At 44.9% G+C, this 124,507-nt stretch overlaps 5 protein-coding genes across 14 annotated transcripts; 2 read left to right on the top strand and 3 right to left on the bottom strand.

The window, feature by feature from the left end:
* The first annotated feature begins 9,119 nt into the window (after positions 1-9,119).
* Positions 9,120-18,697, top strand: LOC111849922 (beta-adducin-like). 2 transcript variants are annotated; one of them, XM_023823235.2, is made up of 15 exons: positions 9,120-9,667; positions 10,942-11,068; positions 12,402-12,543; positions 13,139-13,290; positions 13,442-13,522; positions 13,738-13,887; positions 14,330-14,473; positions 14,575-14,673; positions 14,809-14,985; positions 15,376-15,624; positions 16,332-16,448; positions 16,619-16,708; positions 16,835-17,012; positions 17,102-17,179; positions 17,338-18,697. In XM_023823235.2, the coding sequence occupies exons 2-15, from the start codon at positions 10,949-10,951 to the stop codon at positions 17,601-17,603; spliced, it is 2,043 nt and encodes a 680-aa protein (XP_023679003.2). In that variant the 5' UTR covers positions 9,120-9,667; positions 10,942-10,948; the 3' UTR covers positions 17,604-18,697. The 2 variants fall into 2 exon arrangements, with proteins under 2 accessions (XP_023679003.2, XP_023679001.2); XM_023823233.2 differs by having other exon boundaries at positions 9,121-9,667; positions 10,921-11,068.
* On the bottom strand, positions 11,372-64,858 carry kcnn2 (potassium calcium-activated channel subfamily N member 2). 6 transcript variants are annotated; one of them, XR_011992368.1, is made up of 12 exons: positions 64,014-64,854; positions 63,369-63,464; positions 46,680-47,098; positions 46,279-46,420; positions 41,127-41,237; positions 38,796-38,923; positions 19,689-19,913; positions 19,124-19,276; positions 14,084-17,524; positions 13,635-13,873; positions 13,285-13,519; positions 11,372-12,591 (listed from the first exon to the last, which is right to left on the bottom strand). XR_011992368.1 is itself a non-coding variant. In XM_023823237.2 (8 exons), the coding sequence occupies exons 1-8, from the start codon at positions 64,770-64,772 to the stop codon at positions 28,093-28,095; spliced, it is 2,010 nt and encodes a 669-aa protein (XP_023679005.1). In that variant the 5' UTR covers positions 64,773-64,858; the 3' UTR covers positions 26,173-28,092. The 6 variants fall into 6 exon arrangements, 2 of the variants coding, with proteins under 2 accessions (XP_023679005.1, XP_072570461.1); XR_002839658.2 differs by having other exon boundaries at positions 11,372-13,519; positions 14,111-17,524; XR_011992367.1 differs by having other exon boundaries at positions 11,372-13,519.
* Positions 64,859-71,197: 6,339 nt separating this feature from the next.
* On the bottom strand, positions 71,198-83,824 carry smarcad1b (SNF2 related chromatin remodeling ATPase with DExD box 1b). Its single transcript, XM_072714361.1, has 23 exons — positions 83,323-83,824; positions 82,536-82,665; positions 82,097-82,226; positions 81,935-82,001; positions 81,306-81,388; positions 81,116-81,214; positions 80,602-80,680; positions 79,783-80,300; positions 77,818-78,014; positions 77,618-77,708; positions 77,324-77,423; positions 77,129-77,188; positions 76,810-76,885; positions 76,581-76,716; positions 76,338-76,469; positions 76,122-76,217; positions 75,616-75,733; positions 74,832-74,947; positions 73,829-74,017; positions 73,415-73,533; positions 72,487-72,669; positions 72,059-72,168; positions 71,198-71,712 (listed from the first exon to the last, which is right to left on the bottom strand). Exons 1-23 carry the CDS (start codon positions 83,447-83,449, stop codon positions 71,651-71,653), a joined length of 3,018 nt encoding a protein of 1,005 aa, XP_072570462.1. The 5' UTR covers positions 83,450-83,824; the 3' UTR covers positions 71,198-71,650.
* A 12,745-nt stretch (positions 83,825-96,569) lies between these two features.
* ska1 (spindle and kinetochore associated complex subunit 1) lies at positions 96,570-99,061 on the top strand. The gene is made up of 7 exons (XM_023823345.2): positions 96,570-96,652; positions 97,079-97,170; positions 97,406-97,530; positions 97,762-97,859; positions 97,978-98,112; positions 98,307-98,476; positions 98,616-99,061. The coding sequence occupies exons 2-7, from the start codon at positions 97,086-97,088 to the stop codon at positions 98,762-98,764; spliced, it is 762 nt and encodes a 253-aa protein (XP_023679113.1). The 5' UTR covers positions 96,570-96,652; positions 97,079-97,085; the 3' UTR covers positions 98,765-99,061.
* A 66-nt stretch (positions 99,062-99,127) lies between these two features.
* ggcx (gamma-glutamyl carboxylase) lies at positions 99,128-107,908 on the bottom strand. 4 transcript variants are annotated; one of them, XM_023823340.2, is made up of 15 exons: positions 107,795-107,908; positions 106,778-106,993; positions 105,291-105,449; positions 105,035-105,200; positions 104,746-104,824; positions 104,158-104,264; positions 103,909-104,072; positions 103,046-103,347; positions 101,811-101,942; positions 101,331-101,482; positions 101,074-101,243; positions 100,669-100,799; positions 100,236-100,383; positions 99,909-100,113; positions 99,128-99,626 (listed from the first exon to the last, which is right to left on the bottom strand). In XM_023823340.2, exons 1-15 carry the CDS (start codon positions 107,823-107,825, stop codon positions 99,467-99,469), a joined length of 2,322 nt encoding a protein of 773 aa, XP_023679108.1. In that variant the 5' UTR covers positions 107,826-107,908; the 3' UTR covers positions 99,128-99,466. The 4 variants fall into 4 exon arrangements, with proteins under 4 accessions (XP_023679108.1, XP_023679112.1, XP_023679110.1 ...); XM_023823344.2 differs by lacking the exon at positions 107,795-107,908 and having other exon boundaries at positions 105,291-105,420; positions 106,778-106,909; XM_023823342.2 differs by lacking the exons at positions 106,778-106,993; positions 107,795-107,908 and adding an exon at positions 106,457-106,752 and having other exon boundaries at positions 105,291-105,420.
* Between the last annotated feature and the right edge of the window lie 16,599 nt (positions 107,909-124,507).

Raw genomic sequence — 124,507 nt, forward strand, 5'->3', positions numbered from 1 at the left:
AATAATTACAAACAACTAAACAGTATATGTGTATTGGCTCTGGGTCCATGTTGAATGTCTTGTCTTCTTGAAATCAAGCCAGTCTACCAGCTCGTGCTGCTAACTGACGCGCGCTCTGACATCATTGGAGATAATAAAGCCACCTGATTGGTAGGAAATGGCAGACAACACCAGAACGCAGTTGACTAACTATTTTTTCATGCAAGATTTTGAGGAAATTGTGTTCATAAAATGTAACGACTAACGGCATAAATTGTAGAAACGTAGTGGAGTAGAAAGTACAGATAACTGCCGCAAAATGTAATGGAGTAAAATAAAAAGTATGCATTATTATTTTTACTTAAGTAAAGTACAAATACGTAAAAATGTACTTAAGTACAGTAACGAAGTACAAATACTTCGTTACATTCCACCACTGGCCACCACAGAGTCTTGACCTTAACCTCACTGAAAGTCTTTGAGAGGAAAAGAAGACTTAACGAAGTGGTTCAACTCACCTATCATCAGTACAAGATCTCAACAAGAAATGAATGCAGATCTGGATGAAAAGAAATGTTGAGGTATTGCATAAGCATGTGGAAACAATGCATTAACGAATGTGCACCATAATCAAAGCTACGAAATGAGATATTAAAGTGTGTGACTTTTTTGGTCAGGCAGTGTATTTTTAATGAAAACTGGCTGATACCGATACAATATACATATATCCTGCTTCTCTGCGTTGACCCCATCCATCCCCCCAGTGTCTGTTAACACTGGAAAAGGAAGCACCAGCCTCATTAAACATTCTGTGGCCTCTCGCAGTGGCATGTGGTGTTCATCACCATACCGACAGCAATAAACCACATGACAGCAATTCAAAAATGCTGGAAAAGGCAGACATGCACATGCACATGCACACGTCCCCCTTTGCACAAAACCTTTTGAATTGATCGGTGACACATTACATAGCACAGCAGCACCGGTGCACAATGGGCTTGATAGAGCAAAAACACTCATACGCCAACAATAGCCCGTAATGAGACGATTGCACCAATCAGGCATAACTGATTAGCTAATGACCACAGAGCCTGACATTTGAGAATTCTGAGAGCCACTTACCCGTTTCCATTTTCCGAAGAATGATTTGCAGGTCTTCGTGCCATTTCATGCTTGGACTGGCTCTTTTTCTCAATGCACGGTGACCGGAGCTCAGACACGCCGCTACTTCGGCTTTCATTTGGCGAAGGCACGATGGCTGCAGGCGTTGAATGCAGATCAGGGAAATGCCCATGGCAGGAATTCCCGGAAAAGGACAAAAATACAGCCACGTAAACTTCTCGAAGGCTTGTACGCATGAAGCAAAAAGCCTCTCAGAAGTAAGATGAAAGAGAAGTTCATGTGTATAATCAACAGATACAGATAAAATCATTAAGTCCAAATGTCTAGAGCCCATTTCGATGAGAAATAGCTTGAAAATCAGTATGTATGAACTGTATTTCACTGAAAAACTGCTTTTCTTGCAAATTCATGTACACAACCCCTGTGCAAGACTTTATCCCTAGGCCCAACAATACAATGATTAAAGACATGATATATTGAAATTGCTCCATATACACTATATTGCCAAAGGTATCGGGACACCCCTCCAAATCATTGAATTCAGGTGTTCCAATCACTTCCACAGCCACAGGTCTATAAAAGCAAGCACCTAGGGATGCAGACTGCTTCTATAAACATTTACAAAAGAATGGGTCACTCTCAGGAGCTCAGTGAATTAAAGTGCAGTACCGTGATAGGATGCCACCTGTGCAATAAGTCCATTCGTGAAATTTCCTCGCTACTAAATATTCCACGATCGACTATCAGTGGTATTATAACAAAGTGGAAGCAATTGGGAACAACAGCAACTCAGCCACAAAATGGGAGGCCCCAGAAAAGCCCCCCGTGTACCTAGCTAACATAAGTAGCTGGACCTACTTCAGCTTGCTAACAAATTTAAATGATGTACAATGAGGACTCCCTCCGGACAGAAAGCTTACATGCCGGCACACGTCTGCATACCATCCGCTTCCCCAGGGCTGACCGGCCTGCTGCCAGCACACTGCTGAAGCAGCAAAGGTGTCCTGCAGCACTTCTGCAGCACACATGACCCTTATCTGAATCGTCAGCTTTCAGCAGCAAAACGCTGCATAGTTTATTATCCCGATACGCATATTCATGGCAGGGCCACCCCGTACCTGTCTGGGGAGCCTCTAGCTCTTTTCGGCCCTTGTCTTACCATCCTGAAACACACTGGCTCCGTCTGAGAGTGTGAGGACCCCTGGAGTCCAGCGAGGTTCTTTCACAAGGTGTTCCTGCACAGATCCAGCTACAAACCGTTTTCAGTTTGCTGCAGTTACATTGTGATTTTTCTCTTTCATTATTACAGGGAGACACAAAAATATCTGCTGCACAGGACTAACTCTATCCAGGCAATGGGCTGATACATTAAGCTAATAATATCCTACCATTGAAGCAGCACAGGCTGTCCATTCTACTGTCAGTCTAAAAGTTGGCAGAAACGACACACAGGCTGCATGTGAGTGAACTGGACCTGCAACAGAAGACTAAAGGGTCAAGTCATGTAAAATTAACTTGGCTACCATCAAAGGCCTAGAAGTAGTTTCAGTAAAATATATTTGCTGCTTTTTTCCCCCACCATAACCAAAACAGTTCTAGAGTTCCAGAGTATATTTGGCAAGACACTCCCTTAATCTTCTGAGGTAAGAGAAAACATTCGACTTTCACACAATAAATACATCAAATTTTAATATCAAGATAATGCAGCCACTTCTAGATTAAAACATTAAACCAGAAATGTGATATGAGATGGGAAACCTGCAGTATGGTAGGCATGTTAGGTAGGGTTAAAAACAGTAAAGAACCCATAGGACAGTAACCATGGCAAAAACATCTCTTTCTGATCAAAGTAATGCAATGATTCATCCACGCTCATCTTGCTGAGCCCACACAAGGATGCCTGAGTATCGTTCTGAAATGGAACAGTGCCAACTACAATAGCCTAGTAAAACTGAACAACTAAATTTAAACAAATGCAGCTGTTACAGAAAATAGATGGATGGATTTTCTGATCTGAAATGTACACCAAACACTGTTTATAATTAGCAAAATATACATTCTCATATTTCACATTCATACAGAACATAGCTAACAGCTTCAATACAGTTTCTAAAACCCATTATGGCATCTTTGAAAGCGTTGGTGCTCCCCCAACTTTTCATTCCAGTTTACCATTCAAAAACGTAAACAAAGGGACTATCAGAAAACAGAGAGGGATACAGGTGGCGTGTGTTGATATTAACATGATTTTTTTCAATGGACTTGTAATATGTTTCATTTGGATTTACAGAAAAAAACTGGGTACAGAACAAACAGTGCAGTTGTGTGGATTCTGAATCCTTTCTCCAAAGCAGACTATCAGTTCCCAAGCACTGCTGTCTGTGTCTTGTCTGATAGTGAAGAAATAATCACATCACTCTCTCCAGGGGGCAGCAGTCCCCAACACCAACAAGACGTATCTGCTTGAACCTTACCACTGCGTGTAAACAGATTCCCAAAGACTATTCATTTGCCTTCGTCCATTACACAGCTTCGACTAAGGAAATCGCTGGCCTTAATTACCATTATACCTCAAAGGGATGCTCTATTTTCCGGTGATTATTGTCAGTATCAGGCTTTGTTTGTCTGCTTCATTTGTAAGCCACCAGGACACAAGTAAATGCTTCACTTCTCCGTGTCTTTTTATTGCTCAAAAAGCAAAGTTGTTAGACCAAACATCCTCCAAAGGTTAAGATAAACAAATGCAAGTTATCAGAAGAGAAAACACTCTGGGAGAAGTCACAGCCTGAGCGAGCCAGGTTTAATTTAGACCAAGGCAGACAAAGGCAGAATCGGAAGGCAGGGTCGACACTTAGCAGGGATCCAGGCCAGACAAGCAGGGACGGGAAGATGATAGGGAGGCCAGGTCAGGGCTGCACAGCAGTCAGTCAAACAGCACTTAGTATGTGGCCACACGGAAGCAGCAGTACCTCGCATGGACTGTGAGGCTCCCTGGGTAGACAGAGGGAGGTAACTCTTCCTGCTCGAGTCTGCATGCTCGAGGGAGGTAACGGGCACGGCGCTCTTCCTGCCCGAGTCTGCATGCTCGAGGGAGGTAACGGGCACGGCGCTCTTCCTGCCCGAGTCTGCATGCTCGAGGGAGGTAGCGGGCACGGCGCTCTTCCTGCCCGAGTCTGCATGCTCGAGGGAGGTAACGGGCACGGCGCTCTTCCTGCCCGAGTCTGCATGCTCGAGGGAGGTAACGGGCACGGCGCTCTTCCTGCCCGAGTCTGCATGCTCGAGGGAGGTAACGGGCACGGCGCTCTTCCTGCCCGAGTCTGCATGCTCGAGGGAGGTAACGGGCACGGCGCTCTTCCTGCCCGAGTCTGCATGCTCGAGGGAGGTAGCGGGCACGGTGCTCTTCCTGCCCGAGTCTGCATGCTCGAGGGAGGTAGCGGGCACGGCGCTCTTCCTGCCCGAGTCTGCATGCTCCAGGGAGGTAGCGGGCATGGCGCTCTTCCTGCCTGAGTCTGCATGCTCTAGGGAGGTAGCGGGCATGGTGCTCTTCCTGCCCGAGTCTGCATGCTCCAGGGAGGTAGCGGGCATGGCGCTCTTCCTGCCTGAGTCTGCATGCTCTAGGGAGGTAGCGGGCATGGTGCTCTTCCTGCCCGAGTCTGCATGCTCGAGAGGGCGAGGCGTGTCACGTGTTGTATGACAATGTTATGATGCCAATTTTTTCCCCCAAAATGGATTTAATGCTGAATATGATTAAATTACTATTTCATTAAACTGGCTAATAATAGTAAACATCTCAGCTATTAATTTTATGTAGGATCAATTATAATATGTTCCTAAAGCATGGAGCTTTGTGAAATAAAGTAAAAATGTTTCGTATATTTAAAGCTGATAATTTACAAAAGAGAAAAAGGCATGGTAAAGACGTGTGTCAGTTTGTGTGTGTACTGAAATCATCTTTATAATCTGTTACCTTGATTTTCCCCATTTTCACACTTGTAAAGATGATAACACAGAATCTTGGATCACATTTGTCCTTTAATTCTGCATAACCAATCATACGCAGGCTTACAGCAAGCCAGAAACCTCCCCAGACAAGCACAGCAGAAGAGAGATGGATAATGCCGCTTCTTTCAAAAAGATTTATGACCTAAAGGTCAAAAAGGTCACAGGTCAAAAGTTCACTGGGTGGGCGGGGTTGGGGTGGAGCCAGGTTATGTCACGACTAGTGACGTTGTTAATTATTTGCATATGTTGGGAGAGGGGTGGTTTTTAAAAATTATTTGTTTATGTTTATTATTATTATTTTAATTAATTATTTATTTTTATTATTTATTTATTTATTATTATTTTAATAATTTATTTTATTTTTATTATTATTATTTATTTTATTTTGACTAGTTTGGAGAGTGAAATGAAGTTCCAGTGAATTGTGTGCTTATGAGTGGGGTTTGTCGGAATAGCCCCGTGCTATGGGGGTGCTGGCTGACGGTGCCGAGCACGGAGCTGAGCGCGTACCTGAGCGGGTCGGTTACCTGATGGAGTGTGAGTGTACGCTGGGTCTGCCTGTGGTGCGGTACTGTGGGAAGGTCCTGGTCGGTCCGGAGCGTGTAAATGTTGCGGATAAGGACTTTGGAGATTCTGCAAAGGACTCAGAGATTGTGAGAGCGATGTTGGAGCTTATCCCTGTGTTGCGCGAGTCTGAAAGAAACTGTGTGAAAATGAGGAAGTTGAAGCTAAGAATGAGAGGAGGAGGAGGTGGGTCTGACGCTATCCTCCAATAAGCGCTTAGCAGCAGCAGTTTTAAGCAGCAGCAGAAATATTGAATATTGAAATATTAAAACTAGTGCAAAATAATAGCAATGTCACCAATTGCAACTGAGGTATTTCTTCTGACTTTTTCCCACTCTTTTGCGCTCCCTAATTAAATGACACCCTATAGGCCAGCCCTGGATTCAACAGTAAACATGAAAACTGGAGAGCAGATGCAAACCACTGGCACAGAGGGCCAGAAGAGGAATGGAACCTACGAGGCTTTCAGAGGCTGAGAGGCTGTTTATATTATGGCCAGGATTTCAATCAATGGCTTAATCATGTCTAATTGCTTAAGAGTTTAACTGAAATAAGATACAACATTCTAATCGTTTTCTTCAAGTAGTTGTGCTCTTTACATCTCAGTGGGATTGCTCACTTAAGTGGGTAAACACTGCATTAACATACAGCCATATACATACAATCATGAAAGTCTTCAAAATAAGAGCACCACTGCACAGGACCACACTTACTGGCTGGATTTTAAACATGGGATTTAAGATGAAACACAGTTGAGGAACCCTGAAGCTTGGACTCTTTATTAAACCTAGCATGCCTTTGACTGTCTCAGACTGTGTTGCGTGAAAAACAGATGACGGCAAAGCAGCTGTTAAAGGCTCACCTTGGACCTTTGGCTGAACATTCCTGACATCTAGTGGGGTTGTCGCGTCATTGCAGCACTGGAAAAAAAGTTCTTGGACGTGTCAAGTAATACGGTCTGTGTGCAATTTACTTTTCAAGGACTGTATTGGGATACATTATTGGAATACACTCAAACAAATAACTGCTTTTTTCAATAAACTGTTACCTTTTTATTTTTAGTTATTATTTTTAATAACATTTTATCTTTTTCTATTTAATATTTTCAATAAAGCTTCACCTTTTTGTCATTTGGGCCCATGTCAATGCTAAGTGTCAAGTGGTTAGATGCATGAATGATGCTAGCAGACGGAGAGATAGGAGACAGGATTGACTGACACCACAGTCTTTCACAAGGACAACAATCACCGTTTGTTGTTTCTTTGCAGAGCACGTGATGAGGAGACGCAAACAGCCGAGGAACGTGGACTTTCCAAATGAATTCTCAGCTTGATTGTGTACAGATGCAAACTAAGTATTGAAAGCAATGTTAACTGAAGCATCCTAATAAGTCATGATCAGCAGTGTATAAGTCATGATCAGCAGTGTATAAGTCATGATCAGCAGTGTATAAGTCATGATCAGCAGTGTATAAATGTGTGACGTGGTTTTAAATCTTCTAACGATTTTTAGTGGAGGATTCACATGCTTCCCGTCATACTCATATCTCACTGGGTAACTAACATATTAGGAAGGAGTCATGTGTCAATTAAGGACCTGGGTTCGGTAAAGTATGTGGGTAAACATGAGTGTCCTGCAATGGGTTGGTGCCCCATCCTGGGTTCTTCACTGCCTTGTACTCGTAGGCTCTGGGCCCCCTGTGACCCTGAATAGTGGTTTGGAAGATAAAATGGATGGAAGATAGATTACACTAATTTATAGAGCTGGGAAATTTATTGCAGTAACGCATGCGGTATTTTGTTACTGCAATACAGAAATAGTATGAGCATAGATTTTACTAGAGACCTATAACATTCCTCTCACACTGTAAACAACATCAGCATTTAGGTTATAATGTTGCACAGAATCCCAGAATTGAGAGCTAAAGTCAAAACATTCAGGTAGCTACTCATACTTACCTTGGTTTACTTTGTTATAAAAAATAACCTGACTCAGGCACTCATAGGTTAAAAATATTGCGATTTGCAATAATTATTTTATTGAACCTTAAAATATTAAGATCTTTCATGTTACAAATTGGTAGTTTCAGTCATTGTCATGCTTCTGTTTTTAGAGCCATTTGTCATAAAAGAATCTTGAAGTAGGTTTGAAGTTTTAGATAGATCATGCCATCAGGATTAAGTAGGGATTCCATCCTGTTGGGTACCTGCGATTTTTATGTACATGAGATGTATACTATTAATCCCCCAGGTGTGTGATTATCATTCTCACAAACTTGATGTTATGTTGAGGAAGAAATGACTCTTGCGACCATTTCAGTGTCCAAAAGGACTAAGTGTGAGTGTGAATGGACCTAGACCACAAACAAGCTGAAGTGGACCAGAAAGTGAACTGAGTGCTTTTGGATGGTGTGAATACAAAGAGGATTGAGTTCTCTTTCTATTTGCCCACTTTATGGTCCACTTAAAGAGCTCTGAGTGTGGTTCTTTTAGAGAGGGCTACAGTATATATGAATACGCCCTTAATTACACACTCGCCGCGCAGCTTGCGATCCTGGTCGCCCACCACCAGCGCGCCTGGGACTGCCTCCCATCCCGGACCTGTGGGCATAGAGAGCAGCGGTGCAGGAGAGCATTTGGTGCAAGCCAGCTGTGCTGATGTTTGGGTGGGAGCTGAGAACACCAGTGGATTTTGTGTTCAGGTGGCCCCAGAACCAGAGGTACCACAGAACCTGCGGTGCCTCCTGGGCAATCTGAAGGGTGTGAAAACTGGCCCAGCAGCACCAAGGCGCAGCGACTGCCTGACAGATGTGTTCCAACAATGCATGCAGCCGAGGGCAGGACTTTGACATTGTGGATCCGGTTTGGGTGCACTGTCCCACTCATAAGAAGGGACAGCTGCCCAATCTAGACAGTCATTGATGGGGATCGGCGGGGATCCGCAAGTGCCTCTCCTGGCTGCAGCTCCCCATGACGAAAAGCTGCTGTTCTGCAGAAGGACCGTCTGGCACTGAATCTTCCCCTGGCCTGACCTGACACTCCTGCAGCAGCCGAGAATGAGGATGCACCTGGAAACTAGCCTTGGGGACAGTGACATGCCGGCTGTGGTGGCAACGACGGTCTCCACAGCATCTGTGGGACTTAGTGTTGGAATTGAGGGTTGCCAAAGACGGCTGACCCCTCAGGTGGGGGCAATGTAATTCTGCAGGGCTGCTTCCAAGAGAATGACTATTCATATTACCAGCATGACTTGTTTGTGTTATACTGTAGCAATGTTTAGCATATGTTTTTGCTGGCACCCAACCTTAGTGTGAATGTCATGTTGTTCCCCAAAACACTTTATCCATCATCTAATCCAGTGTGTTAATACCTCTGCATCGAAATAACTCCAAGACGGCATAAACACAACCTAGTTTTGCAAGCAGATATCCAGGACGGGTCAAGTTGAGCCTAGTGCCTATAGGAGACAGTGTTGGACACTGGGAAAACACAACTATCAACCTATTCTATAACTGATCTCTAATTACTCCCAAAATATTCATCAGGAGATGGAAAAAAGTGACATAAGCCAGTCCTAAATCAGATCCAGGCTAAAAAGGAGTAAAGAAATGTGTCTGATTTTACATGAAAAAAAATCTACTTAGTCAACAATAATCTCGATTGCTTAGCTACCAAAAACATAAGTTTATAAAATGTTTAATCCCTAGACTGCTTAATATAGCATAAAAGCTTACAATCTCTATCAACCAACGGGAGTGCAGGGCAGAGACCGCGACTGGGAAGCGTGAGAGTCAAACAGGCGATAGGCGTGGTAGAGCTGGTCCGGTGCAGTTTGACGGACTGGAGCGGGGAGATTAACGGGGCACGTTATTGCTTTTTGGGATGCATTTAGATTTATTGTATTCTCGCCTTCCTTCGCTTTCATTGGTTATCGCCACCTGAATCACATTTGGATGAGACTCATGTATCACGACGTCTTAAGGCGTGGGGAATGTGCTAAGGTAAGATCTGATCGGATTATGGTAGTGGTCGTCACCTGGATGTGTGTCTGCCACACCTTATGCTGATAGTGAAACAAACCCATGCATTTCTTTCTAGATGGTGCTCACCGTGCTTATTCAACATGAATGTCACAGAATGCTTATACTGGACATATCTGTAAACGCGCCTATATCGTATCCTCAAATTAAGCGTCATTAAAACGTGTCTTTGCCGTTATATCTTATTGATCTGAAAGAAACTGTTGCTAGTTTTCAGTTCTGAAATGAACCTTGTTTTGGTGAAGGATAGCGAGCAATGGCCGTCCTTCGGCATCCTAGGTAATTCAGTTGGAGACGGAGAGTAAAGTGGGGTTTATGTGCTCAAAGCACACAGAAGGCTGATCTGTACTGCATGTCGTCCACGGTTGTGCTGCAAATTCACACCTCGTCCCAAACCGTGTAGCTGAACAACGTTTGGATAAATAAGACGTGATGTTTTTATGTGCATGGTCGAATGATTATAGCTATTTACAATTTACAATATCGATGCTATCTTTCGTCGCACACCGGAATTGAATTTGAATTGGTGAATTATAATCGAGCTGTTTTCGTGCAGCACGTAAACATTACGTCATTTTAATTATAAAAATAATTTTAATAACAATTTATTCAAGGTTGTTGTTGAGTGTCGTGTTTATGTGTCGGTAGCAGGCCGTTTTGGCGATGTAATCGGTTCTGTAATACCAGAGGGGCAAGATTAACAACGCATATTCCCTCGTCGCGTTTTATCTGATGGGTAAAAATGCCCCGCAGCCTCGCGCCTCAAAGCATAGGCTCTCCGAGGATGCTGCTGTCACGCTCCTGCTGCGGTTGCTAGGCAGCGGAGGTCGGGAGTGTGGGTAAAGGATGCCGATATGATATGAGAGGAAGCACCGACATGCAAGCAAACTCCTGTTTAATCAAGACACAGAAACGTTTTTTTTTTTGTATGTGACCCATATTTGGAGATGTTTGAAACCGCGAATGACTGCTGGTTCGCTGCTTAGTGCTTATATGAAATTTATGTGGCTGTCCAACCTTATCCTATGCTAGGAAACACAGCTAAATGTAACCAGCCATCCAGTCAATCTGAGGATGCTCACATATTTATACACATAATGCCTCTGGGGTTCGAACCCACAGCCCTGGAGGTATAAGGCCCAAACACTGTCCTCTTCAGCACGGTATCATAGTGTAAGCCTGTGTTTCTTCCTGTTTCCCCATTTGCGGTCCAGTTATCGGCCACTTCTCCACAGAGTTAAGATGAGCGTTTCGCCTGTACCACACAGTCCTGGTGATGCCACACAGGCGGTTGACCTCCCACTTCCAGATGGCCTTCTGGCACAAGACCAGGCATCACTGTCCACTATCCTGCAGAGTCCCGTGAGTTTTGCTATTCTTCCAACCTTGTATTCAAAGAAAACATTATATCTAATCCTGATCTTATAACATTCAAAATAATCACTTTTTAAAACCTTCAGTTTTAGTAAGGAACCTTGAGCTCTTATTTTGTGTGTCAAAATCGACGATGACTCATCTACTACAAACCAGATTTACCTAGAGGTACTAATAAAGTAACTTGAACTTACTTATAACTTACTGATAACACCATATAACACAGTTTTTGTGTCTGTGAAATAACTATTAGTTTCTGTTAGCTTATATATCCAAATGATAGAAAATAACTTTCATTTCAAAATATCTTTGATTTTGTGGTCAGGAAATCAATAGTTCAGAACACACATTAGATAACATTAACAGCCTTTGCAAGAGACTTTTTTTACAAAATCATCTCACTTGTGTCCATATAGTCCAATTAAACTTAAGAATTACATGTCCTTTTAGACTGATGATTGTAAACTAAGTTACTGTCACAAACAAGACCCCAGATGTAGTCCCCCATCATATTCTCGTTGTATTGTCCTTGGTATCGACGCTCGAATTCCTTGAGATCTTGGTGGAATCTTTCTCCTTGTTCCTCTGAGTACGCTCTCATGTTCTCCTTAAAATTTTGTAGATGAGCATCCAGGATGTGCACCTTTAGCAACATCCTACACCCCATAGCCTGATAGTTCCTTACTAGTGTCTCTACCACATACACATAATTCTCAGCCTTATGATTTCCGAGGAATTCCCGTACTACTGCGATGAAGCTACTCCAAGCTGCTTTTGGACCTCTGTGAGGGTGCTGGGAAATTGCTGACACTCCATGATTTTCGTTATCTGTGGTCCAACAAAGATACCAGCTTTTACTTTGGCCTCAGACAGCTTGGGAAAGAATTCTTCTAGGTAGCCATGTCAACGACATCTAGCGATATATCTGACTGATGTTACAGCAATTACATCGCTGTATGTTTAGACTTTATATATACAACAGCTTGGCACCATAACTTAATGCCGTTGAATGACAGAATTATTAGCAGTGACTCAAACAAGGTTTTGCTGCAGTGATGCTAAACTTATGGCCATGACTGTATACAAAATGTTGGAGAGAAGTGACAAAACCAATGTTTTGAATCAATGGATGATTGTTACTAGTTGCTTTTGACCCAAGCAACATGAAAATTACATTGTCTTGCCAGGAACAAAACAAAAAATTTTTTGTTGTTGCCTTGTGTAATCTATGTCCTACAGATGCTTTCAGTCATATTCACACTGCCCTCATCGATTACATTCTATGTCTGCTCATAGCATTCTTTCTCTTCCTCATTGTCAGTCCTTCAGGGAAGAGCTGGATATCCTGATCCAGGATCAGATGAAGAAGGACAGCAGCTCCTCCAGCCTGTGGGCCCTGCAGCGCATTGCTGACTTTCTGTCTTCCTATGGTGCCTCTGTGGCTCTCCCCACCTCGCCATGTTGTAGGTGTCTCCTGTTGTCTCATTGCCGCATACAAACCCCGACTGATGCTACATGTTAGCAGATGTGAATTAACACACTCGATGCCATGTAGAAACTTTGCTGTAGTGATGGACAAAATGACGCTTAATTAATGAACTATTTGCTGTATTTTTTTAACCCACTAGATGGTGCTCTCTTTGCAAAAATGGGCACAGAGCATGCCCCAAAGCAAACCAAGAGCACCATCTAGTGGAGTCAAGAAATACAGCAAATGGTTCAAGAAGAATAATTTTGCCCATCACTTCTTTACTGCTGTAGGGGCATAGACCACTGCTTCTAAGTGAAATTGTGTACCAGGACCCACTGAGACACCAAAATTACCTCTTTGTGGTGTCCTAGCATCACTTGGCACATAATAATCTCATCATGTCGATGTTTCGCATCGACTCAACGCAAAGGACTAGTCAATATCAAGTCAAATTCAGTTTTTACTTGTAAGCACAGTGATAAACTATTTACTTGCTTAACATGATACCTAATATTTTTACTTGTTCCTTTGTGGGTCCTAATGGCGTGCGGCTACCATCTGCACTGGCTGTCCCCTGGTCACTGTAGCCTTGACGACAGTGATGCCGATCAATGACCTGCGAGGCAGGGATCCTGGCTCCATGGCGAAGGGGGAGGGCCTGCAGCGCTGCAAACTGGCCAGCGTTTACCGCCTGTTGGACTTTTACGGCTGGGCCCGCCTCAGCCGCACATACCTCACGGTGAGCCCGCCTGTCCCCACGAAGAGCCGGCTGTCAGCGTGACTGCATCTCTGTTCCGGATGCGTCTTTGTATATCCGTGCGTCCAGCTGCAGCTGCACAGTCTTTCGTCGAATTTCTCGGCGCATTGAGGTGCCTCGCCTGTCTTTCCAGCTGCGCGTGAGTAAGGAGCAGGATCACTTCCTGGTGCTTCCAGACGGCTTGTCGTACAGCGAGGCGACGGCCTGCAGCCTGGTGAGTCACACGCGCATCCACATTTCTGTCTTTGTGAGAACTTTCCACCCACCCTTCTTTCAACAAAGTAATCCCATTGCAGTTTAATTCACAACAGAGTTGGCACACTTACTGTTTTGAAACACAGCACTCTGCCATCTTTATTGTTCCTTCGTACACAAACACGGGCACCCACATCCCCCGCAGGCTCTGAAGGATGATGCATGTGTCCCCAGGTAAAGGTGAATGTCCTGGGGGAGGTGGTTGAGCAGGGCAGCACCGCACTGGGGGTGGACCTTGGCGTCTTTGACCTGCATGCTGCCATCCACTCTGCCCGGCCTGACGTGCGCTGCCTGCTTCACCTTCAAACACCTGCCACGGCAGCGGTGGGTACATTGCTTGTGTAAATGTACAGAGGAGGAGCACAAATGCTAGCCTCAGTGCAACTTGTATGTCACTTAAATACCTTCTACCTTTAATCAGTCTAATTACCTTAAATTAACACTGGAAACATATGTATGCAGAACTAATTTTTTTTTATCCTGCAAGCATGTACAATTTCTTAATCACAGTGCCACCTACTGGTGTATTGCTTCAATAACGGCTCACAATCTCTGAGTATCCATGGAGACCAAGGGTGTAGCTCAGGGTAGTCCTCTCTGGGGGTCTCGCAGAGGTTTGCCATGTTGTGTCTCAGAGCTCTCTCGCTTTCTCCTGGACCTGGTGTCAGTGGATCCTCTCTTGCGCACCACTGAACTGTGAGTGACGTGGAATATCCAGCAGACGACTTGACAGCACTGAGCTCTGCCCTGTCTGTGTGCCGGAAAGGTGTCAGCCATGAAATGCGGCCTGCTGCCGCTCTCCCACGAGGCCCTCCTGGTGGGTGGGGCAGCCTACTACAGCTACAGCGGCTGCCTGGAGGAGGCCAGCGAGAGGCTGGAGCTGCAGAGGAACCTGGGCCCCACCTGCAAGGTTATACCCAGAAACACCATGTGATGGACAGTGTGCAGCTGGAATGCTGGGGCGATTGGAGTGGTGCTACAATGCTGTGGTGCTATGTTCCTCGTACTCAGGTTCTGGTCCTAAGGAACCACGGTATAATGGCTCTTGGAGAATCAGTGGAGGAGGCTTTCTACATCATCTATCATGTGCAGGCAGCCTGTCAGATACAGGTGAGATACTCCAATAGCATCCACACTCCTAACGTCCCGCTGATGCTGATGGTTTGAACATGCCTTCTTACTGTGGGGAGGCAAAGTTCATTCATCAGGATGGCATCAGGCTGCAGTGCCCCTTTCTGCCTACAGGTGTCAGCCATGTGCAGCGCTGGTGGAGAGAAGAACCTGATCCTGTTAGACCGGGCCACCCAGAGGCCCTACCCGGCCGGCACTGTAGGCTGGGCGGGGTCCACTTTCGGCCCAATGCACAAAAGCCGGCGCGGGGAGCACGAGTTTGAGGCACTAATGAGGATGCTTGACAACCTGGTGAGGCCAGAACTAAACAGCAACCTTTTTTATCCCGTTTCATGTGCTCTGTAGTGTAAACAAAGTAACTTACAGGGTTTCTATTCAAGTGGGCAAATTAACTCCCTGTAATAGAGAAACCACACAATGCCTTGGTCATTAGCTTTAGCCGAATAAGAAAATAAATAATAGCAGTGACAGACAAGCACAATGCACAACGGCATATTAAATTAGACGTGATCATAAATCTGCATCGGCCCCAAGGGCTGGAGGCCTGTGAGTTTAGGTAACATTTGAGTTAGCAGGTGATTTGCAACTGAAACAGCAGGTAAATTGTTAGGAGCTGAGGGGGCACCGGGGGGGGGGGGCAGCAGTGTGACAACCCCGCCTGGTTCTCTCTGCTCCTGCCAGGGCTACAGGACGGGCTACCCGTACCGCTTCCCAGTGCTGCGGGACCGAGCACAGGCACGGCGGGAGGTGGAGGTCGCCGCCAGCGGCATGACTGCCCTCAGCCTGGAGTGGGCCGGGGGCCGGCGCCACCTGCGGCCACCCCCCCACGCCCAAAGGCAGCGGCAGGAGAGGGCCAAGTGGCTCAACACGCCCAACAGCTACTGCAGGGTGGACCAGACTCAGGACAGCCCAGGGTGGCAGCGCTGCACTGTAAGGGCAAGGGGAGCCCGTGCAGGGACTCTTCTGTTATACAGGGACGTAGAAGGGGCCTCGCTCTGTATCTCATGCATGCGTGTGCAGTCAGCAGATGGTGGAGATGGATGAAAGTACGATGTGGATCTCACACATAAAAATGTACCTGGTATGCAGCCAGCATATAAAACATACAGTGCGGGCAGGAAGAGATTGGGAGCGAACGGTAAACACTGAGGATTCATCCACAGTCTCACGGAACTGTCACTATTGCGAAGTCACTTCGGAAGCTGGGTTAACTTTCCTGCTGAAAGTCGCCAGCTGCTCTCTCCCCTCCTGTTTCTAACTCTCTAACTGTCTCCAGTTCTCTGCAATGCAGGGGTAATTCACAGTCCCATGCTGATTACTGCAGTGCCTCCACTGCCCTCTGCTGGACATTTTTTCAAATGTCACAGAATTGCACAGAAGCAGTCAATCAAGTGCTCTCTTAACCAGTTCCTGTTTCTTTATGCATATCTTGTCTATACTGGATAAAAGCTGATATTAGTTTTACATTGGGAAACTATTTTAAAGCTTAACTTTAACTTTCTATGGAGAATGTCTAGAAATTCTAGTTATTCGAATTTTAATTACTTAACATAGAAGCCAATAAGCAGACTTATGTGATTGACTTTTCTGTTATTATTGTTGTAACATCTGAGTTCTCTTCCCCTTTCGATCCTCAGTGGTTGAAGGCTCAGGAGCTGAAACAGGGAAGTGGCTTGGCCATCAAGATGGAAAATCCCAACCAGTTTGTGCCTCTTTTCACCAATCCCCAGGAGGTGCTGGAGACGCGCAGAAAGGTGGGGTCTACATCACAGCCTCTGACACGAAACGGCCTATCCTGAGCAAGGGGGGGGGGGGGGTGGGGGTATGTGACGAAGCTAAACAAAAACAAAAAAATTGTGGTCAAAATCTCTTAGAGCGTCTATAGAACCAGGTGGCACATGCTAGCCTTTTGTCCCGCTGCCAGATCCGTGAGCAGAACCGGCAGGAGGTGAAGTGGGCGGGGCCTCAGTCCCACGTCCTGGCCAGCATGCTGTCCGACACGGATCTTAACCAGGTCTGACTGAGCAGAGCCGCACATGGAGATCCACACCCTACTGCAAGACAGCCAGGGTGCCAGGTTCTTACCGTGTCACTTGTGTTTACATGTGTTTCACCCTCCTGTCCTTCCTCCTCACCTTAGGCCTCAGAGCCTAACCTGACCCAAACCGGGGCTCCCTCTGGCCCAGATAACAGTACCGCTGAGCCTCCGCCGGCCCCAGAACCCGAGCCCCCCAACCCCTTCAGCCAGCTTACGGATGAAGAGCTGGAAGAGTACCGGCTGGAGGTGCAGAGGAAGCAGCGCTTCGGCCTGAACGGAGGTACCCGCCCACGCGTTCTGCCACCTGTCATGTCACCCTGCTCTGCTCTCTACCTCTCGCTCCACATCCTCTATGTCTTCCTCTGGCAGCTGGGGCACAGCTGGTGGACATGCAGGCCGCCTCCCCCACAGCCTCACCGAAGATGGACGCCTCCAATCCCCCACCAGGTACTGATGCAGATGGCGCCCCCTTCTGGCACTCACGGGGAAACATACAGCAGTCACACACATGCTAGACGACACACCGGACACACAGGCTGACATAAGCATGTATGACACGATCTAGCTATTTGTCCTGATGCTAATATGCCACCTCCCCATCCCAGATGAGTTGCTGGTTGTGGCTCAAAATGGAAACAAGGAGAACCAGAATCAACAGGAGGAGGACCACCCTCTGGAGAGCGGGATGAAGGCACTGTCCATGGAGGAAACTATTCCAGCCTCCCCCACAGCATCCCCTGCTGAGCCCCCATCCAAGTCGCCCACCAAGCCGCCTGCTGCAGAAGCCTCGCCCTGCAAGAAGAAGAAGAAGTTCAGGACCCCATCATTCCTCAAGAAGAGCAAGAAACAGAATGTGAAGGTGGAGGCTTGATGGGACAGACAGATATACATACGAGACCCTTCCCTGTGCAAACAGGCTGCCTGGCTACCTCCCTCATTATTATGGGCTGCCTGGCCCTTCCCCTCATTACTACTGCCCCCCTGGCCCCCACTCATTACCACAGGTTGCCTGGTCCCTCCCTCATTACCACAGGGTTCTGGCCCCTCCCTCATTACCACAGGGTTCTGGCCCCTCCCTCATTACCACAGGGTTCTGGCCCCTCCCTCATTACTATAGGCCCCCTAACCTCTCCCTTATTACTTCTTCCCCCCTGGCCCCTCCCTCCACTACGGGTGGCCTGGGCCCTCCCTCATTGCCACAACCTGCTCCTGAGTCTGGTCCCTCATTACAACACACAACAGCATCAGTTACATTACATGACTTATATTACATCGGTTACAAGATTTCTGGTACAGCACACTGGATCCCTAGAAGGTTTGCTGTTATACCTTTGAATAGGCATGAATAAGCTAGAAAGGCTCCAGTAAAATATCCAGCTGTATAATTCGGTTGAGCCCTTTGGATAAAAAAAAAAAATCATCCAAGATTCAAAATAACCTTGCACAAGGGTTAAACTGACATGCACATCAGAGAAAAGAGCTGCATTCTCCATCGATAGGTATCACTAAGTATCCAGATGGACCCCAGAGGCAAAGGCAGGCACTGATTTTATTCTAACAACAGCAGGCAGTGATGGCTTCTATGTTTGCCATTTTCATTTCAAAAGCGATGGCTGCCCTGCTCAGATTGCATCTTAGATAAATGAACAACCGATAAGCGACAATCCCTCAATGAATGTCTGAAAGGTAAAGAGTCAGTGAGGGGAAAAGGCAGATTTTATTTCTGCTTTGTAGCTCATGGTTGTGCCTACAGGCCTGATATAGATGTCTTTTCGTATTCATGGTTGACTCATTGTATATTTAAAATGTACTTGTAAATAAGACTTGTATCAGTATTTTTCCCCTCTACAGGCATGGCAGTATCCCTTAAATACTGTCATTACTTGTGTTCCCAGTGTCTTTAACTGGTTTCCTGTTAGTCGTCAGTTGGATTAGGACCTCCCATTAAAGATCCAATCTGTTTTATGTGTTTTTCTTTTCTTTTCTACTGGATAAGACTGCCCCCTGCAGGGCGGTGCACGCTCACACCTCCCCAGAACACGAGGTGGAAACAGTGGCATCAAACTTCTGCATTCGCAGGAATGTTTGCTGTCTATCAGTCACAGACACGTTCTTCACTTTTACCCAAAGAACCCCCAAGAGCAGAGAGAGCCAGGCTGGGTCGCCACACCAAGTCTGCCTGGACTGTAGGTCACGTCCCCATCAACCTCAGCTCTAAGTGACACATGGCAAAACTGTGCATACAGAGCCCTAAATAATTAAAACTACGGTCCACACAGAGTTGCCTTGTGGGAGTGGAAGACAGCTGGGCTAAACTGAACCACCCATGAGTGAGAAGAAGGAAAACTCTGCATGGGGCGAGGACTTGTACTACGGTCCGGCAGCAGTTACCGTAGACGATCCCTAGAGGGGAGTGTCTCTCTTCCTTCCTGTTGCCCAGGGGAACGGTGGCTTCAACATCGCCCCCTTCTGCGCTGGATGTGCTGCGCTCATGTCCCCACCAGCGCCTCCCGCAGGACGATGTCCATGCGACGCTTCACGTGCCTAAAAACATGTGTTTACTTTTCTTATATTTCGTATTTTATGGGCTCCTGCAAGCTTTCTGCGCAGTCCCAAGCCCAAACAGGGAACTTATGCTAATTAGAATGCAAAGTCAACTGTGCAGGGCGCACGAAACGGAATACTAACTAGCACTTTAAGGAGGACGCCAACTCCCACCTGAAAAATTTACATGATGCAATATGGCAAACTCCTGTAACCATAACTGTATAAATATTTCATAAAAATAAAATTATAAACCAGTAAGAGATCGGATGGATAGACGAATGAAAGTAGTAACCAAACACGATGATAATAGGACAGTGTGGACTTGGATCTGAACTGCCTCTGGGGGCAGATGAAGACTGGTAATTAGGACAAAGAGGTACTCTTCCAGAGAGACTCCTACATTAATTACCATGCTGCGCTGAACATCCGCCGCGATGCCAGGGCCAGCCCATGCCACGGAGCAACTCCATGCTTGGACTTCAAGGTCATCGGCTGCAGCGGCTGGATTGTGGCGCCCCCTAGCAGTGATGCTTATGAGTGCAGCAGAGCTGGTCCCACCCACCAAGCACGTTGTAGACCAGGCACTGCTGAAGCCACAGAGCCCCCTGGTGGTGGTGCTGTGTTGGTGCTGTACCTGGTCGACATGGGCGTGGCAAAGTATGAGAACGAAGTGGGGAGTAATCGTGGGAGTGGACAGTCACCATGCAGAGGGATTTGGGCAGGTACACAGACCAGCCCCAGCTTAAAATATTTGATCTTGCTGTACTCATAAGCTTTTGTTAAAACACAAAATAGGAACTGAGTGAAAATAATTTTTTTCATGCTTTGACTTATATACCATACCTGGAGTTTATTACAGAGAACACACAATCCAGTGCATGAACAAATTATCTCAAACTCTACACCTTTCTGTATTTTTGACCAGACTAGATAGCCTAGATGGTTTGCTTTGGGGCATTAATTGAGCCCTTATTTTATTAGAGAGCACCATCTAGTGGTGTCAGAAAATACAGCAACTGGTTCACGAAGTTTCATTTGATCATCATTAGGTAACCAATACATGAAAAAACATACAAACAAAAACAGACTAGAATTACAAAAATTTTATCTTTACTGAAATCAGCTGAAAAGAGGGCAGTACATCCTGCAGAATAAACAAGGTGGTCAGGAGGTGCTCCTTGCCCCAGCAGAGCTGTTGCCACCCATCTGACCAATGGACATGCTGTCCAAAGGGTGACATACTCTAATTGGCAACTGTGTCAACACTGGACAGTTCCACAGGTAGAGAAAGACAGGAAATGTATACCAAGGTAAGATATGGTACACAGCATTATAGTATTATATATACCCAATAAGATGTCTAATGGCCATGGGTGATGAAGAGCTCTGCGACCTGGCCGGACCATTTCTGTAGCTGCCACCGGCAGCGATTCCCCAGCACCATCCATCGGGTGACATCAGCATGACATCGCAGACAGTTTGAGGCCACGGCCTCACTTATCATGAAACATTAGCCGGTCATTACGGCGTCACACATGTAGAACACACCCAGGAGCCAAGCTCTGGGACACGTGAGAAGCTCAAGGAGGCAGGGGGGGGTAACTCAAGAACTCCCCAAGGGCGTAACCCGAGAATGTTCTGGAGCGGCTGTGGCGACTTGTTTTCTGACTTCTGTGGAGGTGCCCAGCAAAGTACGAGCCACACGCAGACGGTGGAATCAGCTCAGAAGATGCTGGATGCAGCGGCATCTTCTCTGGTCAGGGAGCGCTATAGTACCTCTCTCATTTTCTCCTGTTAGCCCCCACCTGCATTACTCCGCCCCATGCTCTGTGGCAATGCACTCCTGCACTGGACATGTCAGACATGTCTTAGAAACATGGGGGGGGCTTTGAAGTGGATAAATGAGCCATACAGAACAGCTGCCATCTCTCAGATCTCTGGGTTTCACAGACATCAGCTACACCCCCCCCCCCCCCCCAAACTACTAAATCAGCCTCTCCACTTCCAGATCCCACCTCTGCCGGTTCAGCCTCCCACATCCATCCATCTGCTCTCTTCCACCCCGCCCCCCGCCCCCCCCTCCCACAGCAGCACGGGCTCCCCTCTCGCTCCCTGTGCCCATCTACCCAGCTTGCACGAGTCTCCTCCTCTCCTGTCATGGTCGCTTGCATCCAAGGGAATCCCACTCCCCCAGGTACAGGAAAGAAAAATGACTTCCTGCAATACCACTGCTGCTTGGTCCTGTGACTCGTAAGATTGCAGGGCCTGTCAGCACATCTTGGTCGTTCGTGAAAAGAATGAAAGCTCATAATACACCACAATGCAGATTGATATAAATCCTGCTTGGGCCGCATTGAACTGAATTACGCAAAGAGCACCAGGGTCAAACAATTCAGATGCAAATAGACATTGATGGAAAGGAGAAAAAATATATTTTGGAAGAAAACTGAACAACTGTATTTTGAGGGTTCATTGAAATTTGGTACCCTCTACTGGAGTTAAATAGCATGATAAGAGCCTATACTGGCCCCAGGCCAGTTTGCGTCTCGCAGATCAACTAAGGGCAAAACGCAGCAACTGGACGTCAGGTTTTCAGGTTAGTACATGTGTTTTCTGTTTAAGGAAAATCTGATAGAAAATAGTATTGTTTTTTGTTTCCTTGTCAATTTGTGATTTTCCGTTATATATCTAAGGGACAGTACATTAAATTTTGTGCTCATAAAACTACCTGTGTATATGCATATATAATGTTAAATTTCACATCCTATTCAACCAATTTTTAAAATGTCTCAGCTGTTCTCTCCAAAATGGCATTCATTGTGAGCGTAAGTTTTATTTTTATTTTTTTACTAATATACCCTTATTATATGGTGTTACTTGATTTGCAGACTACCTTCATTTTAAATATTCCAGCATGAACTCACTGTGATTGCTTGCAAGGAAACTCATGTTCCTGATTATACTATTGCCTTTTGAAAATCAGGCTAACGCGATAGATACAGTACATCGGTGTGCACTTCGTTATTTTTCAGAATGTCTGCAGCTGTAAAACTATGAAAGCAATCGAGTGTTTACAGTTTTGAAAGCTTTGGACTACGCAGATGAGTGAATACCATATAAAATATAATACTCAGGGTCTCTCCTACAAGCCAGATCACAGATTTTTTTAAAGAAAATAATTACTCTAAATTGACTGAAACGTTTAAAAATCACAAAACACTGACACTATAAAAAAAAGCATTAGAGGAATCAATGCCTGAAGTAACACTACCTTTACAGATTGCTCTGATTGGACAGCAAATTAAACTTGTGCTGTTCCATTGAAATAAGGAGGCGTGTCATTTCCCCTACCCTATCCCATCAGGCATTATGGGCCCCTCAGGCAGTCCCTCTGACCATTTGAGTGTGGTCGTGCAGCAACATTCATTTAGAGTTTTATAAATATTCATACTTCTAATTAATCCTCAAGGGAATATCCAATTAAATGTGAAATTCCAAATACAACACAAGTGGTTCTGAAATGTAAACATTGGAGAATTTCTTAAAACACCACCTTCTCTCAATCAGCAATAAATGATTAAAAACCAAATTTTCCAAATATATTACTGCTGATATGACAACCGATCCAGCCTTATTTGTAAAACATCTAAAAACTAATTTCCATAATATATATTATGCATCTGAAAAACTGTAATGGACCTTTAAAAATACTTTTTTTTTCACAGTCTATGGAGCACAACTGCAGCATGAGACTCTGGACAAAGGTATGTGATCCTTCACGCTGCTGTAGTCAGAATGACCCCTGAACCAGTGCTTGAAGTGTGCAGGTTCTCACCGGTACGCAATACCTCATTGTTTTTCTCTTCAGAGTACCAGTACTGCTCAATATCAGTAATAACAAGGGAAGTACTGGCACCAGGTAAAAGGAGTTACCAGCATCTGGTACTGAATAGCAAAGGAAGTATAGACACTCCTCTACTTAAGAATGAGATACGTTCTGAACGGCTGTTCATAACTTGAAATGTTCGTAAGTCGTTATTCAACATCATTTTAAGGGTATACGCAAGTTGTACTAGGTGGTATTGGCACGCAAAAAAAAATATATATATATATATGTTGCGAACAGGAAATGAGAGCCCAAGGAACACAATTTGGACTTGCAATCCTCTTCGTTTGTATGTCTGAAAGTTCATAAGTTGAAAGTTCGTAAGTAGAGGAGCGTCTGTACTGGCACCTGGTAGTGAATAATAAGGGGAGTACCGGCACTTCATACTGAATAACAAGGGGAGTACCAACACCTGGTACCCAATAGCAAAGGGAGTAACGACACCTGGTACTGATTAACAAGGGGAGTACCGACACCTGGTACTGATTAACAAGGGGAGTACCGACACCTGGTACTGATTAACAAGGGAAGTACTGACACCTGGTACTGAATAACAAGGGGAGTACCGACACCTGGTACTGATTAACAAGGGGAGTACCGACACCTGGTACTGATTAACAAGGGGAGTACCGACACCTGGTACTGATTAACAAGGGGAGTACCGACACCTGGTACTGATTAACAAGGGAAGTACTGACACCTGGTACTGAATAACAAGGGGAGTACCGACACCTGGTACTGATTAACAAGGGGAGTACCGACACCTGGTACTGATTAACAAGGGGAGTACCGACACCTGGTACTGATTAACAAGGGGAGTACCGACACCTGGTACTGATTAACAAGGGGAGTACCGACACCTGGTACTGATTAACAAGGGAAGTACTGACACCTGGTACTGAATAACAAGGGGAGTACCGACACCTGGTACTGATTAACAAGGGGAGTACCGACACCTGGTACTGATTAACAAGGGAAGTACTGACACCTGGTACTGAATAACAAGGGGAGTACCGACACCTGGTACTGATTAACAAGGGGAGTACCGACACCTGGTACTGATTAACAAGGGGAGTACCGACACCTGGTACTGAATAACAAGGGGAGTACCGACACCTGGTACTGATTAACAAGGGGAGTACCGACACCTGGTACTGAATAACAAGGGGAGTACCGACACCTGGTACTGAATAACAAGGTGAGTACCAGCACCTGATACTGAAAAGTAAGGGGAGTATTGGCACCTGGTACTGAATAGCAAGGGGCGTACTGGGACCTGGAACTGAGTAGCAAGGGGAGTACTGGCACCTAGTACCGAATAACAAGAGGAGCACTGGCACCTGATACCGAATAACAAGCAGAGTACCAGCACCTGGTACTGAATAACAAAAGGAGTATCAGCACCTTGTGCTGAATAACAAGGGGAGTACCGGCTCCTGGTAATTGGCACCTAGCACAGAATGACAAGGGGAGTACCATCACCTGCTACTGATTAACAAGGGGAGTACCGACACCTGGTACTGAATAACAAGGGGAGTACCGACACCTGGTACTGAATAACAAGGTGAGTACCAGCACCTGATACTGAAAAGTAAGGGGAGTATCGGCTCCTGGTAATTGGCACCTAGTACAGAATGACAAGGGGAGTACCATCACCTGCTACTGAGTAACAAGGGGAGTACCAGCACCTGGTACTGAATAACAAAAGGAGTATCAGCACCTTGTGCTGAAATAACAAGGGGAGTATCGGCTCCTGGTAATTGGCACCTAGCACAGAATGACAAGGGGAGTACCATCACCTGCTACTGAGTAACAAGGGGAGTACCAGCACCTGGTACTGAATAACAAAAGGAGTATCAGCACCTTGTGCTGAAATAACAAGGGGAGTATCGGCTCCTGGTAATTGGCACCTAGCACAGAATGACAAGGGGAGTACCATCACCTGCTACTGAGTAACAAGGGGAGTACCAGCACCTGGTGACTGGCACCTAGTACAGAATGACAAGGGGAGTACTATCACCTGCTACTGAGTAACAAGGGGAGTACCAGCACCTGGTGACTGGCACCTAGTACAGAATGACAAGGGGAGTACCATCACCTGCTACTGAGTAACAAGGGGAGTACCAGCACCTGGTGACTGGAACCTAGTACAGAATGACAAGGGGAGTACCATCACCTGCTACTGAGTAACAAGGGGAGTACCAGCACCTGGTGACTGGAACCTAGTACAGAATGACAAGGGGAGTACCATCACCTGCTACTGAGTAACAAGGGGAGTACCAGCACCTGGTACTGAGTAACAAGGGGAGTACCATCACCTGGTACTGAGTAACAAGGGGACTACTGGCACCTGTTTTTCCTCACTTCAAGCACTGCAGCTAGGATCCTTATTAAAAATAAAACATTCATACATTATCTTGTCAGTTTTTTCTTGTAGATAACACTTCAAAAAAGTCACCCTCCATAAAGCACAGTCATTTTTCTGACAAAGGGATGTGGAAATGTCAGACTGGTTGGAACGTTCGGGCAAAAGCATCTGACAAGGATTGGGGCAGGGAATGGGACCTTTCACCGGGAATACAGGGTGGGCCAGGACTCAAACTGACAGAACACACAAAAATACAAAAAAAAAAAAAAGCCTGGGGAGGGGCCTTTACCAATTTTTATTCATCACAAGAAATGGGAAGGAGGTGTAACTAACCAGCACACCAAGCTTGGTCATGTGACTCCTCCCCCTAAGCCTGCCCCAATCCCAGCCAGCTCTCACGGCAGCTACTCTCAGCCTCAAAATTGTAAATCTCCAAACTGCAAAACTACGCAGCACAAAAGCCTGTGGATGGAGATTTTTCCCCAAGCATTTGACACTTTGTAATATAATGAAAATTTTCACTGTCAAGTATTACCTGCCTGACTGAACCACCGAAAACCTTTTTTAGTTCCTGGTGACATTAAAGTTCTTGAAACCAGCACTGACTGGTTTAGTATAAAAAAAAAGTCAAAGGCAAACTTAATTTGAACAGTTGAATATTTATTTTATATACAGTACATACTCTTGCGTATCATTGTTGTTGAAACTTCCTATAAGTTCGGAATACATTAAACAAAATACTGCAAGTTTGTTATGTGACATTTCGGAAGGGGGGGGGGGGTTTATGGGGTATGGACGAATTTAGATGCCCAGTCTTATTTTGCTGTGTTGGAGAGTGGCTTCGACAATTCATCTGCGCGTCCAATCAGGAAGCCTCAAACAAAACTGCTTTTGTTTATTTGTTTTCAGGTATTGCTGGCTTTAGAATCCCAAAGCACTGATGGAACAAACCCAAAGTGACCTAATCAGCCAGTGTGGAGCACATTATCAAAACCAGGATAGTATTAAAAACAAAGAGTTCATCTTTTTTTTTTAGGTATGAGTCCAAAACTAAAGAAATTTCAACAGTTACTCTATTATTTGATTTCACTACAGTTTTCTAGCTGCCGATAAATATACCATATTACAGCCTTGTCTTTTATTTTCCCATTTTTTATAGCTATATTGTGCAAACTGCCAAGAAACAGCCATGTCTATCTCAATGCGTGGTACTGGTGTGGCTTAACGCATTGTGCTGATCCACCATCTGTACCCATGCCTGACCAAATCTGCTGGATGTGTTCTGGCCATTTGAGAAAATAGGTGCTCAGTCCTCCTGCAAGGAGGGGACTGGCTGTACAACTGCTTTTTTTTTACATTTTGTTCCACCAGAACACATCTACCTATTTTAAGCTAACAATACAGGCTGCGAATTTGAGTTTATTTGTGGAACCATGAACACCAAACTCCTGCTCCAAAGACTGGGTACACCCTCTTCTGAAGAAATCTCTTATTTTAGACTAGAAATGGACAACTTATAATGAGAAAATGTTGAGTAGAGGGCCTGTTAGTTATGCTATGCTATGCTATGCTATGCTAACTACTCATTCCTTAATTAGTTGTTCTGGTTTGCATAGGGAACCCAGCTGGGTGTGCTATAGGTGTGGACACTGAACCAGTTGAAAGCTTCATATAGACAGGTGGTCCGGCCAAAGATTATTTCTTCAGGTCATTACACAAACATCTACAGGAAAGTGTAGGTCCTCACTTCTGGCCAGTCCCATCTTTAATACCGGACAGAACCCTGGAAAAAGCTACAACTTGCCACCCTAATCACACCATAAGCTGAAAACTGGAAACGAGTGATTTTATTATGAACGATGCATAAGGTAGCCTGCAGAATAACCAGGAAGAACAAGTTCAGGTTCTCTTTTGAGGAAAGGTTCTCTTTCGCAGCTTCACCCGACAAATAGCTAATTTAAAGGGGCACTCTACCTAAAAACCACGTTTCTTACTCAAAATCTAGGATGCATCCTTCGCGTCACGTGTCTTATCTCTGTAGTGGAGTGGCTACAAATGACTTTCATGATCAACAAGAGCAATTAAAGCTCTGGGTGGCTGCCCTGACCCCAAACAGGCTCAGCTGTGCTGAAGGATCCACTCGCGGTTGAGCAGGAAACGCGCTATTGGTGAGACACGGCAAAGGTGGAACTGACTCTTCCTGAGATCAGCCAGCCATGGTCGCCCTCTTGAGCTGCCCATGAGACAAAGTGGTATTAAAAACTGTGCAGTTGGTATAATAAAGCCACCGCAGGCTTTAATTGCTTTTGTTAAGAGATGAACAAACCTCACATTGACGTGACATCGGAGAGAGGACGACAACTGCTTTCAACGTAAGAAGCATGTCAAATGTTATTTTTGGTAGAAAGCTCCTTTAAAGTTGATTTTCCAGGTAACTTGGATTCTGTCATCAGAATTTGGATAGTATTTATTAAAACCATAAGGCTTTACAATAAATGAATGTTGGCCATATGATGGCAAAAGTCTTCACTGCATGTTTTTTTATTTTTAAACTGAAGTCTAGCTGCTCTCTGAGGAGGTTGGTGGTGCTGTGGAGGTGGACCTTCTCCGAGACATGGACAGGGAGCGCTCGGGACTGTAGGGGCTCTGTTTGTCGAAGGGCTGCATCTGGACCTCCAGAAAATCCCTGTGCTGCTGGCTTATGGTCTGGCTTATGAGGCCGGGCAGAGCCTGAAGGCTTCCCAGGAGCGTCTCAAGCTTGGTCTCCAGAATGGCGATCCTCTTCTCCATGTCCTCGCCCCTTTCGTTCAAGTCCGAAATCAGGTCGTACATGATATTCTGTGTCTGCACACAGAAGGAAAAGCGGACGCTATGTGAGCTTACGTGCCATATTTTCTCAAAAGAATAATTTTTCAGATGATGTGACATTCATTTTAACAATTTTAAACACTAGGAACTACTAGGAAATAAATAAACAAACAAATTTGATTACGAATGGCCAAATGTCTGCAAAGAAACAGGTTTAGAGATATTATCGTGTATAGAAAACTAACCACAAATTACATTTGTGGGAGCCTAAATCACTATAACACCAAACTCAGAGATAAACACATTGAAAATACTGCCATGAACTGAAAGTTTTAATTGAAAGTTAACACCATTGTCACATGACCTTCTGCATCACTGAAACCCTGTACTGGAGTTTTAGATCCTGGCAAATGTCTACGGTGCCTGTATGGTGGTTTAAGAAGCCTTAACAGTGACATAGATGTTTGACTTACTAAATCAGCCACATGCAGATGTGTGTGTCAAAAGATTTGAGAAGTGGCCCCTCAAAAAGTCCCTGCAGGGCACTGATCCAAATGTACTCTCAAACGGGGGGGGGGGTCTGGAGTGCATGAGCATCGGCCCCCTTTTGCCTGAACAACTGAAAGTGCCTCCCTTTTGCCTTAGTGCCCCTTTCCAATCACCGATGATCACTGATTTGGCAAACCACAAGCCAGTTAAAATTTGTTTTGGTTTGCCAAGGGGAGACCCCCCCCCCCCCCCCTGAATTTTACTGAGGGTCCAATGATTGAGCACCTGCCCCTTTAAAAGTCTCTGCACAGCCCTGTTCCTGAACACTGAAATGTATACTCATGCTGGTCCTACATATAATATGGTGCTGGCAGACCAACAGTGCTGTGATTGGTATTGCTCATTGTTACATAATTACAAAACGTCTAGTTAGTAGACAGAGAAAATGTACCAAATTCGGCCTGGCGGTGATGCCACATCACCATTCGAGGGAGCACCCAGACACGCACGAGGACAATGGCACTGCTTACCTTTGCCAGGTCCACTAGGGAGTTTGCTTGGTCGTTCAGCTTCCGTTGCTCCATTTTTACGCTTCGTAATCTGAATGCAAGACCATTTGAACCAACGTTTTAAGCAAAGATGGCTGGTTAACAGAAACGTGAAGCACTCAATACTCTTCAAACATGCAAAGGAACATGTCGAAAATGCTTGCAGGAACCCTTAATTCTTGATGTGGCTTGGTGAATGACATGCAAGCTATACCCACAGTGGGAAATAAAGTCAACAGGCAGGTTATTTGTCACCAATGGAGAATTTAGCTCAATATTTAACCATTGAAGCCCTTATTATTATTTTTTGGCCAATCCAATGCTTAGTTAGTTAAGATATTTATAAACTTTTTCAACAAGCAAAATAGTATATCTGGCAGTAGAAATCAGTTTTGGAGACGTCGTAGCCATGCCCCCCCGCCCCGGGTGTCTCTGATTCACACCTCTGCTGTTGTGCTTCCTTTTGCTCGCTGCCGAGTGACACTCCACCACTCAGGAAGGCTAGGGCCAACCACGGGAGTGGCGTGCCTCTCGCTGCCGACAGCCCGCTTCCTGCATGTGCCTGGGCGGTCTGTAGGTGGCGCTGATACGGAAGCCGGCAGAAAAACCCTGGCTCACACCCTCCCTCCTGCAAAACTCCCAGTCACAATATGACATAGCTAGGTTTATTTGATAATACCGGATAGTCTTAATAGGTCTTGATGGATTCCGCAGATATCCGTCTAGATATTCGTAAAAAAGGTAAAACTTGAACCAAAGCAGAAGCATCTCATGTCTTCATTGCAGACATATGATACACAAAGTACATCAACTTCAAAATATTTGCAAGCTTCACCTTTCAATGAGCTGAAATGCTACATGTTTAATTCCGCTAATTCAGTGTAGGGAATAATCATTGTGGGAATAGCCTAGCGTGCCCTTAAAAGAGTAAATGCATAGTGGAAATCTTAATTAGATGGCATGGACATTGCGTAAATATTCATTGTCATGAGAAATATCTGCACAGTTTCTTTTTGCAATGGACTGAAAAATGCCCAGACCAAAGAAAATGCAAATCTTTAGAAAGTAAATGGGGAGGAGGGTTTTCATATTTCCATGCAAAAGATTGTAATTTGCAGGCATTCAAACACAGGCAGACATGTGTGACTAAAATAACGTGGTGGGTCAATGGGGGGGTGATCACAGTTTTTCCAATAGAAGGACCTTGGAAATCATCGTAAGTAAGGATTGCAGGATGAATTTCATTTTGCCGTCCAGGAGGAAGGACATATAAACACCACATCATTGTTAGCCAACATGACTCAAAAATCAGACCATTTATTTTTGAAAAATTTTTCAAAAAAGCAGAGCTAGCTCGATAGCCTTTTTCTCAGAACAGTAAAACGTGTTTTGTAAAGAGTTCTGAAAGGTCTCCATGCTGCCAAAAGGTAGGCTTGCCAGAATACATTAATCATTTGAATTGTTTTTTAACCCAAAGTCCCAAGAACAATAAAAACAAAAGAAACAATTAAAGACTGAAATCCAAACAAAATGTATAAATGGTGTTTCACCAATGTCAAAAATAACTCTTACAGTCTGCTTCCGAAGCTTGAAAAGCAACTTTGACTTTGCGATGACGTAAAGCATAAAAGTGTCAGTCCACCGGCTAAAACATCCAGCCTGAGAATGCAGAGCCAAATGGAAATAAATGCTTTGTTTGCATTTGGGTCTCATTTTAGTCATTATCAATTGTTTAGCTCCCATAGTGCTGTTTCCCTCACATACAAATACAGGACAGTGGCGCCTGTGGAATTTAACGACTACAAAACCAGTTTTCTCCTGGTTCCATAAAGTATTTCCCCGTATAAATTTATCGGTGGGTGTAGCGCGGTAGGGAAATAACTCAAATCAATTTCATCAGTCTGAAGAGAGGAATGGAATCAATCTCTGGCAAGCCCCCTAATAATAATGGTATGAAACTTACTTATCAAATGAGGAAGTGGCTAAGGATTGTATTTGTTGAGACTGAAGGACAAATCCTCACTTGCATGCACACAACATTACTGGGTTGAAATGTGGAAGACGAAAATGGTCAGACGGACTTACTTTCGAGCTCTATAGCATTGTGTAGACACAAACAGGAAAAAAGAAAATATAAAATACACAAATTAATAATTACAACACACAACTCCAACATGTGACAGCTGTCAAAGTAGATTCCAGGGATGACGGAAACGGCGTTTAGGCTAGCGACAGCGGTAAAGGCTATGAATACTTTAGCTGTAATTGGTGCATTGTGATTTTTGTATTTCAGAGAGAAGCTGGTCTCAAGCCCAGACATTTCGCTTCAGCGTTGCCAGCATTTATAACCTCAACACAAACCACACCAAGCCGCCGTCAAGAGCTTGGTGGTGGCGGCTTCTTACTTTCCATACATGACGGTGAACAGCGTCTGACATCCAAGACAGAACAGAAAACACTGAGAAGAGATCGGACAGCTTGACTCAGAGTCATGGTTACAACAGATGCATGCCGTACGTCAGAATGATGGTGGATGATTGGTACGCAGGTCCCAAGACGAGCGATGGGACAGGGGCCAGCAGAGAACATCAGAAGCCTTTACCCCAATGAGCTCCTCTGGCCCCAGTACACAGTGTGTTTAACACCATGATTGAGATTAAAATCAAAACTCACTTGAGCATTAATTTTTTTACAAAGCACACCAACTGAAAACAAAACTGCACATTTACAAACTGGTCACATTTACTTCATTTTGCTAAATATACAATAAAACTTTAACAAAACTGATAGGCCTATTTCAAACACCACATACTCACATGCAAATTGCATTAAGATCCCGATATCGAGAAAAATATAATTTAATTGCTGCTGTCTTGAATGTCTTTTTTCTTAAAAATGTGCAAAAAGAGAAAAATGACAAAATAACAGATCACTCCATCAAAACAGTCCGACTTCTCCAGATTTTCTAAGCAAAACATGAATAAAAGGTCCGGATTCCCCGCTGCAATGAAACAGTCTGACAGGACACTGTTATTCAGCACCGATAATAAACAGCAGTAACTGACGGGTCTTTATTTAAAGATTCGGAACAGTCCTAGTACATAACAGAACAAGTCAATGGCAGGGTAATTCCACAAGTGATGATTCCAGTACCATAAAACCCATCCCTTAAACTGCCTCCTCAGTGCACTACCGTCACCAGGGGCGTAGTCACCAGGGGCGTAGTCACCAGGGGCGTAGTTGGATCGGGGGGCTGATGGCAAACTATTCATGACTTAAGCCAATAAATAGACATTTATTTGGGGAGCCTAAAGCCCCCAAAAATAAGCTGAACTACGCCCTTGGTAGTTAGGGAGTGTAATGGTCATAAAAATGGCAGCATTGCCACTTTAATACCACCTTGCAGCACCACACAAAAGCCTAACTGCTCAGCAGAGCATCACGGAAATATTGTACTGACAAGACAGAGCAAAAGATCTGTGTTTTTATTATGTAAGAGGACTACGTAAGGTCAAAGTCATAGCAGATGAAACTACACCACGCTTCACCAAGCCTTTTTCCGGTCTTAAATTGAAATATTAATTATGTTTGATTTGGGAAGATTAAGAAGCCAGTTTTAAATGTCACTGCCAATTTTATACGAGAAAGGTGTCTGCTACAGAATCCTTGAACTATGGACTACGATGAGCGACAGAGCTGACGAGGACCACGCCGGGACAGGCAGCGAGAGGACCATGAATTACCCGAGATTGTGTAAAACCTGGAGCTTCCCCGCTGGCCGCAGTAAAAATCAGGGGCTCGTAAAATGCTGCTAGTCTGCCCCCCCCCCCTGCAGATGGACTTCTGCAGCAGTGCCTTCCACCCCAGTCCCACCTCGCCGGTGCTACTGCCCCAGTCCATCATTTTCACTGGGACTACTCTTTATTTTAAAAGCAGGATGTTAAATCCTTCTCGGTAGGGAAGAGGTTTTAGATTTTATTAAATGCCGCGACAGTTTCACAGCCCGCTTTTCTCCGCGCCGTTATTTCACATTACACTTCCCCAGATATAATTTCATAATCTATACCTTCCTGCCGTCAACAACCTTGTTCAAGTCTGGCCTCAGACTTAAAAGGCAGAGCGACCCTGCGTGTGCGTATGAATCATAACGACAGCACGTGTTCCCAGAATGCCCAAAATCATTCTTCAGAAAGAAGAAGCACAAATTCCCTTTATTAAAAAATAACTCTGGCCAAGCAACTTCCCACTCTGCTCATTTAAATATACAGTAATTCATTCAGTACTTTTTTTAGTGCTGCAATCAAATTTAATATTTAAAAACACCACTGCAATCCCTTTACAAATGTGTCTGCCTGCAAACCCCACTCCTGGTGTATTCTGGCGCAGGCAGACAGGCCCATTAACTTGCTGCAAGAATAAAACACCCCCCCCCCTCCACCACCCAAACTCAATGGTGCAACGTCTGAGCATCAGACAGAAATACTCCCGGACATAAACTAAATGCATATTGAGGTGAAACTGACTAGGGATTCCCAATGGGGCCGTGCAGTCAGACAGCCTTGGACTGTCTGAGGTGCCCCCCTCCCCCCACACCAGCCCCAAGGCTCCATGGGAGTTTGCTCATCGTATCCTACTTTGCTCAAATATGATGCTGCACTGAAAGTGTCTCCAGTCCCTTGTAATTTTACCTCTACACGTCTGTTAGCTACTCTGAAGTAATCATGTCAGGACGGGAGCTGTATAAAAATAGAAAGTAATATTGCTAAAATGTTTTGTGCTTCTGTGATGTGTGGGCACCCCGTTCTGGGTTGTTCCCTGCCTTGCGCCAGCTTCCGGGACAGACTCCGGACCCCCCGAAACCCTGCATAGGACAAGCAGCTATAGGAAATGGGGTTTTACTTAGCATACGTTCTGTTTACAATCTGTTACAATCACAGTATCAAATCTGGTTTACAAATCATTTGGATGTCACAGTCAGCGGCAATATCAATTGTTTAAGTTTAAGGCTGCACAATTTCTCTGATAGTGAAATATCACTAGCACTTTGATTAGAGGACACAAAAAAACAACTGAAAATAAAAACACACACACAAATAGCAGACCTTTCTTACAAAGAGCAGGAAAATTATTATTGTGGACGAAGGTGAAAGAGTCCCATCTGCCCTAAAATTAAAATGAGCAAAAGTAGGTAGTTTAGGCTCCGGGGAGATTAAACCACCTGTTTGGGACCCACTAGCAAATGCCAAATTTAGGAATCACGTGGCTATTCGGGTCCTTTTAGGACCCAGCAAGTGGATAAAGAAATAATGAGGCACCCCCTCCCACCTGCGCTAGGACTATTTAGATACAAGTGGACAAAACACTAATATTAGTCTCATTAATGCCTATTTATGATCATGCTATCAGACCGAAACGGTGCCCTTGAAAACCTTCAAGGCCATCCTAAAAAGCAATGACAAAAACAAGAGGAAAAAAAGAAACTGATGCGCAGAGGCTTTTGCTTCATAGGAACTTTAATAGCGTTGTAGGCACTTGAAGGCACATTATTATCCTTGTTCTGGGCATAAGGCCATAGTATTTGGCTCTGGCCCCTGATCCTCCAAGTACCAGTTTGCCAGCAGTTAGTATCCCGGCCAAGTCCTGCGGCACCCCCTCGCAATACTGGGAGGAGGAGTCAGGGCTTCCTACCATTAACAGGAGCCCCCGTCCCCCCAGACGCCGGCGATCCTTCACGTTAGTGAGCGCGGCAGCTGGGTGTCGTGTTGATGTCAAACCTCAGAAATGATGGCGGCCGGGGAAAAGCAGTGAGGACGTTTCTACCATTCACGCATGGTGACAGCCAATAAAATTGAGGCACGCATGGTGACAGCCAATAAAACCAAGGCACGCGCATGCATGGTGACAGCCAATAAAACCGAGGCGCTAATAAAGTCATACTACTCAGCATTTCGGTGTTAAAGTCTGTGTGAGCAACACAACAGCCCTAATGTGTTTACGTTTTATCTCGTATCGCTATACCTCGTGCTTTAAGGTCTCTCACGGAGAAAACCATTTGTTTACAAAGCTTTTCCAAACGCTTTGTGAATTTTTAAGAAAAATAAATTGTAAATAAAATCTGTAAATAATCCATTACGCAGTGAAATAAAACTGACCAAAATAACAAGGAAGTAGCTCCATGTACTGCGACAACCTAATCCAAGTCAGGAGGGACACTGTGAGCCACTCCAGGTTTTACAAACTCCAGTGCTTGGCTAAATAGTTCAGCTCTTCTTGTGCTTTGACTGGTTTGTTCCCTAGATTGAAAGACTCATCCAGCTGTTTCGCATTAACATTAGTGACACATGCATGATTATAGGAGACTGACCAATCAGCACTCAGCAAGAACTCAGCACTTAAGTGAAAGCCAGGTCTTTTAAAATGAAATGGTAGGGTGCCACTTTACAGTAAGGCTACGCTTATAAAGGGGTTATGAATGGTTTATAAGCAGGTTAGGTTGTAACACTTTGTAAGTCATTACTAGACAATTATAAACAAGTTATACCACAGTTTTCTTCTTATTAATGAGTTATTACCATTTATAGGTGGCAAAGAGTAGCCTTATTGTAAAGTGGTACTAATTGTGGTTTACAAACCCGGTCCTAGCTCAGTGTCCCCCCTGACATGGATAAGGTGGTCACCCTAAATCTACATGAGTCATGCTTAATGTTATTAGCACCTTAGCCACAGTGCATATGGCTATATGAACTAACATTGACTGAGCAGTTCGGTTTACCTATATAAGGTATCCTGTATGACAGGTAAAAGCTTGGAACTGAGACTTTTTGACTGAAAGGATAGATAGTTTTTAATTGAAATTCATGCAACGTTTTATATTAATCTATTAATGCTCCACAAGGTCCCTTCTGTTGCACATTCAAGGTCCTAAGTTAAACCTAAATCACTGCGGAAAAAAACCTTTAAGCCACTGTGGTCAACAGGATCAGCTGTCTAATACATATGCAGCGTAAAACACTCACACTTTACATTCCTAGCAAGGCTAATGTGGCCAGAAACGTTCCCATTGTTTCTGTACTCACAAAACGCATTTGTGCCACGAGACGACCTTCAAATTGATTCGTCTTAGCACCCCCTAGTGGAGCATCATGGAATGTCCAGCTATTAAGTGGGGCATCACACCATTGTGCGGTGAGAATAATGGGAGGCCAACCCATAGCAAGCTTAATTGAAAATCTTGTCAACTGCCTACTAAAGAGCACCTTTCAAATGACAGCTATAGGTCCACTATGAATTTTAATTTTATCATTTTCAAGGGCATAGAGCTTTACGAACATGCATAGTTAGCATGTATGAGAGCATGTGATGACAGAGAGAAGGATCTGCCTTCTAACAGCATGACAGATGCCAGACAGGCCGAAGAAGCCAGAGACTCGGCTTACTGCATAATTCCTACAGTGGAGAAGTTATGCAAGGAAGTCGCAGTGAATGTTCCTGAAAATGTCACCCCTGAATGGCAACACGGCTTCCTTTGACATACTTCATGATGCCAACTGGTCACAGAAACATGCAAGTAAAAATCTTTAGCAGAACTTGTCACCAACAAGGCAAATGGAAAAGATCGATAAACAGTGAGCAAAGGTGTCTGAAAATAGCCAACTAAACCATTAGGTCCATTAAATCCATTTCTTCATGCAGTGAAAATAGGTGCATTTATGTAAAGAAGAGAGCAAGACAATGAGAAGAGCTCCGAGTGGAGCAGATTGATATGTGGGCCCAGTCAGCTGAACTTATGAGAAGCAGACTAGACCAGTCTAAAGCAATCTACCTTGCACCTTATTGAAGAACAGTGTAAACCATCCAAATGGAAGCTCTAGAGCAAGGGAGTCAAACTGCAGTCCTGGGGGCCGGAGCCCTGCACGTTTTTGGGTTTCCCCTCATCAAACACGCCTGATTCAACTCCTTGTGCTAATTACCACACAGCTCTTGAGCTGGATCATTTGTGGTGGAACAGGGAAAGAACTAAGCTACACAGGACTCCACCGCCCCCCCCCCCCACACCCCATGACTGGAGTTTGAAGGTCTTGTGCAAGAACACTGGCCATCAGCCTGATCCACGCTTTAAAAACCTCAGAAGAAGCGTTTACAAGCCAATCTCAGACATGGTCCACTAGCTTTCCTTCTGCGCATATTACATGCGTGACAGACATTTACAGCATGCTCCAGAATCACGGGTCTGGTTTTCTCCCCCTCCTTCAGAATTGATTTTTCCACAAATCCGGACCTGCGCCGCAGCTGGGAACGACGAGGAAGGACATCGAAAACACAGACGATGGAAGCGATGGGGGCTGCGGTCAGAGCAGCTCCTGCCTGAGGCGCCCGTTAACGTTGAATAGCAGTTTCATTAAGACAAAAAAAGGCAGCTGCTTGGAGCTGCTCTTTAAGGGAACTCTTGGTCACTAACAAATCAACTACTGTAAGCCGCACTGAGCGGAAATAGCAGAGAAAAGCCAAAGGGGAACTTTAATCAAAAGCACATCAGTCTCCCTTAAGCTTGACAGATTTATATAGAGACAATCCACAGCCAGCTTCAGAGAGTTCTCCCAATCCCGCAAACGTTCATTTGTAGAATATCACGAATAAGACACACCTATAACGATGCTGTTTGCATAACACTGGCTTTATGGCATGGCGATAATTGTTTTTAACGAAGCAGCCTTTCCCTCGCTTAAGTCTACAGACCACAGCTACACACAACCTGCCCGAAATATCTCAGGTCCAGGGCACCCTGTATGACATCAAGTGTGGTGGAGTTCTAATTTATAAAGACAGAGTACATTTAAAAAGAAAACTATTTGGGAACAATATTTAAGGTGCCAAGGAGCCATCTGTGTTTGGCTTTCATCAACAAAAAAATGACAGTTGGTGTCTGGGAAAAGAGCTGTATTACTTAGCTGGAAGATATAAGGAATCAATAATTCACTGCAGAACTGCTGCTTTAACAAGAATCCAATAAGACACATAAATGTATTGCACACACATGTCCAGCAGCAGCTTCTCAGGCAGAGCATATAAGCCTCTTGCGATGCGCGCACATTTACAACCTCACTGCTAAAAGCTGAACTGGTTTATTGATGGTGATATTACTCCCAAAAATGACGATAACATAAAAAAATTAATTGACAAATTGGTTCCAATACACCATTTCAGACCCCCGTGGGCTTGTTCTATCGTGCTGTAATCTACAGAGATATTATTTAGTCAATAAAAAGTGTTCTAATACGAAATGAAAGAATTGTACAAATTTCACAACCATTAAAAAAAACCACAAAAGGCCTCCAATATGTCCATTAAAACAAGCGGTATTTTCATTCTTAACGGATGCAATACTGACTGTGTCCACAAGAGGCCCGGCCCACTTACTGATGGATGGCTTGTAAAAATTTCCTCTGGTGCTTCCTGACTCGGGCATGGTCCATCTTCCTCACCAGCTTGGTGTTCTTGTAGATCAGCCATGTCTCCCTGAGTACGTTTGCAGCCGTGTTTTTCACCTGGAAGCACAGAGCACCATGGGAGTAAATGGGAGGCTAATAATAGCGGCTAATAATCTCGATTCCGATGTGGGCAGTGTGAACCTGGCACCTGCTATGCTGCACAGCTGGTGGCTGTGTGGGTATGATCATAATGGGCACCACTACAGTTGTTGGGGGCACCAGCAGGATGTAGACAAGGAGTTGCCGGCACAGCAATAGCCCCCAGCACAGTGACCCCAAAGCTTACGGGCTACCCGGTGTGAAGCCTTTAGCAGCATACACACCGTCCAAAAACACAGCAGGCATCTGATCTGCAACGAGCGTTGAACCAATTTTACAAAGATTAATCCACCAATTCCTGTCTCTCTTTTGCAAACAATAACAGTTGATAATGACAAAGCTACAGTCCACTTGTTACTACGAGTAAGATACACTTACGCTACTAGTACTGCTAATGCTGCCAGTCAGTACATCGCCCTGGTAGCTACGTGCGTCTGGCCTAAAAGCCGCAGGCGACATCTTTCCGACAGAATTCTGAATACATCAATATCAAGTGAAAAAAGTAGAAACTTAAACAGTGAAATGAACCTGTCCTTCACTGTAAAAATTGTACCACGCACACAAGAGCACACACACACACACACACACACATATATGAAATATATATATATAACTAAAACAATACATAAATCACATAATATTTCAAGCATATTACAGCGTGAATGATTAAAGGCACCCTATTAGCATAAAGTTCTCTTTGTTGTTGAATTACACTCCTGTCACTAAGTCCACTAGCTTTTCACTTCCAGGAATCAATCTGGTCATTCATGCCTGAGGTCCAGTCCTCTACTTTAGTGCTGTAAAGATATTTCTCCTCCTTTGGGGAAGGCGGGACCAGCCTACTCTTATCAGCATCACAGCAGACAGGCTGCTCGACTGGTCACAGATATTGAGAACTTTTGTTACCATCGTGGTAGGTGTTCCGAGGTAAAAGCAGAAAGCCACCCCTACTAGCACCCAATCAAACTGAAGAATTTCATGTAATAGTGTGTTAGTGCAGTTTACAGCGACAGGTCACAAAGGCAAGCGTTTAGCTAATTCGGTAAAGGTTCATGACATCGTGCTTGATCAAAAAGAGTTCCGCCGATGTCTCATGTGAATGACCACATATACAGAGCTCCCACTGGTCTTTCTGGTAATGCAAACTTGCATTGTTACAAGGATGGCTATAGACTAGCACTTCCCAGTCCGGTCCTTGGGGCCCCACAGACAGTCCACATTTTTGCTCCCTCCCAGGGCAGGGAGCTCAGAGAGAGCAAAAACATGGACTGATTGTGGGTCCCCAAGGAACAGCTTGGGAAACACTGTTATAATTGCATCATTGTAAACGCACCTCCATCTTTCATAAGTGCCATAAGTCACAAAGGTCTAACCAGATGTTTGCAGAATGTATCTCAAAACTGAATCCTCTGGAGCAAACCCATGCAACACTGGGAGAACATGCAAACTCCACAACAAGGGCAGCGGGATTCGAACCCGCAACCCTGAACGCCACAGTACTGTGCACTGATCCAAAAGGCAGCAGCGCGGACGTATTAAAATGCATTTTAGAGAGGTAATAACAAAGGAGGCAAGTGGAAAAATCCTTAAGTTCCAAGAAATGGTAATAAAATGAGATCATAAATATTTGAGAGACTCAATTCTGTCAGAATGCTGGGAACTGACCGATGTGGTTCCCTCCTTTTATTTCTATTCCGAAAAGGGCGCAGCGACAGCTGGATTCTGTGCCAGGCTTTGATCAAACAAACAGGTTGAAGAAGCTAAAATAAAGCTCAGTGACACGCCGAAGCCAGATGCCAGGCGGTGGGGTATCCCCGTGTGCCGGATCATGCCGAACGGTGCGTATTGGTTGCGGCCTCTCCAGATGTCGTTGGGTTAATCTGGGCGGCATGAGTATTTCTGCCTACATGTTAACGAGGCCTCAGTACTGGTGATTATGAGGTCAGCTACCGTATCACATGGGGCTTTTGCTAACCATGCAGCCTTTGTATTTGTAGAGATTACAAAGCAAAAAAGAGACGTCTGTTATTGTCATCATTTCATTGTGGAGAAGATCGTTTTTCTTCCCCACGACTATGACCAGAATAAGCAGTTAGAAGATGGATGGACGTTTTTTCCCCATAGTTCACATCAGAGAGAGGATGGTCCAGGTGTTACTTACTCTTTTGGTTAGCTGGGTGTCCATCATAAAGTTGTGTACATGTTTCTCAGCTTTGGTGAGCTCCAGTTTCTTTGCGACAACAGCGACCACTAGTGCAGTGCATCCAGCCCCCTGGGACGACAAAACAATCGGCAAGTTAAACTGGCTTTTTTGATTAGAGGGAAAACAAAAATTAAGAACGCTGCAAGGCAATGACAAAAGCACCTTGTGGTGGCCTGTGCATGTTCCGGTACATTCTGGACACACCGAAGTCTGACAGGACCACTGGCATTAATGTGTCAGTGCAACATCGACATTCCCAGTGTTTCTTCCACCAGCATCAAGTCGTTCCTTTTAAACTGTTGTTCTTGTTCACCTGCGATTTTCTAACCCTAACCCTCCACTGCCGCCCTCCTTCCACATCACTTTTTCGGTGCCTTTGGAGGACTGAGACTCCCCCAGAGGAATAAGTTTACCCGCTCACTTCGGCGTGCAGATCACCTAGAGGACAGGCTTTTTATACCGTGGGTCAGTGCGGACACTGGCAACGACAACCCCGAGCAACACTGTCACAGCAGCCACACAAAACACCTTCTACAGATTTATTTTGGTGTTACAACTCATTAACCCTAAGCCCTTTAGTACAAATATTGACCTCTTTAAATATGTTGTTTTTATTTTTTTTCCCACTTAGACAAAGTTTTATCTGCATATTCATATTTTGAACTAGCGCTGTAAGCGAATGGCTAAATGCCAGGGCCATCTGCAGCATGTGGGCACCCGGCACGGCCCCAAGTGCCATTTGGGATGAAAGCGGGGTGGGATGCGCAGTGGCTGCACTGCACCATATTGGAGGCACTCGCAGTCAGCGGGTCACTGCGTCCATCCAACTGCATGCCCATCAACATTACGGTTAATCAGGGAACTGACACAAGGCTTTAACCAAAGTCTCCAAAAGTTACTCAGCAGTTCAGCTGACAGGTTTAAGCTAAGTCACCTACAGCCATTTAGGAGTACGGCTGTTGCGTTTAAGCTTAGTCACCTACAGCCATTCAGGAGTACGGCTGTTGCGTTTAAGCTTAGTCACCTACAGCCATTCAGGAGTACGGCTGATGCGTTTAAGCTTAGTCACCTACAGCCATTCAGGAGTACGGCTGTTGCGTTTAAGCTTAGTCACCTACAGCCATTCAGGAGTACGGCTGTTGCGTTTAAGCTTAGTCACCTACAGCCATTCAGGAGTACGGCTGTTGCGTTTAAGCTTAGTCACCTACAGCCATTCAGGAGTACGGCTGATGCGTTTAAGCTTAGTCACCTACAGTCATTCAGGAGTACGGCTGATGCGTTTAAGCTTAGTCACCTACAGTCATTCAGGAGTACGGCTGATGCGTTTCAGCTTAGTCACCTACAGTCATTCAGGAGTACGGCTGTTGCGTTTAAGCTTAGTCACCTACAGCCATTCAGGAGTACGGCTGATGCGTTTAAGCTTAGTCACCTACAGCCATTCAGGAGTACGGCTGATGCGTTTAAGCTTAGTCACCTACAGCCATTCAGGAGTACGGCTGATGCGTTTAAGCTTAGTCACCTACAGTCATTCAGGAGTACGGCTGATGCGTTTAAGCTTAGTCACCTACAGCCATTCAGGAGTACGGCTGATGCGTTTCAGCTTAGTCACCTACAGCCATTCAGGAGTACGGCTGATGCGTTTCAGCTTAGTCACCTACAGCCATTCAGGAGTACGGCTGATGCGTTTAAGCTTAGTCACCTACAGCCATTCAGGAGTACGGCTGATGCGTTTCAGCTTAGTCACCTACAGCCATTCAGGAGTACGGCTGATGCGTTTCAGCTTAGTCACCTACAGCCATTCAGGAGTACGGCTGATGCGTTTAAGCTTAGTCACCTACAGCCATTCAGGAGTACGGCTGATGCGTTTAAGCTTAGTCACCTACAGCCATTCAGGAGTACGGCTGATGCGTTTAAGCTTAGTCACCTACAGCCATTCAGGAGTACGGCTGATGCGTTTAAGCTTAGTCACCTACAGCCATTCAGGAGTACGGCTGATGCGTTTAAGCTTAGTCACCTACAGCCATTCAGGAGTACGGCTGATGCGTTTAAGCTTAGTCACCTACAGCCATTCAGGAGTACGGCTGATGCGTTTCAGCTTAGTCACCCACACAATTCTGCATGATTCACTCATCTTACAAAAGCAACTTCTCCCTTGAAATGGCAGCAGGTTATCGCTGCCCCTCAGCAGGCTTTGACATGTGTTATACTTGCCAACATGTTAACAGTTCTGTCCAGCAGAGAAGATGTAAGTGTAAAGGTCAGGTAATGTAAATGGGCTGTGAAACCAGAAAGAGAAACCAGAAAACACAACATCATGTCTATTTTATGCCAAAATATAACAAAAATCTGTCTAATAATGTCTGTGAATTTACTGACATAAAGAAGAACATAAACGATGCAGTATTAATATCTTTGGCATTATTCAGGAGTCAAGAGGCCTATTTAAAAATGCATGTAGATGCAGCTCATTTTAACCCTGATGAGAGTGTCAACAGGAACATTCTGTCAGTTTCTGAGGGGAGGAGGACATCTGCTGCAGCTAAAAGATCCGCTTATTCAGTTTGCTCTTGAAGAATGGCCACATTTACAAGGTGAGAATTCAAATGGGAAGCCTTGCAGCTCGCGTTCTGCCCCCCCCACCACAACTTCAGTGATGGGCAGTGTTTAGTCTTTAATGTGTTTATCCCAGCTGTGGGCCCTTAATTACGAACTAGGTAGCGTCCCAGCATTCCAGGGCGGCGGTACACGTTATTAGGTTAGTTGTTCATCAGATTCTGACTGCGGCGCAGGTTTAGTGTGCAAGCAGGTTTCAAAGCAGGTTTCACAGCCCGGCATTGATTAAAATACGCTGGGGGTCGCGTGGGAGCGAGAGGGAACAGTGAACCTACTCAATCAGACTCACAATCTTCTACGGTCACAGGGACCAGTCTGAAAAGTGGAAAATTCTAAGTGGTTTTTGATATTTTATTATTAATAATAGTTTTTTTTTTCACCAAAAGGGCTCAGACGTGACGTGCTTATCAATAAGTTCTGTAAAGGGTCCATATACTATCTCCTTACCTAATAAACTAGCAGCCACAGAGCTTGAATTTTTACATTCTGTACATCAGCAGCTGTTCACAGCTACAGCTTTGGGTCGTGCTCAGATGGAAACTGCTGTGGTTTTAGTAGTTTACGGGCTATCAGTATTCTATAGTTACTTACAAAAGATAAGAACCCAACAAATTCATTTTTTACCCGTCGTAACAAGGAGGTCCTCCAATTTACAGGGAAATTTGGGGGTTGGTGGCAGGATTGGCACTGTAGCCACCGGAAAGACACTCACACTGGTCCATTTGGACTAATGTGGTGCTGAGGTATCACCTGCTGCACGGCTGCACTCAGGCTCTCATCCCGTGTGGTGGGTGCAGCAATGCGCTGTAATCAGCGCGTGTCCCCTTACCTACCTACCGACCTACCTAACAATTTGAATCCGTGGTTTGTGCTTCAACAGTTGTTAATAATGATTATTAACAAACACAGCGTGAAGAGGATAATGTTTACATTTCACATAGCAAATTAAAATGGTGGCAAAACCATTTAACTACAAAATACAAGCCTCTGGTAAGTTACACGGTGACCAAACTCATACTGACAAACTTATGATAAACACATCTATAGCCACAGAACAACTAATTATCTGAATAACATTTCTAAACAAGTTTTGTTTTTGTTATACTACAAAACTAGATGGGTTTGGTGACAAGTACATCTGAGGCTCAGTAGAAAGATTTAAAGCAGGCACCATAATTAACCAGAAATTAAAAGACTCAAGCTACACTCCTAACGTATTTAGTTAGAGAGGGAACAGAAAAACCAAATAACCTGCATTTCTGCTTGCACTTCATGTCTTAAGAAACACCTTCTCAAGTGGAACCGTAAGAGCTCTCAGGCTGACAAAGGTTTGCCAGCTCTTAAATGTTACAGCTGGCTGAGAAAAAACTAACCTTTAATGTGACTTGTTTCACAACAACTAAACGGGAGACACTAGATGTCTTTGTAAACAAATATCTGGGCGTCAGAGGACACAATGGATATCTGGCTTCTTTTTGCAGAAGCTGGGATTTGTTGTTCACTGTTAACTGCAAACATTTCGATTTAAATGACACTGATGCCATGGCTGAGATTTCCAGGTAATTTCACAAAGCGCCGTTTGCTTAGTTCCTCAAAGAGCTTCTGAATCCAGACAAACATCAGTCTTCTGCTGCTGAGGTTAACACAGTCTTGTCTGCTGAATTTTCATTTTTTTTTTTTTCCAACATTTTTTTCCCTCCAGTGTGATTTAGGAATGTTCTGGTTTCCCATTTTCCGCAGAAATGACCGCGTTCTCATTGAGCGGATCCCGATCGTAAACTCCAAGGACAGGCTTTGCCGGATATGGAAATGTCAGGCCGCGTCCCACATCAGGTGCCGCGGGGGCGCGGAGGGGAGAGCCATCATAAAAGCTGGAGCGGGGGGGGGGGGGGCGATTATGTTAATCTGCTTATAGGCAAAGCAGAGGATTTATGTCACTGCATCCCGACCTGCACCCCTCCCCCTGGATCCCCCCCCCCCCCCCCCATCTGCAGGATTCAGCTGCACACGTTACGCTTATTCCAGCAAAACAGAAACTAAACAAAACATTTATTTTTACACACTCAGGAGTCCCCGCAAACCAGATCGGGAACAAGAGGCCTGAAAGGAACTGCTGTTTGTCCTGTGAATGTTTCACATTTAATTAAAAATTAAATGATTCCTGTACTTTTAGTCTGAAGAGTTGTACTTTGTGTCGTTATCCTTTAAAAACCAAGTCCAATTATTTCCTCATGTTGTTTCCTCCTTACTAGCAATATTTTGCCATCCACCCCCTCCCTGTTTTCAGCAGTGGAATAAATGAAAACTCTCACAATATAGTAATATTCCCATCTCTCACGCTGCAGGGTATATTGCTTTTTGCCTTGACGTTTACTTTGTCACAGAAAGCGTCTGCAGCTGTAAATCTCCGGGAGCCTTTCCCTACATCACAACAGCGGCCCGGTCGATAACGCCACGGACCGGGCCTTCCACGGGCGATTTAGGGGCGCTTACTTACCATAATGCCTGTCAGGAGACAGACTCCTTTTCCACAGTAGGTATTAGGCACCATGTCGCCGTACCCGATGGTGAGGAAGGTTATTGAAATCAACCACATGGCCCCAAGAAAGTTGCTGGTAACGTCCATGTTGTCATGGTACCTGGAAGGTCCAGAACAGCAGCAGACATCAGGTCAACATCAAGAGCAGAGCAGAGAACCTGAAAGTAGGCAGGTCATAGTTTGCTTAATCAGCGAGTCGTCTCACGTCTCCGAATTCGTCGTACATCAAAGTACCGGGAGCCTTGGTTTGCACATCCCAAGAAGCACACAGGTCTGCCCACACATTCAGCCAGAATCGCCATCCACTCGAGAGAAGGCCAATCAGCACCTGGTAGAAGGACTGGACGGGGTACACGCACCTCTCGCACGCCCGAACCGTCCACGCGGCGATGATCCACAGCGAGATGGTGAAGACCAACAGGACCGTCCCGGGACAGATGGTCATCAGCGTCTTCATGACGAAGCGGGTGTTGAAGTTGATCTTGTTGAGAGCCCCTATGCTTCTGGAGGAGGCATCGGTGAACAGCTTGCTGTGCAGAAGCATCACCCGGGCGATGAGGTACAGCCGCAGGAACATGGGGATGGACAGGATGATGTCCACGTCAGCGTCGGTCTTGGACGGGGTGTACGAGAAGGCCAGGCGTGCCGTCCACGTGAAGGTGTAGTTCCCGGGTATGGGGTGGATGGCACACACCAGGATCTCCAAGCAGATGAAAAACATCCGCTCGTAGGTCATGGCTATCCTCCAGTCGTCCGCGGCATTGTCCACCATAAACAGCTTGGAAACACAGGAAAACAAGGACAAGCAACATTTTGAGCAAGTTTCAAGGAGGTAGGGCCTGCGGCAGAGAAAACACAGGGCTAAACAGCTAATTAACCTGGTCACACCAAGAACAATTTAGGAGCAAGTCAGAACATTCAAACGCATACACACAGAATTAAGCCAGATTGAAACCCCCAGCCCTGTTAGTAACAGTGATACAAATAAGGCCACTGGTATGTATTTTTCTACAATAAACTGAATTTGCCCAAAACTTCAACATATTAAATTCATGTCAGGCGCTGCACTGCCCGTTTGTGGGACGCATGGCGACTGGGGACGCATCAGCCGAGCTGAACACAGATGCCATCAAAGCTGAGCGGAAGAAGCTGATGCTGTTTGATGTCTATCTCAGTCACTCCCACAGCAGCGGAACACTTTTAATAAAAAGGTGACCAGTAAACACGATTCGTACAAGGTCATGGGCTCCTGCCCACGTTTTAAATAGCTGTCCTGCATCCAACTGAATTTTCAGAGTTGTAAGGATATTTATTTAACTTTTGAGAAAGCTGAGACCTGGGCCAGCACCCACAGAGCACCTGGAGTAAAGAGTGGAATCGTGACCTTGGGGTGTACAATATCAATAATCATCAGCACCATCCAGTTCAGGGTGTACCCCAGACCCCTACGCTGCCGGACACAGGCTCCAGGTACCCCATGACCCTGATGAGGATTAGGGGTTAGGGATGGAGGATGGAGGATGGAGGATGGATGATGGATGAAGAACTGTAATAAACAAATGAACAAATAAGAGAGCTCCTCCATTATATGTCTTCATAAGCCAGCTGTCTTAGGGGGCCAAGAATTACCGCTACAAGCGTTTATGTCAGAACTTCCATGCAGAGACCAGCGAGCCCCTTTGAAGTTCACAGAAACAGTATGACCTCCTTTCCTGTTACATCTTTATTCTACTGCACTGCTGAAGGGGCAAATTCATCAAGCCTCAATTCAATTAAAAGACGTCACAGGGACAAAAATGCAAGGTGGCTTCTTCTCCTCACCTGCAAGTTATGGGAGGGAAAAAAAACGAAAATTCATTATGTTGAGAGTCTGTTTTCATATTTGCAGTGTAAGTAAAATTGAGGAAAAGCCTGAGCAGGTCAGGGATCTGAACCGTGTGACACAAGGGGATCATGATGGAGCGGCACTTAATGCTGGGACTCCCCTTTAAAGCAGGAGAAGATGCGGCAGCGAGATTTAAACAAACAGAAATTAGCTGTTTTGTTGGAAGATGCCATATGAAGCAGTATGGGGGGTGGGTAGGATTTAACATGCTACGTGTTTTATGCCAGTTCCTGAGGACCCACAGCCGATCCATGTTTTTGTTCCCTCCGGGCTCCCTGCCAGAACGTGGCAAAACGTGGACTGTCTGTGGGTCCCCTGGGATTGGGAAACACTGATCTAGACATTAAATGGGAAGCTAAGGTCAAAAGGTCTAGCCAAGATCCTCAAGAAACGTCCAGTGTTGATGGCATTTCCATTAATTAACTGCACTGCAGTTATGCTTCAGTCCAGATGATGCAAGCGTTGCATGCAGACACCTGTGTGACATTCCAGAAAATCACCAGAGCCCAACAACAAGTCATGTGCTGGCAGCTCTACGTCCCTGTTACCCCATCAAGGTTATGGACACTCTTCGCTAGTGGAACTGCCGTTAAGGATGATTTGCGACTTGTTGTCTTGGGCTCAGAGATGGATCTTTGCACAAGGTGCTCATGACAAGGACATCGTCATCCTTCTTGGAGAAGCAGGACACAGCAGCAGTGCGTCAAGACATGAAACTGTGAGAAATTGGATACCCTGCCCCGCATTTGCAGAAGTATCTGTTCAACTTCCTCTTTTCTTGCCCAACTCCAGACTCATCGACTATGAAGAGGCTGCCATGTTACATCATGACCTTGCAGACCTTCGCTCACATCCAGCACCGTCCCAGTGACTTCTCACTCACTCCTCCAGATGGTTTCCCAGCCTAAATTTGCATATTCCATGTGCAGCTAGAATTCACATCACATGCGACCCAAACAATATACTTTACAGGCCTGTTTGGCAAGGACGGCACTGTCAGATTAAAACGAGGCATCGGCCCACTGTAACAGAAGAGGCGGGACTGTAAATCTGCCACTGCAGCCTGCTTCTCCCCCACACAGAGCAGGTCTAGTATCACTGTTAACAAAATGCATGACCCTAGAAATTAGGTGAAAGTCTTCCAAAGATAAGCCTGCTGGTTAAATTTGCCCTTCTACCCCGATTTCCGTAGACTTTCGATTTTATCAACAAACCTATGTGTGCACTTAGGCAAGAAGATCAAGTAGTACGAACACCCCCCACCCAAGCGGAGTTTAATCTTTCCTTTTGCTTGCGGTATAGAAACTTCAAATGCTGATCAAATGCAACACAAGCTGCGCTGCACTGCGCTTCCACAGCCCATCCAATAACTCCTGCCTGAAGAAGTCACAGCCATCATCATCAATGGAAGAAAACACACAGGGGGATGTAACCCATGCTTGAGTCCATCAAGAGGATCTCTGAATCCATCACCATGGGCCTTTGAAGATCATTTTTAAAGTGTCCATCACCATACACTAATGCAACCACAAGGTTAAAAAGTTCACGATGGATATTTTTTACATTCAGATAATTATGGTACAATTAAGAACTACTGCAAATACAAAGAAGTGGATGTTTATTTGAATCTGGCTCTTTTAGCCATATTATCAATATTATCAATGTTATCAATCACGTGCAGAGAGTATTTTAAGTCCCCGGATGCCAGATGTCAGGGTATCTAAAAAAGGCACTATAAATGGGAAGACTTTGCTCTTTAATGTTGTGACCTGACAAAAATAAGCAAGCCAACAACCTCCGAACACTAAAAGATGGAGGGTTCGAGAAGACTGACACCCGAGAAGGGGCCATTGAATAATGTATTCTGACTGGAGATCTCTCTTAAGGACTGGGGGGGTTAGTGGAGTGGGTGGTGGGGGGGGTGCAGTGCAAAGGAAATGGGAAACCGAGGGTCTTTGTTGTCCCCTCTGAAGGGAGAAAGCCACCCAATGAACGAAATCGGCTGCGTTGTGTTCCGGCGAAGTTGCCAACGATCAGGCCGCGATTACTGCGAAAGCTACGGGCACCACATGTGCTAAAGCAACCGCGCTAGAAACCCTCCGCCTTGGCTCTGGGCCGAGCTGGCGGTCCGTTTATCTACAGCATGATGCCATCCAGTGACGCGGATGTGACTTTTTTTAAGAGTGTTCTACTCACATCACCACTGGGTGTATTACAGGACAAACAAACAAAAAATCACACTCACTCATTTTGTGATTCATTTCATGGCCCAAGAAGAACATCATCAGGCCACCTGCATCACTTTACGTTAAGCTGAATCACTAGTGCTGCAAAACTAGTTATGCTCACTTAGGATTTCTGGCACACTCATCCCTGATCTCATCCCCCATGTCAAAGTAATTTGTAATTCTGCCAGAAGATAACATAGCCATCCAGGTATCAAATCAAGGATTGTTTGGTTATTTTATCCATCCTGCTGTAGTCAGTGCGTCCCGCATGAAAACATCATAAAACAAGGAGAAATGTCTCATTTTTCCCCAGAAAAGAATAAAATGTACCTTCTTTCCTGTTTTTATCATCTGATAATGCCGCCAGTGAACTCCTCTCGCGTACGGGTGTCTGAGCTGGCCGGGTGGGGTATCATATCGTATTTTTTTGCTGGCAGCCTAAAGTCAGCCTGAAACTTTATCTATTAAAAATCCACCTCCCTCTGACCATAGCATCAGGTATTACATCTCAAAGCATGAACAGCGAGGCGAGTTGGTAATAAGCACAACAGAGTGCACATCAGAGTGCACAACAGAGTGCACAACAGAGTGCACAACAGAGTGCACAACAGAGTGCACATCAGAGTGCACAACAGAGTGCACATCAGCAGCACACTGGCTAAGAGTTTGAAAAGAGGAACATCATGGCTCTGGAAAGCGACACTTCTGACCGATGTGTGGCAGGCTTCGGGGACTCGATTTCCGCAGGCTTGGCTTCCTTCAGCGAGTGCGCCAGCAGTCTGTGCAGGAGCTGAAAGCTCCGCCGGCAAAAACGGGGGGGCCCTCTGAGAGGCGCCAGCGAGCCGTCCTCAGGAACCATCGCCCGTCTCTGTTTTTATTACAACTACAAACTGGGAGTTTGAACAAGTGGCAGGCAAGCCAACCGCACTTTGTGTCTAATGTCACCTCCCCCATGTCAAAAAGGCAAACTGTCAGCTGAGGGTGACACTCCAACCCCCAATCTGGGACTTAGCTATCAGAAAGGATCAGATTCACAATGAGGTAGCATTTAAAAAAAAAAAAAAAAAAAAAAGTTGCCATTTTGCTATTTCCACATAATGAAACATTTAGAAGACAGACATGGGGAAAACCCAATGGGTAGCAAAATGCAATTACAGTAATGGACAGAACGCAACACTACACCGGGGGTCTGGCTGACTGCGAGCGAGGCGAACGCCGCGCGACACGGGCTGCATGTTCATCGTATCAGAGCTGCACGCTATGAATTTAATTAGAAAGGCCAGATGTGGAGGGACTGTCAGGTGGCGCCATAACTAGTCGCCGCTCGGAAACGGGCTGAGACTCTGGGAGACGCTTCTTACTTTCTTTCGCCACCAGTGAGTCCAGTGCTGAGCCCCGCAAACCCCCAGAAAGCATTTTGTGTTGTTTTCCTGCCGTGATAAATTTCCAAACATTATTTACATTGCTTCAGCCCGCATTGCTCTTCCAGCTGGTTTTGGTTGCTGAAACCAGCAACCTCAATATATTTAATGGACCTCAACTCAATATTTAATCTGTGTAATGTGGCATTGAGAACATATATCTTGTCACTGTGCAAGAAATCGTTCAATCTCATTAGCAAATGAGGTTGAGAAGCTAGGCTCACTTAGAAATTAATGCAATGGTTTATTTATGATATCCAAGCTGTCGACTAAGAGACTGCCATGTTGAGTAAATCCCATGTTATCTGTTACATGCTTTCAGCCTCAAAACTGAAAAAAAAAACATCACTGGACAATTCACTGCATTGCATGTATTATATTCAGTTACAATGGGTATACCACCACTGCATGCACCCACTCTGGGAAATTGATGAAGGTAAATCGTCTGGGATCTCTGCAACTATTCCGTCTAGATATTAAATATCTACAGTCTTTAAAAACTGCAGGTTGCCAGGGTGGAAGCAGCCGGGTGACCAGCCAGGAGACGCCACCTGACACCCACCTACCCTGCGTCGTACAGGATACAGTGGAAGAGGAAATCCCCCCCCACTGCCGCCTCCATGCAGCTGCTCTGTGGGGGAGGGAAACCCAGGACAATTTTACCTTCATGTGGTCCTTAAATATCAGCCCTCAAACACAACAGCAATGAGAAATGGAGCACGATTTTGGATGAATGACTGGGCCTTCAAAGCGGACTTCACGATAATGCTTCAAAGCAGCAATTCTCAACCCATGGGTCGTGACCCAAATTTGGGTTGCGGTAAGTTCTGAAAGGGTCACGAGGCAGAGTTGGAAATGTAAGCATTTTAAAACCAGCAAGCTCCTATGCTCATCCACGATCATATTTCCGAGACCCAGTCCTAGAATTACCCTATATAAACAGCAAATGCTTAGCGCAAAACTAGTGAACATTCAACCAATCCAAGGAGGCAAACCACAGACATCTAATTTAAAATTCACTGGCACATCCAATCAGATTAATGCGATTGACATTCATTGGTGTAAATTTCAGAGCACACTGCGTGTTTCATCATACTGTTCATTTAAACCTATATTTGATATAGGGTCGTGAATGAGCTAGCATGGTAAAAATTGGGACGTGGTGCAAAAAAATCTGAGAAGCACTGCTTTAAAGAATGGCAGGAAGATGCCCGTCATGGCAGAAAACCATCACCTGGAGATATGAAACATTAATCATTTTAATTTCTAGTGGAACCCTTTGCATCTCCCTGGTTCACAGAAGGTATCACTGCTTATGTTAACATACTGAATATGTTGCTGTTACCCACACTGACTGCATACTTAAAGAACAATTTGCTCAATTTACAACTTAATTCTTTTGTTAAAACGTCAATAATTAAGCAATAGACTTTAAAGTCCATACAAATATTCTTAAATTGGACTTTTGACTGAAATACCAAAATATCTGATCAGCAGTACAGTAATGCCCCCCTACGCTGTTTATGAGACCTGCCTGTTAGACACTCAGTATCTGTCTGTTATCAGAACATTGCAGTGTATTGCTAATAAATAAAAAATTATTAATTAATTAATTTAATTTGTTAATCTCTTATTGTGCCTGAGCTACAAAACCACAGCAAGCGCAACCTGAAGGCAGGAGAATATTTAAGGAAAAATCCATAACAACCGATTCTGACATTACAGATTGACGCAGTTGAACTGACGCCTTAATAATTATCACAATGTTTATTTTTTCATCGCATCAATAATAAAAATCAGTAATCACTTTTTTCCCCCAAATGAAACATTAATAAGAAAGAGAAGTTATGTTGACCCAAACAGCATTCACCCACCTGTACAAACAGCATTCACCCGCCTGTACAAACAGCATTCACCCACCTGTACAAACAGCATTCACCCACCTGTACAAACAGCATTCACCCACCTGTACAAACAGCATTCACCCACCTGTACAAACAGCATTCACCCGCCTGTACAAACAGCATTCACCCGCCTGTACAAACAGCATTCACCCACCTGTACAAACAGCATTCACCCGCCTGTACAAACAGCATTCACCCACCTGTACAAACAGCATTCACCCACCTGTACAAACAGCATTCACCCACCTGTACAAAAAGCATTCACCCGCCTGTATAAACAGCATTCACCCGCCTGTACAAACAGCATTCACCCGCCTGTACAAACAGCATTCACCCGCCTGTACAAACAGCATTCACCCGCCTGTACAAACAGCATTCACCCGCCTGTACAAACAGCATTCACCCACCTGTACAAACAGCATTCACCCACCTGTATAAACAGCATTCACCCACCTGTACAAACAGCATTCACCCACCTGTACAAACAGCATTCACCCACCTGTACAAACAGCATTCACCCGCCTGTATAAACAGCATTCACCCGCCTGTACAAACAGCATTCACCCACCTGTACAAACAGCATTCACCCGCCTGTACAAACAGCATTCACCCACCTGTATAAACAGCATTCACCCACCTGTATAAACAGCATTCACCCGCCTGTATAAACAGCATTCACCCACCTGTATAAACAGCATTCACCCGCCTGTACAAACAGCATTCACCCGCCTGTACAAACAGCATTCACCCACCTGTACAAACAGCATTCACCCACCTGTACAAACAGCATTCACCCGCCTGTACAAACAGCATTCACCCGCCTGTACAAACAGCATTCACCCACCTGTATAAACAGCATTCACCCACCTGTATAAACAGCATTCACCCACCTGTACAAACAGCATTCACCCGCCTGTATAAACAGCATTCACCCGCCTGTATAAACAGCATTCACCCACCTGTATAAACAGCATTCACCCACCTGTATAAACAGCATTCACCCACCTGTACAAACAGCATTCACCCGCCTGTACAAACAGCATTCACCCACCTGTATAAACAGCATTCACCCACCTGTATAAACAGCATTCACCCGCCTGTACAAACAGCATTCACCCACCTGTATAAACAGCATTCACCCACCTGTACAAACAGCATTCACCCGCCTGTATAAACAGCATTCACCCACCTGTATAAACAGCATTCACCCGCCTGTACAAACAGCATTCACCCACCTGTATAAACAGCATTCACCCACCTGTATAAACAGCATTCACCCACCTGTACAAACAGCATTCACCCGCCTGTATAAACAGCATTCACCCGCCTGTATAAACAGCATTCACCCGCCTGTATAAACAGCATTCACCCACCTGTACAAACAGCATTCACCCGCCTGAATAAACAGCATTCACCCGCCTGTACAAACAGCATTCACCCACCTGTACAAACAGCATTCACCCACCTGTACAAACAGCATTCACCCACCTGCACAAACAGCATTCACCCACCTGTACAAACAGCATTCACCCACCTGTACAAACAGCATTCACCCACCTGTACAAACAGCATTCACCCACCTGTATAAACAGCATTCACCCACCAGCACAAACAGCATTCACCCACCTGTATAAACAGCATTCACCCACCTGTATAAACAGCATTCACCCACCTGTACAAACAGCATTCACCCACCTGTACAAACAGCATTCACCCACCTGTACAAACAGCATTCACCCACCTGTACAAACAGCATTCACCCGCCTGTACAAACAGCATTCACCCACCTGTACAAACAGCATTCACCCGCCTGTATAAACAGCATTCACCCGCCTGTACAAACAGCATTCACCCACCTGTATAAACAGCATTCACCCACCTGTATAAACAGCATTCACCCACCTGTATAAACCACTTTATAGGAGGCACCTTTGGCTGGATTTATGACTGAGTGCTGACCAGGACGGCACATTTGGACACTGGAATTTTCCACTGATTCTTCTCTAAGAAATTTCACCAGTTCAAACTTGAAGGGTATTTTCACATTTACAGTTGGGTTTTACCATTATTTTAATCCCTTATTTGTTTATGCACCCAGCCCCCAACAGGACTCCTGGAATAGATTTGGGTCATTGCCCATCTGGAAGATGAACATTCTCTCAAATCAAAGGTCTTCCTTCAGGATTTCTATGCACCTTCAGCTGAAGTTGAAGACATGAGGTTCTGCTTTGCACTAAGATACTGCAGCAATGGGGAGAACTTTTAGACAAAGCCACCAAGAACGTCCAAAGACGACAAGGGTACTCCCTCTCTTATACACACATACAACAAAAGACTTTCCTGCCTCCTCCAGATAGTGTTCTTCTCCAAATTTGCCCTAGATGTTTTAATTCATTTCTATAGCCATATAGCATTCTGTCATTCCTCGTGAATGATGGTAACCTTTCGGTCTTCTCATGAAACACAAATTAAGATAAAATGTACATGTTTTGGGGTGTCATAAATCACAGCATACGAAAGCACATACATTTCCTTTACAACTAAATGCAATGCTCCGTCTTCTTTAATCTACCGGTTCACCACCCTTGAGTGGGACCAGCACATTATACTATGCACATTCATAATATCCTTTACTACAGTTACTTTTTAAACACATATATATGTTACTTTTAATGCTTAAACTTTTAGTTTATTCTTTACTCCCATGCTTCCAGTCGACAGGCGTCCCTAAAAGCCTAATCTGCTGTCACCATGCCACACAGCAGGCAAACTGCTCTTAGCATTAAGCGTTGTGTTAGCCTTGCCCTAAATGTAACAATTAGGCTGGAAAGTTCAATTTTGGTTTCCATTAGACTATAAAATCTTCAGCTTGCCCTCAGACTCTCCTGGTACCTTCCGGCAAATTCTAGCCAGAAGCCAATGTGAGATCCTCAACATCCACCAGATCTATGAAGCTCCTCAGTTATTGGTAACCCATGGACAGTCTGTTCTCAGCCACAGAAAAACCCTTAGCACCTCTAAAGTTGCCCTAAGCCTCTCTTTTCCCCAGTAGATGTAACCTAGAGTGCGGAAATAATCTCTGCACAAAACACCAGCATTTAGGTGCTTTATAGCCAAGAGAGACAGAAATTGATTTCAAGAAAAGAAATATATAATTTGTACACACAATAATGTCTTGGAGCAGTTTGAGTTAATCAGAAACAAAGAAAAAACGTAAAAAAAAAACGGTTCTAACTCCATGTCACGGAACAAAATTACACTTTACATTTGTGTTTCATTTCCACCCACTAAGAATACTTGCTACAGCACAACCCTGCTGAAGGGAACAGGGGCTGTCAGTTCCCTAAAAGCACATAAATGACAAAACTCTGCATTTTAGCCAGCAAAGCCACATCCATTTAGGCTGAGAGCTTTTCTGACTGCTCAGAAACAGAAAGCCTGTCCTCACTCTCAGACCTTCTTCTGCGGCAAAACCGATGTTGAAGTTCATGGCGAATTCATCCCTAATTTCTCATATCTGCTTTTGCTCCGCAGATGATTTCACGAGCACGCCGAGAGGAGGGATTTCATTTTCACTGTGCCAGAACAAAATGTTCGTCTCGCATCCTGTCAGTTAGGTGAACAAAACATCGTTCATTTTCCTGAAAAAGCCACCAGAGAGGAGTCACTAGAGATGTTGCAAGGATATTTTAGGATTATCAGTATTAATTGATCAATAATCTTTAAATATAATTTGTATAATTAAATAGCCGAAATGAGCCAAGAATTAATATTAAATTTATCAATATATTGTAAACGGTGCAACATTCATTGGTGGCCATTGGTGACTCATTTCTCAGATGATATCACTAAGTCCTACTAGGGTTGGGTTGAAGGATGATGCCATCGTCCATCACCGATGGTTGACAGACATCATGATGTTGAGCCAGCATCGTGACACCCCCCACACACCAATCAATGAAGTCTCTGCCAGGCACACATATAACATTATTTTTAGATCTAACTGGTTTGCACCTTCGTCAGTAAACAAGCAGGCAAGTCTTTATTTGCATTGCAAAACTGTGGATGAAAACTTACCTAGACAGCAAACTGCACCTGCCTTAAATAATTCCTAATCATTACATTGTTAATGTAAGTTTTTTCGGCATTTCTCAGTGTCACAGCATGCGGGATGAAGGACTCAAAGACGTTAGGCAAGTTCTTATCAGCTGATAATGTCACCAGTGAACTCCTCTTTGTCAGTTAGATAAACGGGTTCTTCAATACAAAGACTAAAGACAGGCAACAAGCAACAGGCGTGGTTCATCCGTGCCACCTTACAGAGGAGACAGGAGGGTAAAGCGGACATGACGGGCAGGATGTAACACTCGCCCTGCACTGAGAATATTTCATATTTAGGAAAAATATAATCAATTAATTATTAATATTGAAATGACTAAAGGAAACTTTTGCTGATTTATGGTCACATTCTGCCTGATCCTAATTTTCCGCATTACCTTTGAGCAGCCATAGTTTAGGCTAATTACTTCTGTGCCTTCAAATAATTAATTACTTTTTTCTGATTAGATAATAATAGTCATAAAAGACAAATAAATTATTACTATAAATTTAAGTAAAACAATACTGTTGTTCCTGATCACACCTTGATTTAGGAAAACAGAACAACAGCATGCTTTATAGGTTACAATACTTTTTTTAGCGACTAGTCTGTTGATGCCATTACTAGTAAGCATAGCCAGGAATCTCAAATTGTGTAGTACTTGCGTAGTTTAGTAATTACACTTGCTATTTTGAGGACATAAATGCATACACTAACACACTCAAAGTACAGAAATACACGGACTGAGACTCACGGTAGGTTAAAGGGAAAAGTAAGGAAAGATTTGGGCTGTGAATTAGCACAAATGTGCAAAAAATAGAAATACTAATAAATTAATTCTACTTAAGTACTTAATGAATTTGAGTAGCCATTAAAAACTGTTGAAGAAACTATTTGAAAATTTATATTACCTTTATTAAATGACCCAACCTCCCCCCCATATCATCGTCCATCATGATGTTTCACTGTAGCCTGTCATTTGCCAATTAGGTAGACATCATCCAACCCTAATTCCTTCCTTAAAAAAATTCATACACAACAGGCAGAATTCATAGTATACGTTAGTACCGGGCGATAAAACGGTAATGATAATGATCACGATACGATTCTCCTCAATATCGATACGACAGATACTCAATGAAAGTTTTATATAATTTAAGACCCAAATGCATCACAATGAAATGACACCACTGGCACTAGAATCACTATATTGGCTGCATTTTTAGTGGCAGTATCAGTACTTCCTGTTACAAACAACTTATATGCTGCTCTGTTCAGGGCAGAGTGGCAGTGCCAGCTGGATTATGCAGTGCCACTGCACTGTTACAGATTGCTCATGTACCCCTGTTTACTATTTCATATTTATCTCCACAGATTAAATAATGATTTCTAGTCAGCTGGCTAATCACAAGAATGAACACGCTGGCCTGGCAGCAACCAAACACTAGCTTGGCAGAGGCCAAACACAGCCTCTCCTGGCCGCTTCTGCTATTTCCAACTGTCCCTCACTCCCACACAGAGGAAAACAATGCTATATTGAACAGGTACCAGTTTCAGAGAGCATTCAAGCACACACACACACACACCCTTAAATGCAATTTTCTTGAAAACTGCTCTGAAAAAATGAGAACAGAAATTATATCAATTTATTATTTGGAATGATGTTGCATACTAATGGTTGAATAAATTATTACAAATGATTGAACAAAAAACGTGTTTTCTAACGGCAACAATATTAGTACACTTGCATTTCTAATTTGGTACCTGATTACATGGCAAAGCAAAACATACTTTACCAATATGAAAAACAAAGAGACCAATATTAGCGTAAGTAGTACAGAGGTGGAGATGTATTACTATGGCCTGAGGCTGAGCTGTAACGCCGCACAAATGGCCCTAAAACCTTGGCATGGAGAACAAAGCTGGAACACAAACAACTGCCAGAGGTCCCGCCGGCCGGACTGCTGGAATATAAAGGCCTCGCTGACAAGCCCCGGGTGGGTGGGGAACCTCGACACGTTCTCCTGACTGCTCCTGGCCAGGAGATCTCTGCATCGCGACTCCCGCCCGCTTGTTCCCTTTCATATCTTTTAAAAACTGTTCCTCTAAGGCCAAAGCAGCCTTCGAAATTAGCGTGATCCCACAAATCAGACGGGAGGCTACCTGTGAATCCCTCAGCGATCCGAAACCCGGTGTAATTTACGATCAAGTTTTAGGCAGGATTAGCACCTCTGACTATGTGTATCCGTTGAAATCCAGAATCCCTTTGCGTCCCCGTGGGCTCAGGTGAGCAGAACAGAAGACAAACAGGGACAGCTAGACTAATATCTGCATGGGATCTTTCTTTGGCCTCAATTGACCTCCATAAACCATCTGGTCACCGACCAGCTGTGACAGGGTAACGGCGCATTTAATGAACTGCGAGTTAATACCGCACATCTGAATGCGATAATTTGTGTTTTGGTGAGACTCTGGCACCCTTTTCCGGATTTCGATTTAAATCCTTGTAATACGTCACTGTAGGGTCTGCAGCTGTGGCTTTTTCCTTTGATATCGACACCAGAGCAGCATAAAAGTGCTGAAATCGGCCCTTTCCGTAACGCATTAGCCGGCTGCTCGGCAGAGGAGCCACTCCATCGTGTAACTTCATTTCCTCCTCGTGCTGTTTTTTTTTAACTACGTAATTTGTTTAAAACTTGTTTGTTCGGTTCCACTGGCACTTTACCACAAAGACAAATAAAAGAGGAGGCTCGCAGTGAACAGCGTAATGCCCATCGCCAATAAGATACTGTGAGGACGGTGCCGGCCAGGAAGGGAACCGGATGCAGGATGAGGCAAGGAAGAGGGGGCTTTTTGGAGGTCAAGGGGCATACAGTAGGTACCCGACACAGTGGGCAGCAGTGAGCAGAATGTTACATTTAAGCAAGCACCTCATGGAACAACAGAAACTGATTCAGGGGTTAGGGGTCAGATCAGGATTAGCGGGGCAGCAACTAACAGAAGGCATCGCTGCACAGTGTCAGACCGGAGCAAATCAAAGGGCCCCAGGCACACTGCCCTCCTTCCTGGGACACCTCTATCATCCCTCCATTTAACATTTAACATTTCATTCACTTAGCAGATGCTGTTGTTCAAGGCGATGTACAGTCAACGCTTCGTATTTGCAAGAGTTAGGGGTCGGAAGATACCCACAGATGTGAAAATCGGCGAGTAATACTTGGGTCCATTATTGCAAATGCAAAACTGACGGCATTGAAAAGTGTAAAAGTTATGGTGAGAAATAGAAGATTCCATGAAGACAGAGGCAGCTACCAGGTGAATGAAGCCGTCTGGCGAGACAAAGACGTGCAGCATACCGACGCCCAAGCGTGTAGATCCCAAAGTTCTTTTTAATTTTTTTTACCAAAAATAACTTTTAATATTAAAGAAATAGTATGTATGTACACTATCAAGTATAAAAATCACTAAAGTTTATGTAATTTTCTGTGATCCAAATCATTTTCAGTGTTGTTTAAATATTTTTGGCTTAAGCGTCATCCAAAAAAATTCCCATTTAATTGTTCATGGCCAGCTGTCGAATAACCGAAATTTAAAATTTGAAAATTAGTAGGGGTGACTGTACGTACTTATTTTGAGAAAGCAGGGTAGGTCAGACAGTCCCTTTAGCAATTCGGCATTAAGAGTCCTGCTCAAGCCAATGATGAAATTTTCACAAAAACATTTTTTACGAGATCTTCAGATTTCTGACTAGAGTTGGGAAAATTGAGATTCGTTACATTTAAAAAATAATAATAATCTTGCCCATCCCACCCCTGAATAAATGTTGACAGTTAATCAATAGGGGGGAAAGGGTTAGGACATGGAGAAAAGTCCTCGGGGGGTTAAGGCTGGGGGCGCCATTGGCTTAGTCGCCTTGATCCTCCGGGGGGGGGAGGGGGGGGGCTCTTTCTGGATACCGGCAAACCGCGTCGTGAAACACATGTCAGCTTCCGCTCGACTGAGCGTGACGACCCGGGAAGTCGAGTCGAAGCATCACGCAATCCGCTCACGCACCACCGCTGCCGCCTGGGCTGCGTCTGCCGGGGGGGGGGGGGGGGCTTCCACATGTGACAGGGGCACAGCTCCCCCCAGCACGGCAGAGCTGCACTTGCCTCATGTTGGCCCAACGCTCAACCTGCCGTTCTGTGAGGGATGTCCGGAGATTAACAGGAAACCAAGTAACTGCGGAACCTTAAACCATTAGCAGTGAATAAATTGCTCTATAAAGTACCTGGGCCCCGCTAATATCACAATTCAGACAGTGCAGCTCATAACTATGGGGGCAGAGTGGGTTGGGAGGAGAGGTTACTGATGCGAGACAGAACTTTGTGGTCAAGCGTTACTGTTATTAACTGGATGGGAAGCTTAAGTGGCTAAGCCAATCTGGGGACTAATCTGGGGACCAATCTGGGGACCACATGACTGTATCCCTTGGACCATTGTTTTTTGTCGGCTAGCATTATGGGTTTTCACTCAAATTTGCCCTTTATGTGCAGAGGATGTGCTGATAGAGCACTTCGAGTCCCCATGGAACACCATACGCCAGCAGACACAGACTTATCTGCGTCCAGCATCATTTACTCCCCTTTAACCCCTAACAAGGTGGCCTGGGCTCAGACGAAGGACCAGCCAAGAAGAAAAAGGATGGACAACCAGAGCAGAGCTCCTCTGCAAGGTCAGGCCTGTGGACGAGTGCAGCTCCAGCTCCCCCAACAGTGTCAGCCAACTTCCTCATGCGCTAAGTCCTCTTTTAAATAGCAGCTCTGTCGTGGTGACTACCAGCTACTGCACAACCCCCCCATCCAGAATCGGAAAGCACTGAATGTAGGTGCCAAAATTACCCTGAAAAGTCAGTAGGAAGAACAGCTTCCCCTTCGAATCCTGAAGTGGATTAAAAAGTATGCATATTTATTTATTTAAAACACACACACACACACCACGCTTGGGATTAACAACCTTGTGGTTACTGACTGCTTCGACTTGCCTTTGAATTTAAGATATTTCTACCTCAAGGACTTTTTTAACAGACACAAACAAGGTAAACCAGAAGCACACAAAAACATACCCCTCAGATTCATCATTCATATGAAAATTCATTTAAGCATGCAAGATACAGTCTCTATGTTCCGGTAATAATGAGCTGTTATTCACCCCGTCGTAGGCGGGTTTTCACTTGGTAATTGGATTTTGCCGGTTATTATTAAGTAAATACGTTTGACTTCAGTATAATCCTACTTATTCTATTGCTGCGTGAACGCGCCGTTTAGATTCGTGGGCGCGCAATTTTGCACTTCTCCCGCTAGTAAATCACTTTCTTCGGGGAATCATTTTGAGGAAATCCCCCTATGCCGTAAAAACACAAATGAGCCCGGCGAGCTTAACTGCTGAGGAAAACTGGCTGTTACATAGGTATCGATAACAGCAGTAATTCTGACAGAAATGTTACATTTGGTGGCTTGACGAAACCATTACCTGGATCTCCCTTGCGTGGTATATGATGATCAAGCCGAGGAGAATGATTGTGGAAAGGCTTATCAAGCATTTCAGAGCTAAAGAATATAGTGACTCCTGGAAAAAAAAAAGTATTGTGAAGATTCGGCTAGGAAAATGCAAACAAATTATTAGCACAGTCAATTTTGAATGACTGAATCGAACTGCACTCATATTGGACAACTAAGGCAATCTTACGTCTTCTGAAATAAGAACTTTCCATTGGAAAATATCTGGTTACTCTTAAACTTCTACCCAAGATAGACCTACCGCAGCACACACAACTTAAGTATTAGTAAAATAAACAGGTTTTATTGCTCAATTTCTGTTTGGTCGTTAACAGATAATTCCTCAAAATCTTTTTGTCAAGTTTGAAATGTTAATGTCACACATATATATTAAAATATTTGTTAACATTTATAGACTACCTGACAAAACTACCTATTACTATAAATTAAGATTTCACGAGAAATCACATGAAAAGACAAAAATTAGGGGTTTCGCGCGTGTCCCTCATAGCGCGTTACTCTGTTACTCCTTCGAGGAAAAAAATCACCAGCGTCCTCTATGCGCACCAATAAAGTTACAAGTTAATAGAATAAAATGGTAAGCTGGTTAATAACACACCTTTCCATACGCCCCCCAGGACAGCTCGGTTTCTATAACCATAACAACGATTCCAAACATCCCGAAGATGAGCGCATAGTCGCTGAGTCGCTTCCTCTTCTCGAATAAAGCTCTCCGATGGCCGAGCTTCTGCCCGATATTCTGGTTTTTCTTCTTGCCCGATTTGCCGCCGCCGCCGCTGCATCCCCCGGCTCCATCGCCAGATGCATAAGGCATCAGGGTAGTTGAGTTGTGCTCCGGCTTGGAAACTACGACGTCCGACGCGTCCGCCGTCGAGGTCGGCTGCAGGGGCTGCGACTCCGAATCAAACTCGTGCATGTTTCTGCGGGAGGAGCTCAAGTTGCTGAGCGGCCGCATCACGCCGCCGTTATATCTGCAGCTGCTCATGGCCGTTTCAGTAAATGTGTTACTTTCTGCGCGGCTGCTGATCGGGCTGCCCTGCTGCCGACTGTGGCTCTGCTGATAATGGGGATGGTGATGTCTGGGTGAACTACCATGACTAGAAGGCGTGAACTCCCCGGTATTGAGCTGACAACCTTGTCTTGAAGAAGACACGGATGATGTTCGCGGAGCTCCGGCTACGGTTGGCGGATTCCGGAGAAGGATATGGCTTTTCCCGGCATCACAGTTATTGCAGGTGCAGCACTGGTCGTTCTGGCTAATAAACCGGCCCTCCTGGCCGCAGCAGTGCTGGTACTTATACTGTTGAAATTGCTGCCCGTGAAAGAAATCGTACTGCAGCGGCAATGGGGTTTCCATGCCAGTGTTGTTAAAGCCGCAGGAGAAGCGGGCTACGCGCCCGGCGAAGCGCGTTGTGTAGGTACATGCAAGTACAGATGGGGCAAAAATAGGCCCATTTCGGCTTCTGTAGAATCTCAGCCCGACATCCGATTGGTCGTTCGAACCAAAACAACTGGCTTTACGTCACCCTTAATAGGATGGTTGCGAACATTCAGCCATTGGAATAAGGGAACCGGTTATATGCGTATTTTACTAGCTGTACCCTGTTATGCATCCAGTAGCCTAACTTGCGTGAGAACAGTCAGACTGGAAATTGCACTAAAGCATGGTATTTAAATATAAAAGTAATTATCAAAGGTAAATTAAATGACAGTTTAAACAAGATTAAATTTTATCAAACATTGTGCAATGAAACGGCGCATACTTTAAACTTGGTAACTTTTCCTGCCAGCCAGGTATTCGGTTCTCAACATGACTTTGTGTGAATCAACTGCACATAACTCTAATGCACTTTACCATTAATCATGTCTATGGCAAAATATACAATTAAACATATTATGCTGCTGACTTCGTTAACCTTGTGGGTAGATTTTTTTCAGCTATTATTTTTAGGGGAAACTAACAGTCCATATATGTTTCTGAAACTTAACGACTCAAATCACTGCCTCCCTTCACTAGACATAACCAAGGCCCTCATTATTGTAGACCATAGGACATAAATCGAAAAATCAGGTTGTGATCTACGATTATCGCAATTTATTTGTGTTTATTAGACAAAAGTATACATACATTTTTATATACCACGACAAACCAGCATGCATATTTATTGAAATCAGTTTGAAGGAAAATAATGATAGAAGATTGGGATATTTAGATAAGTTGACACTAATAATGGAAAAGTTTATTCGGGATGTGTATGTGCTTGACAGTAATTATATGGCTTATCGCTATAATCCTCACTCTTCTCCCCGGTCCAATCGCGTCAACCTGCAGGGAAGGACAGCTTGATTACATTGCCTCCGTATTTCGCAAGATTCATGTGACAGCTTATTCCTGGCGCCTAGGGGAATTTTGGGAGATGCATAAGCAGATTCCTTATATTATTTATGTGCGTTTTAATTTTGGACGAAAACTCAATCCCTCTCAGTCGGTGAATTTTAAATAAAATTATTAATTTAACCAATACAACTTGGTCGTACGCAGGCAGGGTCTGCAGTCTGCGTACCGCAGTCGCAACGCGCCACTTTAGGAGATGAACATGAAACACGCTCCGTCAGCACTATCAGATAACCCTTTGTTACCGCCGTGACTCATGCCAATTCACCTCCTCACGAGTGACAAGAACAAATCTGGTTGCGGTTTGACTTGAGCAAATCGGGGGGGGAAAACGAATACGACTGTAGATGCGTCGGTCTTTTATTAACAACGTCTCGCAAAATAAAAGAAGTTCGACAATGACAGTGAATGCATGCATGTGAAGTTGAGTTCAGCTACATTCTCCACTGAGCTGAATCTGCGTGTACCTTTACATTATTCTACACGTTATTCTACAGAAGGAGCAGCGACTATCTGGCTTAGTTAAAGTTCTGTTAGTGAGGGCCGTGTGTGACTGATTCTCCATCCACGGTAAGATATCTTAGATATGATTCTGGGAGTGGAAGCGACACCCCTGATAATCTATTTTAAATAATTGACCTGTTCCTTTTTCCACAAGCTTGGGTTAACTAAATAGCAGGGCGAACGGATCCTGCTCTAACTGCAGTTCTCAGTTTTGCCCTGATGAAAGATTAGATTCCTTGGTCTCTCCATCCGCACCTTCTCAAGTTCTCTCTCACGGTGGGACCTTCTCGCCTGATGGGGCACTGCCTTTCAGAGGGCGACCGGTGGAGGCCTGGGTGCCTTGGGAGGCTTCCAGGTCTACCTGAAACACGTTTCTAAAGTTTCCCTTTTACTTAGTGCAACTTTCCTATTGATGGTGACGTCAAGCGTTTCTGGAATTTCCCGAGATGAACCGGAGGCTCGTGATAAGGTGAAAAGGCGGAGAAGGGTTTTCTCCATAAATCACCCCATATCATTTGTGAAGATGCTGCCCTTCGATGTGCACATGTGTAAACATCGCATCACGTTCATCTTGCTTGTCGTGTCGCGCTCACATCTCTGAACTGACATTTGATCTAAAACTTATCTTGGATTAAGAATCTAAAACGCTAACTTCACACAGCACAATTGAGACATTAAAAATAAAGCGCAGGAATACGAGCTTACGTGGCAGCTAGAAACTTAGTACGGACGGAGAAAAGTGTTTGATGCAGGTATCACTGATGTGGAGCTCTATCCGTCTTCAAGGCGCATATCATGTAGCTGTCTATCGATTCTGGCGTTACAATGTTTTAAGCGTATCCATTGAATTTTTAAAATATACATTTCTTGCGTCGGAGTAGCTAAAAACAAACCAAAAAAAAATAATAATGAATGTGTTCTGCATAAATAAATAAAGAATAAAATAAAATATTATTCTTAAGGCTTTGAAAATCTAAGTTATATTATAAAAATACAAGAATATTAAAGTCAGCTATTTGAACATTAATAAGGACACTTACGATACAAATGCACAAAACGTTTTAATATATCATGTGTGGTTATGTTTTATTAGTCTATAATTCTATTTTTGTCGTGTTAGGCATTAATCCTTATTTGTTTGAAATGTGTCCTGAACAAATTGGCCCTGCTGCCAATCACGCAGCTCTCCGTAGAGCATTTTACATTTCCGTGAACCGAATATGCTTTTTGCATTAGTTCAGATTAGAACGATGCTAACGGTCCATAATATTAGCCTGAGTTTGACTGTTTGGAGTGGTACCATAGTCAGAAGTAACGCAGTCTGGCTGCGTATGTACTTTAATCCTTTTAGGCACAGTGGCTGCATATGTTGCGTGATCGATGGTTTCTACGTTTTGTCCTTCTAGTTCGTCCTCCGAATGAGTTTCCTCGACATTACCGGATCCTCGGTGTGGGACGTAAGGAGGACGTCGTGCTCGATCTTCCTCTCAGCTGATGTTTCTGTACCAGGACATTGAAATTCTGATCTGAGCTGGCGGAGTCCAGTTTTTCAAATGTGCTTGTTCAATATAGTGCGTTATTTGTTTGCCGATAGGCTAAGTGATACATGTGCCTATAAGAGACTTGCCTGTTTGCGTTTTATACGTGAACTATTTAAACACAGGGTTGCCAGTTTTGGTTAGCTGGCTGGAGTGGATTTTCAATTCGAGACAAGTCTGCACACATATTACACGCATATAAGAGTTTTATTACCATGTAAATAGTCTGTAGGGTTTGCAAAATGCCCCAACGCTTTTGATGTAGCCAATTTTAGGTTCACACTGGAATAATATATATTTGCCGTAACTTGCGTGAGCGTGAGAGTCTGAAACCATGTAACGTTAGATGCGTGAGAGTTGGCAACCCTGTATACATAGGCTATTGTGCACTTATTCGTTTTCAGCTTATTCATTTCTGCCAGACTGACACTTTTATGGAATCTTACAAGGTTTTTTTTTTTAGTTTTTAAACTTAATTTAGTTTATGTGTTTGCTTAGGGTGCGTAAACTAATGACACGGCAATCAATCGAATTGGTAGACCTCAATAAACTCATATCGTCAGTGTGTTTTTGTGTGCCTGTTCCGTGAACCTGTTTTAACTAGATAAGCAGTTATCGGCAATGCGTGGATCGTGTCATCATTGCCATTCAGCACCTTAATAAGTGTTGCCGCAGTGACACTTTTCTATTACCCCCAAATTAGGAAACAATATCACGGTAGTGGGTTCTAAAATATTCAGTCAAATCTTTCGCAAAACTGAAAAACGATAATCTGTTAAAATGCCATCTGTGTTTTTTTCCCCCTCATCTCATAATCTAGGGACGCTAAGGTGTCGTTAGTCATGTCAAGGTTTCTCTGGGGCTTCTGGGTTGTTTGACGAACCGTCTGAAATACAAACATGGTTGTACCGACTGTCCTAAAAATCATATGACGGATAAGCACATCTATAACTTACAATGAGGACACGTACGTTCTGGCTGACAGTCTGACAGCATCTTAAACTTGTGAATAATATACGCAAATCCCTTTAAACTAAAGACGAGCGCCTATTATGCAATATGATTACAATGAGAGGCATCCGGCACATATGCCAGGCTTGAATTAACTGCTGCCAAGATGTCAACATCTTTTTAATACATTGATAGACAATGAAATTGAACATAATCTCTTTGACATGCTCAATGTAATTTTTAACCTGGCCTAGTCTTTGAATCATACTAGACGTAACTTTTATTTTTATAGTGTGCTTTTTATTCTGAACATACGCACTTTGTATATGAGAAGCATTTACTTTGAATACAGAGTTCTTGTGGTATCTTTTAACCTATATGGTCGCTTGCAGCAAGAGCCTCTGATTCTCTTCAGAAAAAAAAAAAAATGCTGAGAAGAGCGGTTCGGCACCGGCTGAAGAAGATTGACGGCAAGACCTTTGATTGAGCTTTAGCCTCAGACATCCGGAGCCAAGTTTGGTCTCAGCCATAGAAATAAATCCCAGATTCAATCTAAGATTATCGAATCCCACATCGGGGCTTGATGCTGATATAATGTGTGTGCGTGAGCTGTGGTCACCAGTAGTTTTTTGATATACAAGCATTCGGGGAAAAACACCAGAGGGCTGATGTATAGTGCAGAGGACAGGGGCCAGACACCTGCTTTGGTCTCCATGGAGCTGAAGCTCACATTTTTTTTGTCGGGGGGTGGTTGGCGATTCTGCTGACGTGCATGCATTTCCACGGGGCGAAAGTGATTCAGAGATCTGCAGCCAGCGCAACCTCGGCTCTATGGTCGTCTAACGTGTTTCAACACCGGTGATGCTGTTATTTTTACAGGCTCATATGATTCCATCTCTTGAGGAAATAGGTCTCTTAGGTTTCCGGTTGTCAGGATACAGGCCTTAACTCATAAATAAATATCAATAAATCCTAGAAATAGGAGTAAATGTTATAAACTGGATCCCAAGAATATTTTCAGCCACATTGTCCTGTAAGTGCAAAATGCTTTCATTTCAGAATGGCATGCAAACACTAACATAGTCTATTTTCATATGGGAAATATTTTTTCAGCAAAGCACATAGATATCAGTGTGCAATGGTGTACTGTAGTCTGAGATGGATTTGTGGAATATATTTTTGGACAACTTGAAGCTTACAGGATGATGTGTAGCTCCCAAAGTCGGGGTTTTGTGCCTCTGTCTAGAATGTAGTGGGTTCCAATCCCATGTCTGGCAAAGTAATGACAGTAGTACCTGTGGGCAATTAACCCTAATTGTTGCTGATCCTGCTCCCTGACCTTAGCTTTTCTCACTTGTATGGCACTCTGGACAAAATAGATGCTACAATGATTAGAATATTTCAAGGGAAACAACCCATGTAATATGTAAAAACAATGTAAATGCTTCTGTAAGAGCATCCTCTTTCGCAAAGTAGTTTTTGAAACAATGACAAGTAGCAGTTTAACCGTCCTCATCTTCAATCATTTCCCCTTGATCTTGGGAGCGTCCCAACGGCAATCGGTGACAGGAGCAAACAGAAACCATTACATGGTATCCATTGACTTACATCCAGGTTTTGTTCTGGAAGTGAGGACGTCATTCTCGAAATATCTGGATCATTATAGGGGAGAGGTCAAATACACTGTATTTCACACGCATTTAACTAAACCTCTATCCAGTTGGCTTTAGATAATAATAATTCTGTTTTATTTATATAGCACCTTTCTCAAATGCAGGGACATTTCAGAATGGAAGAGGCTCCTGCAACATGCCACATACAGTGAAGCACGCCTGCAGACACCCATGCGTCCGCTTCAGACGTCTCTCAATACATTTTTATTATGGTCTTTATGGGACACAAGTACAACTGGACATTACTTGATAGGACTTAGGTTGATGGATGACTATTTTTTCACCATGAGTATTTAGGGTTGTTCCATGGCTCTGCTTCAGGTCAGATACGGAGGAATGCCTTGATTGTGAATGAATGGGTTAAGATGTTGTCCTGCGATCGGAAGGTTGCTAGTTCAAACCCCAGGGTAAGCACTGTGATTTCATCATTGCGGCCTTGAGCAAATGTAATCCTCAGCTGCTCCAGGGCCTGTCTCACCCTGGTCTCCCAAAATGTACATCACTGCAGATAAAAGTGTCTACTTAATAAATAAAATGAAAGAGGAACTGTGGATAATTTATTCATGTCCTTTCATATTCAGTTAAGCTAAATTGTGAAATTAAGAAAATTTGTATTAGTGTTCTTTCTGTTCTGACATATTTCATGTATTCAGTGTGGCTTAGTGTCCCAGTCATTAAGATACAGATTTTATTAAAAGTCTGAGTAAAATGCAAGCATCCCTAATTTTTAAAATTTATTTATTTAACCATATCTTTAGACACTTACACTGTCTTCCAGTGAGTTCACCCCATTTCATCTCTATGTCAACCATCAGTGCTATGAAAACAGTTGCTTTTTACACTAATTTATCAACAGTTTTCAATACAGCTTTACATTTTAGGAGTAAAACAAAAAAAATCCCAATACAACACATAAGGCACCGAGAACAGCGTCCAACGTCAATATCACAGTAACAAGCAGAACATAAAAAAGGTCTTGTGGTCCAGCGCCCCCTGGTGGGTTGGCAGGGCTGTTCAGTATCCAGCACCCAGGACAGTGGTACACACACAGGTCCCAAAATGCTTAGGGATCCTGACAGGAGCTTTGAGTGTTCATTGGCTGGCTCCAAACCCATTAGTAGAGGGAACAGGACAGTGACACGGATTTCCCCCAATTTATAGTCAGTGAGGGAGCTCACAGTCCCAAAGAAGCCTTCAAGAGGGAAGCCATGTCCTCTGGTATGGAATCTTCATCTCCTATGAAGGGGGGGGGGGGGGCAGTTAGAGAGCTTCACTCAAAATTTTGGCCAAGGTTCAAGGTCAGCAGAATCCAGCCATGCAAGATGGCTCATAATGACCTCTGTGATACTCTAAACCAACCACAATAACCTTCCCCTGCAGACTTTATTCTGATGCAACTTAGAATTAATGGACTATGCATCACATCAGCTGGTGCTGAAGCTGCAGAGCCTGGATGGACCGGCGTGCGTGTGCGTGTGCGCACACACACACACACACACACACACACACACACACAAAGCCAATCCACATCACGACGACGGAGGCTCCAGCAGGACGGAACCTCCAGCAGGACGGAACCCACCTCCCTCTGTGGCAGTCATATCCTGCTCCAGCTTCAGCTTCTTCTGGCCGACGCGCAGCATGCAATCCTCGATGGAGTCCTTTGAGACCAGCTTTATCACCTTCACCGTCCTGAGGGGACAGAAATACTCCTTCAGAGAGCGCCTGGCTGCAGCCGCAGACACCTCTCATTCTGCAGGCCTCGCACATGGTGGGAAGCACCACGCATCACTAGCTGGTGGGAGTTTTACTTACACAAAAATGTTCTGAGGGCAGAATGAAAAAATGATTGGTTCAGAGAGACAACCAATCAGATTGTAGAGGAAGTGAGTCCAAGCAACTAAAGGAGGGTTGCGTGAGGTTTTCACCACCGGGGGAGGTTTTTACAAACATCCACCCCCCCAGACCACGCCCCTTCCTGCCCACCTCATCACACAGCAGGTGTCTTACCTGGTTTGACCCACACGGTGGCAGCGGTCCTCCGCCTGCTTGTCGTTGTAGGGGTTACAGTCGATGTCGTGCAAAATGACCACATTGGCGGAAGTGAGGTTGATGCCCAGCCCCCCCGCCCTCGTGGACAGCAGGAACACGAAGATGTCAGGGTCAGTATTAAACTCATCGATGAGGCCAATCCTGTAAGGGGCAACAAAACGGCTCTTACCAAACCCAGAAGTGTTTTAATATTTTTGCTTCATCGGGTTTGACGTTTCTACATTAAAAACATCACTCCTTTGTACTGTTACCCAGGGTGACTTTGGCTCGAAGTACTAGTAAAATATGTAGATTTATGGAATAATTTACAGCGCTGTTCATGTTCTCAGAAACTAAATCCTAACAAGAAAGATCCCCTTCAAGATATAAAATATTTCTCATTAGTACTGATTGAAATCAAAGACTGGAAACGGGACCTGGTCTATTAAAATGTAACTGAATATAATCTGTTCAAAAAGGTTTTTGCACATGCGAAATTATAAGTTATTAGGGACAGTATAATTAAAGATGACAGGATAATGGTATTCATTGGTCAAATTGTAGTGTATTTTAGGATTAACTCTTTGGCCTACAGGATATCAGTATAGTACTGAATTGCTAAATCAGACACGTGTTAATTAGACCCCTCTTCCAAATTCACACCAAGAACCAAGGGACATTACGCATGCTGAGAAAACTAGGGATTTCCCATTCCCGTCGTCGGTGGAAGGGGGTTAAAAAATACCAGCACAGCTTTGCTCATCCTTTTTCTAGCAAAACGAAAACGAGCAAAAACGAAGAGGGCCACATGTCACACGATGTAGGAAACCCTCTGGTGACAAGGCTCAGCCTCCCAGACTGACGCCCTGGATAGAAATGATGAGCGATGGGGGGCGAGAGCAGAGACCTGTCGGCCATGGGCGTAGAGCCATCCAGCCGCAGGTAGCGGAGGGTCAGGTGTTTCAGAAGGACCTCCACAATGTCCAGCATCATGGTGAACTGGCTGAAGAGCACCACACGGTCACCCTGCCAAGATGGGGGGAGAGGGAGGGAGAGGAGTCTGTAGAGCGTGTAGTGAGGGTTACATGGATATCCAGCGACTGGGTCACACTCAACTCCTGCTGTAGGAGACCCACATATCTGCCCCCCACAAGTACTCCTAATTGGAGAGGCTTTGAAATATCTAGGGGTGGGATTATCATAGTGTGTCAATAACTGATTGGTTCAACCAGCTTTGTTTCCCCAATTGGATTAAACCCCTTATCAGTCAGAGGCCACACCCCCTGTACCCCTCATTGGCCACCTTCTGACCCCTCCCTACCTTGTCCTTGAGGGTGGCCAGCAGCTCGGTGAGCACGGCGAACTTGCCCGAGTCGAGCAGCTGGTCGCTCTGCAGCTGGAAGCCGTGCAGGGTGGAATACTGCGAGCAGAGGCAGTGCAGCTCGAAGTCCGACATCACCCCCATGTCCTCCTGAATCAGTGCCGGGTCTGCGTCACGGTGCGTCGGCTCCTACGCGGCAGGGGGGGGGGAGACAATGTGAAGGCCAGCAGGGCCTGCAGGCTTCTGAGGCAGGACTGCCGTGGTCTAACCACAAACAGAGTGTAACCATCCATCCATCTTCTATGCCCACTATTCAAGGTCACAGAGTCTATTCTAGAAGCTATGGGCACAAGGTAGGGAATAAAGAATAGGGTGTCAAACCCATGGCAAGGCACACACACCAGGCACACACACCGGGCACACACAAAATCACACCTACAGACAATCTGGCATCTCATATTCACCAGAGAAGAAAACCCCATGATTACATGGGGAGAACATGCAAACACATGCTCAAAGCCCAGTCCCACAGGCATGCCAACGTGTGTGCCCCCCCCCCGCCCCCAAGTGCAACAAACTTCCCCAAATTTCCCATCAAAAGGACAAAAACAAAACATTCTCACAGGTGGACAGGATGTGCATGAATCGGGCCTCATCCCTAACGGCACCCGAGACACGCCGTTTCTGTAGCAAAAATCCCCGATTCATGCTGGCGCACTGTTACTATCCTCGAGCCAAAACATATTACAGTACAGCAAGGTCAGCAAGACAAACACTTTAAAACTATGACCTGGGTTACAGCTACCAGCTATTAAAGGGGCTTTTTAAAGATATAACAGCATAAACAGCCTCAGCCTGACTGTACAGAATGTAGCTGCTGAACGTGAACAGAGAGAAGCCGCAGTGAGATCTTTGTGCGGCTGGCGTGGCCCGGTTGCGGGTGCCACGGGGGAGCGCGGTGACGGATGTCGGCAGGCACACGGCCCTGGAGAGGGGCCCCGACCTTCAGCATGAGTTGGCTCATGGCAGCCAGCCTCTCGCGGGTGTAGTGCTGCCGATGAAGCAGTGGGTGGTTGGCCATCTTCCTCAGCTGCATCATCACGTTGCAGAGGTCCCGCTCTGGAGGGTTACAGTGTGACGGGAGAGGACATTAGTCTCAGTCGTCTTGCGAAATAAGTACATAAATCATAGGGCAGGTAGAGAAGAAAGGAGGAGACTATGACGGTGCCACAGTGGGGTCTGGGGCGCGCGAGAGCGGCTCGTATCGGAGATCGGGGTCACAGCTCCGAGCGGTTACCGCGATTCCCTCCTGAGGACCCTGTTCATTAGTCACCCCCGCCAGCAGCTGTGAATTAGCCAGCGCAACGGCCAGAAAGAAGCAGGTGATTTATTGCAGTTTAACTGCAGCATGAATTGTGCTTAAGAAGTCACCTTATTGATATAATCACACAATATTTCAATGTTACTTTTTGGGGAATTACGAAACTTTAAATGGTAGAGCTTCCTAGTGCTCTTTTCATTTACACAGGTTTCATTTACCTACAGGTAGAGCTTCCTAGTGCTCTTTTCATTTACACGTGTGCCGGCACATTGTGTTAATGACAATAAGAATTGAACTGAACTGAACTGATCTTAACTGAACTGATCTGATCTGAACTAAACTGATCTGAACTGAACTGAATTGATCTGAACTGATCTGAACTGAACTGATCTGAACTGAACTGAACTGCTCAGCCGTGCATGTAGGGTCCTGGTGACCTTTGACCCCCCCCCACCCCCAAACTCACTTTCTCCAGAGGCAGAGCCCTTCAGTTTTCGAAAGAGGGCATCGTACAGACGAGCCTGCCTGTCGCTCATGGGGCAGAACTCAACTCGCTCCTCCTTTTCAGGCAGCTGCTTCAAGACCTGGGACAGGAACGACAGACACAGACGGGCTGGATGAGTGACGGCTCCCATCGCATTACGGGAAGAACCTTCGAAGCGACACCGCTGACGTTCCCCTGCGCTTCGCAAAGCTAGACTGTATAGCAATTAAGGAACCAAACTCCTGTCAAAAAGCTGCCGGTTTCACGGAACCAGAATGAATCTCAAAACAGAGCAACACCCATAAGCTAAAATTAACTCCGCGTAGAAGACAATTTCAGTAGTTATTCAGAGGAATTAAGGTTCATCTCTTTCATCATGCATCATCTCTACTAAGTAACGATATTTATTTATACGTCATTTACATGGTACACTGAGAAAACACGGGGGTTCCTGTACTGGCTGATAGAGCTGAGCTGTGATACCGTACCTCACTTTTTACTCGCCGCAGGATGAAGGGCTTCATGATTAGCTTGGCCTGAGCGATCCGGTCCCTCTCAAAGCTGCTCTGTTCCTCAGATGATTTCTGAAAGGGAGACGGCGAAAACACTTCACGACAGGCGACAGGCAGCCTTCCTGGGGTGCTTGCGGATCAAACCCGAGCTTCCAAAAGGCCTCACCTCCCCCCACACACACACACACATACCATAGAGAACATCTTCGCAATCTGTGACGTGCTGCTGGAGAACATGGTGGGCATAATGAAGTTGAGAAGGGACATGAGCTCCAGGAGGTTGTTCTGCAAGGGGGTGCCTGTGAGCAGCAGTCGGTGCTTGGCCTTGGGGGGGGGGGGGGGGGCAGAGATGCGGGAATTAAATAAAATCAGTATCTTATATAGAGCCACACTTCATGAGTGCAGATTTCAAGTGCACTGAAAATGTACACTGACATTGATGGCCATGAGGTGGCGGTAGCGCAAGGAATTCATGTTCTTCAGCATGTGGCCTTCGTCGAATACAGCGTACTGCAGCTTCAGCTTGCGGAACAGACTGCGGTCGCTGTCATTCCCAATCGTCAGATTGTACCTGGCGGGTGAGAGGGCACAGGTTCCGCTAACCGGAAAAGGATGAGTTGGTGGGGAGGGTGGGAGAGAGGCCCGGCGGGGGGGGGGCACTCACGTGGACACGATGATGCTGAAGTCCACCTGCTTGTTGAGGATGCTGTGGCGAAGGTACCTGCGGTCGTCGGCGGAGCCTGAGACAGACCCACGGAGAACCACAGTCACAACAGCGCCATTCCAACATCCGGGTTCTCACCTGGACTCCGCACTCGAGCGAATGCACTTTGTGGCGCGTCGGCTGAGGACAGACTCGTAACGCTAAGGCTGCAGGTTCGACACAAGCCTGGGCTCTGAGTAAGGTCCTTGACCTCAAGCACTTCAATAATGTAACCAGCAGCCCAAGTGGGTAAAAACTAAATGGGTAAACAGCGACTCACCATAGTAAACCAGCACCTTCAAGCTGGGGCACCACAGTTTGAGCTCCCGAACCCAGTTATCTGATGTGAACGCAAAAAAAAAGGGGGGGGGGGGGGTGTCACTTTGACACAACATGGAATGACAAGCTGAACATGAAATACTTTGGAAGTTACAGCCACCCCCCCCTCCCCCCCCCCCAAGATCACGCTCCTTACCCAGAGTGGAGGATGGCACGGTGATGAGGTGGGGGCCAGCGTTTCCCTCTTGGTACAGACTGGCCAGGAAAGCGATGGCCTGGATGGTCTTTCCCAAACCCTGTGGGGAAAGGGGGTGACGATCGCATGACGGGGTATTTCTACAAACGAGGTAAGACTCCCAACAGCACAGAGCTCATTCCCATGATCAAGGCGACCAGGGCAAACCCATGAACACCGATGCAGTGAAGCACAAAACCGCTGCCCATGAGCGATTAGCACGATGCACTGAAAGGGCGCAGCTTGGCCGCTCACCATCTCGTCCGCCAGGATTCCGCTCAGCTGGTTCTGATGCAGCATGACCAGCCAGTTCAGCCCGATCAGCTGGTATGACTTCAGCTCCAACCTGGGAAGGCCACACCGCATTGGTGGGAGAAGGACCAAGAGCGGGAGGAACTGCGATTAATGCTGGAGCAGTGAAGAGCTCAGGGCACGGCCGCTAGATAAGGACGTACCTGCTGTTGAGGATGCGCGGCTGCTCGATGGCGCCGGCTCCCCTCTCGATGACCTTCGTCACATCGTGCACCATCTTCTGGGAGATCCGCTCGCACTTGCTCATCAGACCGAGCACCACCTCCCTCTCCTTCAGCACCATGCGGCACCCCCACACCAGCTCTGGCGACAGGCCGTTCCCCTTGTGGAAAGCCTCATACTGGGTGGGGGCATATTTCACGCGCAGTCAGCAAGTTATCGCACCATGTTCATTACTTTGTATAAATGTGCCAACAGATAATGTCTTAGGGTCGCAAAATTCTGGGAATTTAACCGATAATTCCCACATATTGCCATTAATTCCCATGGAAAGTTTCCAACTTGGAATATTTCCAAAATTCTCCAGCTTAACTTTCCAAAGAATAGAAAGTTTCTGGAAAGTTTCCGGAAATTTTCCGCCCCTTTGCAACCCCAATCACCACTTTTCTAGAATCCAAAGCCCTTTCGAAAATCTCACCATGTCATATAACATTTTCTGACTACTAGTAACATTTTTTTTTTACATTTATACAGCTGCAAGCTTTACTGCAGTGATTTCAAGGTTAAGCATCTTGCTCATGGTATCACTGCAAGGCTTCCCCAAAGACTCAAATGGCAGCCTTCAGGACTGTCTATCATAGATGCCAGTGACAACACAGGATCACCCCAGGCGACTGGCCTGCCTCCCTTTCCATTCACCCTCAACACGACTGACTTCAAGTACGGCTCCAAGCTGTGCCACCCAAAAAATTCCTCTGATGATTCCTCCAATGTCAGATACATTGACAATGGAGATGAAAGGGCAGACTGGAGGGGGTGAGGTCAAACGGATACATAAGGGTGGTCCACGTACATAGCAGACTGGACTGGAGATGAAAGGGCATACATGAAGGGCTATACATGAAGGGCTGGGTAAAGCAACTCATGGGAGTTTTACCTGCACTAAAATGTTCTGAGGACAGAAGGAAAAATCACTGGTTGCATATATAAGATAACCAGTCAGACCGTAGATCACGTTGGTCCAAGCAACTAGAGGAGGTGGGAGCAAGACATCTGATTGGTTGGTCCTGCCTCCTCCAGTTGTTTGGACCCACCTCCTCTACAATCTTATTGGTTATCTGTCTGAACCAATCATTTTTCCTTCTCCCCTCAGAACATCTTTGGGTAAGTAAAACTCCCGCGAGCGGTAAAGCATAGATGCCCCATATAAGAAATGCTAGAGCAGGCTGTTCTTCTTGACGCATTTTGGGTATGTGCATCAAAGCACTGCTGATGTTCTACCAGTCCATAGTAGCCAGCATAATTTACCACGCTTTGGTCTGCTGGAGGAGGTATGTCACGAAAAGGGACACAAGGTGACAAAATGAATCGGTCTGGTGGACTGGCTCTGTTACAGGACCAGAGGAGGATGACAGCAAAGATATTAGCCACCGTGACCGATGTTGGCCACCCCCTTCATGATGCTCTATCCATAAAAACCTTTTGCCATCAACTCATCTCACAATCATGTGCCAAGTGCTCCTGGGGCTCCTTTCTGCCAGCGGCCATAGTGCCTCCTCCCAGCAGGTCCGCACTCTTTACTGCCAAGTATAACTGCGCAGTATTCATAACCAGCGGCCAGGCTAGGTTAGGCCATGCATACAATAATCAGCAGTCCAACTCCTCCATCTATTTATTATTCATATAATACATTGTTGTTTTTTGTACTGTCTGCATTGTCCTTGTGATCTATGTACTCATGCCATGTCAGACTTGAGACCATTTGCGAACCATTTATTTATCACTCTCTAACCACCATGAAGACAGCATTCCTGCAGCTTTCCAGGCCGTTCTGAACAGCTATAACTGACAGTATCCGGGTCTGAGTGACCCCATCATCAATAAAAGAGACCTGACCATCTGAGAAAGGGGGACCAGGGAGCAGGTCATGGTCAGGCTGAGCATCTCACCAGATCCTCCCAGGTCTTAAAGGGCCGCAGCTCCACGATCTTCTGGGCCTTCTTCACTGAGCAGCCAGTAATGAGGGACAGTTCATCTACGGAGGCCTCTTGGAAGAACTCCAGGATCTGGGTCTTCAGTTTGGGGTTGACATTGTCCTCCCGGTCTGAGTCCGACTGCCCCGAGGAGCCCCCAAACTCGCTGCTGACGGAGCCCTCGCTGTCTGACCCGCTCTCCACCTCCAGAGGGAGGGGAACGGCACTCTTCTCCTCCGATTTAGCCTTTGCCTTGTTAGCCCTGACCGGATGCTTGTGCAAGGCTGACGAGGACGTCGCACTGGTCCTGTCTGGGCGCGGCCCTCGGGGCGCTGTGGTTGCCCTACTCGGGGGGCTACCTCTGCTCTTCTGCCTAGTTCCCCTGGAGTGCGTTTCTGAGCCTGACTGTCTCCTCTGCCACACAGGGCTGGGGCTCCGGGGAGTGACGTTGTTTTGGGGCGTATTCTCCGGGACATCAGATGGGGAGGAGTCAACTGCAGTGAAGTTAAGAATAAGTGGATGGAGTAAAATAAGTGTTCACACCTGCAGCAGCTGCTCCACACATACCCTATCCATCTATCTGCTGACCATTCAAGCTTAGGCAGTGAACCAAGGCAGACCACAGTCACTAATGACCACAAATCACTTTGCCAAAAAGTCCAGCACAGGCTAATTCTCAGGACTTTTTGTACTAATCGAGCAAAGGGAGAATCACAAAGACACACGGGCCTCCAAAAACATCTCTGTAGTCTTTGAAGGGAAATGAACACACATCCATGGCTTCAGGAAACACACCTGCTTCAGAAAACATGCGAAGAGCCTCCAAGGTATCTTCATAGAGCCAGTCATGCTCCTGGAGAACATCTCTCAATTCCTGCAGAGCAGCATGTAGTCAGGCTATCTGGGGTGTGCAGCAGGTTGGGGGGGGGGGATGCATGTGCATACAACTGGTATTGTGTCATGTAGAACAGCCTACAACATTGTTAGCTAAGTTTGCACTGCCGGATACATAGCAACATGCTCACAGCAATACAGCAACAAAGCTTCCCTTTGCAGCCTGTTTTGAATGTTAAACTAGGTTTGTGAAATACAGATAATCTGTGACTGAGTAAAAGCCATTCAGAAACCTGAGGGCAGTTAAATCATTAAATCTGTAACTTTATGCTGGTAGAATCCAAACTCCAGGATTCAACCAGTCAAAGATGATAGGAAAACACAGAGTGGAAGTGTGTCTGAAGAATCTGCAACTTGTTACAGTGGTTATCGTACAATGTCAGTGTTGCTTTGCATCACACCAACATAGACTCACCTCTTTGTCAAGGCTGGGGAACTTCCTCTGAAGTCTCCTCACCATAAGTTCCTGATCTTTCCAGCTTGGCTCTGGACCCTCTTCTGCAGAGTCATCTGTCTGATTTGTCAAAGATTTTGTTGACTAAAGCCCCGAATGCAGTTCCATATTTATAGTTGACTGTAAAAAGCAACAGAGGCCTGTGACTTACCACAGAATCCTTCCTCTTCTTAGTGACCTGAGAATTTCTCTCGTCTGCATCTGAGCCACTCAGCTTTCTCTTGCGGCTTGGCTCTGGATTGCAAAAAGCATCATATATAAGCATCGCCCTCACACATATATGCCATGGAGTTAATCATGCTTTATCGCTAAGGTTGCAAAATTCTGGGAATTTTTAAAGATTAAATCTTTCCATGGGAATTAACAGGAATAAATGGGAATTAATGGGAATAAACTGGAAATTTGCAAAATTGCAGGTTAGCATATAGTGGGGAATGTAATGGAAAAAACTGTGATATGATTGTGTAATCAACTGCTTGTGAATAATTGTGTGCATAAAACACCCTAAAATGTGCATTTGCATCAAAATGGATTTGCATATTCTATGTTGTGTTATTCATTCAGTTTGCTTTCTTTGCCATATTTGTCAGCTTGTGCAGAGTTCCACAGAGTTCAAAGTTCCCAAAATTCCCCAGCTTAACTTCCCATGGAAAGTTTCTGCAAATTTATCAGAAATTATCTGCCTCTTTGCAACCCTAATTACTACTTTCACATTTCCACACTCAAGTTGGTCCCAGCGGGGAAAAAAAGGGCTAAAGGATGCATTAAACAGATCTCTACCTTCATCCCGAAATCTGAGTGTACAGCAGGCCACAGCTCCATCCAGAGTGCTTGTCTCCTTGATCACCTGCAGCCCAGACAACCAGATAGTAACTGAGAAAGCCTGGATTTTGGGGTAATCCGTCAGGCTATGATGAACTGTAGCTGGCTTGAAGTCTTTACCTCCAGCAGCTCCTTCCTGTCTATGTGAGGAAAGAGCTCCTGCAGCTTGGCCAGCCTCTGCTCTGTGGCCCCCTCTGTGGAGTCTTCCTCATCCGACAGCACGATAACTCCTCTCGGCGGCGTGCTCAGCCTCCAGAAGCAAACACACCAACATGTCTGAGTGCCAAACATCCCTCCCCAGCTCCATTTACTCAGCAAGCAGTCGCCACCATCAGCACAGTACCATAAATAAGGTTTTTAATATTGGGCGGGTGGAGGGAGGTGTTTCAGGCATGTCCAACCAGGAGGAGGCGGACCCAGTGGGGCTGGAGGAGGTGGCTGGTGAGAGAGGGGGCTGGGTAGTCCCCCCACCCCGAATAAGCAGCAGATGATGGATGGATGGATGACATTCCAGCAGCTCCCGGGTAAGAGCGCAGGTTTTTACTTGAAGCCTACTTACCTCCCACTCAACACTGACGCTCCAAAGACATCATCATCCGAGTCTGACTCCAGCAGCACACAGTCTTCACTCTTCCCCAGTTTGGACCCTGATGGACATTTGAACTCGGGGGTCTCTGGGATGACCGTATCTGTGGATAGGGAGTGCATATGGGATCAGTCAAATAAGCCCGTCACCTTAAGAAACTGTGCCCACAGACTTGGAAATATTGTATAATTATAATCTTCTAATACATAAGTGGGGTAATTAGTGTAATATACTAATTTATCAAGGAATTCAGAACCCGTGTCAACTGATTTAAAGGTAAAATTTCACTCTTGATTTGGCAAAATCACACTAGGGAGGGGACACCAAAATCATTTTATTAACAGTGAAACATATATTTTCTTGAAAAAAAATTAACCAGTTGGCCAGGATGACAGTAGGAAGAGACATGACTTCTGCCCGTGAAATGGGTTTCCAGAAGGGTGCTATATACAGCTACTGACCCTGACTTCTGTTTCGGTTTTAGAATTTTAATACAACCATGTGAAAACCACCTGACGTGGCCCCACTTCAGCTCGTTGAAAATATGGAAATGGATCTTTTGCAGGTAAATGAGTATCAGGAACAAAAACTCTTCATTATTGGAAAACCAAAAGTTGCTCAATGGTCAGATTTGGGGGAAAGTAGGAATACAAATACAAATATCAGCTGCCTGTATATGACCGTGACTAGCTAAATGCAAAGACGTCCATTCCTGCACCCCATGTAAACTCATACGGATTGAGGCTAGCCGTCTGCCTACCGGTCAGATTCTCCTTTTCCGAATCGGGACTAACTGATCCGACGTGCCCCCGCCTCGGAGGGGACTCCTTTTTAATCCTCGCCTTGTCCTTTCCGTAGCGAAAGCGGTCCAGCCCGAACGAACTCATCGCTCTATGCTCGACGCCCAAGCTACGGCTAAAGCAGCTAAGCGCTAATAACAAAGAAGCGAAATTAAGCCGCTAGCTGCTTCCAGGTGGATGATCGCCGTCTTTGGCCGGCAGCTTCCCAGCCCTCGCTTTACTGCTAGCTAACAACTAACATGCAGCCCGCATCCCGGCTGCTCCAGCGGTGCAATCTGCCGTCCTGACAAGCGATGCCACCGGGCGATCTTTCTGGACCGACCAGCCGCTTGTGTTATTCGGATATTTAAACCCGTAGCACCCAGTCAACACCATATCAGCGACAGACGTGAATGGGTCGGCGCACGAGCCGGCATCACGCCGTTCAGCCAGAGAGCACATTAAGCAGAGGTGGATTGGCGCTGAACGTAACCAGCGCCAGCATAGAACATCGCGTATGCTACTAGAGCGGCAACCGCAACAGCAGCATGATCTGGGTCTGGTGTGACAAATCCGTCCTCCGACTGACGAACATGAAGCATCGTTTATGTAAAAGCACATGTGTATACGCTTATGCAGAAAACCATAAAAAAAGTCCAACGAGAATGTTGTTTTCCTTTTTTAATTTAAACCAGGAAGCTTGACAAGTGTTAAATACTATAAGGTCTCCGGGCCTGATTCTGGCTCTGGACAGGGGCAAAACCATACATTTTCATTATATACATATGATAGAAAATTAAAACCAAATGTTACACGTACACTTTGTAACCCAACAATGGAAAACCACAATTAGATTTCTGAGTGCGGTTTTGCGAGCCACATTTTCTTCCATGCTCCTCTAGTTAAATACATGATCTGTACGGCCTTCTTATAGTCTGCGCATGTGCATGCCGTACCTCATAGACATGGTCTGCTGAAATGTATTAAAAACATAATATTAAATTAGACTGTGTTTTCGTTATGCTGATTAGGATACTTTCAAAAAACACTAATCATGATGGTCATAAGCTCTTGACCCTCTCCACTGCAGTCCTATTAATAAATATATGTCGTTGTTAGCTTGTAGTTTCCTAAAGTCACCAGTGAGTGCTTTTGTCTTCTTGAAATGAATATTGTTGTTTGTACAGCACATTGCAAGGTATTGCCTTATCCTTCTCTGCTGACTCATCACTGTTTGTGATTGGACCCACAACCTTGGTGTCTAAAAACAAAATTGATGGTTTTGCTGGACAGAGGTGGACATTTCAGGTCCAGAAAGTAAAAATCCAAACCAGGATTTTGTTTCATGCAAATAATTCACTACTCTGTGACTGTGACTCTTTATGCTCAATTGGTTGGTTGAAACAAAATCCTGGTTTGGATTTTTACTTTCTGGACCTGAAATGTCCGCCTCTGGTTCTGGAGGTATGCTTTGGAGTGACGGGTGACCAGGCTGAGTACAGAACCCACTAGTTAGTGTTGATGTGTGTGAAGTGTGTCCAGTGATCCCAAAAGTCTCAGGTCTGTTAGTCAGAAAGTCAAAGATCCAGTTACTCGATGTGGTATGTCAAGTTTTGTCATTGGTTTCTGTGGAAGGATAATGTTGAATGCTGAGCTGCAGTCAACGATTAGCATTCCAATATACATGTTCATTTTTTCTAGGGTGATATGCAAATTGGTGAGGGTCGATTACGTTTGGTATGTTAGCCTTCATGGTATGTTGTGGTTCATACAAAGTTCTTAAAGCATGAGGTCAATGAGGCAGTGCTCCGTAAGTAATGATAGTACTCATGAAGTATTAAAAACATAACATTACACTGGACTAATTAAATCATTCAAACATCTGCTAAGGTTATCTAAATGCTATTAGCAAAATGTCTTTAACATATGTAACATTCTTAACTGAACTTTTAGCCAGCCAAAGTCTGTTGTTTTGGGGTACTGGGATAATAGTGGAGGTTTTGAAACAGTTGGACTAACAGTGTGGACCAGAAAAAATTTGAAGATGTCTTCAAAGATGCCTGATAGTTAGGATGATTCCAAGGTCCCTTGAGCGACTGGGGTCCTAAACATTTTGGAACATAATTGGTTTGGTCTGGGTTGGGGGCCCATATCATATGCTTTCATGGGGCCCAGAATCCCTAGCAGCGCCCCTGCATGTAGGTTTAGGGTCCTTGCATGGCTGCTTCCTTGAGACGTCTCTGCAGCTTATATTTAATTTTTCCTCTAGATTCACAATCAGAAAATTCAGTATTTTTTGGATATAGATATAGATGAGCAGCACATTTAAAACAAAATTAGATACAGAGTATTAAGATAATTAAGTTATTACTATTTTGTGATACATTCCTTAAAAAATAAATGTTATTTAAAATTCAATAATTATGTGTAATGCAAAATATACCCATGACTTGGAAGTGTGTTGGCTTAGTGCGTAACGGTGCCCCGGCTCTCCCCTTATTCACACTGGTTACTCACAGGTTAGTTAGACCGGCAAGTTGCTTATAGTGTGTAAACATATATATGTGTGTTTGTGTGTGGGTGGGGGCCTTTAAATACCTGTTATTTTGACGTTGCGTGGACCACCTTTCCAGTCCCCACAAGGGGAAATTCAGTTTTATAAAAATTTGTGACTGCAATTTAAAAAAACCAAAACAAAACAAAAGTTTTTTATTTGGTTACTTATGGTTAAGGTTAGTGCTGGGTAGGGATTAAGGGTGGCTTTGGTGGGATTAGAGTTTTTACCACATGGATGGATGGTCCCCACAAAGGTATGAATACAAACGTGTGTGTGTGTGTGTGTGTGTCTGTATGTAAACCCAGCACTGGCATTCTGTCCTGGGTGTCTTCTGCTTCTTGGCATGTATCCCAGGCTCACGGCTAACCTGCATTACAAAAACATTTATAATCAGCAGAAGTGCATGATTTATTTACCAATTTCAAATAATTTTGCTTGCATAAATTACATAAAGACCTAGGTTTCCTGAGAAGGAAGCAGAACTTGTGGAACAGGAAGGGCTCCACAGATAGTCTTTAAATTACACAGTACAATAAAATATCACTTTAAAACAATAAATCTTTAATTACTTTTACCCTGCCTCCTGTAATACTTAAGTTAGACTACACCTTGACTGGGAGCTGATGGGAATGCAGTGTAGTATGACACTTACCAGCTAATGTCAGAATAGGCAGTAGCAGAGGCATTACAGCTGCCAGGAGGGCGGCGCTACTGAGCTTGAACAGTATGACCCCTGTGGTGGAATATAAGTATGACATGTTTCAGTAAAGATCTCTTTATTAACAACTCTAAGGCATTCATTTCATTAAAACAAGCATGAAAGGAGAAACATTAGAATCATTTTAAAGCCCTGCTTATTACTGCTGTGGCTTTTATTTTGTTTTATTTATATTTCAGGTTTAACATTTATAGCAGGGTTCTTCAAATCTGGACCTCGATTCAAAATCCAGGCCTTGTTTTCAGTTCTCCCAGGGTAGTTAGTTTAATAATTACTGATTCTGATTGGTCAGAGGCTTCACACCTGACTGACAGGTAAAGGAAGGCTGGAAAACCAGCAGTGCTCGGACCTCGAGGACCGTGATTTGAATAACCCTGATTTATAGGATTATTCCCAGATCGTGGTGAGCTTGGAACCTATTGCGGGAAGCACCAGTGAAGGGGTGTCCATCCTTCAGAGGACACACGCTACCAGATACTAAGACAATAGCACCAGGCGGAATCCCACGTAAAAAGGGAAAGCACACGCTAATTCCACGTATGCAGATCTGCAGCAGGAATCAAACCCGCAATGCTGGAGATATGAGGTTACAATGTTACCCAGCACATTGGCCTGAAAAAAACGGCAAACAAAGCCGAAATTCTCCTCTTTACTTACCGTTGACAACATTAAGCCAGACAGAGTCCGTAGCGTTTTTTCTAGTCATGCTGTTGTAGGCCACACACCGCAGGGTGCCGTTGTCAGCCCATGTTACCGAGTCCAGTTCATAATATTGACCATAAACTACCTGTCTGTGTTCAGAGTACCAGCTGTAGTTGCAGGAAGGATATGAGGAGGGTGCGTTACACCAAAAGGTATAGCTACCCCCCAGGGTCAGCACCAAGGGACCAGTAATGGAGGCATTCTCTGGTCCATCTGAAAAGTATACACATAAACTTAACTATACATGTCTGGTAGTTACATTATAGGCTTGACATATGTTCGTAGTTCATTGGTAATCATAACACAAACACTCAGAGGATCATCCAGTGACCAGCTTGTGCACAGGCTATACAAACACACACTTACAGTGTTACGAAGACTGGCGCACAGACACGAGTCACAGTAGATTGACTGACACATGGCGTTTGCTTAAACGCACTCACAGATGACATTCAGCATGTAGCCCTCTCCCATGGGGGCTTGAATGGGTGAGCACTGGTAGAAGGCGGAGTCAGATGGAAGCAGGGGGTTGAAGGACAGGGTGGAGTTATTGTGTGATAGGCTGACTCTTCTGTCGGTCACCAGAGATGCACCGTCCCTGAACCAGAAAATGGCAGAAAAACTGGATTGGGTGGTACAGGTCAGATTGAAGGACTGTTGGTCAAGTGGGAGCTTCCCGGAGACATGCTCCACTGACGTCTCATTCTCTGCAAGAAAAGGTTACAACACATTACTCTACCTTGAAACAAAGCTGAAGCTGGGTATGCGAATAGAGGTTTGCTACAACCTGTACCGTGCCTTTAAGAGGAACTCTCCCTTTAAAGGAATATAGAGGATGAGCAGGACATGCTAAAAACATGTTTATTACTTTCTACATTCAAGATCTTTTAGAAACTTCTGCCTTTGTCTCTTTCTGTACTTCTGTATGTTGAATTGATTCGGTTTTCCATTGGTTCCCGGTTCCCTGTTTTTAACCGTTAAATTACATTATCTAATGAACAGGATATATTTCTTCAGTAGATCCCTTAATCTTCAGAAGTACATTCTATTCTATTGTCCCACAGGTCGATGTGACACAGAAGCCTTTAGCTGGTCTAAAACTGCCCAGCAATTAATAGTACCTGTTAAGATACTGGACGCTATTCTGGACAGTCCCGTCAGAGTATTGTTGGCCTGGCAGTGGATGATGCTGCTGTCTGTGAGGTTCTCAAGCTGCACCTCCACATGGCTACCGTGCCAAAAAAGCCTGTCTCCCAGGAACCAGGTGTAGTTGCATTGCGGATGGCTGTCGGCATAGCAACGCAGCGTCAGTGTCACCCCCACTTCCAACATGGTCTGGCCCAGGATGACTGGCAGTCTAGGTCCATCTGTGGATGGGAAGCGGGTGCTGGTTATACGGCATAGATTCAAGGGCTGGGTTATACTGTTTCTGCTGTGAGGATTCTGGATTCTGGGAAGTTTTTTCAAGAAAAGGATAACGGTTTTATATAAGAAGGGACTGACGTGTAAGAGATTTTACATGCATTATATACATCTTCCTTTTCAGGGATAAAGGATCACAGGCTGAGAGTAGGGGTGTCAGCGTAAATCACCCATAAAACACAAAATCCAGGAGCGAGGTAAATAACAAATACAGGAAGGACCATTTGAGGAATGAATTACAAATGTGGGGATTATCGGTCATGGGTATCATTAGGCTTCTTTGGCAACTAAAAACAGAAAACAGCAATATTTACATATTTCAGTAAACATAGGGTAGGTGGAACTAATTCCAGATCCCCTACTCACCACATAAGTGCTTCAGCTTTGCTAAGGTTGTTTAAATGCTATTAGCAAAATGCTTTCGAAGTATATAACATTCTTTTTTTCAGCACAGCCAAAATAAAGGGTGAAAGCCTTGCTATGACATGAACACTGGATGGAATATAAAGTAAGAAATGATGTCTGCTAACTCCCAGGACTAGAGAATTATAGTGATTCATTGTGAGCCATAACTCAACTCTTAGCCAGCCAGTTACTCATTGATTGATATGGAATTGATGTCTGTTAATTGCATTTTTTGCCCAAGGCACCAATAGCTGTTACTGATTTAGGATGACTGATGATGTTTAGAATACTAAGCTACACCAGTCAAATTCTTCCACTCAGATACACACCTTTGCCAAAGTTTGCAAATTGCTCAAACCAGAAAACTGTATGTGAGGGGTTGAAAAGATATTTATCTTTCCTTGCATTCTTAATTACTATAGAATCACTATAGAAATTTCCCAATAGTGGGATTGAAAAACACTTTAGTAAAGGGTCTTATTTCACGGTTATAGCAAGATGCCCAGTTCCACGTGATTTGTTAATGAACACGGGAGTTATATGTGAATGTGTTGACTACCTCTCCATACGGTATCCTCACATCTTTACCATGAATCTTCTTGGTCCTCAATTTTTGAAAATGGGACTTTTTAAACCCTCTGTCCCCCCTCTGTCCCCAGCCCCCACCCACCCCCAGGACGTCCAGCTTACAGTTCACCCTCAGGGTGTAGTGATCACTTAACAGCAGGTATCCATCCACATAGCCGGCACACTGGTAGACAGCACTGTCGAACGATTGTAGGGGCTCGAAAAATAAGATGATGCCCATATCCGAGAATTGAACCCTTGAGGAGAACAAATGCTCCATAACATAATTGTTCTTCACCCACACAATTGCCTGGGAGAAATTGCCTGAGATCAGGCATTGGAGGGCAAAGGGCGTGTTCTCCACTGGCGGAGCCCTTCCGAATGGCAGCACAGAGATGGTGTTGTTGGGATCTGGCAGGGGAGTGAAACAGCAAAGAAAATGCATCCTTTTCATTATTTTTAAGCTTTAGTTTTGTAGCTGAAGAGAACGATTCACCTTTATTCACACTTTACTAGTGATTTGTGGATGTGCCTCTACCCTAATTTCACCAAAGATATGTAGAAAGCTTGGCTTCCATTAAGCGACCCACCTGTCACTCTGAGGACCTGGTACACAATTTTCTGGCTCTGCGTAGCCTCATTCAATGCTTGACAGCTCAAAACCCCGTTGTCACTGTAGTTGGCTGGTTGCAGGAAGATTTCATTCGTGCTGTTGCCCACAATTTTGCCATTGAGTTTCCAGGTGAAACTGCAAGGTGGGTTGCATTCTGTCTGGCAGACAAACTTGTAGTCTTGTCCAACCACCACAGTGCTTGGACCCGAAAGAACAACATTTCCTGGTCCAGCTGTAGTTCACACACAGACACAGAGATGGATTTTCTACTAAAACGCAAGGGTCAGACTGTTCTCCCACATTACCACAGAGTGATTCTTGAAGATGATTACATTAGTTCCAGATTCTTCAAACATCAAAATGTTTTTCTTCATCACAAATTTTATACCAGAATTACAATAACTCTCCTAGTGTTTGGTTTGCTGTTCCGGTTCAATATCAAGAAAAGCACTGCCACAGGCAGATAAGTTGAACAAATACCAGTCACCTGCCTTACCACTCAGCATTCAGTGTTTACACACGTCCATTATTTGGTGTATTTAAGCAAAATTATCACACCTTCAAACAACAGAACAACTGTTCTCTACATTGAAAGTTCAATTATCCCACACAGTGCGATCCCAGTGCCAAGGTCGTAGGAGAGATTTTGATATGGGGGTATTCCTAATCATTTAAAGGCAAAGGTCTATTTTTTAGGTGGGGGAGTGAAGTCACATTAAATATTGGGGGCTACACCCCCCCCCCACCCAGTTCTTACAGCCCTGCTCAGTACTATTGGAAATCAAGACAGCAGTAATACTCACAAGTATCTAGTGGCAGTCCCGAGATTTGGGGGGTATGGCCGTCGGGGTTCCCCCACAGTTCACAAACAGCTGCCACACCAGGAGGACACACGTTAGGTTGAACGTATCTGCCATCCTGAACCTCATTCATTTGTATGGTATTCTCAAAAAGGGTAAAAGTCTATGGTCAAGTAAATAATACATTTTTCAAACCTTTCTCAAATATGACATCAGACACTGAATGGACCTTATGGACTATGCTTAGTCTGAATAAAGGTGGTTGATAATCCCGCTGAAGTACCACATGAATGGAGACGGACTTCTGTCATCCTGATCTTCTCTGGCACAGCAGCTTAAAAATAGTGGTGCCAGTTTCCAGGGCATCATACACCCCACACTTTAGAAATCTTTTCAACTCCTCAGACATGTCTTAGTGAGATTAGAAAGACACAAGTGCTTCTGGAAGCTTGGTGAGAGGTGCTGAGTGTCGCCTTCTGAGTTCACGATTAGTGATAATGACTGGCACACGCCACCTATTCCTACAAGCATCAGCCTGCAAATAGGAACCCTGAGAACCCAAGGTAAGCTGAGATGTCAGCACTTGACACCAAAACATGACTGAAGAAGTTCTATCAAGGTGTCCATCCCCTCGTCGTCAGAGATCTTACCGCATCACCCCCGATATGCAATGGTCTGGGTCTGGAGATGAAGCCCCCATGCATGCCTTACCAATGGAGAAGGCGACTGAGAGCAGCAGAACGTGGAACGCGGTGAGCTTCTCCATCACGACACGACTGGGCTGCCTTCTGGAGCTGCTGCTGTTCCTTACTGAGGTGCAGGGCGTGTGCAGCATTTAGTTTTCTCTTGGCGCTGTCACAGAGCAAACAGCGCTTATCGGGGACTGTTTAATGCCAAGGTGCGTGATTCATGAGTAAAGGACAAGTGGCAATGCATTTGTTTTAGTAGCACAAACAAATTACTGTAGACTCATCCCATTTTATTTTAACAAATGGCCTTTCCATCACCAGTTTGATTTAAATGAAATATGGCAAATGAATTATACAGATCTTCTAGAGCTCAGAAATGTTTATTTTTTAATTTTCCCTTTGAGATATAGTGCTTGTTTCATAAAAATAGCTTGAAATGTACCTCGAGTGTACCTAAAATTCTCTTGCTCATGTGTGGGTGGAGTGGTGGCCCTGAGGCTAGGGATCTGTGCCAACAGCTGGAAGGTTGCTGGTTCTAATCCCGTGAATGTCCAGAGTAATTATATTCCATTGGGCCCTTGAGCAAGGCCCTTAACCTGCGATTGCTTTATCCTGGGTATGATGTTAATCTACATCCAGACCTATAAGGAGGTCCTCCAACTTACAGGGTGGTGGCAAGACTAGCACTCCAACCACTGGAAAAAAAACTCACACTGGTCCATTCAGACTGGTGTGGTGCTGAAGTATCACCTGCCATGTGGCTGCACTCAGGATCTCACCCCTGAGGTGGTTTGTCATGTGATGGGTGTGGCAATGCATTGTATCAGTGCATGATCCTAACCTCTCCTTTTGATCATACCTCCACATTCTATACTTTCTACGCGTTCTGTACCTCTCCCTCTCCTTTCTGAGGCTCAAAAACAGCATTTAAAAAAATATACATACACTTGTGGTGTGCTAATCTCTTCTAGGGGAACAAGAGAGCAAGAGTTCAGTGGAAACCATCCAAATCATCTTTAAACTGGTAGCAGCTCCTGTTGAGGGTCAGAATACAGCTAGTCCCAAAACTGTTGTTTGTAATGTAATGATTCACACTAAGGGAAATTAAAATGCAGCGTCTAATGCTGCCTCGTTCCCACCTGGATCCACTTTGGTCTCCTTAAAGGCTTCCTCGTCTGCGCGTGCTTATTCTCACTCGCTGTTTTACCTCTGTCCTTTTAAGGATCGCATAATAAAAGAGTCTGCTAAAATTGAACTCTGCTGTCCGCCTTATGATCTCATTGCCACTGGAGTGTCACAATATTTTATTTAATCTGTGACATATGGAGATATATGGACATCATAATCACTACATAATCGCTGGAGACTGTATGTATGGAAAACCTGTCCTTGGAACCTGACAGCAAGGACTATAGGAACATATTGGTCCTAACAGATCACTTTACAAAGTTTGCAGTTCCTGTACCGACAAAGGATCAGAAGGCAAAGAACACTGGCAAAGCACTGTGGGAGAACTTTGTTGTCCATTAAACCCCAGCAGGTTGCTTAGTGACCAAGGAAGAGTCTTATACGATTAGAGAATTGTACTCTCTCATGAGAGCTGGGAAGGTAAGAACAGTACCCTATCATCCACCTGGGAACCCTATAGGGCGTTTCAATTGACCATCATTAGCAATACTTGGAACACTTGATAAAAAGGACAAATGTCATTGGAGAGTTTGTTAAGCCCATAGTGCATGCATATATTTGGACAAGGAAAGACACAACAGTGTACTCACCTTTGAACTGATGTTTGGTGTCACCTTAAGTTGCCCATCGATCTAGTCCAGGGATCTTCAAATCTGGACCTTGATTTCTAATCTAGACCTTGTTTTCAGTTCTCCCATGGACTTAGTTTAATAATTACTGATTCTGATTGGCCAGAAGCTTCAACCTTGACTCACAGGTAAAGGAAGGCTGGAAGATCAGCAGTGCTTGGCCCTTGAAGACCATGATTTGAATAGCCCTGATCTAGCCTTTGGTAATAGTCCTAATAATAAGTTCCATACATCCCATTATGAATATGTGAAGGACCTCCATGGGCACCTCCAGGAACACTAAGCTCTGGCCTCCAAAAATGAGAAGAAGATGGGAGCGAAATATGATCAGATTCAATGAAAAGATCAGAGTAGCTGAACTGGTCAAAGGAAACAGAATTCTTGTGCAGAATGCAAACCCTAAGAGGGAAACACAAGCTGGCTGACAGGTGGAAACGTACCATACGCCGAGTTGTAAGGAGGATATCGGATGGTCCTGTGTTTATGCTAAAGCCTGAGAGGGGTGAGGAACCGCACCGTATGGTCCAGCTTGAGATCTGCTGCTGCTTTGTGGGTTACTTCCGGTAGGAAATATTAAACCACAGCTACACACAGACAGGCTCGAAGGAGAAAGTGGAGAACAAAGAGCAATACAAGACAAAGGCTAGAGGAAGGTGACTCAGAATTGGAGGCATCAAGGGATGACATAGTATCTGAGTCAAATTCCAGACATTCCTTCAGGGAGTCATTTTATAGAAAGTAATCAGACTATGAAAGCTGGAAACTCCCAGAATATAAGTCGAAGCTCTATAGGTCAAGAATCGTATGCAGATGTATTAATTTCAAAGCACTTCAATAGTGCAATAGAGTCAGCACAGAGTAGTGAGGACCCAATATACCAAAGTCCTAAGCTGAGCATTCTGGGACCACCAAACTGATGATGACCACCATCCTCAGGCGACCATACCTGGATCCCCGAGTCATGTAATAGCTGAAATAGTACCTGATACACAGCCTGAAGACATGAGATGGCCAGAGTTTTCAGAGACAAGTGAATATCACAGTACATCTTTTCTGTAAGGTAGCGATAGAACAAGAGCATAAATATTTCATTGTATATTTTTAATACATATGACAAGACTTTGAACTTGAACTTGAATATCAGTGATCAGGGCAAAGAAACACACCCACCTCATACACTGACATATGACACACTTGGGAAGCCCTGTAGTTTTATCTCAAGCTGCAGTCTTTGAAAAATAAACCTCTGGCAGCCTAGACAATGAAATTGCCTTAGTAAGGATGTGTATAGGGACACATGCATTTTAGAAGGAGAGAGTGAATCCCAGGCTTCTGGACAAGCATGGCTGTGATCCGGGTGCTTTCAGGGACCCTTTGGTTATATACTGTGTTGAGCAGATGTTAAATTGGGTTCATGTCACTTTAGGGCAATATTAATGTTAGTTTTTTTAAATCAAAATCTGACAGTTCACAAGAGAGAGAACAGGCTAAATAAAGGTAGGAATTTGAATGATTTGGCCCTTTAAATATATTTTGAGGATGTCCTGACATATTAAGCTTGATGAGTCCTGAATCCAGATAAATATTTCATTTTGACACGTTACCTTTACGTTACATTTTAATTTTGGATATTGTGACTGTTTTTTCTGGTTGGCTCTGTGCTTCTACTACATGAGAGAATCAAGAGCAACTCCACTTCAAGGTCACATTACAGGAAGGACATCAAAAAGGACAAAAAAAGTTATAGTGGTAGGGGCCTGAGTGCTTTCAGGGTTTTTTTTTCTTTGAGGGGGTGGTCAGTATTATAATTTATTTAAGTTTATTTTATATTCTGGTCCTGAAATTCAGTGATTCATATTTGAATATTTTTTCTTCTTAGATCATATGGGAATTTACACATTTTCTTCCTAAATAATTTCATTATAGCAGAATATGAGAAAATAGTTGGAAGATATTGCAGATTTAAATGTTACAAAGTTTTACTCCGGCCCGATCAGTCCTATAGGCAATATAGGTGGCTGCCTATGGCACCAACTTATTTGCCAATTTCACCTTCCCTCAGATGGGGGGGAATGCCAACGTGGGGTGGGGGGGGGGGTCTATCGGCTAGGACCGGTACTAGTTTTACTACAATTGTAGTTACTTTATCCTTGGAAGTTACTGGGACCAGTGAAACTTGTATCATATTAGATCATACTGTAAAAGAACCTAAAAAGAAAACTTGTGTGGCCAGATAGGACTCAGAAGTTTGAACAATCCAACTGCTGAACTATAGGGAGTGCCAGGACGGTAGATTAGACACAGTTATCACAACACCTCTAAAAACTTTGTTATATTGAGCTTTTGGAAGCTATTGAACCCAGAGGCATTCATTTTCATTGGGCATCTTGGAATTATACATTATGAAACCAAACCATTAGGATATGAGCAGGTTGTGACATGTAAGGGTTGGGGACTGGATATATGGGCGTTCTGGCTAATTACAGGTAAGATGTTTTGTCTAAGAAAGCAAAGTGATTGAGCTCAGCTGAGTTTAAACTCATCTGAGGCAACCAAGTTTAGCTGAGAGGCTACAAACAGAACACAAGGGAGTCAGCCAAGAATACTACAAGGACCACACTTGGCATCAGAAAACACGGGACTAATTACAGTATGATTGTTATGAGTCTTGTTTTAAAAAAAATATTTTGCATATGCACATTCTTTCTAAAACTGCTATGCATCCTTGTACGAATAGCATTGTTAACATTTTTAGAAATAATGTGATTGAAAATGATATGTGGAGTGAAATGTGCAAAATACATAAAGTTAATAAATAACGGTGGCGGTAGGACCCTGCCTCCCCAAGAGGTTTGATGAGACCTGATGAGAAGCACGCGCAGGAACGCACCCAAATATTGCGCAGCATGATGTTCAAAACATAGCGAAAGTGACGTAGAAATGACGCGTAACGAGGGAAGTTTCAAATGGAAGCGCGTAAGGAGTGAGCTACTGTGTTTTGGTTTTTCGCCTTCGTCTCGTGTAAGTTACAGTGCCGATGTATATTAGCTAGAAGCCTAAACTCGATAAGTCACGAAATGTTATTATTTATAGGATATGTATAATTATTAAGTTCGTTACTGCCGATTGATGTTTATTTGCTACGTAACGTGCTAATGACCAACTGCTTCTCAGCTTTCAGTTGGTTATATTGTGAGAATTACTAAATTTCAGCTATTGTAATTTAGCCATATTTTCGGTATAAAAAGTGCACAATGCAATATTTGAATACTTCGCATAACTTCCGGTGTCTTTACTCGCTTTTATGTACAAAGTAACATCACGGCAAAACTATGGCGTCTGCGTACGAGTGATTCTCACTGTTAATGTTAAATGTTGTTTGTTTGTAGTGATATAATGCCAAAATTGCCAGTGATTAAAGCATTACTTTTCTGTCTGCTCCATAAGAAATACGATGTCGGGGGAGTTAGAGGACCTAACTCGGCACATAAACGACAAGATATCATCCATAAGAAGGGTCTTGGAGCTGCGCAGTCTCGGTAGGGGCGAAGCTCAGTCTCTATGAACTAAACTTTATTTTTGGCGTATGAATATTTCTTTTCCTGAAAAGAATCCATTTAATTAGCTTTAGTTGATATACCTGGGCAAGCATGTTGCATGCGTGTTTGCCTTCAACTGCTACGGATCGCTGTGCTCTAAATCAAGGCTGTTCACGTGTAAATCGTACTTTAAAAATGACACTTTTGTCCTAATCTACTTCTGTTGTTCCTTCAGCGCAAGATGCTGAGAAGCGGAAGATTCTCCTCAAGGTAGGGCAGGATGTCCTTGAAATCAACGGCCTGTTGGACCAGCTAGAGAAACACATTGGGCAGCAGAGGTACATGCTAGCATGCTTAAAGGTAAGGGCTGGCGTTTTGTTTAGTTCACCGAGACCATGTGATTAACACACAGGGCAAGGAGTATCTGCTCTGATGGCCCTGAATTCTGGCTGCCACTGTTTCAGCGAAGGCATGAGAATGTTGGACCCAACAAGACGGAAGTGGCTTAAGACTGTACAATCAGCCATCACTAGTAACTGAACAGGCTTCATTAGATGTGTTTGAAGACATCAACCTCTGTGCTGGCTGCAGGAACTTGATGAGTTCTTCCTGGAGGATGTGCGAGATGGAAGACACCTGAAGGACAATACCCCAGCCTACATGCCCAGGAAAAGCCAGCCAGTAACCAAGTGAGGAGTTTATGATACAAGAGGGTTTGCGCACGTCAGTAACCAAAACACTATTCATTATTAATATTTTGCTTTGCTTTTTTTTTCTCCTGCTGTGGTCTTCTCTACCTTGCACCAGTGGTCTCGCTCCAGCTCAGAGCAAGACTTCAGAGATACAGGTGGCCCCAGAAAAAGACCAACCTCGGAAAAATACCCATAATCCCACACGGGAAATGGAGTACATCACTGTGCAGGAGTTTGACGGCATTCCTCCGTGAGTCCTGTGTGGGCAATATGGCCTCAGTCCCTCGCCAGTCAACACTTGGCAGTGACCCCTTGTTTTCTGATAGTGTGGGTTTATGCCTGACCTCCCAGAATGCTGTGCTCCTTAAAGTTCTTGCTCAAATGCGAGGGTTTCTCGCTTTTTCTGTCTCTCACGTTAAGTCGTGTTGCCGTCTTTGCCCGCAGATATATGAGAGGCCGCGTGACGCACGGCCAGCTCAATGCGGTGGTACAGGGTATAAACGCAGCTGTGACGGGGAAGTACAGCATCCTGCAGCAGTCGGCCAAGGCGCTGAGCAGCGCGTCACGCAAACTGCACCAGCGCTTCAAGGACGAGGAGACCAAGGATACCAAAGGTATGTGCAGTATTCCGTCGACTGCCTGAGTGCTGAACTTGCAGAACCTTTAATTATCGGCTTCACGCGACTTTTACGGATGGATGTTTAGCGAACACTGGGGATCTACGTGGCACTGACCCACAGGCTATTTCTGCAGGGCACTTCTTCGTGGTGGAGGCTGACATCAAGGAGTTCACTCAGCTGAAGGTGGACAAGCGCTTCCAGGGTATGCTGAACATGCTGAGGCACTGCCAGAGGCTGCGCGAGCTGCGGGGGGGCGGCCTGACGCGCTACGTCCTGCTGTAACCCGACCCCTCCCCGTGGCGTTAGGGCTACAGCCCTCCGGACTCAGAGGTTTCCATCTGGGCCCCAGAGGCTGGCCGGAAAATGCCAGCAACGTTCCCATCTGGATGTCAGGCCAGGTCATAATTCTCAGTGCCTGAAAAGCTCAGTAACATTCCGATGATTCTCTCTTTTCCTTCTGGCCTGGATTAGCTGGACCCTGTGTTAGAAGCATGAGGGATCCTGTGAAAATGAAATACGCAAGCTAGGCAGCCTTGACCCGTGTGCAACTCAAACACTCTTCTAACCAAACATTGCTGGTGTGCGTTCCCTGTTTTTTTTTTTGTACAAAAATCTTTCCATTTGAGTGAAAGGAAGAGCCAGCGGTAAATAAATTCATTTCTTTATTAAAAGGTCACCATAATAAAACTGAGGAATGAGTTTTTTTAAGAGTGACAACAGCAGTCGCTTAACATAAGCATTCATATTCCACTGGCAAATGTCCTTTGATTTCACTATTAGCTTGTTTGACGAATAAGCACTGGGTGCCGCCTCAGTGCTGACATGGCAAAAAAAATAGCAAATTTCAAAAAGGGTGCCAATTATATTGGCCATTATTTAATCTGGAATAATCTGCACACAACCCCCCCCACCCCAGGTCAGTAACTGATGAAATCCATGATCAGTCAACTTGGTAACAGACAGATCTGCAGCACGCCTGCTGACTCAGAGCTCGCCGTGGCCCACGTCCTGCTTGAGGTCGTCATCCAGGCTCGCCGGAGAGTTGGGCTCCCTCATGGTGGCGTAGGCGACCTCCAGTGTCAGCTGCTCCAGTGGCGGGGGCCCGAGGGCCAGGTTACGCAGGGCGATGGCCGTCATCAGGAACCTACGGAAATGGGGGATCGAGAGGCGCAGCAATACATAAACTATTCTATTCTAGGTCACCAGCAAACTTATAAACCAGTTTTAGCTTATATTTAAACTGCATTATTTACTATTTATACCAATTTAGCAAATGCTTTTGTTCTAAGTAACATACAAGTGAGAACTAGTACATTACAAAACATGGTACATTACAAACAAACCAAAAAAAAAAAAAGTGTCCAGATCTGGCAGTTCTTCCAGTTATCTGTAATAAGCGGTCACTGTGTGAGGGGGTTGGACTCACCCCCGTCGCAGCATGTAGTACTTCTTAACGGCGAAGCGGTGCAATCTCTGCAGGAAGGATGCCTCCCTGCGCTTCTTCACTTCTTTCATGCGCCGCTGCCTTCGCAAGAACACTTGCAGCACCGGGTTGGTCACGTTGACCTCTGACCCCTCATCCTCATATTCCCCAATAAGGGGCGCGAGTTCGAGGGGCAGCGGCTCTGTCTCTGCAGGTTGCCGGCAGGCATGATGGGATATGTAGTTTTACAGTAAAGGCTGGCCATTATAGTAGGTTATGTTGAGCCACATACAGAATAACGGAAGCTCCTTCTATCGCAGACTGTCTGACCTGTGCCATTGCGGACTCGCTCCTGCAGCTCCAGCAGCTGGCTGAAGTTCCTCTGCAGCGCCGCTTCTGTAGTGTTGACATAGATGTACATGTAGCAGGATGGCTCTCCCCCCACCGTGTACACCTTGTGGTACGCCCCGGCGGGCAGCTGTTTAGGTCCGAGTGGGAAAACATGAATATTTCACTGAAGCCAGAATAAGGACACAGACTGACCTGAGAATCAGCCGCTAAGTCACTGGCTGCCGACCAGTAAACAGCAGATGGCACAGCAGTTAGGGAAATAAAGCAAAAATCCACGGAAGAGCTTTGGCATTTGTGTCTTTCAGTGTATTAATAAACACAACCCGGTTTATTAGACTATCCATTAGCAATAAAATGTCTGTTAAGTGGCTACACTTAAATGTCAGATATAGGGAGGTAGATAGCTGTGCACCTTCATCTTCTCCCCGGGTTGCAAGGTGTAGTTCCTCTTCTCCTCCACAATCTCCACGGCCACCTGACCCTGCAGCAGCTGAACACTGGTGTTCCCCAGGTCTTCGCTCACATAGTTCTCCAGGTGGAGGCCTTGGGGTGTAGTGTGGGGAATAGAGATTCTGGGAATTATGGATAAAATCTAGCAGTCTGAAGGCAGGCTGTATTCTGACTGCCACTCTGATCTAACAGAACCATGATGGTGTAACCGTCACACAGAACCACAGGTATTATCCACCCTTACTAAGGCTGGCCTCCACCCCACACCAGTTTTCAGGGGAATCTAAATATATGACGTTACTTTGGCACATTCTGCATTAGCCTTGCCATGACAACAGGAGAACCCCACCAACTGGATGGAACAAACCTGGAAAATCAGCGATGAACACAACTTCAGTCTGGTTGTCAAGGGTGCCCTCGATCTCCAGGAACTTGGTCCTCCAGGGGGAGAGGTCCACCAGGAGGGACATGAGCCAGGGGTTGGGTCGGAAGGGGGACCACTCAGCTTTCACGATGTCCACGCGAGGATCGAAGATCCTAGAGGGCAAAATAGAGATCCAGATGTTGGTCATTCCTGCAAGGTCTCGAGGTCAAGGACATATGCATGTGTGAGCGTGACTCCACCTCTGCTGGAAGCGCTCATTGATGGAAACCCAGATGTCAAAGTAAATCTCCGGCTCCGAGATGTTGTACTTGGGCAGGTAGTGGCTCAGGCAGCTCGCGTACTGTTTCAGCATGTCTCCATGGTCCTTCCAGCGCCTGCTCTGCGTGAACACCTGGGGGCACCAGAGTGCACTCATAAAACTGACCAATCAGCTGTTAGATAGTCATCCATTGTAACTCCCCCCCCCCCCCCAACAAGGTTTTAGTCACATGCCCAGTTCTCCAATCGTGCATTCACTTATAGACAGTAGTACTACTGTACAAAACATTACAGAGTAACAGGGCTTATTTTCAGTGTACCCTTTTAAATGGCCAGAAATGTACTGAAAGAATTTCTATATGGTACTGGTATTTCTTGACATATTTGAATTTTAAAACTAGTTTCTCATTTTGTATAAATGCTTCGTAATCTTCGAGGTCTTGAACTGGCGAGTGACTCACGCCTGGGTTGAGGTACCCAATTTCACCCGTCTTGCCATCCCGATACGTAATCTTCACATGCTGGTGAGAGCGTGAATGGACCATCATGTCCCAGGAGTATCCATACAAGCCATTGGTCCAGTTGTTGTAGCCCTGGATCACATAGTGTAAATCAGGCAAAGACATGGACTGTGATGCTCATTTTGGAGTAGAGCAGATCCCGTAACACAGCAGCAAGCACAGGCTCCTTCAAGGTCCTCCAGGAACTTAGGCGTGACCATAAATGACCAGCTATCCTCTACAGATGCTGTATTTCAGTCTTGCAGATTCACCCTGTGCAACATCAGGAAGATCAGACCTTTGTTGTCTCACTATCTAGCTCAGCTTCTAGTCCAGACACTTCTTATCTCGTGACTAGACTTCAACGGCTCTCTACTGGCAGGTCCACCTGCTTGTGCTATCAGACCAATGCAGATGATTCCAGATCCTGCAGTACATCTGATATTCATTCAGCCCAAGCGTTCTCGTGTCACAATCCTTTCTGGACAGCACTTTCTGCTTACAGTTAATGCTATCCAGAGGTGGAGATGTGAGGTCCAGAGAGTACAAATCCTGACCAAGATTTTGTTTCAACCAACCAGTTGAGTCCTCTGTGACTGTGACTCTTTATACTCAACTGGTTGGTTGAAACAAAATCTTGGTCTGGATTTATACTCTCTGGACCTCACATCTCCAGCTGGAGCTGTCTTATTAGGTTCTTGATTTGTTTGAAAGATGTTGTGTAGCTTATTCCAATCCTGCTTACACTTGTAACAAAAAGACTGTTCAGTTAAAAAAATACATCTCCCCTAAAGAGGTCAAACTTCATATTTGAAAAACACCAGGTTCTGCCTTTCTTAGCACAAAGCTGAATCAGAATTTACCGGAAAGCATTTCTGTAACTGACCCACCCAGTTTCCACTCCTGCCAAACCAGAAGCCTTCACCCCTGCTCTCTGAGTCACCCACATATTCCCTGTTCCCAACGCGTCTCTGACACAGAGGGCAAACCCCCCAACATGGCTGACTGTTACACTGTGATGGTACCACAGATGACGCCGATTGTGCAACAAGCAGATCGGCAAGGCAGCACAGATATAGCAGTCAGACGTTAATGTTACTGAAACAAACATTTTTCAATGAAATTCCTCGGCAAGAATAATTTTCCACAGCAGCTACCTACATCAGGAGTGACCGTCATTTCACACCAGCCCTCACCTGCGTGATGAAGTGGGAATACGGCATGAAGAACTGCTCTGCCACGTAGAGGAGAGTAAACAGTGACCACAGTTTGTGTTTCAGGCCCGGTCTGGAGGGCGTGGGGGCTGACGGCGGCGTTTGGCGGTCCGAGGAGGCGGCCTGGGGGGGGCGGTACACGCAGGAAACGCTGGGCTGGGGAGGCGGAGCCACAGGCGGCAACAGGGGTCTGAGGAACTCCGGGAAGCGGGAGAAGCAGCGTCTGGGCCAGTCGGGGTAACAGAAGAGGGGGGTGGTGGCCAGCATGGTGTAGGAGAACATGCCTGGGGGGGGGAAGGGTACAGCGGCGACTCAGAGATTGTGGCTGGGGGGCGGGTCTTAAGCGGCCTGCAATAACAGCACTTTGTGTAACTCTGCTGTTCAAGTCAGAAACATTTGTATTAGTAACAGAAAAATGATTCAAAAAGGCTACGTCACAATATATAATTTAGTGTTTCAGTGACGTCTACCCACCTGCAGGAAACAAAATGGACAGTCAGCTTAGTGAACAGAAGATCTCTGTTTTGATGTGGAAAAATAAAGCACTGCCCCCCCCCCCCAATCCCCCCGCCCTGAAACGAAAGACGTATTTTAACAAGCATCAGTGTAACTGCTAACGTGTTCCAGTCCACGTATTTATTGAATTGTTTGTTTGGTCAAGAGGGGCAACTCAGCCAAGGAGGGCAAAGGGGCAGCAGACTGGCCCACTGTTGCCACCCACCCTTGGCATGCGCCTGCTTGTGAAAATCTGGCTTCAACCATCTGTTCCAAGACGGCAAATAAGCTGCGGACAGCACCCCCCCCCCCTCCCGTGGGACAGCCAGAAAGCTGGGCCCCTTCCTCACCGATGCTGAACAGCTGGGAGTTCATGCAGTGGAAGTAGGTGACGAAGATCATGGCGAAGGGGCGCGTGGCGTCAAAGAAGAGCAGGTAGCCGGCAGAGAGGTCCAGCACCAGCCCACATCCGTGGACCACCAGCAGGTTCACTGTTTCCACAGGCAAGACCAGCCTACCAGTAATAACACCATTAAACAGGCACCGACGCACACCATCGATCACACACAGGCTAATGTAAGCGATGCAAAACGATTTACTTGAAAGGGTCAAACAGCCAATGGTGAGCAAGGTACTGCATGGAGTAGCCCTCCACCCAATCAGCATCCAGCTTCTTTACACCAGCGATGAAGTACACAATGAATATCTGCAACAGGACAAATCACGGTGAACAAATTTAAGCATATTTGTAATGATTTATTTTGAATATCTTATTACTTTTGACATTCCTTTATTCATTAACTTACAGAAATTTCTATTTTATGCGAGTGATAATCTCAAAACTTTTTAATGCATCGATCCCATTTCACACAATCTCATTTGTAAACCGGGGGGACCTGCAGCACAGAATCTGGGTGTCCCCGAGAAGGTGAAATGCCCAGTAAGACACTAAAGCAGGGACCTTCAAATCTGGACCTCGAATCTGAATCCAGGCCTTGTTTTCAATTCTCCCAGGTAGTTGGTTTAATGATTACTCATTCTGATTGGCCACAGAGGCTTCATACCCAGCTCACAGGTAAAGGAAGGCTGGAAAACCAGGAGCTCGGACCTTGAGGACCGTGATTTGAATAACCCTGCACTAAAGGATACTCCAGGGGCCATGGCTGCACATGTGGGCGACAGTCTACCTGCGTCCTGACGACGGTGTAGTTCCACAGCGGCACATGGGCGTTCCGTTTTCTGGGATTCCATAGTCCATCTATTGACCTGAAGAGGACAAGAAAACAACAGTCCGTCCACAACCAAGCCAACAGTAACCCTGCAGGACAACCAGAACATGGCCCTGGTGGCCAAAATACTGTATAAGTCCCTGGAAATGTACTATTACTGGAGAAAGACATACCCAATACAACATTTTTATGTACCTTTAAGAGCTTAACCGATCCTACATTAAACACATGAACTTTTTTTGCTCACCAGTATCTGTTGGCATCCATGAGGGTGAGCTGGAAGCCGATAAGGCCATAGAGGTATGAGTGGTTGTTCCAGGCTGTCTTGTCGAGGAAGAAGACGTACCAATAGGTGGAGATGAACATCAGGCAGGAGAAGCGGTAGAAACAACCTAGCATGATGCCCACAGCTCCTGGAGGTCCACGCAGCGTAGGAGAAACAGGTTAGAGAGAACGACAACCTCTCGCTCAAACATGGAGGGGAGCTTGACTGAAGTACTCACCTAAGAACATGACCACGTACACAAAATACATCCAGTCCATCGGAAGGGGCTCCAGGAAGTCAAAGAGTGGGAAGCGGCATATCGGTGCCCCATCTAGGTACTTGTAGTCCAGGTGACTGAGGCCTCGCTCCTGGGTAACATCCAATGCCATCAGAAGGCCTGATCCGACATTGGAACGCGATACACACGAGGAAAACAAAAATGCGAGGGTGACGTTAACAGGAGGTCCCGGCTTCTGACCGGCCATGCAAAATGAGCTTCACGTTGCCACGCCAGAAGCACACTCACGCTGCTTTGACAGTTATTAAATTAAATAAGCAGGATATCAAAGGAACAGTGCAGTTCAGACACTTCAAGGAATTAATTAAAAATCTCCGATATGCATGACATGGAAAGGTAAATACGGAATACAAAAATACAAAAACCTTTAATAAATTTGGACTCAAACCAAGAAAGGCACTCAGCTTGTTAAACTTCATTCACATTTAAAATCTGACCCTGTAAGACATGGTCAACAAGCGGCCTCTGAAATCTACAAGCCTAAGTTACAGATTTACAGGTGCCAGAGTGTCACATGTTTGATCCTTCTGGACTTCAAAGAGGTTTATCTTGTCCAGAATTCCCCACCATTGCTGTCCCACTAAACACAAATTTACACTTAAAAAGCATTTAACAACACAGCAGCTGAACTTTTTTTTCGTTCCACAAAGTCACAGATGATTTTGAAAACCAAAATTAAAAGTGACACAGACATTCAGGGCGACCATGCAGGCCATACTTCGCTAACATTCCTGGAAGCTGGTGGATGTTAAACCCAGTGTTTATGAGACCACTGGACCCAAATCAATTTTATTTTTACACTGCGTGCGTGTTTAAAAAAAATGTTACTAAATAGATCGTGAGGGAACAGCTTTGTAAATATGGCGTTTTAGCAGTTTGAGGACAGCGGCACATTAGAACACACAGGACATTAGAACACACAGGACATTAGAACACACAGCTGCATCCACCCCAGGTGAGACAGTGGACAGGGTCAAAGAGCAAATGTTTGGGCAAAACTGACTCTGACTAACCGGAATTATTATGAAATAAGCAAACATTGGAATGATATGAAAAGGTATCTGAACAAGTGAAATAAATACAAAAATATTATAGAATAGTGATACCTTATTAATCCTCATGGGGAAATTCTCTTTCTGCCTACTGCAGATAGGAGACAGCAAGTTTGGGGGCCATGGCGCAGGGTCAGCCAGTGTGCGGAGCCCCCGGAGCTGGAGGTTACGGGCCTTGCTCAAGGGACCACGGACATGTGACTGTTCTGGCGGTGGACCGGCGGTCTTCCAATCACAGGCACAGAGGCTTAGCCCACCGAGTCACACACCGCCCCCAAAGTGGCTTTCCAGAATGTTCTCCGCCTAACCGTTTCTATATTTCTCCTGTATAAATAACTGCCACCTTTGCCCTCTGCACCTGCAGTGACAGCTTACCAAACAGGAAGCGGAAGACCCCAAGTGAGGCCGGGTCAGTGGGCCGATTCAGGAGGCACACAAAACGCTCCCAGGAAGACAGGTCCCCCTTCTCGAACCCAAATACGCGCTTCATCCAGCTGTCAGGGGTGCATTTTTTTGGCAGTGCTGATGTTGGCTCCGTTTCTGTGCCCCTGCCACCTTCACTGCCACCTGCCCCTTCTGTCATCTGACCACCTGCAACACACCCAGGATGGGGAACATGCCCTGGTCATCTGCCTACTCCTCAACCAGGACCAAGTGCCTAAAAATAAACTACATTTTACATTAGATCCAAAGCAACAGACATCTCTCAAAAAGCAGGCAGTCCCTGGAGCAACTGCGGGTTTAGGGCCTTGCTTAGGGGTCCAATGATGAAATCAGGGTGTCGATTATGGGACATGAACCGTTTGGTCACAGGCACAGTGTCCTAACCCACTGAGCCACAAACCGCACCCCAAACTTTACATTCCAGTGAAAAAACAAACAACGCAATATGCTATTATAATACAGAAAGAGGAAAAAAACTTAACTGGCATTCCATTTTAATATAATTCGTATCTTTAAGTCAAAGGAATCCCTGAAAATAATTAAACAAAGCGATACTATTCCTTACTTTTACGATTATTGATTATCAAGGTGACAAACTGACAGACAATTCATACCAATATCATGGCATATAATAACCACATAACAAATTAGGAACGTACTCACTCCTTTTGATAGTTATGATTCACATACTTTAACTCATTAAAATACTAGTTTACGTAAAGAAAATAATCAGCTATACACTTATAAGCGACGTGGATATGCTATGTATGAACTATCCGATTTCCCCTACTGCATACAGTAACACTGCTCCGCAGCAACCTATGTATGACGCAAGAGGAAAGTTCCCAATAAAACTTTACAGCGAATGCACGACGATTTAAACTTATAAAATAGTGTCACGGGTGTCATCGATTGCACACGGTCCTCAGGGCGCTGTAGTCAATCTACCTGCGGTTGCGTAGCGTCGTCTACCCTCCATTCCTGCACCGCTCAGATGCCACGGAGAACCTGGGGGTGTGGCTAAAGTAGCACGTAGCAGGCAGAGCTACCGCAAATCGAGAAAAAATATCGTAAAACACGCGACTAACGTATGTCGAATCCCGGCGGAATGTCGTTCCGAGGGGGCGTGTCCTACTGCGGCATTGGTGCACATGCCTTACATCACCGCGCCGCGCCGCTAGTCCCTGAAGCGGTCAGTAGAATCGGCTCTCGTAATGGGTGTACTGTGGTCATATCTCAGTTAAACAAATTTAATACGGTAATATTACTGTCATGTTTATCTGCAGCGCATTCATCACCGTAAGACTAAACGTTAACAAGAAAATGTAAATTATTTACAAAGGTTTACTGAACTGTCAGGTTTTTGTTTTGAGGACGTTATTAATCGAAATCAATATTAGTACGATTGGGGTGAGCATATATCCCATTTTTGCCCTCTTTTTCGACCTAAACCGACTGAAGTGTCCGTGAGTTTGCTTTGTTTCATGCTGACATTTGCTTTCTACAGTCAGTACTTTCTGTGTGCATATTTGCGTTGCTTTGACATCTATCTTTGCGTGCCCCCGTGTCCTTTTTATTTTTTGTTTTTTGCAAACCAAAATATTGTCATCCTAAGTACAATACTGTATAAAGTTAACATTAATACAAATAAAATTCTTGTTGTAAACTGTCTATAAAAATAATTCAAGACGAGACCACACCAAGAGCTTATGACTGTACAATTTCCTGACTTGTTTTTACTGACTGATCGAGGGTCAGCTTTCCTCCCCTCCCATTTATTTAATGTCTAAGCAGGCATACTGTATGCTGCATATACCTGCAGCCTCTTAGGTGTCTTCTGCCAGAATTCATCACCCAATATATTTGCACATTTTAACATTAAGGTGTTAGTTTACTACATGTCTTTGGACTGTAGAAGGAAGAAACTCATAATTCACATAGAATATACTCCTCCCAAGCACAGAATCATGGGTGGGATTCAAACCCACAAAGCTCTGGTCAACCTTCTATTAAGACAAAGAGGGTGACTTGTTACTGAAACCTTGATGACGCTGAACTGTCGACCACATAACCTGTCCCACTTTGGTACTCAGTGCTTTCTGCGCCACAGCCTGGAAAGAAAGCCAGCCTTTGGCCCATATTACGGTGCTGACACACCACACGGTGCCAAGTTGGGCTTGAATCTCTCGAAGACTCATTGCATCTTCCTGTTTTTCACTTAATCACTTTCAGGAGCACAAAGTAGCTCCCACCTAAGAGGGAAACTGATTCTTATTGAGCAATGGAAAGTTAAAGGGGACGGGGGTGGGGGGGTGCTTTCATGTTCCCAGTGGCAGCCTCTTTAAGGTCCTATTAATCGAGGGCAAACACTTTGAAATCACTCATTTATTTTAAAAGCTGCCAGTGAAGTGATTCTAAACATTTTAATATGCCAGTTTTTTTGGTTTCGCTCAGGAATCTTGCTGTTGTGTTTTATGGTGGTTGGAAGGCATTTCAGAACGTGGTCTCACCTGTTCCACATTAGGACGCACAGTAGTGCAAGAGGAGGCTTAACGAGACAACCTAGGAAACGACATCAAAATTAGGCACTACAAGGGTTCGCCTATGCCTTTTAACTGGATGACGGTCCCTGATGTAACAGTATGTTGGCTGTTTTTTTCTCCTCTTGCTTTTTTTCCTCCACCTTCCATCTTTGAAGGCTTGTGGGGGGGGGGGGGGGCTGCCACGTTTAGCAGCCAGGCTCCGCCACCAACTGTGGCCTTTGCAAACACCATCAAAAATAAACTTCCAGTGTTGGAACCAGAATAATGCCTATTTCTGCAGGGTATGTTAAAGAATATAATAGATGCTACAGAATTTTCATAGTTTTAAATTGAACAGCTATTTTTTGATAAAAGCCACACAAATTGTTACTGGTTGTTCAGATTGAAAAAGCTGCATGGATGTTTTGACTGCAAACTTCAGGGAATTTGAACTGAAAATATGAAACCAATGACTAGGATTAGGAGAACCATTTCTAATGGTCAGCGAGTTTTATCTAGAATAATCAGAATCATAATACATTTCTTATCCAGGAGAAAATTGTTTAAGGTGACATAAAGAAAAATTATGTGTGTATGTTTTCCACCAACAGCCTAATGGAACCTTCAGGACTTGGGGAAATCAGACTCAGAATCCGTATAACAGTTCAGACAAGTGCAGTCAATTCAAGGTGCAATCATGGGCCCCAGGAACCCCCAGTTACGAACTGCTGGTGATTTGAGTGGTGAATTGCACCATAGGGGGCAGTGTGGTCACGACTATAACGTCAAACATCAGAAAACAAGGGCTAAGAGTTCAACATTTATGACACAGATTTGTCCTTTAAAAGGGATTATTGTAGGCATCCAGGGTGTCCCTCCTGCCTCATGCCCTGTGACAGACAGGCATCCCATCCAGGGTGTCCCTCCTGCCTCATGCCCTGTGACAGACAGGCATCCCATCCAGGGTGTCCCCTGCCTCGTATCCTGTGACAGACAGGCATCCCATCCAGGGTGTCCCCCCTGCCTCGTGCCCTGTGACAGACAGGCATCCCATCCAGGGTGTCCCCCCTGCCTCGTGCCCTGTGACAGACAGGCATCCCATCCAGGGTGTCCCCTGCCTCGTGCCCTGTGACAGACAGGCATCCCATCCAGGGTGTCCCCCCTGCCTCGTGCCCTGTGACAAACAGGCATCCCATCCAGGGTGTCCCCTGCCTCGTGCCCTGTGACAGACAGGCATCCCATCCAGGGTGTCCCCCCTGCCTCATGCCCTGTGACAGACAGGCACCCCATCCAGGGTGTCCCCCCTGCCTCATGTCCTGTGACAGACAGGCATCCCATCCAGGGTGTCCCCTGCCTCATGCCTTGTGACAGACAGGCATCCCATCCAGGGTGTCCCCTGCCTCATGCCTTGTGACAGACAGGCATCCCATCCAGGGTGTCCCTCCTGCCTTGTGCCCTGTGACAGACAGGCATCCCATCCAGGGTGTCCCCTGCCTCATGTCTTGTGACAGACAGGCATCCCATCCAGGGTGTCTGACAGACGCATTGAACCAGAGGCAGGTCAAGCTGCGGCAATAATGTCCTCCCATTGTGTGACTCAGAATGTATACTGGACAAGTAAACTTCCAGTTACTGGAACATATTAGTCAAAGCAAAAGCAAACTCTCTGACAAGGATGGAATTCTCAGCCCAGAACTGCACAAGCCATGTATGGGGTAGATGTGTACAAATATGTACAGATGTGTACAGCTGCAGAAGCCCTCAAAATAACAAAGTCAACATTGTGTTATTGTACTACACACTAGGATGTAAATCATTAAAAAGCTTACATTTTCAAATGCATACCAAGAGCCACGAGGAGGATGATCCCTTTCCGTTCAAATGTATAGAATTACCCTTTCAGCTCTTTATTTTTTCATATGCATAAGTTTTAAAATAAAGATATAGTGTCTAGTTTGTTTTAAAATGGTTTCAAAACAGACCTTCATTTGCATGATGACTGCTAAAAGGTGGGTATGTATGTGTGCTCCAGGCCACATTCGTCTATCTTACATTCGACGTTCTTTGCTGTGGGGGCAGCCAACATTCCGATGTACTTGTGCAAACATTCCGTAATTGTACAAACAATCTGTACGTCTTTTTTAAATTTCACTCTGACCATTACAACCTCCCTCCTGCCATGGAATTGCAAATGCGTTTGTCCTTGAGGTCTGCCGCTCCGCCAGACCCCGATCTACATGACGCTTTCGTTGTTGCACAAAAAGACAAAGGAAACTGAGGTTTAGTCACAGAAACGTGTGAAGTGACATGGACACTCTTTCTCATTTCTGAGCTTTGTGATTTTGGATTTGCGCTGGAAACACAAAGACCTTTTTCATCTTAGCACCTGAGAACTTAATTGAAGCAATTAATTCCTAATAGCATCTACTCTCCTTGCTATTTTCTGTTCAGAGCAGCCCAATAAAAACTGCACACGTCGCAGACAATCGCAAACTCTGCTGCATCAGATTCATGCATATTAGACATTTAACATGGTTTCCCATTAACCAGCACCTCAGCCCATACGGTGCGTAGTTCATAAACTGTTTTTTGTTTATTTACAATACATTTAGCATCTGCAAAAGCAAGCATGCCATAGGAAAGTTCCAGATGCCACGCAAATGAATAAACATGTCTTGCCGGTACTGTCATAATATTAGTAGTTTTTTAAAGCGTGTCACAATTACGATTCACAGAGGACTGAAGGGGCCTGAAAACGATTATGGCAGATGGGCTTCTTCTTCGCTTCTGTAAAAACAGAGCCGCTCCAAAACCAGCACGCGTCAGCAGTATCATGTAACTTCCGTCAGTCCGCGGGGCAGCCGCGGGGCTGCCAGAGCCCAATTTAATAAAAATAAACACTTAATTCACGTGGGCCTCTGAGCCACGACAACAGACGGGTTTCCCACTGGAGTGCGTGAGCTCCGCTAAGCAGCATGGGTACTTCACGCAGAATAATAGGAGGCTGCGGTCTCAGGGGCGTCACCATGGGCACGACTGCCCTCCCCCTTTCCCCTGGCCGTCCCAGGCTGCAGACGGGCAGCGCGTGCGGACTGCCACGTACGCCGGATGGAATCTTGGCAGGGCCAATGGGAGGATGCCGTGCACGCTGGGAAGTACCTGTATGTCCAGGCCGCGTGCACATCACCTTCTCACCGGGTGCGTGACGGTCCTGTGGCCTCCTGCCGCATAACTGCATCCAGTCGGCATGTCATCTCAGCGGCAAAAGCAGCCCATTATCAGTCTCCTCTTTCAGGTTTGGCTTCCTGCTCCTCCTAACACGACCCCCTCGCATGATCTCTGTGGTCATGACATAGTCTTTTGCCATGAATATGTCCGCATATTCGGGCAGTCATCTGTCCAGCTTGTCAATATTCACGAGTTCTACGTCTTCATGACTCCACGGTTTCGATCAGGTTCAGCCATCCTGTTTGTTTGGACAAAAGACCCCGCCGGGTCACTGCAGGAACTGTCACTAAACAGCACAAATTAACACCACTACTAGCTTCCCCTCCGGGGCTCAGTGTGAAAAGTTGCTGACCAAACCCAGCTGGCATGAATCGCCTCGCTGTCGGATCAGTTTGGCCTCCTTTGACCCATGGACCACGTGATGACTGAAAGGGACGCTCACTAGTAACACAAAAACCTGGACATTTGCAGGGTCAATACACATGTACATACTGTATAGTCACTATACAGCCATCCAGAAGGCTTCTTGTTGATGCAAATCTTAAATCCTTTAAAGTTCGCTTCTCAATTGTAGTACTTTTTGTAGGACTTTTCGTTTTTAGCAGTAGTTTTCAATAAATCATGTCAGTGGTTAATACAGGCTCCAAAACAGCTCCCCACATGTCCTGAAGCCCTTGGAATCCCAGTGGCGACAGAGGACAACCAGTGGCCCACCTCTGTTTATTCTGGCTGCACACTTATTGGCAGTTCTAAAAGATGTGGGAAATCTATAAAACTCTATTTTTTCATCTCTTTGCTGCTGGGACATTTACGATCAAGCAAACAGGATGGCTATCCCAGAAATATCCTCACAAAACAGAATTCCTTTTTTGTCCAATACACCTTATTTACGGACAACGTATGTCACTCGATCCAAAATAACTAAAAAGAATAGATGTTGAGGAATAAAAATGACTGAGGGATCACAGACACTGAGGAATACGGGTCACCGAGTCCCAAAACGGCGTTCAGAAACCAAAGGCTGTGTGTGCAGAGCCCTTTCATAAATGAGCATGTCATTGTCTTTCTACAGAGTTATAATTAGTCGGCTCGAGTGAGTTTACATCATCCATCAATCCTTCCATCTGCCTTCCATAACTGCTTATCCAGTACAGAGTCATGGTCAGCCTGGAGCCCATCCCAGGAAGCCGGGGCAGGGAGTCCCCGCATAGGCTGGCGGAATCTTAGCTCATTTGCTCCAAAAACAACAAAGACAATCTCCATTAACCTAAGAATCACCACGCGGCTCGACAGAAAAGCACGCCGTCACCTGGCATTGCCTTGATGAGGTCATGGGCATAAATGATGGGGGGGGGGGGAGGTTGTGATCCCCCCAACAATCACCCTAAATGGGTGGAGACCTCAACCCCCCCCAATGTTCAAGCCACAGTTACGCCCTTGGATGGGGTATCTCCAAAGTTAATTCTAGGGACTCTGGGGGCCCTAGGCAAAAGAACTCCACGGGGCCCTCAAACTCCCCCTCTCCCCCGGCATGGTAAAATTTATTCTATTTATCCATTATTCTACTGTGTACAGTAAATGAATAATATCAACAAAGACAATTTAATAAACACAAGACTTTTATTTTCACTTTTGTGAAAAACAATACACAAATAAAGCAGATTTGTCATTTGCAATGCACTACGTAATTGGCTGCCATCGGGGGGCGCCGTCTCAGCTCCGGGCATCAGCCCATTGCCTGCCCTTCTTGTCCTGTTGCTATGCCTCTGGGTATCTCCAGTCATCTCGATTTAGTGATGCTGGAGTGACTGTGAAGGACATGGAGACATGAGTCAAAGGCGGCCTATTGTTTCAGTTCATTTCGCTTAGTTGTGATTGGAGCCAGCTGGTTATCATTAATTAAGAGCATATTGGATTAATCGTGACACAGTCCTGGAAAAACGCCCCACACCATGGGTTACGCCTTTAAACTTTCAGTCTTATGTTCTGTTGCATCTAAATTTAATAAATTACTGTGGAAACGTGGGAAAAGTGAGATATAAATGTTTTTTGTTGTAGTTTCCAGAGACTGTGTCCACTGAACAATTAAACCAAGAAAAGGTCATTCTTTTATTCCTTTTTAAATTGTTGTTCCCTGGTTAGTTCCTGAAAAACAGCTTTAGTGCCATATTGTGCTGGTTTTGTGGCCTGAAATAGCAGGGTTCAGATTAGCGTGCTTGGCTGACGTATGTAACAATTAACTTTCAATTATCTTTGCAAGCGAAGGTCAATAATACAGATAGTAGAATGACAGGAAATCATGCATTATGTCTTAAAATACACCTGACCCTTTGCTCTCTTTTTAAAAAAAATGGAGAATCTGGTTTTTGTCTACAGTTCATCCTAGTGTCTCCACCATTTGCCAATCAGCTAATCAAACTGTCCCATTTGAAGCATCAGGGCTTAAAAACCACAAGGGAGAGGGATTAACACACGGTTTTCCTAATTAAAAACAAAAATATGAAGTCTGTGTGAATTGGTGTAAATAGCGCATATGATGAGGTGCGTGTGTGAATGTGCATGAACGTGTGTGTCCTGTATTGTATTCCACATTCCTGTAACAAGTGTCAGAGAAGTCCAACACAAACATCAGGGTGGATTAGGAATCATTGTCGTGATTACCCCTGACAGTTACAGATAGGCAGTCTGCAGTGTGAAACACGTTTAAAGCGAGATACCTCCCCAGAGGACCCCTGAGGCATTGCAAGAATTCTTTTCGTTACCATATGTCCCACCATGACCTGGTATAAACAATCAGTCATGTACATCTGTATCACATGGGTTTTCTGCCATCAACTGCACAGCTGACCTAAATTTAAATGTATATACTTTCCCATCCCTTAACATTAATTTCTTTCTCTTTTTGTGAGAATAAGGCCTTGCTTTTAATGAGCAGAATGATCCAGTCCTTAGGGACCCACAGACAGTCCACGCGTTTGCTTTCTCCCAGCTCCTGGTAGGGAGCAAAAATGTGGACTGTCTGGCAGGGAGCTTGGTGGGAGCAAAAATGTGGACTGGCTACGGGCCCCCAAGGACTGCTTTGGGAAACACTGATCCTGCGTAACATACAATGCAGCTTCTCCATGTCTCTGACCACAAGACCTAGAGCCTGTTCAAAAGCTCATAGGCGTGTGTCAGAGAGCTGGACAAAATATCCAAAATCCAGAAAGATTCAGAGAGGCAGATGGAGCCCGCCAGAGCACTTGGCACATGTTTTTTTCTCTGCTTATCTTTGACATCTACTTGTTCACATGTGATGGGAGCCAAGGGAATAGATGCTTGGAGAGGAGCAGAGAGGAAACGTGCAATGAGCTGGAATACGGAAGCACTGGGCATAACGGAATGACCGTAAACGAAAGTCTGAAGTGGTGACTATGCGTACATCTCACGCACTCTCGGCTGCTGTTGACTTTCCCTTTTGAACAATGTTTATTCTCTGTGGTGTTACTCTGCCCGGGGGGAGCCACTCAAATTGGTAGGACAGGGATACTTTCCAGTGCCTCAGCCGGTCTGGGGAGCAGCGGGCTGAGGGTTTCCGCGACGTGGACGGAGGAACTGGGTTAATTGTTTGCAGATGTGGCACTGTTGACTGCAGGAACGCAGCCCCGTAGCTTTCCTGTGAATGAGTAGGACGTATTTCAATAGAAAATATGAAGGAAAACAACGATAGTCTGGGACAAATGGTTCCCAATGTTCTGAACATAAATTTTACTAATGGGGGGGGGATTGAACTTCTGAGAAACAGATCAAAACTTAAAAGCTTCTTCCAAATTCTAGTGTCCAGGTAAATAGTTTCAGTGATTGTCTGAAATTTACCAAAGCCGACGTCACTCTATACTCAGATATCATCACTTAGTAAATATAAATGTTATTGGTAAAATGAAATGAACTTAGTATAGTGGAGAGGAGACCAGCTCAACCAAGACAAAGGTTAAATAAAATTGTAGCAAAGGTACTAAGTGCTTAAGATAGGAGGGAAAATTTTGATACGTTTTGAGTCTTTAAGTCTGTTTTGGGAAACTGACAGAAAACACAGTGCTTCTGACTGACATATCATTGCTATTAATTGGATTTGGAAAAGTCTGGCTTGGAGCCTGCATCTGATAAAAAGATTAGATCCATAAAGGAGGTCACTGCCTCATGACCCGTGTTTGTTGCTTATTTTAGCTATGCTTCATGCAACGAAAAAAAAACAGCTCGTCTGGAAAGCCGAATATATTTGTAGGCGACGCAAAGCACAGAGGATTTATTTCGGAGACTGATAGTGTTCCAGCGACTTGGGAGGGAGAGAGCATTCTTCAGTCACTGAACAATGTTTCTGGTGCTTTGCCCAATGCAGAAATCTTGCACAACCGCAGAAGAATGCAACACTGGCCTACAGTCGGCTTCGTGGTGCATTTGGACGTCAAATGAGTTTGGGGGAGGGGGGGTGGGGGGGTCCTTTTATATGGGGAACACGTGCCGCACGCTGATACTCCTCCTGAGCTCAGTCGCTAGCAGACATCTGAGGTCTGAGTTGCCATTTGCCTCTCCGCAGGTATTCATCGAAAATCCCTCAGGGTTAGCCTCATTTGTGAACACGTCAATAGAAATCATTCACGCTCTATTTATAACTGCAGTATTGCTTCACAAAAAAAAGGTTTAAATGACCATTAACAAGGATGCGGATGCAAACTCAGACTGAGAATAGGCTCTTGACTTTCTCCTAAAGCCAGGGTCACAGAGATAAATGCATTATGACACGTCTGGGAAGAATTTTTGTGTAAAATTATGAAATAAGACTGTTTAGCATAAGACCCCCCATTTCAAGGAGATAAGATTTCTGGGAAAATGAAGTCATTTTACTTAGCTGGTATTTTTTTAAGATCCCTTTACACCAAGGAGCAAACGGTAAAAGTGCACTTCAAAGCACTGGACTACTGCCAATATCGTCAGAGTCTATCTATCCATCCATCATCTATCCATCCATCCTCTGGTCACTTATCCTACTCAGGGTCACAGGGTCCAAATCTACAAATTATATTGAGTTTTTTCAGTGTCTACCAACCTCAACTCCTAAGTACTGACTTTTGTGCAATCTGTTCAGTAAATACATATGAACACATCTAATAAAGTGCTAGTACTGTCATCAAAGGTGCAAAGACTTTCTCCAAGCCTGTAACACTGCATTAGGTATAATAGCTGTATGATGGTATCAAGAGCTCCTTACTTTTGTGGTCCTTGGCCTTGATCCAGAGCTAATTGTCCTTTACATGTTGTAACTGTAACACAGTGTCATGTTCAGGCTGGACCAGGCAGAATTTTGGATAGCAAAGTGCAGACACAATCTATGCCTTTCACCTAGTGTCTGATAGCTCTGAAGTAGAGGACCGAAACAGCAAACCCGCTGACCTTCAGTCCTGCCCTTGTAGTCCATTGAATATCTTCTCTTTGCAATGTCTTGGCTTAAAACTGGAACACTCACCATTGAAAACTGGTACTGTTCTAGCCTGAAAGTGCTGAAGACACTTTCACTGGTAACATGAGGTGGCCAAGGGGCCACCCCAGCTATGGTTAAAGAAAGGGATTCTGAAGGACATTCCCCCCCCATATTCCATATAAGGGATATGGGCCACACCAGATATTCTTCCATTAATAAGCCAAGACCCAACACAGGGGCTCCATTAGGTACAGTCCTACATAAGAATCTTGGAAATTGTGCCCGCATCCTTCTAATACATTGTACAACAGCTTATGAACCCCAAACATTAATATGTAGAGTTCCTATCTTCTCCATTAATGCCCTATGGAAGCCACACACAATTACCGGAGTTGTTTTGCTTCAGAAATGATTCATTGAACAAGTGGGACAGAAATGAGTCCAAACAGAGATGCGACGAGGTGGGGGAGGAAACGCCAGGCGCCGTCATGTATACCATGGTGGAGCTGATGGTTGCGTCCTGGAGAAAGACAGCTGGATATGAAGGGGAAGGGCTAGCGTGCAGAAAAAAGGCAGAGGATGCAGCCAGATCTCTGTTGATCCTACGGGAGATTTATTTTGGCCATCTGGCAGAACTGACTATTTGCAGCAAACTGATAACCAACATTAGAATTTTTGCTGCAAGTATTGTCCAAAGCAACATACAAGCCAGGAACCTTTGGGGTCAGAGAGGAGGGTAGACCACCATCCAATACCACAAGAAGGTCCCACTCAAAAGCCCAAGGGTGATGTCATTATCATCCCCGGGATTCAAACCTATAGCATTCTGGACACAGACACAGCTGCCTAACCCACTGAGATACACCCCACATGCAGTAGCAGGAGGGACATCCCTCACCATTTTAAGAGAAAATTTGTCTTGGAAGGTTGAAGACATGTTTCTTTTTGTACCTCATCTGTGGCACAAAACGCACATTGACTGCAGAATCTGTGTTAAAATCCTACCAAAGAAAGCAACTGTCACGCCCCGCTCCGTCCGCTCCCGATGTGTGCCACGCCCACCTCATTACCTCCTGTTTCGCCCTAAGTGTTCCCACCTGTAGCTCGTTCTCTGTTACCTAGTCTTGTGTATTTAGTCCGAGTCTCAGTCTGTATTCCCCAGATCTGTCATTGTGTAGTGTCCGTTGATGTTCGTGCCTGTACGTCTGCCTTCTATTAAACCCCGTTACCCTGACTACCTGGCTACGCTCGCCTGCTTCCTGCTTACCCGACCCGCGAGCGTGACAGCAACTCAGATGTCTGCCAGCGGAACTACGACCATCTTAGTTATGTCTAATTAATGCTTGGAAGTCACTCCCCTAGTAATGATGCGTTATCCTGGTCTCCTCTGGAAGCCTCTCTTCTCCGTCAGGAGGAGAAGCTCTCAAGGTTCAGCCTGAGGACAAAACTTTCCCTGAGAAGAAATCTTGTGTCACTCACAAATATTTGCCTGCTTTTCCTGTTCTCAGTTTTCTTACAAAAATGTGTTTCCACCAGCATGTGGAAATATAACTCAGTGAAAATTTGTGCTGGTGTGAATCAGCAAAAATGTGGTTGTTTATCTCCTTTGTGTGCGTGTGGATTAGGCTTATATTACATTGTGACAACCAAATGTCCCCCACAATGTAATAAAATCCTGCTTTTTTGATTTTGTGGGGATCATTTTTTCAGGCCCCCACAAAGATCTGTGAATGCAATCAAAAAACTAAAAATGCCAAAAGACTTGTATTTTGTTTGGTTACTTACAGTTAAGGCTGGGGCTGGGTAGGTATAATTACACAAAGATAGAATTACAAACGTGTGTGTGTGTGTGTGTGTGTGTGTGTGAGAGAGCGGGTTTACCTATCCTTATGGGGACATAATGTCCCCATAACGTGATAAATATCCATTTTTTTTCCCTTATGGGGACCGGTTTCCTGGTCCCCATAAGGGAAAACTCTATTTTATAAAAATCGGTGACTGCTATGAAAAAACTAAAAATGCAAAAACTCTTGTATTTTGTTTGGTTACTTATGGTTATGGTTAGGGCAGGGTAGGGGTTAAGGTTGTCATAGTTAGCGTTAGCATTTTTCCCATTGAAATGAATGAGCGGTCCCCATAAGGATATGTTTACCCTACGTGTGACTGTGTGTGTTGCGGTCAGAGTCTAGTTCTGCTCGCATGTATCAAAGTTTATGTAGCAATAAATGAGAGACAGCTGGGAAGAAAGCTAAGCAGCCTAATACTCAACCCACAGTCTAATGTCAGCCTTTTATCATCTGCTGATTATGAGACAGTTTTCATAAGAGGGACTTATAAATATCAGATTACATTCAACTTTATTTTTATTACAATGAGCACTGGTACACAGCCAATGAAATGCAGAACAACCAAATAAAATACATACAAAACAATAAATACAAGTAAATTATAAATTATTATTTATAAATTTATTAATAAAATGTGCAGACAGGAAGTAGATAGTGAATGACTGTGCTAAACTGATGCGATACAAGAGTAGTCAGTACAAACAAAAGAATGATTGGTGGAGGTACCCAGTGTTGTGGAGGGAAGATTAACATCATGAAGTATTACTGAGCACGTTGACGGCTGCTCCTTAGCCTGCGAGTGCATCAGCGGAGGCTCCTGTAGTATTTCCTGGATGGAAGAAGGACGAACAGCCCCTGTTTGGGATGAGAGGGATCCTGATGAAAGAGCTTTGATGGATAACTCTGACGGTGGATAGATTGGTGCGTGCTGGTGATATGCTGGGTGGATTTCACCACCCCCATGGAGGGTCTTCCGTCCTGCGGCAGTACAGCTGCCGTACCACACTTGAGATGCAGTTTGTGAGGATGCTCTCGATGTCATCGTGGTAGCGATTCACCAAAATGTGTTCGGATAGGTGCCTCAGAGTCTCCTCGCAAAGTAAAGGCACTTTTGTTTTTTATCAAAGTTGTTGTGTTGAGGGCCCAAATAAGGTCTTCGGAGATGTGGACACCCAGTCGCTTGAAGCTGGACATGTGTTCTATCATGGCCCCGTTGATGTAGAAGCGTGTGCACGAGCCACGTGCTTTTGTCCATCAGCATTTGCTCACAATGAGATCCATAGTTGTTTGACTATTGAAGGTTAGATTGTTGACAGTACACCACTGCGCAAGGATCTCTCTCTGGTGGTAGTGGAGTGCTTGCCAAATATGGCAGAATCCTGATTGGGGAAGGAGTAGTAGAAGATTGCCTTCTTTGAGAGAAGAGCCATGTGGTTCGAACCTAGGACTAAGAAACTGGCTTATTAGCTGGTGTCGTATTACAGCTAAGTTGTCATGCTGGTCTTCCATGCCACTGCGCTTTGTCTGTTGAGTAATTAGCTTAATGGCCTGAATTTGACTATACCACAGTGTTTGAATGGTCTAGAGGTCATTCACTTTTCTGCCATAATTTCCTGTTAGCAGTGCCCCCCCCCCCCACTCGCCTGCCATCCAACGGTCCTTCATACCAAGACAAGATTAAATTTTTTTGGGCTGCACGAATCGCCAAAGACTAAAGTGGAAAATTAAGTTTGTCTCAAGTCGCGCAAAACCTCTTTGATGTGGAGCAGGGACCTCCAGTCTGTCAAACCTCGGGCCACCCAGTCCTCTCTGTGGGGGGAGCGTGCCAAGTCTCACGTAAGCCAAAGGAATGTGACTCTCCAAGTTCACAACCTCCAGAAAGGAACTCCTCTCTCCAGGTCTGGCACTTCCCCGTCTCATGCAGCATTTGCCATTTGCCCAAAAAAGATCTCTGCAATGTGGAGGAATGGAAATAAAGAGGAATCAGAGTGTTCGCAGCACTTTTGGTGCTCTGATTCTTCCCTTCCTGAGAGCTCCTCCTTCAAAGACCACATGGCACCATAAAGACACTGCTAGCTTCTCCTCAGGCTAACCTTCACACTGCTAAACAACATCGCATTGGGATATTATAGTGAAATGGAGATTGGGAGCAGTGCAATAGCAGCCAGTCAGCTGTCCCTGTGGGGTGGACACTGCTTAGCAGTGCGGATTTCTTCCGCAGCTGGAATGTGCCGCAGGCCATACTTATTCACAGGCCTAACCAAGAAAAGACAACGGAGCTCTTGGTGAGATAGGGAGGGTTGTTGCTTCCAATCTGAAGAAATAAGCCCCCATTATCCCACAAGATAAAATTTGCCAAGCAGGATGGAGGAGTGGAAGGGGCGCCTTGAGATAAAAAGTTGCTGACTTAGGGGATGAATCACGTAATATGAAAATATGGGACAAATCACGTCCTGTATTGGTTCCAAATGGGACACGGCATTCCATTTTATGATTTGAGATGATCCCATATTATACGGGATGGTGGTAATTCAAAGACAGGACATGCTTCCTATAATGTCATGTGACACTTGCAGTCAAATTAGCCTTTTGTTCCAGTAGAGAGTGCTATTGAGTCGATACTGTTGTGTGGGCATAGGCTTGACAATTTGTTTAACTGTGAATTGCGGTAAATCAGATCAAATTTCGCCCTTAAAGATGCAAAGTACTTATACATGTATACAGTTATGTATAGATATCTCACTCTTTCGAAATTTAATAACAGATTATTTGTCCTGCAGGTCTCTTTTGATGTTTCCATTAAGCACATATTCATTCAGCAATTACTTTTTGCATTAAGCTGATCAGCCCCTCAAGGATGTTGTGCTTTCAGCTATTGGTTTTAATCACTGTGATCTTGATGTTATTCCAGGAAGTTTGATGCTGAAAACGATGGCTTTGGAAGGAGAGGAACTATTTGGTCCATTGAAAGTTAAAAAAAGGCATAGAAGGTGGCCACAGAAATTTCCTGAAAAAGTATAAATTCCCAGCATTCATTGCAAGCTCTAAGCATTCTAATTGGAAGGTAGCTGAATGTTTGGGAAAATGTGTGACCTAAGTGCGTATTTTGTGTTCCTTCCTTTCTGGATTTTAAAAGTAGAAATGTTTTGCACAAATACTGAAGTCAGGAACAGGCTTAATTGCTGTTTTGACAAAACACACTCATCCAGGGTAATCCAAAGACCATTAGTGGGTGCAGTGATATGTACAGCAGCTGGGTGGCACAGAATGTAAAAGGAACAGAGACCTAAGAGGTGTGAGAATGGAAGGGCGTTCCCATCTGGGGTGTCCCCTGCCTTGTGACCTGCCCATCCTGTGATAGACTGTAGGTGTTTTTCTTTTTAGATCACATGATTGGTCCATAAGTATGGGATATAGTGTGCCTTGTGGTGCATCTGCTTTACTGAATTGTTTTAGGCCGTGTATCTGGATTTTAACTCACCCCGAGGGCTTCAGCTAAAAATATGTTCCCTGGATGGAAAAAATTCAGCCCAAAGTAGTATGTGTCTGTCCGTGGCTTAATTACTCCCTACTTTAGTGTTTCAGCTATAGCTTTATCCAAAATGATTCACGGATGTTACAATTTTACTGCACAGAATTACACAATCATCAGCCTAGGAGGGTTCGGTACTTCCTGAGGTTATTCTAAGGCTCTGGGGTTGGATCTGGCAGCTAAAAGCAGGATCAGATACAGGTATAGGCAAACTAGGCGGCTACCTGGGACCCGATCAGGAGGGGCCCAGACAAAATGATGAAGAAAAATATATATGTATATATAAATATATATAAATTAGAATTACTAAACAAACATACATCAAATTTAAATGTATATGAGTCAGCAGAAGTGTGTCTGGTTCTAGCAGAACAGGCTGTTGCCTTGGGCCCCTGAATTACCTGCTTTGCAGAGGAAGTGAAATGATGATCAGTTTTCTTGGTAGGGGGCCTCCAAGCTAAAGCTTTGCCTTGGGCCCCTGAAAAGATCGCGAGTGCGCTTGGTGCACAGACAGGACTCGACGATGGACAACCCAGCCACCAACGGCGCTGGACTCACATGAGTGTAGTCACAGTGGGTGCAGGGGCCCCAAAGGACCCCGCACTGCCTGGTGGCCCTGCGTCACCGTGAGAAAGCCTGACGCTCTCATCTGCACACCTGCTTGCGTTTCACTGCCTTTCTTATATGCTTAACTGACCACAGTGTAATTTATACCAACAACTGCACATTTTCCGATTATGGAATGCAAGTATAAGATCATCAAAGACTATTTTTTATAGAAATAATTTTTGAAAGATGTGTGTCTGGATAGAGACCAAAAGTTATTTCAATGCCTCATTTCTTTAGGAACAAGGTAGTATTTGGCATGCCAGTGAAGGACAAAGAGACATAGTTTATTGCTAATAACCTCTTACTTCTGTGGAGATTTTCATTCAGAAATGCATGAAAACCAAATCTATTTGTTATTTTTAATACATTTCCCTTCAGGTTTCTCAGTGGTGCACGATTCTAGCGCAAGAAAAAAAATCGTTCATGAATATTAGTAACTTAAATAAACCACAGCACATTTTTGGC

This window comes from Paramormyrops kingsleyae, chromosome 7, assembly GCF_048594095.1.
Source record: "Paramormyrops kingsleyae isolate MSU_618 chromosome 7, PKINGS_0.4, whole genome shotgun sequence".
NCBI lineage: Eukaryota > Metazoa > Chordata > Actinopteri > Osteoglossiformes > Mormyridae > Paramormyrops > Paramormyrops kingsleyae.

Coding starts and splice junctions, on each gene's coding strand:
- LOC111849922 (XM_023823235.2), top strand. CDS start 10,949: ATGAGCGTTTCGCCTGTACCACACAGTCCTGGTGATGCCACACAGGCG. Junction 16,449..16,618: donor TGCTGGAGACGCGCAGAAAG/GTGGGGTCTACA, acceptor TCCCGCTGCCAG/ATCCGTGAGCAGAACCGGCA. Junction 17,013..17,101: donor GCGCTTCGGCCTGAACGGAG/GTACCCGCCCAC, acceptor TTCCTCTGGCAG/CTGGGGCACAGCTGGTGGAC.
- kcnn2 (XM_023823237.2), bottom strand. CDS start 64,772: ATGGAAACCCCATTGCCGCTGCAGTACGATTTCTTTCACGGGCAGCAA. Junction 47,099..63,368: donor ACCACGCAAGGGAGATCCAG/GTAATGGTTTCG, acceptor TGTGTTTCCAAG/CTGTTTATGGTGGACAATGC. Junction 46,421..46,679: donor ACGGTTCGGGCGTGCGAGAG/GTGCGTGTACCC, acceptor TGGACCTTCCAG/GTACCATGACAACATGGACG.
- smarcad1b (XM_072714361.1), bottom strand. CDS start 83,449: ATGAGTTCGTTCGGGCTGGACCGCTTTCGCTACGGAAAGGACAAGGCG. Junction 74,948..75,615: donor GGGCTCTGCCTCTGGAGAAA/GTGAGTTTGGGG, acceptor GTAACCCTCCAG/AGCGGGACCTCTGCAACGTG. Junction 72,670..73,414: donor TCTACGCCCATGGCCGACAG/GTCTCTGCTCTC, acceptor TGCCCCTTACAG/GATTGGCCTCATCGATGAGT.
- ska1 (XM_023823345.2), top strand. CDS start 97,086: ATGTCGGGGGAGTTAGAGGACCTAACTCGGCACATAAACGACAAGATA. Junction 97,171..97,405: donor CTTGGAGCTGCGCAGTCTCG/GTAGGGGCGAAG, acceptor TTGTTCCTTCAG/CGCAAGATGCTGAGAAGCGG. Junction 98,113..98,306: donor GAGTTTGACGGCATTCCTCC/GTGAGTCCTGTG, acceptor CTTTGCCCGCAG/ATATATGAGAGGCCGCGTGA.
- ggcx (XM_023823340.2), bottom strand. CDS start 107,825: ATGGAGGGTAGACGACGCTACGCAACCGCAG. Junction 104,265..104,745: donor ACACCGTCGTCAGGACGCAG/GTAGACTGTCGC, acceptor GTCCTGTTGCAG/ATATTCATTGTGTACTTCAT. Junction 100,800..101,073: donor GTTCATCGCTGATTTTCCAG/GTTTGTTCCATC, acceptor CTACACCCCAAG/GCCTCCACCTGGAGAACTAT.